The following is a 144,179-nucleotide window of genomic DNA, read 5'->3' as shown; positions in this document are numbered from 1 at the left end:
GATACCTTACGCGCTAGTGTGAGAAAGTGAAGTGCTACGCAGTGCGTGTAAATGGCGTGTTATACAGTTGAATCGCGGCTGTCAACGTACTTCCACGCGGGGCGCCAGAGGCGCTGTGTTCTCGCGTGTGACAAGTGAATCACGACTGTCAGAGTTCTGCACCCAGCCACCAGGAACGCTGAGTTTTTATTTTTCGCCTATGCTTGTCCCGTCTCCATGTTTATTCATCTATTTTTACATTCCATGTTTTTAATGATGTACTGTTGCTCTGAGATACTGTTAAATAAGCCTCCTGCTCATTTTATAAAGAGTTTCCTGTCAAGCGCAATCCTCTCACGTCGTTTAATCAGGATTCTTAAGTCAGTTGGTTCTAAGTACACTGATTCCGACAACAATGTTGCGCAGCTGTTGAATAGATGGCCAGATTTCCATAATTGATGTCTCGCACATTTAAAAACGCATCTGTTTTATTCTCTGATACATGCGTTTGTACGTTTTAACACATGCACACAAAGATGAATCACTGATATCTTCCCATTTACATAGCAGCAAATGGAATTTTAACAAGTGTCGGAAATTATTGCACACGAAAACGGAACATTGTTTAGTCGTCAAGTATATGGCAGGTCATGACATATGCACACAGATGAGCGCAATGCGATGATTAACACACGTGCAGATGACAGAAACAGTGATACTTGTTTCCATTTAAATAGTTTAGTATGGAATTTTTAGCAAATAACGAAAATTATGGTACACCAAAATAAAACGTAAAACTATCAAGTAAATGAACGGTAACACAAACATAATCTACAACAAATTTTTTTTACCAAAAATGTAAAATATAACAACTCACTAGCATGTACTAAGTGTGACTTGCACCAAGTCGTTTGTAACGTTTTTATACAGTTGCTTAGTTTGAGAATTTCAGTTTCAGCCGTATAAACAGTAAAATGTAAGAAGATATCTAGTTTGACAAACAATGCATTCCAGATTAACTGTTTTTCTAGATTCATTGGTGCTTGTACGTTCAGAACCAATTATCCAAAAGGAAATCTCAGACATTACGTAAAGTGCAAGAAAATGCGAAATTTGAACACAACTTCTCTTTAAGTAATGGTTTTAAAAGTTCTGTGGGAGGGTGACGTTTGCAGAGTGTTGTTTTAATTTTGTATGTAGGCTACCTATACTTGAATCTGTTTTATTACCACGGTTTCTTAATTAGCTAAACCAACAGATAAAAACTAGAATCAGATATATAAGAACAAACAACGAAACTACTTAAATACAGATTTATTGGTCTTCTTTTTAGCTAAAATGTATAAAGAAGTAAAAAGTTAATAACTCTCACTCTTCACACTAGTTTGAATTTTTTTTAAATTCTTTCCACTGATAATTACCATATTACGATTGGTACTTGCTGGACAGGAAAATGATGAGTCGTAGACAGGCACAATAAAAAGACTGGTGTACATTTGAGGTTTCGTCAAAAAAAAAAAAAAAAATAATGTCTGTAGTGCTGCACATTGGAGCATGCAGGTTCATGTTAGGGATAGGACAGGGCAGTTAGATGCAGTTGGTAGGTTGGGCGTAAGATGAGTGGAAAGGGAGAGAAACAGAGGAGGTGAAGGAGTCCGCTGGGCATGTAGGTGGAATTGAAAGTTCTGTAGTGCTGGAGTGAGAGCCAGAATTGGGACAGGCGAGTGAAGGACAGGAACTAGCATAAGTTGAGGCCAGAGGGGTTACAGGAACGTAGGATTATGCTGCATGGAAAGTTCCCACCGTGCAGTTTGGAAAAGCTGGTATTGGTAGGAACAATCCAGTTGGGATAGGCCATGATGCAGTCATTGAAGTGAGGCACTTTGTGTTGGTCAGCATGTTTAGCAACTGGGTGGTCAAGCTTTCTCAAGGTCAGAGTATGTCAGTGGCCATTCATGTGGACAGACAGCTTGTTGGTTGCCATACCCATGTAGAAAGCAGCAAATTGATTGCAGCTTATTTTATAGGTCACGTGACTATTTTCACAGGCAACTCTGCCCTTGATTGATGAGTAGATTATGCCTGTGACCATACTAGAGTAGGTCGTGGTGTGTGATCTATCACCATTCACTCCATTCCAGCCATCGCTAGTCCCTGCCCTTCACCCTCCCTAGCCCCTTCCTGGATCCCATTCCAGCACTATATAGCCTTCTATTGCACTTATGCAACCACTAGTCTTTTTACCCTCCTTTGCTTAAAGCTCAAATGTATTGCAATATTTTTGTAGTGTCTGTCTGTGACTCATCTTCTGTACATGGTGAGTAGGAATCTATTCTTTTCATAATATTGTCGTAATTCCATCCTGTATTTTCCACTGTTTGATTTCACTGATAATCTGTAGAAACATAATGAGTCGTTTATTACAAAATGGTGCCAATTGTCACTTCCTATAAGCTTTCCGGCGTTTTCTGCAACTCATTCTTTGTTTCTCTTATGAAAATCTTATCGCCTCTATCTTCTTTCATCTGGACCTTTTCCAGAGTCAGATGTACTTGGCTTACTTAAATAATGTCGTGGATTTGGAAAAAAAAATTGGAATCGCCCTTTCACGTTATTTTGCTCCTCCTCATGGGTATGTCTGCTCGTTTCTTTGTCTATACTTTAAAGTATCAGTTGTTGTTGTTGTTGTTGTTGTTGTTGTTGTTGTGTACACTCCAAAATGCTTGGCATAGGCAATGGATACCTTGGAAATTATCCAGCCTCCCCATGGAATTTTCTGTGCATGTCTGTAGCTGTTGAGAACAGGAATATCAGTATGTACCACTGTAACAGTAACTGTTTGTACATACTGTGATACAGTAATTGTTTTGTACCTGCTGGCCAGAGTGGCCATGCGGTTCTAGGCGCTACAGTCTGGAGCCTAGCCTCCGCTAAGGTCGCAGATTCGAATCATGCCTCGGGCATGGATGTGTGTGATGTCCTTAGGTTAGTTAGGTTTAATTAGTTATAATTTCTAGACGACTGATGACCTCAGAAGTTAAGTCGCATAGTGCTCAGAGCCATTTTGTTTTGTACCTGGAAAGTGTTGTTTACTAAATATTAATAATTAATATTTACAACAAAAAACACACCAATTTTTACTTATGTGTTAAGTCTATGCAGTATATTGTGGTAATATCAATAGCAAATATCACCACTGACCAGAGAACAGTGGTATATCTCTGGGTGAGTCAAAGACAGCAGTGCATTCTTAGTCATGATATGATGTAGACATGTTGTTGATGCATTGCATTTTGGGAATCAAGTACATTTACTACCAACTGTCTCAATTCTGTTATCAGGACATTCCTCTGTTACTGGGACATCCCCTGTCACCTGGTAGGGAAATTCCATAGTGGTGACCCACAACAACTGCAAAACGCTTAAAGCAAATTTTTGTCTGAATCGTTTTAATTGGCATCAACAATTTGACCATATTTTGTTTTGAATACAGTTTTGTCAGCTCCAGGGAACATCACATCTGGGATTAATATGACTAGTGTACCGACAGTCGAGTCATTGTGTGGATCATTGACCTGTGATAAAACACAAATCTACAACAAGAATAAGTGCAGTGATACCGAACACGACTCCTATTATGCTGTGACGTTGGCAGCCAATAGACGATTTTTGGTGGACTTTGAACAGAAATGTACCACAAATCCGCAATGGTGTGCACAGTATCAGCAAGTACAACTAATTTCAAACTGGGATATGCTTCATGAATCAACCACAGCGGCCTTGATGCACAATGATACTGGCCATTCACCTGCTTCACACCTACCTACACAGCCTGCTGGGTGCTGTGACTGCTCAGGAGCCACATTTACTCTTGTACTGCGATGTCAGCAAGATCTTTTGCCATACTTGCTTTGCCGACCATCACTGAGTCGCATCACAGCCATTTCATACCTCACACACTAAGCACCAAGCCTAAACTGCACTGTTTCAACCAGAACAACCTGCTTTCTAGTTCACCACTACTGAATGTGTATTTAGTTCAGTAGGCATTTCAGATGATGACACCAGATTCGTCGTGATTGTCATCTGGCAGAACACGCCAACATAATCAGTGATGTCATATTAGCATCGCCTAACCACAACCAGCATGATACAGCCAAATCTACAGTTACAACGACTCTCACAGACACCTGAACAATAGTTAGAACTAGCTGTCTATGACGAACAGTTGGTTGACAGAATGTCATCTCAGCTCTGGTGACAACTCCGAGCTACACTCGACGTTAAACTCATACTGGATGCTGCCGTTCACACACTATGGAATGTTAAACTTCTGTCACAACTACAACTGGCAGTGGTATCACATGAAGCTGAATCCAAGGAATGGCGGACAGAATGTTTACAGTTCCACCGCCCCACCATAATATCAACGACGTGAATAATTCCACACCACACAGCATGCAACTATTGCCAAGTATCCAGACGACTGATCAGACCTGATCCCTCACGATTACGCACGAAGAGGACGTCAGCGTTCCCCCACCTGAAAGGAGCAATGAACACCCCCACACACCATGTCAGCGCTACTTGGCAACAAGGCCTCAGGCACTGCAGACACCTCGTAACTGTCGTGTGTGCAAATCCAAACTCCAGATGCAGGCAGAAATACAGTGGAATCTGGCTTAACGAACACCTCCCATAACGCGCTATTCGCACAACGAGGAAAACAAGTAGCAAAAGAAAATGACTCGCTTTACGAGCGTTGTTTGGCATAACGAGTGACGACGATTTAGTGTGACGTTACCAGCCGTCCACGAGCGGAGGAGGAAACGTTCAATAATACGACCACCTTTCACTGTCGGCAGCTGCATATGAACAGTGCCTTTATTACATAGTGCAGTTTGGGTTTAGCGTTCTTTCTGCTACAATCTTATTGAAGCTTGTGATGACGCATTTTTCTAAGCTTGTGTTTTTTTTTGTGTGCAAGTTTTAATGAACTTAGAAATGTCCGCGGAGATAAAGTCGCAAGACGACGATTATAAGAGAAAGAAAATGACCTTAGGAATTAAACGTAAAGTCATTGAAAAAAACGAACTTGTTGCGAGCTTTGCTGATTTAGTGCACACATACGATTAGTCTACATCAACTATTTGCACTATCCTCAAGAACAACGACAAGATTAAGGAGATACATGTTTCAAATGGAGTGACAAGAGTATCGAAACAATGATTTCGAATTCTGGACGATGTCGAAAGGTTGCTCCTTATAGGGAAAAATGAAAAGGAATTGCAAGGCGACATTGTCGAGATTATCATTTGTGAGAAGGCAAGAATGATTTTCGCCGACCTCGTAAAGAAGACGCCAGGATCATCAGCAGCAGTTTAAGGGAACACCCGGCAGCCACAGTGCTGTAAGATATGGTGAAGCAGCCAGCTCTGACACAAAAGCAGCAGAGAACTTCATCAGCAACTTCAAGATTCTGAGGATTATCTGCTGCAACTGTGACGAGACGGCTCGATTTTGGAAAAAGATACCAAAGTGTACCTTTATAACAGCAAAAATGGTTCAAATGGCTCTGAGCACCATGGGACTTAACAGCTGAGGTCATCAGTCCGCTAGAACTTAGAACTACTTAAACCTAACTAAGGACATCACACACATCCATGCCTGAGGCAGGATTCTAACCTGCGACCATAGCAGTCGCACGGTTCCGGACTGAAGCGCCTAGAACCGCTCAGCCACTGCGGCCGGCTTATAACAGCAGAGCAGAATTGATTGTCTGGTCACAAGCCAATAAAAAACCGTCTCAAACTGCTACTCTGTGACAAAGAAAGCGGCGAGCTGAAAATTAAACTGCTGCTTGTTTACAATTCAGAAACTCCATGAGCCTTCAAGAAGTGTAAAGTCAAAAAGAGCTGGTTAAATATGATGTGAAAGTCCAACAACAAGGCTTGGATGACACATGATCTCTTTTCTCAATAGATCAATGAAGTGTTTGGTTCTTTGGTGAAAAAATAGTTGCTTTAGATGAGTCTGACACACCATGTCTTGGTTGTTATGGACAACACTCCTGCCCATTCTCCAGGCCTACAAGACCACCTCCTTGATGAATATCAGTTCATCAAGATCCAATGTCTACGTCGCAGCTCCACTCTGTTGGTGCAGTCTATGGACCAGTAGATTATTTCTTACTTCAAGAAATACTACAATGAAGTACTCTTCGAGCACTGCTTTGAGTTGACTGAAGCTGCTAATCTCACTCTCAGAGAGTTTTGGAAATATCACTTCAACATTATTGCCTGTATCAAGGTGATCGAAAAGGTGTAGGAAGCGGTTACCAAGAGAACACTCACTTCTGCGTGGAAGAAACTTTGGTCAGAGTGCATTGTAAAACGTGACTGACACCGTGAGTCAGTACCTGTAGAGCCTCTAGTCAACAAGATTGTGTCTTTGGCCAAGAGCATGGGACTAGAAGTGGGTAACAAGGTGTTGGTGATCATGTGGAAGATAAGTCAAGAAATGAGTGCCGAAATGCTTATGGAAGTGTAATGTGTTTAACAACAGGACTTTGTGGAGAGAAGTTCTTCAGAGGTGGACGAGTAGGAGCTCATGGCGGTAACGGCAAAGCAGCAATCTTCTGACACAATAAGAGAATGCTGAAAGCATGGGTATTGGTTGCACTGTACATTGAAAATCATCATCAAAATAAAGCAGTGGCTACGTGCACTACAAATTTATTTGAGGATAATGCTGTGTCGTATTTTCGGTCAAGTGCTAAAACATTGTCTGAAACAAATGACTATAGATAGCTTCCTAGAAAAGAAAGAACAGTTATGTGTTGTGTTTAGGAATCCTGCATACTTGGTTTGCTAGATAATCAATCAAACAACTCGTATTAATGAGTTTTACTACGAAAGATAAAATACAATACTTAACTTTGGTATGTGTTGCAAGCAAAGGGCGACATACAAAATAATCAGTCTTCTTCAGAATAGTCAAACCCAAGTCTGCTCTACGTAGAGAGAGCTAAGGAAGTGGCTAACATTGAAGCTGCTATCGAAGTGGGCTGCAGCCAGTCGGGCGCGGCGCTTATGTCCTTTCACGTTGGGGCCGCTGCTGTCTCGTTGTCTTCCTAGAAGGAAAGTCGGTGAACATGTGATTCGCTGGCTTCTTCTCACAGCCTTCTCATCCCTGTCATTCGCGACTGGCGTGCTGGCGCTGACTTTATGTTTTAACATTAAGTATCGTGAATAATTAAGAACATAATATCGTAAGTATAATTTTCTTCAAATAAGGGGCATGAATAAGATAAAACTTGTAGTACTATTTCTACATGGAACGCATTATTGTATTTTACATTAATTTATGTAGGTAAATAATTTTGCTTAACCGACCATCACTATGATGATTATAGAACCCCTCCCCCCCCCCCCCATGAACACAAATCTGGGTGCTCGACTCTACTTCTCCAATTTCAATTCAATCACTTTTTGGTAGGCACTGGACCTGAAATTAGCTTAACACCATTACAGAGAAAACCAACAGTCGACAAAACATCAGCACTAAATCTTCATGTGGCAAATAATTTAAAGATCATGGTGCACAGATCTATCATACACATCTTACAACTGCTCCTTCATCACCAACTCACATGAATGTTTTACACACATGGATGTTTACTACTGAGTGGCCATCGACTTCCTGCATCAATTCCAGCTTCCTCCAGACTTACAACATGCTTCACTCCTACAACACAATATAAGCCGCTGCAGCCCAGGGCTATTCGCCCTAACAACCCCATCCAGCAGCAGGACGACGATTTTGCGTAGGTCAATTCACTTAAGGAGTTGTGACGATGACAGAAAAACTATTGTTGGCACATGAGCGTTACAAGTGTTGTGCAGCTTCCGACACACTTCATGCTAAGAACACGGATCTCCTACATCATGGAAGACACATCTGCTGTACTAGTGCACGAGCCCCTCAAGGTCATTTCACATGCCCACTTCTCCAATGAGTGTGGGCGCAGCCTCACCCTCGCCAAACAACCACTCCCATCCACCCACACATCCAGCACCCTCAGGGCGAACGACCCTGAGTGCACAGCACACCACAAAGAATAGCACTGTACACACTGCCTCGACATCCAGCACCTTGGACATAGCCCTCACCACCCTCTACTGAACTTTGCGCAAAGCTGCAAGCCGGTGCAACATGTAATGACAACTGCCAGGCTGCCTGTAGGTCACGAAGATTGCCGACTGATCCCAGCTAACTTACATGCTGCAAAGGCGGTGACTGACGAACTGTAACAGCCAGGCATATGTCACCCATCCGATAGCCTTACAGTGACACCAACCAAATTAGTACGGGTACGAAAAAAGATGAGACTTTGAGACTATGTGGTGACTATAGAGTTATTAACACCCGTACCTACCAAGTACCCAATGTACAAGATTTCAAGCACTCGCTAGCAGATGCAACTATATTCCACAAGGCTCTCTTTAAAAAAAAAAAAAAAAAAACAACTTACCTACAAAGCCCCATGCACATAGACGATATCACAAAGACCACAATTATCACACTGTTCAATCTCTTTGAATATCTTCTTGTGCTATACAGGTTCAAGAACGCAGCTCAGACATGGCATTGCTTCATCAAGTGGATACTCTTTTGGTTGGCTTTATGCTATGCCTATTTGAATGACATCCTCATTTTTTATGTGTTAAATGTACTCGCAATTGTGAAAAAGGACAACCATCAACTGTAGATTGGAATGACGACAATGAAAATTTGTGCCGGACCAAGACTCTAACCCAGATTTCCTACTTATCGCGAGAGGTCGCTCTACCATTTGGTTATCCATGCACGACCCACAGCCAGATTCAAACTTCCATAGGTCGACACAGGCACTGTAATACCAAATTTCTCTGCCAATTCCGGCAAGCGACTTTCAAGTACAACGTCTGCTCTGTGCAGGAATATACATAATGGATGTACGAGTACAGGTCGTAGAGACATGGTTGACGACAAATAGAAGTTTGTGGCTGAACCTGTGATGTGCACCAGTAGCCAAATGGTAAGGCGACCGCTCGCGATAAGCGGGAAATCCGGGTTCGAGTCCTGGTCCGGCACCTTTTTTCATTGTTGTCATTCCATTCTACAGCTGATGGTTCTCCTTATTCGCAATTGCAAAAACATTTAAAGTATTTCATAACGGCTGTATCGCTGCAGTGCCTGTTTCTTTGAACATGAATTCATCTACAAAGGAACTTTGCATCATAATCAGAATAACACAGGCCCTGCAATATCGTAATTTTCTTTGGATTTCCCCCCCCTCCCTCCCATGCCCAAAGACCACAACTGACACCATAAACAAGTTGTCACTTGGGGGTGGTGATCGAGGGCAAATCTCAGATGTGGAAGGCAGAAGTTATCTTCCTCAGGCACACAGTTAGCACTCCATGCACCAAACCAAGCCAACAGCGTTAGGCAGCTTCCACCCCCCCCCCCCCCCCCCAGAATTTTCAGGAGCTCCTTTGGTTCTTTGGAATTCTGAACTTCTACCAGCGTCACCTGCCACAAGCAGTAGCTTCACAGACACTGCTCACTAACTTGCTGGCAAGATCTGATAAGCAAGAGAGAAGGAAGATTGAGTGGACTGCAAAGATGGACACATTCGAACTCACTAAATATTGTCCTACACACGCAACCATATAGGCTCACCCCATTCCAGATGCACAGTTCAATCACCACAGGTGAAAGTTGCACTGTGATTGGCACCGTACTGCAATAGCTAGTGGCCTCAGAGGCACAGTCCTTTTAATTCTTCTGTCGGAAACTTACATCCTCTCAATCAAGATAGTCAGGCTTTGACGAGGAACTTCTTGTTGCTAATGAGGCAGTAAGACAATTTTCATGAATATATCGAAGGGCGACATGTTTACAGATCATAACCACTGGTCGATGCCATATGGCGTCCGTTGAAGAGCGTCAGCCCCTGGCACTACTGGCCCCTGGACCTTACCGCCCAGCAGAATATTGATAACCGCCACCTAACTGGCACTGACAATCTCATTGCCGATTACTTATTGCCAGCCAGTGCCATCTCCCTCCAGCTCGATTGTGAGAAGCTAGCCATCGTCAGTGCAATGAAACTAACATTGTGGAATTGATGCACTATGATGATACCAGCTTAGGAATTGAATGACATACCTCATTTTGTAGAAAGCATATGTGCAAAGGTGGGGCAGCTATTTATGTGAAAAACAGCCTGACCATTAATACAATACATGTAGAGAAAGACTTTGAGGCATGTGTCACAGAAATAGTAGAAGCTATGGAAAAACTAGTAGAAGCCGACCTCGGGGAAGATCAGTTTGGATTCTGTAGAAATACTGGAACACGTGAGGCAATACTGACCTTACGACTTATCTTAGAAGAAAGATTAAGGAAAGGCAAACCAACGTTTCTAGCATTTGTAGACTTAGAGAAAGCTTTTGACAATGTTGATTGGAATACTCTCTTTCACATTCTAAAGATGGCAGGGGTAAAATACAGGGAGCGAAAGGCTATTTAGAATTTGTACAGAAACCATATGGCAGTTATAAGAGTCGAGGGGCATGAAAGGGAGGCAGTGGTTGGGAAGGGAGTGAAACAGGGTTGTAGCCTATCCCCAATGTTATTCAATCTGTATATTGAGCAAGCATAAAGGAAAGAAAACAAGATTTCGGAGTAGGTATTAAAGTCCATGGAGAAGAAATAGAAACTTTGAGTTTCGCCGATGACATTGTAATTCTGTGAGAGACAGCAAAGGACTTGGAAGAGCAGTTGAATGGAATGGACAGTGTCTTGAAAGGAGGATATAAGATGAACATCAAGAAAAGCAAAACGAGGATAGTGGAATGTAGTCGAATTAAGTCGGGCGATGCTGAGGGAATTACATTAGGAAATGATACACTTAAAGTAGTAAAGGAGTTTTGCTATTTGGGGAGCAAAATAACTGATGATGGTCGAAGTAGGGAGGATATAAAATGTAGACTGGCAATGGCAACGAAAGCGTTTCTGAAGAAGAGAAATTTTTTAACGTCGAGTATTGATTTAAGTGTGAGGAAGTCATTTCTAAAAGTATTTGTATGGAGTGTAGCCATGTATGGAAGTGAAACATGGATGACAAATAGTTTGGACAAGAAGAGAATAGAAGCGTTCGAAATGTGGTGCTACAGAAGAATGCTGAAGATTAGATGGGTAGATCACATAACTAATGAGGAAGTATTGAATAGGATTGGGGAGAAGAGAAGTTTGTGGCACAACTTGACCAGAAGAAGGGATCGGTTGGTAGGACATGTTCTGAGGCATCAAGGGATCACCAATTTAGTATTGGAGGGCAGCGTGGAGGGTAAAAATGGTAGAGGATGTAGGTCACAGTAGGTACTGTGAGATGAAGAAGCTTGCACAGGATAGAGTAGCATGGAGAGCTGCATCAAACCAGTCTCAGTACTGAAGACCACAACAACAAGAAACTGGTAATCGTAGCAGTATACAGGGCTCCATCTGGTAATTTTAAAATATTCATGAAACAATTAGATTCTGTACTATTGTATCGCACAAGGAAAAATAGGAACATTATAGTGACTGGAGATTTTAATATAGATTTCCTAGAAAGCTCATGTTCTAAGAAAGAGTTTGCAAATTTAATGCATACCTACAACCTTGTCTCCACTGTCAGTTTTCCCACAAGACGTACTGCCACTTCTAGCACTGTAATAGACAATATCTTTGTAGATATGAGCAGAACTCATCACATCAATGTTGAAAAAGTCATAAATGGTATCTCTGATAATGATGGGCAAATACTCACAATTGACAACTTTAATACAAATCAGAGCAAAGCTGGTGCACAGTGGAAAACCATTAGAAACATGACAGAGGAAAATATCCAAAACTTCAAATTATGCATTTGGGAGACTGACTGGAGGTATGTTTATCTTGCAAATGATGTTAATACAAAATATAATTTATTTACTGATGAATTATCAGGTCTAAATGAAAGTGTCTTTCCACAAAATGTCTGCAGACTACTGAACAGGCAATCAAGCAAAAAAACCGTGGCTCACCAAGGGCATAAAAATATCGTGGCATAGAAAAAGAGAATTGTATATAATACCTGAACAATCCAATAATCCCCTCCAAATGAACTATTATAGGACATACTGTAAAATCGTAACTAAAGTCATTAAAAAATCTAAAAGTATGTGCATACAATCTGAAATTAATTGTTTAAATAATAAAATAAGAACGATTTGGAATGTAATAAAGGGAGAAACAGGTACTGCACCATCTGACAATGTAAAAACTGCTGTCCTAAAAGTTAACGATTTGGAAATAACTGATAGTAAACAGATAGCAGACACATTTAACAACCACTTTCTAACTGTCACTTCTCAAATAGGTTGAAGTGGTGACCTAAGGGAAGCTGCAGATATTTTGAAACTTAACCTTCCACAATGTTTTAATGATGTAAATGTAGCACAGATAACTGATAATGAAATAAAAAATAATTCACTCATTGCAAAGTAAAAGATCTTCAGGTATAGATAACATCTCTAGTAAACTATTGAAAGCCTGCAGTAATGATGTAAATGTACTACTTGCTCACTTTTGCAACATGTCTCTTTATGAGGGAGTTGTTCCAGAGAGAATGAAATATGCCATTGTGAGACCCCTTTTCAAATCTGCAGATGCTACAGATGTGAGAAATTATCATCCTGTCTCTCTCTTAACAACATTTTCAAAGGTACTTGAAAAGGCGGTATATAACAGGATTGTGGCATATCTTTATAAGCTTAATATTATTAACCACAGACAGTTTGGTTTTCAAAAAGGGGTTTCCACAGAGTGCGCCATATATTCACTCACAAATAATGTCTTGGAGTCTATTAATAGTAAGAAGCCACTAGTTGGTGTTTTTTGTCATCTTTCCAAGGCCTTTGATTGTGTAAACCACAAGAGACTCTTGGAGAAGGACTATCATTACGGAATGAAAGGGCCTATAGGTAACTGGCTAAAATAATACCTTGAAGGCAGTAAACAAAAGGTGGCTCTAAATGGCTGCAGCAAAGGATCTTCTAATCTAGTGCATTCTGAATGGGGCAAAATTCAACATGGAGTTCCCCAGGGATCTGTCCTTAGACCCTTGCTGTTTTTAATGTATGTTAATGATTTACCCCTGTCCATTAGTAAAAACTGTGAATTCACAATGTTTGCTGATGATAAAAGCATTGTAGTGGGTGGTAAGTCTACTGCTGATCTGGAGACTGATGTTAATGATATGCTCAGAGAAGTTACAGCTTGGTTTTCAATTAATTCTATTTATGTTAATATTAAAAAAAATAATTTTTTTACAGTTCCACACAAAAAGTAAAACTCTAGAAAAATAAGTAATTTCTCATGACAACCAGGAACTAGAACAGGTGCATTCCACTAAATTCCAGGGGGTTCACATTGACAGTAGGCTCAACTGGCAACAGCATGTGTCCCTTACTCTAAAAAGGCTTTCATCAGCAGCTTTGACTCTAAGAATCATTACTCAATTAGGGAACATCAACTTTTTTAAATTAGGTTACTTTGGATACTTTCACTCATTAATGAGTTACGGAATAATCTTCTGGGCTAATTCACCAGCCTCAAAAAAAAAAAAAAAATCTTAAATGCTCAGAAGAAAGCAGTCATAATCATGTGTGGAGTTCCTCCACGAACCTCATGTAGAAAACTTTTCACACAGTTAGGTATACTGAGCACAACATGTCAGTACATATACTCGCTGTTGAATGTAGTTAATAAAGACTATGCTCAGTATGAAACAAATTGTTCATACCATAAATACAATACTAGAGGTAAAGATGATCTACATGTCGAACTAAAAAATTTATCACTTGTACAGAAGGGAGTAAAGTATGCTGCTATAAAGACTTGTAATGCATTGCCTAATTATATTAAATGTACAAGAGAAAATAAAACACTGTTCAAAAGTACGTTAAAAAAATACCTGTACCTCTTAGATGAATTTTTTTCCAGAAGTAATGCACTCCCGTAATAATAGATGTATTTAGTCTCTTAGTTATTAGATGGACGATACAATATTATGTTAATGTTATAGTTATAATGTTATAGTGTGAATTGCTTGACAATGAGAAAAAGTGATACTTATTAATATCTATATCATTGTATTATATTACTATTCTGTAGCATCAATTGTATTTGTACAATTGTATTGACATGTTCCACATCCAGGTGAATCACTCGCATGTTCGGATCCATGGAATATGCATACCAAATAAAAGTAAAAAAATAAAATTTGGGACTAAAATGTCGATCCTCTGTGACGTCTCTTGCATTGCACTGTTTTCGACAGCCTGTCCCACCTGAACGTCAGACCCACAGTACACATCATTACATGATGCTTCATGTGGCCCAATATCGACTACGACTTCCACACTTAGGCACAGGCAAGCAAACCATGCCAACACAGTAAAGTTGGAAGATACACTCAACCACAATTACGTCGTTTTGAAATTCTGAAAGCTTCCTTCCATCATGTACATATCGATCTAGCTGGCCTGTACCAGAGTCAGACAGATTCAGTCATTTTCCGTCAATGATAGATAGAGTGTTCTGATAGGTGGAAATGGTCTCTCTCAAGGAAATCACAACAGAGTCCACTGCTTGCGTCTTTGTACAAACATGGATAGCGCATTTAAACATGCCAGCAACTACAGACCAAGGCCACCAGTTCAAGTCGGCGTTGTTCAGCACACTGTGTAACATATGTAGTATCAAATGCAACTGCACTATGACCTATCACCCCAGAGTAACAGGCTTATCGGGCAGTGGGGTAGGACTCCCAAAGCTGGCATTATGTGTCATGGTGGGATGTGGTCCAAAACATTACCATGGATACTCTCTGGAGTCTGAACCACCTTCAAGTAGCACCTTCAAGTCTCCCTTGCAGAGATACTACATGGCAAATCATTGCTTCCCAGTGATTTCACTCTACCCAAGCAAGAACACGAGTAAATTGACTTACTTACACTGGTTCAGTGGCTGCATCACACCATGCTATAATTAGGCTTGGCCTCAGAGACTTCAACCCAGACGACATTATCATCACATTCATTGATAATGACCCATGTCACATTGCCTGTAGAGACGACACCTTGACACAGAAGTTGCATGCATCTAATGGCTCGCCTACATGTACACACCACCCAACTACATTGAACAGATCGCCACACTGTCGCACCTTTCATCAGACAGCATCCTCACTGTCACCTGCCTGAGTGTACTACCACAATTGAAACCTACACCCTGCTGCAGGCTGGGGTAGATGCTGTTGCACAGGTGACCCCACTGCCGCCACACCTTTATCCTCAGCCACAACTTCACAGCCCCAGTACAGGCTCACCAAGCATCTTCCCTGCCATCGGCTACCCTAGCAGCTTTACAGCACCAGCATCAGCACCTCATATGGCAAGACTAAGAGAAAAGGAACAGCTGTACCCTGCATTACAGCCAGCCACAACACAAATGGTCAACACACCCCTGCATGCCAACCCAGCCAAACGACGACGCCATTCACATCTCTCCACACTATGAGAGGGAAGTGGACCTCTGTGAGGATATCAACAGCGACATGCATCACTGGCCAGAGAGCAGTGCATTCTGAGTTGGGGTACAATATAAACATATTGATGTATCATTCTCTGTGAATAAAGTATATTCAGTGTCAACTGTCTCAACTCTGTTATTGGGACATTTCCTGTCACCTGCTAGGGAAATACTTAAATATTGTTTCCATGACAAGAAGTCAGTAAGAAAACTCACTTGTACAAACAGACCATTGGTGTTTGGACATCAAGTGAAGCAGTTTTATTAAAGATCGCGCATTTCATAACAATCTCAATCGAAATGCTTATAATTTGAATTTCTCTTAACATAATGCTATATATTTTGGTACTACCACTTAAAAAGATTATTTGAATAAAAATTTTCGATAGTGTCATGTAGTAGACAAAAATCCACACGTTATGATACTGGAAAGAGTGAAGTAAGTCTTGAAGTAGGAAAACAGAATAATAAGCGTACAAATTTATGGAAAGTGCATGAAGTAAAAAGTGTGGACTAATTTGTTCTGGCGAATTAATAGGACAGTTGAGGTGACTGACATCGGAACAAAAGACTAGATAGATGATACTACTAAACAAACTGCCAGAAATTGAAATGAGAAACATTGATGATCCAGAAAATACTTATTGAGTACAATCATGTTAATCTCACCAATCTTTTCTATCTCAGTTGTGTAAACAATTAACTAAAGTAAAATACAAATGATGTAATGTAAGCCAATTAACCTAATATAACAACTACGAATCTCGCCTAAGTATTTCTCAGTTTCAGGAATAATCACTGACATGCATTATTTTTAAATGCGTAACAAATAGCTCAAACTGGAACTGTATATGAATTGCTGGTTACCAGGTAACGAAATGTTATTGCCATCTAGACCTCAAAAGAAATCGATTTTCGCATAACAGAATCTTGCCTGTGACCAAAATGGTACTGAAACAGAGGGAGACAGACAAGGCCGAAATACTAAATGTCTTTTCCCAAAGCTGTTTCACAGACGAACACAGCACTGTAGTTCCTTCTCTAGCTTGTCGCACAGATAACAAAATGGTAGATATCGAAATAGAGAACAGAGGGATAGAGAAACAATTAAAATCGCTCAGAATAGGAAAGGCCGCTGGACCTGATGGGATACCAGTTCGACTTTACACAGAGTAGGCGAAGTAACTTGCCCCCCTTCTTGCAGTGGTGTACCGTAGGTCGCGTTCCAAAGGATTGGAAAAGACACAGGTCATCCCCGTTTTCAAGAAGGGACGTCGAACAGATGTGCAGAACTATAGACCTATACTTCTAACATCGATCAGCTGTAGAATTTTGGAACACGTATTATGTTCAAGTATAATGAATTTTCTGGAGACTAGAAATCTACTCCTTAGGAATCAGCATGGGTTTCGAAAAAGACGATCGTGTGAATCCCAGCTCGCGCTATTCGTCCACGAAACTCAGAGGGCCATAGACATGGGTTCCCAGGTAGGTGCGGTGTTTCTTGACTTCCGCAAGGCGTTCGATACAGTTCCCCACAGTCGTTTAATGAACAAAGTAAGAGCATATGGACTATCAGACCAATTATGTGATTGGATTGAAGAGTTCCTAAACAACAGAACGCAGCATGTCATTGTCACTGGAGAGAAGTCTTTCGAAGTAAGAGTGATTTCAGGTATGTCACAGAGGAGTGTCGTAGGACCGTTGATATTCACAATATACATAAATGAGCTTGTGGATAACATCGGAAGTTCACTGAGGCTTTTTGTGGATGATGTTGTGGTATATCGAGAGGTTGTAACAATGGAAAATTGTACTGAAATGCAGAAGAATATGCAGCAAATTGACGCATGGTGCAGGGAATGGCAACTGGATCTGAAAGTAGACAAGTGTAAAGTGCTGTGAATACATAGAAAGAAAGATCCATTATCATTTAGCTACAATATAGCAGGTCAGCAACTGGAAGCAGTTAATTCCATAAATTATCTGGGAGTAGGCATTAGGAGTGATTTAAAATGGAATGATCATATGAAGTTGATCTCAGTAAAGCAGATGCCAGACTGAGATTCATTGGAAGAATCCTAAGGAAATGTAATCCGAAAACAAAGGAAGTAGGTTGCAGTACGCTTGTTCGCCCACTGCTTGAGTACTGCTCAGCGGTGTGGGATCCGTGCCAGATAGGGTTGATGGAGGAGATAGAGAAGATCCAACGGAGAGCAGCGCGCTCCGTTACAGGATCATTTAGTAATCGCGAAAGCGTTTCGGGGATTATGTTAAAGTTTCGAGAACATACATTCACCGAGGAGTCAAGCAGTATATTGCTCCCACCTACGTATATCTTCCTAAGAGACCAAGAGGATAAAATCAGAGAGATTAGAGCCCACACAGAAGCATACCGACAATCCTTCTTTCCACGAACAATACGAGACTGGAATAGAAGGGAGAACAGATAGAGGTACGCAAGGTAACCTCCGCCGCATATTGTCAGGTGGCTTGCGGAGTATGGATGTAGATGTAGATAGGGGTTGTCAGATCTTGCGATTCTTGTAAAATTTGCAAACAAAGCATTGTCCTGACTTTGTACATTCTGCAGTCTCACACCCTGTTATTTGGATGCTTTTTTATGCACAGCTTTTTTACCCCTGGCACAGTTCAAACTGCCGATTAAAAACAGGGATTCAGAGTAGACTGCTTTAACAATAAGGCAACATATGCACCTGGATTGCCATGTACCCCGTTTTAGGTGGGATTGTCTCGAATTTCCAGTTGAAAACCTGACTCCCGATTAAACCTTGCCAGGATAGGTAAAAAACATAGTTACACAAAATGGACAATATTTCATATAATATTATGGGATCCACTTTGAACTTTTCATTGGTGGTTTAAAACTGAGTGACAGTCTGGTAAAAGTTATGCTTTTAGTTTTAGTCAGAGAGGTAAGTTGACAAACCTGACTCAACAACCATTGTTTTCGAGTAGTATGTCAAAATCTGTCATAACAGTGCTGAATCATGCTCTGCAAGAATCACTAAGTACTGTTATGCAGTTTACTTTGTGAAACATTTTACAAATATGGATTTGTCATCGGACAGCGAAACTACAGAAGTGTCAGCACCGAAAAAGAAGCAAAAGTTGAAAACTAAGATCAGTAGTGAATGGTGTAAAGTTTACTTTCGGCTTGGAAAAGGCAACGATGATCAGAATGCTCTATGCACTCTGCCCCCCCCCCCCCCCCATATTTCAGTGTTCGTCATGGAGGCGAAAACGAAGTTAAAAAAAAACACACACAAACACTGCATCACAGAAAACTTCTACTCAGCAGTCTGCCTTGAAAACGTATATGAAAGTAAGTTCGTTTTTTACCTCTCATAGAAGTGTAGAGCAACAAAAAATAATACCTGCAGAAGCATCCATTGTATTTCACTCAGTTAAATATAGTCAGTCAATTTGCTGTGAACTGCTGCACCAATTTGTGAGAGACCATATGACCAGGATTTGTGTGCCGATTTGAAATTTTATTTTCACGTATATTACTGTTCACATCTCCTCTGCATACTCTTTCATCAATGCTCATTTGTACTGTGATACATTGTGATATTTCAAACAATTTCAAGTGCTGTAGTAATCTCGTACAGCTATCACAGAGATTACCTGTGTGTGTGTGTGTGTGTGTGTGTGTGTGTGTGTGTGTGTGTGTGTGTGTGTTTATGTAGTGAGCAAAGTGTTATGAAACAATGTGTGTATAGTGTGTGCAGTGACTGATAGTGAGATATCATTGAAAAGTGTGGCATTACATTATTTAATAAGTTATTTGTAAAAAAAGTATTGTATTCCAAAAGTAAATCTAATGATTCTCTCCAACTAGAAGTCTGTAAATATATGTGTATACGAATTAGCTCATTTTAAATTGATCTAAATTATTAAATACTTTAACATGTCCTATATTCTTGTAAAAAGAGATCTACGGATGAATAAAGCTACTACTAACGTCAATTGTAGGCTTAAATTTTTTGTGCTCTTTTAAAATTTTTGAGAACATTAGGCCTATCTTCGTTCATGACAATCGTTCTCTAATTTCATTGTATAATTACGTGACAAATATGTTATTTTTGAGACTTTTCAGATACTTACAAAACTATATTTACATAAGTACGAATGTTTTGGATAGCTTATTTTATAGCAAATCAGCGTTTGTGATTCGCAGTTAGTGTCAATGTAACTATGTATCAAAGCAAATTAAGACGCATTTTTGAGAATTTTCGGAACTTACAATTGACCTGTACACAGTCTTATTCGTAGTAAATCGGCGTTTGTGATATAGTTACTTTAGCAGATATTGTAAGTAAAATATTGTGTTACATCTAGTTTTTCCTTAAAGAGGTGTATAAATTATCTACATTTATTGTTGTTTAATTCTATTTCCGAGTAAATAACCTAAAATAGTTTTATGAAACAGTAATTTTCTGCATTGATTTTTCTCTTTACCTGTCGCGAAGTCGCGATTAGGCTGAATTTTTGTAAACGTGTTTGTTTCTTATTTCATGGTAATTTGACTAGTTTCTCGGTAACAAATAAGTAAACTACCGTAAATAGCGTATAACTCCATTGTTTTAATACATATTTCAGAAAAACAGCGTAACTACACTCCTGGAAATGGAAAAAAGAAAACATTGACACCGGTGTGTCAGACCCACCATACTTGCTCCGGACACTGCGAGAGGGCTGTACAAGCAATGATCACACGCACGGCACAGCGGACACACCAGGAACCGCGGTGTTGGCCGTCGAATGGCGCTAGCTGCGCAGCATTTGTGCACCGCCGCCGTCAGTGTCAGCCAGTTTGCCGTGGCATAAGGAGCTCCATCGCCGTCTTTAACACTGGTAGCATGCCGCGACAGCGTGGACGTGAACCGTATGTGCAGTTGACGGACTTTGAGCAAGGGCGTATAGTGGGCATGCGTGAGGCCGGGTGGACGTACCGCCGAATTGCTCAACACGTGGGGCGTGAGGTCTCCACAGTACATCGATTTTGTCGCCAGTGGTCGGCGGAAGGTGCACGTGCCCGTTGACCTGGGACCGGACCGCAGCGACGCACGGATGCACGCCAAGACCGTAGGATCCTACTCAGTGCCGTAGGGGACCGCACCGCCACTTCCCAGCAAATTAGGGACACTGTTGCTCCTGGCGTATCGGCGAGGACCATTCGCAACCGTCTCCATGAAGCTGGACTACGGTCCCGCACCCCGTTAGGCCGTCTTCCGCTCACGCCCCAACATCGTGCAGCCCGCCTCCAGTGGTGTCGCGACAGGCGTGAATGGAGGGACGAATGGAGATGTGTCGTCTTCAGCGATGAGAGTCGCTTCTGCCTTGGTGCCAATGATGGTCGTATGCGTGTTTGGCGCCGTGCAGGTGAGCGCTACAATCAGGACTGCATACGACCGAGGCACACAGGGCCAACACCCAGCATCATGGTGTGGGGAGCGATCTCCTACACTGGCCATACACCTCTGGTGATCGTCGAGGGGACACTGAATAGTGCACGGTACATCCAAGCCGTCATCGAACCCATCGTTCTACCATTACTAGACCGGCAAGGGAACTTGCTGTTCCAACAGGACAATGCACGTCCGCATGTATCCCGTGCCACCCAACGTGCTCTAGAAGGTGTAAGTCAACTACCCTGGCTAGCAAGATCTCCGGAGTGTGCATAACTACAATACTAGGAGAAAGGATGATTTCACTATTCAAGATTAAATCTTACTTTGGCACAGAAAGAGGTGAATTATACTGCCACTAAAGTCTTTGTCCACTTACCAAATAGTATCAAAAGTCTGACAGATAACCAACAAGTATTTAAGAAGAAATTAAAAGAATTTTTGAATGACAACTCCTTCTACTCCATAGAGGAATTTTTAGATAAAAAACAAACAAAAAATTATTAAAAAATTAAAAAAAATAAAAATGTTATTATATTAACTTAATTATGTTGTTAATTTAACCTAATTATGTCATGTATTGGAAAATTTGACTCGTTCCACATCATTACAAAATATCGTATTCCTGATCCATGGAACTAGTATTAATCTAATCTAATCTAATCAGGACTTCTATCTGCAGCCAATGAGCTAGCAGGCATCAGCTCCCAGCCTCCTCCACACAGGATCCAAGTAAAAGTGTGCAATCAGTACACACTTACTGCTACAACAGTAATACAGAAAGTAAAACCAAAAATAGAAATCCTATAACAAACCACAGCATACAACAAATGCGAAATCGCGAAAAATAATGAACCATGGAACTAGTAATTACAATTGACCTATATAGCTTCATTTTAGTTATAGATTTCTAGATACATTATTTTTCGCGTTTTGAGTAGATGTTTGCCATACCATACTTTATAATTTCTATATTTTGTATCAATTTAACTGTCTATTCCACCTCCAATTAGTAAGTGTTGTTTTCCTTTTTGGTATTCCTGTATCATCAAGTATTTCACTGTATGGTATCTCTCTTTTTACTATTTCAAAAACGCGATAAGTAGCAAATCTTCAGATCAGTAACTACAAATTGTGTATATGGGTTAATTCCAGTTAGTGATTTTTGTATTCATTTATACTGGTGTACTAAATGTACAAATACTATGAAAACCCACTGCACACTTACTGCAAAACTGGTCTCATTAATTTATTGTGGAATATTTCTAATGAGTAACTAGAATATACAGGGTTAGTCACTACCTATTGCCACAAAGAATAACTACGAAAGTGCGATAGGAGCTGAAAAGTTTGTGGGACAAAACTTGCATGGGGCAATGGGGGCCATAATATGACGTTGGTTTTTTGTTGCTAGGTAGGGTCAATTCAGAGATATAGAAGTCAACTTTGTTTTTTTTTTTTTTAAATAGGATGCTATAGTTTGGTCCGTATTTTCTGATAGCGGCTATCGAGACGAATCCAAAGATGTGCAACAGTAAGGTCTTTGAAGGTCGACGAAGGTCATAAAGGCGGCATAAACGTCCATTTACAGAAGGTGTTCGAAGTGATGACCATTGGTATCAGTGCAGTGCTGCAATCTTCTTATCATGGATTGAGTGGTATTCCTTATCACATAGGCACTTATCGAAGTACATGCTCTGACAACTATCTCTCACATGTCTTCAGGTGAAGTTGGAATGTCTTTATAAATGAATCCTTTTACGATTCCCCACAAGAAAAAATCCAGAGACGCCAACTCTGGTGAACGAGTCGGCCACGACACATCTCCTCTGCATCCAATCCAACGCTTTGGTAAATGATTCTGCAACTCATTTCTAGCAATCAGCGAAAAATGTGCTGGACACTCATTGTGTTGATACCACATTCTGTTCCTTGTTCCTAAAGGTATTTTTTTCCAATAACAGACCTACTGTTTCATGCAGGAATGTGGTGCACTTCCTACCATTAAGATTTCCTTTGATGAAATAGGGCCCTATAATTCTGTCCTCCAGAATAGCACAACATACATTCGCCGACCGTGGTTTTTAGTATGTAACTTGTTCTAGCCAACTTGGGTTTTCAGTTGCCCAATAATGCATCTTATGCAAATTAACATTTCCATGTTTTGTGAATGAAGCATCAGTAAATGAAATCAAATTAATAAATGTATCATCCCTCTGAATCTGAAGTTGAGTCCATCGGCAGAATTCAATGTGACGCATACAACCCTTACCAGTTAATGCTTGGTAGAGACTGATATTGATTTTTATGGCGATGCAGAACATGAACCACACTACTCTGGCTCATGCCAGATACCCATGCGATTTGACGTGAACTAACACAAGCATCTCCAACCACAGTGACAAGAGTACCAATTTCCGTTTCCTCCTTAGTAACTTTCCTTCGCCGGATTTGTTTCCAATACGTTAAGCATCCATGTGGAAGTGGGGTGAGTACGTTGAGGATATCTTCCAGCATCTCTCTAGCTCTCACTGAACTTCGTTGGCATTCTCCGTAAATGAGAAGCATATGGAGTTGTTCTTAGGAAAGAATACATCATTCACATTCGCTTGATTCGACGATACTAGTCTTACCTTTCCTGTTAGTGTTGTATAGTGAAACCATCGATTAGCGTTTACATGTCAATGGCACGTTAGTTGGATACGCCGTATTCGGCGAATATTTACTATTTGCACGATATACAGGAGAGAATTGTCAGAGAATGTGCTTTGACATGTGTTGAAGTGATAAGGAACACCACTGAATCCATGATAAGAAGATTGCAGAACTGCATTGATACAAGTCGTCATGACTTCGAACACCTTCTGTAAATGGACGTTTATGCCACCTTTTCGACCTACGTTGACCTTCAAAGACCTTACTGTTACACATCACTGGATTCGTATCGATAGCCGCTGTCAGAAAATAAGTACCAAACCATAGCATCCCATTTAAAAAAACAAAGTTGACCTTCATATCTCTGACGCGACACCACCTAGCAACAAAAAACCAACCTCATATTATGGCGCCCAGTTGTCCCATGCAACATTTGTCCCACAAACTTTTAAGCTACTATGATACTTTCGGAGTTATTCTAGGTGGCAATAGATAGTGACTCATACTGTGTATTCACTGAAGAGCCAAAAAAACTGATATAGGCATGTGTATTCAAATACATAGATATGTAAATCGGCAGAATACGGCGCAGTGGTCGGCAAGGTCTATATAAAACAACAAGTGTCTGGAGCAGTTGTTACATCGGTTACTTCTGCTACAATGGCAGGTTATCAAGATTTAAGGGAGTCTGAACATGGATACCGGCGCACGAACGATGGGACACAGCATCTGAGAGGTAGTGATGAAGTGGGGATTTTCCCGCACGGTCGTTTCACTATTGTACCGTAAATACATCTACATCTACATCCATACTCCGCAAGCCACCTGACGGTGTGTGGCGGAGGGTACCCTGAGTACCTCTATCGGTTCTCCCTTCTATTCCAGTCTCGTATTGTTCGTGGAAAGAAGGATTGTCGGTATGCTTCTGTGTGGGCTCCAATCTCTCTGATTTTATCCTCATGGTCGCTTCGCGAGATATACGTAGGAGGGAGCAATATACTGCTTGACTCTTCGGTGAAGGTATGTTCTCGAAACTTTAACAAAAGCCCGTACCGAGCTACTGAGCGTCTTTCCTGCAGAATCTTCCACTGGAGTTTATCTATCATCTCCGAAACACTTTCGCGATTACTAAATGATCCTGTAACGAAGCGCGCTGCTCTCCGTTGGATCTTCTCTATCTCTTCTATCAACCCTATCTGGTACGGATCCCACACTGTTGAGCAGTATTGAAGCAGTGGGCAATATCAGGAATCTGGTAAAACATAATCTTCGACATCACTGTGACTGGAAAAAAATCCTGCAAGAACGAGACCACCGAAGACTGAAGATAATTGTTCAACGTGCCAAAGGGGAACTGTTCCGGAAGTTGCTGCAGGTTTCAATGCTGGGCCATCAACAAGTGTCAGCATGTGAACCATTCAACGAAACATTATCGATATGGGCTTTCAGAGATGAAGGCCCCTGGTGTACCCTTGATGAGTGGACGACACAAGGCTTTACACCTCGTCTGGGCCCATCAACACCGACATTGGACTGTTGATGAGTGGAAACATGCTGCCTGGTCGAAAAAGTACCGTTTCAAATTGTATAGGGCAGATGGATGGGCAGGGGACTGTCCAAGCTGGTGGAGGCTCTGTAATGGTGTGTGGCATGTGCAGTTGGAGTGATATGTGACCCCTGATATGCCTCGATATGACTCTGATAGGTGATACATACGTAAGAATCCTGTCTGATCATCTGTATCCATTCATGTCCATTGAACACTCCGATGGACTAGGGCAATTCCAGCAGGATAATTTGACACCCCACACGTCCAGAATTGCTACAGAGTGGCTCCACCCTTCTGAGTTTAACCACTTCCACTGACCATCAAACATGAACATTATTGGGCATATCTCCAATGCCTTGGAACTTGCTGTTCGGAAGAGATCTGTACCCCCTCATACTCTTATGGGTTTATGGACAGTCCTGCAGAATTGATGGTGTCAGTTCCCTCCAGCACTACTTCAGACATTAGTGACTACAATCCACATCTTATAATGGCACTTCTGTGCACTCACAGGGCCTCTACATGATCTTAGGCAGGTGTACCAGTTTCTTTGGCCACTTCATGTATATAAGGCAAGTGTGTGTATATAAGGACACACTTTTTTGTATGATCATCCACGGCCTACCACTCACTGTTGTGGTGGTAGACAGCCCTTGGTCTTCTGCTTTTAATAAGGGAGTTTGTTCGCACTGGATGGAGGTGGATGAGCGTGTTTAAAATGTTTTGAGTGACATTTCTGTGTCATTGAAGGACAGACATGTATTCGGAATTTTCTAGAAAGTATCTTTTGAACTGGAGTTTTCCAGAAAGTTTCAAAACCTTTGCAGATTGATGTTGTTGTCTGAGAATTTTCTAACGCATTCCAAAATTTACTTTCATATAAAATTCTAAAATATGCACTAAATTTTTAGATTTCCATTCTGAAACATATATAAAGCTAAATTCTCGCGAAATTACTTTAATTTCCGGAATCGATTATATTCGAATGTACAATATCGAAAGCGAATATATATAAAATTTGGATCATTGATATAAGTTGCAGCTGAGTGCGTTTTCCTCAGTCACATTTTAATAACGGTCAAGAGAGGATTAATGAGGAAAGCTACCAAAAAAGTACAAAGTGAATATTCAAATGGTAAAGTGATTTCGAAAAAAATGTTTTGAATATTCAAATTGTGAAGTAAATTCGGAAAAAAATTCACTTGTTTTCTTAAAATTATTATCCAAGTGAGTATAAAAGGTTATTTTTAATTTTATTGTTTACTACTAATAATTTACTTTTATTTATTAATTTATTATTCAAAGTTGTTGTTACAGATGATATAACATGTAAAGTAGTATTTACATAATTTCATAATAAGAGAAAGGCGATGTGAATAACAAAAGGCAAACACTAATGAAGAGACACAAATTAGAGTAGGTGCAATTAGAAACTGTGAACCAGCTAATCACTGTCAAAGGGGAAACAAACAAAATAGAGAAAGAATAGTGTGTTGTTTTCAGTATGTACCGGTATGTTGTTGTGTTCTGCTCCGTACATCAAGTGGTGCACTTTAAATGTGCATAAAAAATGCAGTTCATCAAACTGTGTGATTTATAGACATTTACACATATAGTTAAGCATCAAATGACGTTATTCGCACATTGGTGACAACACAACTTACCACAGCCAAATGACACAGTCTTTTTTTTTGTGGAAATATAATTAAAAGCTTAATGTCCTCAATATGAAACATATAAAGAGCAGTGTGAAGCACTGTATTAGCGCTTATGTTACCAAAATATCATAGGTTATTTTTTCATTGCAGTTTCATTTAAATTAATAGTGCTTCAGTGTTGTGGGATTGTATAGAGAAATAATATTATGTGGCATACTTATCACTGATCATGTCTGGGTAAGTTAATTTCTAAGAGAAAAGATTGCTATTATGCAGCAACCACAAGAATTTAATGAAAACTGCTATAATGTTTGCAAATGAATTAAAATAATACTGAAGTTAAATAATACAATTAAAATGCAAACTTTGTAAGTTATTTCCATTGCTCTGTGCTGTTTAATATTGGCGATATTCAAATAAAACATTACGCCCTCTAAAAGGCCGACAACTATCAGCCAAAGGCTTGCACTATATTGTGCGTTCTGCTACTCTGGAAAAATAAGTCGTTAGTTTCTTTACATGTAGGGATGCTACAGGTACCTAAATAAAGGTTTTAAGTGCAAATAAACACCTCTACTTAGCCGAAATGCAACAAAATACACTTACAATGTCTCTCACGTCCATCATCATCCAAGATCAAGATCAGAGTAAGTAATTACATAAAATAATTCGCTTGTTTCACAGTTATTAATATTTTTAACATAGAGAAAAGAATAATATACATAAAAATAGATATTTTTACATTGAATGATAAATGGTTTTTCTTACATTGATACATACGTCTTCCAAGAAAAGCAAAAGTCTTAATTCACCGCGCTGTTCGTAATTCCATATGAATAAATATTGTTGTCCTCAGGCAACCAGTAAAATAGCCACTATACATGAATATCAAGGAGTTACAGTATATAACATCCACAATTTAGAACTAAAGACGGTTCATTATGCTTCCACAAAAAAGTGCAATAAATATGAGAATACAAATTTTGGGACGTGCAACAGAACAAGAATTTGCCAAGAATTGGAGAAGGCACCGATCATATAGACGAAAATTCTGAGTAAATCGTGCCAATAAATGAACTCGGTGATGACGTTGAAAAACACGAACAACTCATAAGCGAAATATATGAAATATCGTCGAATATTATACCAATCAGAATGCTTATGCAAGCAAGCTATTCTAGCAACGAAAAACGAAATTGTCAGTGGCATCAACTAGACCATTCAAGAAATGATTCTGTTTAAGAGAAAATTTGCTTGTCGGTCGACACCATGACTAATGAAAATGAAACTGTAATTTTTCTTCTGAATTTTTAAATTCGTTGAATATTACAATAATGTCATTACACTGCTTCAAATTGAAAGTCGGTTTGCCAGAAAGATTGCTTACAGCATGACCCTCAACAAAGCACAGTGTCAACCATTCCAGTGTTTTGGAGTTAACTAAAAGGTATCATGCTTTTCCCCCAACCAATCTTACATTGCCTTCTGATGATCATCTTCATTTGTAATCTGAACAATAAAACCACATATATGTGAAAATATTTTACTTGTTGATAGATAAAAATACAAGCATGCCAATTTGAAAGTCTATTTTTGACGTTTGTTCCTGACAGTCTCTGCTCCTATCATGTTTTCTTGTCTGTCAGACGCAAACGTCAAAAATAGACTGAAAATATTACTGAATAGGTTTTCTCTCTGCTGTAGTACAGTGTACTATAGCTGTGTTTCGATTATTTTATTATGATGCCAGCCAAAATAATTACATAGCACGCCCAGAAAAAAAGATAATAGAATTATAAGAAAAATGAAAACCTACATCGTAAGTAAAATGGGGGGGGGGGGATGCAACCCGCAAAGTTTTTTTATTTTAGTCCATCTCCATACCACTTGAGGCGCTGCTGTCGGTCTGATTTTCCCACTTTGAAGACAGGAGTTGCGTTTCTCTTTTTTCTTGTTCTGTGTTTATTTTTCCGCTTCTGGCAGCACTAGTGAAATCGTAAAGTTATGGTATCCAAATAGTATGGGTTCGTTATCGTAACAGAATAATAGATGCTGGGCTGTGACGTAAGAAGTCGGAGATGTGTGCATTAAATGCGATAGGAAGAAAGCTTTAAAAAGTTGATTACGCATGAATATTCTTGCTGTTACATTCACGTAACATAAGCCCCTTGTTCTCAATGGATTTATAGCCGAACACACACCTACTGTTAATCGTTAACTGCTGACAGTTGTTTGTATATAAAATGACAGGACGGAGAAATGCAATATTGAAATTTGTGAAACTGACAGAGAATGCATTTTCGCCGATAAAACTCTCACCAAAATCTGCGGGTTATGATCTCAGGAGGTGCATCTCTCACTTGCTTGCTACCAATTAAAATCCTACACTGCACATTAGTTAAGCACCATTTGCCTGAGTAGTCTTTTATAAACAAATAAAGATTGTCACAAAAGAAGCGCCTACTTATTTTTATTATTTTAATTGCAGCGCTTACGATCTTTGTGTGCCACCGCACGGGAAGGAACTAGTGAAAATAGACATTAAGGTACAGCTTCCTGAGGGATGTTATGGTAGAATTGCACCGAGATCAGGCCTTGCACTAAACTATCACATTGATATCGGAGGTAAATGACTTTCTCTGATACTTATGAGAGTTTTGTTATGGAAGCAATGGAAAATTCTCGTGCATTTCAGTTTTCCCCACCTCTCCCAGGTTGATAAGTGATCTCTTACAATATGTACGCTATTTATGCTCTGTATTATTACTTCCGCAGCAGGTGTTATTGATGAAGATTATCGTGGTAATATTGGTGTGGTACTGTTCAACCATTCTGACAAGGAATTTGTTGTGAAACGAGGTGATCGCATAGCACAGTTAATTTGTGAACAGATACTACATCCAGAATTGGAGGAAGTACAGGTAGGTGAATGTGGCAGGTCACTGTAATGTCAGCCAGTGTGTTGTTGCTTCACCAGTAATTTCTCTGTTCTTTATTACCTTCCTGTTTCTACCATCTGAGTTATTTGCACAAATATTAACTGTTTTGTCCAATTCAAAACTTTCCTTGATTTGTACCATGATTTTTGGAATATTCTTTCCTTTAATTCAGGTTTATTCACAATTTTCTTGTTAATATATATATATATATATATATATATATATATAATGTAGGTTGTGATGACAGACTGATCAGTAATATATCCCATGGTCTAGTTTAGATTGAAAGGTGACAAAGTGATAGTTTAAATGTGAGTTGCCATAGGCTTCGAATATGAATGCAAATACAAAATAAATATTGTGGTAACAGGTTGAACTGTAGTGTAGTCTGATGTCTAAGTTCTCTCTGTATTTGGAACACTTCCTGTTATAAAAATTCAGACTGTGAGGTAAATTAAGAAAGGTCAATGGGAGTAAGCCACATTACAAGTGGATAGATGAGGAAAAAGCAAAATGAGGTAAACAGAAGCACACATTAGCATTACATGTGATGGGACCAAATATATGTTGGAGAGCAAGCTGCTGCTTTTGGTGTTTTGATCTGATGATGACCATCTAATAAAACAGATATTGGCGTCCCTGCAAGAATATTTTCTGATACAGTGTAGTATGTGTCATCAATGCACACATGTTCCTGCACACTTTTGTTTGCTGAAAGCATTATGGTTGTCCGGCCAGTGTAATAAAGCATCATGTAATATATTACACAGATAGTTGTAAAAATCTGCTCAAATCAATGTGGTCATTTTGTTAAACCCTGTAATGGTTGTGTGATACATGAGTGTAGTTACGTAGGTGTGGTCCATTTGGGAAAAGTTGGACTGTGGTACTGTAAGGTGTGACATGATATAAGAGTGCTGCCTAGTGTTTACTGTCAGGAGGCAAAATGTATAGTATCACAGGTACACTCACGCAAAACACTGCCTAGATTTTATAGTTCCTTTGTCAATTTTTTTGTTTGTTTGTTTTTTATGGGTATCGTAAGTTTTTCCCCTGTTTCATATTTGGCTTGTTAACTGCCACCTATCCCGCAAACAGATTTAAAATTTTGTATGTTGCAGTTCTTTGTTACCTTTGTTATACAAAAGATCTAGTAGAACTAAATACCTTTGGATTGAAGAAGACCAGTCACAGAAAGTGAAAGTGTTGAGTTGCTGAAAGGCACACACAAAAGAAAGAAAACTTGCTTGCTTTTTGTGGTTATTATTTGTCGAACTAAAGTAAAAATACACACAGAAACACATGTCTATGCACCTACGTGGTGCCAAAGCTGTATTTCAGCAGGTGGACTAGTTGTGGTGGGGATAGTGTCAGGTAGGGTGGATGGAAGGAGAGGGAGGCAGGAAGAGGGCCTAAGAGAGAGGAGCTAGGAATGCAGGAGAGCTCCGTCAGAGCTTTGATTATCTCTCATCCTGCCCTGTAATAAGGGACATCCTATTCAAGATCCTTCCCATTCCTATTCAAGTGCGCAGTCACCCTCCCAACATACAAAACATCCTAGTACATCCCTATGCAACTCCTACTACCAGCCCCATTGCCACAGGGATCAGGGACCCAATGTTCAAGATGTGCCCAATCCACTCACCCAGCACCTACTACTTCAGTCCCATCATAGGTTTATACTACCCCTGTCAAAGCAGCCATGTCATATACCAATTGTGCTGAAAACACTGCACAGCTCTTTATGTCAGCATTACAACCAACAGCTGTCCACCAAGATAAACGGCCATTACCACACTATTGCCAAAAACAAAATTGATGACCCAGTGGCACAACTTGCAGCTGAGCACAACATGCTCAATTTAAATGGCTGGGTCATCTGCATCCTTCCCTCCACCACCAGATTATCTAAACTACACAGATGGGAGTTATCCTTACAACACATCTTCCATTCCCATAATCATCCTGGCCTCAGTCTCAGATAACACACTGTGTCTGCAACCTCTGCTCAACAGTTTCTCCTTCTTTAGTCCCGTCACCCCATCCCAGTTCACATCACCTTCAGTGTGTGTCGCTCCCCACCAGCTACTGTGATACATGCCTAGCACATATTCCCGCTACCCTCCCTCTCACGTTCTTAGTAGGCTTACCAATTGTTTTCCTCCGAGCTGTTAGCCACCCACCCCCCAGTCCCTCTCTGTCCACCCTCTCCACCAGACACTACCCCACCACAACTGGTCCACCAGCTGAAATACAGCATTGACACCGTTAGTCCAGACGGCATGAATTACCATGGCGTGCCTCCCTCCTTGATACAAATTCTCACTGCTGCCGTAGTCTACTTTAAATTCCCTCTTATGAAGGGGAATTAAAAGTAGAGTGGGGCAGCAGTGAGAATTTGGATCGAAGAGGCAAGTGTGCCACAGTAATCTGCACAGTTGGTCAACTGCTTTGCCCAGATGGTGGAAACCCGAGTTCGATTCCTGGCCTTGATACAAATTTTCACTCACCACTTCAGTCTGCATGCATAAAATTATATGAGACCAGTAAAATCTCTGAAATTGTCATTTTGCGTGCACGTGTGTGTGTGTGTGGGGGGGGGGGGGGGAGGGAGTGCATCTACTTTAAAAGATATTGTATGGTTCACATTAATGTCTATTATATGAAATAAAATATTTAAAAAAAAATAGTAGTAATTAATTTAAATGTTGGACTTTTTTTTTTATAACTTGCTTTCATGTTCACAATTTGCCAACAGGATCTGAATAAAGAAAATAAATTCACTGGTGCTAACAGTTCACACCGTTTCCACTGCCATATGTGTGCGTGTATTAATTTTACTTTTGTCACGAGTATGTATCTGCAACAGCTGGTCTGTCTACAACAGCTAAATTTTTACAAATATTGTTTCCGATCACAGACACTGCAAAGATGTGTCGAAACAATAAAAGATTCCACTGTACTCATTCCTTACAACCAGCGATTTTCAGCAGCTGAAACATCCATGAACCAAAATACACAGCAGATGTCGATTCCCAATATTAATAAAGGAAGAAAACTCGTTTAATCACCATCTAAATTGAGTGAACTAACTCATTGCTGAAAGTTACATACAGCAGTTGAGACTATTGCAGCTTAATCTCATAGTATAGGGTCTCCTTCAGAAGGAAACTGGGGAAAAAATGATATATATGAAGGTAACACGTATCAAGCAGACGAATATGCCCCTGGGTTATGATTTAGAAGCCACAGAAGCTAAATGATAAAACCAGTCAAAAAAGCAACTGAGTATCTCCTACTCTAAATTATTGTAATTGTGCCATTTTACTAAAATATTCATAATCAATGTTTTCTTTTATACACACTTTCATAAGAGATGACATTTCAGGTTTACTGTTGATACCAGTGTAAGTTCCTCCAGAACCATGCTCTCATGCATAAAACAGTCTCTAATGTTTTATTGCTGTACAGGTGAGTTAAATATATTGTGTTAAGCATGTAGGATGTTTGGTTGAAGACATCATTTCCCCCTAACTGTTTGTTGTACAATTATATAATTTTGCAGATATATTCAGTGATATCTGCGAATAGTGTCTGCAATATGTATTATGAATAGAGCTTGTAGTAAAGAAAAAACAAAATAAAACTTCATGCCTAATGGTGAAGTTTTACTGCATGAACAATAAAAATTTAGTAAGCAGTAAACTCGTATATGATTGAAATTGTGTAAAGATTGTTGGAAAATGCTCTCATTCTGAAATACTTGATGAATATAATCTGTGTAATTTGCACAATGTGAATTGCACTGCCTCAGGATGTAGTACACAGTTTGTAATTTGTCTTATTGTGTTAAACCTTTAACATAAGATTATAACTCTTAATGGCTCGATTTGGCAGCATTTTATATTCGGTCAGTAGTTATATGAAATACTGAAAATCAGATGTTTCTCCTTGAATCTTTCATCTGGACAGCCTGCAAATGGTGCTGGGTGACCTATTTAGTTGGATAATTACCACCAGGATTACACAATCTCTGTTCATACTATATTAAACTGGGAATAAATGTAGCTTTTTCTTTTCTGTAGGAGCTGGATGACACACAGCGAGGATCTATGGGTTTGGGCTCAACAGGTATAAAGTAATTGTTATGAATAAAAATTATTTCCTATTGTTGTTTTCAGTATTATTGCATTAGAGCAGTGTCAGTACACAGTACAGGATGACAGTCTCTTGTATATTGTTCATCATTCTGTAATTAAAGAAACTGATGCAAAACTAACTTCAAGTTCTTTTACCCCCACTGCCTTCATTTATTAACACTAACTTCTGCAAAAAATTATAGCCAGATTCCAGTATATATGATACTTTCCATTAGGACTGGAACTGTGCTTCAACTCCACATGAGGCATCCAGATGCAAACTGCTGTAAATCCACTTTTTCTCAAATATGAGTTGGTGCCACCATTTTGTTCTCTGTGCTGCCATCTATTGATTATGCTCTTAAAACACGAACAAAACAGCTTTTTTTGTGCCCTAAAATGTTGCTCGAAAACTGTAGACAGATGCAAAACTCTGTCTTTCCGCGTCTGGTTGCAAAGCAAAATTGAGTGAATCCATTGTATGATAAAGAAGCAGAACTTCGTGTATCATTAGCAAGCACCATTATTAAAAATGTTTGAAGATGCAAAACTCGCTTTGTACACATTACGTATTTTGTTCGAATAATACAGCCTTCCCAGCTTATTACTCCATAAACTTTACTTTTGAGCCTATGGGTGGTAATTTGTCAAGTTGTCCTTGCTGCAGACTAATGTGAAACAAAAATCAGTAGCTCGTCAACTGTTACCTTGCCATATTGGCACGTTTTTCTTGGTTTGGCTTGTTTGTCAGTGCATGGAGAGTGTTTGGGGTATTGTTGTTGGATAAAATACGAAGAGTGCTTCATCGTTTCCTCCATAATCATGGATGTTACTGATGGAAGACATGTACAATCAGTTCCAAAAGGAAAAGGCTGTTTAAAATCGACCAATCCATCTGACTGGAAGAGGAACAAAGCAAAACACATGAGGTAAGATTTAGTCCTCAACCCTAGTATTTTGTGCTATTTCACTGCCTGGACATAACAACTACTTCATTAACAACATTTCTGAAAACAGTAAGTTACACTGTGATGTTTTAGGTGTATGTTAATATAAATTATGGTGATTTCATATGGCTGCAGTCAGGAACAATTTCCTTGAATGAACAGTGCATCATTAATTTTATAATCATTTGTTTAGAAAAACATAGTACAGTATATGATTTTTTAGTGCGTTATCCTAGCTTTCTCCTTATTAGTACTGTTCTTTGTTAGATATTCCGCAAGTGGGTTTTCAGTTCGTCCCCATTTCAAGCATGCAGAGAGTTGCAGGCAAAATTAAACAGGACGAGTTTATAATAATACACACATCAGTTGAATCTCCGAGGAGGCATCGGATTGCAGATTCCAGGGAAAACATAAATACTTAAGTCAGATATTATTTGCCCCATCTGAAAGCTGTAAACCAAACTCAGCAATTGTGCATGGGCCAAAAGGTGTTTACTAGTGCTCTTGGCATATCAACAGCGAGAATACAACGAATCTGTAGATGGTACTTACAGACAGGAGAAGCTCCAATTGAAAGACAAGGTGGGGACTGAATGGCGAATATTCATCAAGGAAAACGAGGTGCAGTTAAGGAGTTTATTAAGAAGCTGAAACCAGTGCAATCACACTACTCTCGTGGAAAAAACTTCAGTAGACTCTTTATGTCCAGTGAATTATTGATTGCAAAGCTTTGGAAAATATTTAATGCAGAGTCAGAAAAAACTGTGGATAAAGTTACATACGAGTTATTTCAGATCTATTTTTGTATCTGATTATAATATCAGTTTTGCTTCCCCAGCAACTGACTTGCTCAGTGTGCATCAGTTTCAAACAAAAAATAAAGCAGTTAACCCGAACAACTGAAGAAGAGGTGAAGAAACAAGAACTGACATCACAACTTGCTTTACACAAAGCTAAGGCAAATGCTTTTTATGATATACTGAAAGTTGAGGACAATGGTGAAATAACCCTGACATTTGACTGCCAGAAAAACCTTCCACTGCCTAGAGTGCAAGATCAAAGTGCTTATTCTACACTTCAAATGTATGTGTATAATTTTACTATCTGTCAAGAACTGTCTGGTTGACGGCAAAACAAGAGGAACACATTTATATACACATGGAAAGAAACAGACTTTGCAAAGGGATCCAATGAAATTGTGTCTTGTGTAAATCACAGGTTAACATCTACAGACCTAACTGACATCCATACCGTCTGACTGATGTCAGAGAGTTGTGGAGGGCAAAACAAAAACGTGAAACGAGTGAAGATATTCTATCCAATGGTCAGAGATTCGTTTCTACCAGCCGACAGAATGTTTGGCCGAATAGAAAAGGTTCTCAGATCTAAAGTCACAATTACCTCACCAACTGTGTACAATGGAGTGTTTGAGGATCACGGAATAGTTTTGCAAGTAGGAGTAGATGTCAACAATCTGTGTTGAAAGGATGCAGTTGCTGATGTAATTAAGCCACCTCGTCAATGGCACTTCAGATTTGCCCCTGTAAAACAGGTTTGTGATCACCAAAAGTAAACAAAGAAATGCATTAGTAAGAGGTGAAGTGGTTTATAGAATGGATGCTGGTGAAGGAAGAGGGATATGCAGATGAGACTAAGCCTACTCGTCTATGGAGCCAAACATTATCAGAATTGGAAGAGCCTTAAAGGAAGTTAAAGTGAGGGATATTGATTTCCTGCTCAAAAAGTATTTTCAGGCGCACTTGGGAAGAAAACAAAAATCTTGCTTTCTACAAGAATGTAATCCATTTTCAGACAGCTGGGAACAGTGCAGATGAAGATTCAGACTTTGAAATTCATCCATAGGACAATGAGTTGCTAGTGTAATTTATAGGGGACGGGACAGGACTTGAAAGCTTGTGACGTCTTAACTACTTTCAAACTGTTGTTTAATGTCACATGCTTTGTAATGACATTCAGTTTTAGTCATTAAATCTTTTATTAAGGTGCGTCTTTATTTTTATGTAATGATAATATATGCACATCGATCTCTACAGAAGCATAACTTCATGCCTAATGGTGAAGTTTTACTGCATGAACAATAAAAACAGATCCCTGGGAACAGAGGCAAAACTCGGTGAATCCAAATTATTTTAGGTAATAACTACCAAAATAAAAGCCAAATATTTCAAGAATTGTCATAAATATACTCCTTAGGTAAACATAAATCTCTGCTGAAAATGAATTTCGAATATCTGCCTTATGAAGTAAGTAAGAAGTGTTTTGTATCCTGAAAAAAAATTTCTAGTGCACTCACTGCATTTAGCTTCTGGATGCCCCACATAAAATTTGAACAAAATTGAATTGGTAGACTCATTGTGTATGTGTAGTGTATTGATAACTCTCTCATTACAGGTCAAAGTATAGTGCAGCACAATTTTACAGGGCCCAAAATGTATACATGTTAAAAGCTGCTGTTCAAACTGTTTCGGATTTTCATAATATATATCATCAGGTGCCCAGTAACTATCTGTGGTAGAAATATTATAATTACCAGTACAAAGCAAAAATAATCAGACATGTACCTGGCCTGCATGGTGTGGTATACCCAATCAAACCAGTCAGAGATATAGTTTTAAAAATGTTCATTTTATCAAATTCCGTTATTCTTTCAAGCATTGGGATAACCTCACTCAATCCAATCCAATGCATCCTCACACAATCTCTTCATTTCCACAGTTTTATCCCAATTTCTCTACTCTGCCCTCCAAAGTGATGTCTACTGTTCCTCGCCCAGCTCCTCCCTGTACACGTATTTCACATACTTGTTTAGCTTTTCTTTCTTCTCCCATTCTCTCATCATGCACGTAGCACTTCAAATGGGGCTCCTCACCTACCACACTTACCTACTGCTCTCCTCATAAACTTCATTTCTGTGCCAGTACAGATATACAGCTCCAAGACATAAGTTTTGGTAAGCATTACCTATTTTTCATGCGCTCAAAAAAACAGGGCTTGTGAATGATTGTGTGTTTGTACATCCGCAAAAGACAGAGTGGAAGCTACAATCCTAGTGTTATTTTCTGATCTCTTAAAACTAATAGTTACAAATGCCATTTTCCAGAGGGAGTTGAGCTGGAAAAACTGTCAGAAATAGAACTGCAATTTTTAAGTGAGGCTGGCCCCACACCACTGGAATATATGCCACTACTGCACTGGCACACCGCTCGAGGTTACCCCTAGCAGAACATGCATCGGGCTTTCTCTGCAGGAATTCCAGCTGCTTGAGTGGTTACATGAGCAGTTATTCACACAATCCATTACATAGTCCTGATCAGGACATTTCAGTAATGGTGTCCAACATAGATTATGTGGACAGTGAGCTGTAAATTATGAATGTGCAAAAATATTGTGTACATGTGGCATAAGGTGATCAGACTATAAAAACAGGAGTCTGAAGAGCAAGTCATGGCAAGCAATTGCCATAGCACTTGTTGGGTGAAAATGGAAGAATTAAAAGTTGTGAAGCACAAAAACTATGTAAAAAAGTTAAATTTTTTAGTTCACACATATTTACAGGAAACTTCTTCAGTTACCAGGCAGAACAACCATTTATGATTTACTCTGTGCACCAGTTTAGTCAAGACATTGAACCATGACTGGGACAGAAATAGACTGCAAAGTGATCTCTGACAAATTATCCACTTGTTTTGCCTCTAGTTCTGAATGCAGACATACTTGTCAACTGACATGTTAGTGTGTCCTCAAAGTTGTAATGAGCAACAATCCTCAAATAATTTTGGCATACACATGTTCAAGCAATAGTGTTAATAAAGTCAACATTCACATGTTAGATTTATTGGCTAAAATGCCAAATTCTGTAGTTGAAAACATTTCTTTTTTCTTACAAAAAAAGTTGAGCCTTTTGCTGGAAAAAATCTTATGAGGTTTCCACATAGGCCGTCTCTCATCAGCCACAAATACAATTTAAGGGGTGTATCACTGGGACAGCTTAGAATAGATTTCGACTCTAGTAAATTTAATGACAGCGGGTAAATTCTTTTCCTTAGGCCGGTTGTTTCAAACAAATTTGAATCCACTTCATGCATGTAACATCCCACATCAATGTATATGAAACAGTAATTGTTATGTGCCACAATTACTACAACAATCAGAAAGAACTTTTCGTAGTTGAAAAATTCATTCACCCTAAATGGTCTGTAATCCTGAAGTTTTTCCCATCAATAAGCACCGCACAGTGAGGAAAATTGGCCTCAATCTTTAACATTTGATTGACTTCTATCCAGTCTTCAGTTGGTTGTCTCATGAACTCTTCTGAGTATTACACATGGCAACCCTCGTATCATGAACAACAATTACAACCAAGAACAAACCCGAAATGGAGTACACGGAATGAGTTTCAGGAGTCTAGATACCCCAAAGTTAATTGGGAATTATAAGAAGTGTACTGTAAAAGATATAGAAGATACAGAAATGTTGGAAAAGCACAAAGGATAGATATCTGCAAACCTTAAAAATACAGAAATGGAGAAGTCGCAAAAATTAAGAAGCCTTATCCAAATTATAAGTAAATGCCCTTTCTTGGGACACGTCTTCAATTGAGAGAGTGAGTAAGTCAGACATATTAAAAATGTATCTCGAATGTTCCAGTACTTTTAATCTCTGCAACACCGAAAAAAGATTTTTTTAGGACACTGAGAAGCAAGGGTGCCCACATCTGGGGCCAAGGGGGGCTGGGGTGTCTCCCTCCCCTAGCTCTTAGGGAAAGGTATATATATATTGGTAAGTCTTGGATTCTTTTTTATAATGTAAATAAAATAGAAAGAAACTTCCACATGTGAAAAATATATTAAAAACAAAGATGCCAAGACTTACCAAGCGGGAAAGCGCCGGTAGACAGGCACAATAAATAAAACACACACACAGAATTTCTAGCTTTCGCAACCGACGGTTAATTCTTCAGGAAAGAGGGAAGGAGAGGGAAAGACGAAAGGATGTGGGTTTTAAGGGAGAGGGTAAGGAGTCAATCCAATCCCGGGAGTGGAAAGACTTACCTTAGGGGAAAAAAAGGACAGGTGTACTCTCTCTCTCTCTCTCTCTCTCTCTCTCTCTCTCTCTCTCTGTGTGTGTGTGTGTGTGTGTGTGTGTGTGTGAGAGAGAGAGAGAGAGAGAGAGAGAGAGAGAGAGAGAGAGAGAGAGAGAGAGAGAGAGAGAGAGAGAGAGAGAGAATATACCTATCCTTTTTTCCCCCTAAAGTAAGTCTTTCCGCTCCCGGGATTGGAATGACTCCTTACCCTCTCCCTTAAAACCCACATCCTTTCATCTTTCCTTTTCCTTCCCTCTTTCCTGACGAAGCAGCCGCCGGTTGCGAAAGCTCGAAATTCTGTGTGTCGGGCATTTTTATCTCAAGAAAATGATTTTAGAACCAGGTTTTAGATGGTCACAACTGGAACTTCTTTATGGCTATGTACAAGTTGCCATTCATCTGCCAAAAAAAGTAAAAATACTCCATACCCCAGGTCCAGCCCACCCCACCCTCCACTGTACAAACCATCATATGGGAACCCTGGGTGACGAGTCAGTTGAGACAATGGAAGAAAATGCTCCATTGGCTGTTAATTCTACTGAGCCTTTGTGTGCATGTTTCAAAGGTTCCATCAGAGTCAAGGAAAAGGAAACTTACTCAAGACCCTTAGGACACGAAATCTCAATGTAATTAAAAATAATGTAGGACGATCTCACCAGAATGCAGGTCCCGATGAAATGTTTCTACTGTCATACATTCCAGTGCCAAAGAAATTCAGACAAATTAGTTTTGAAATGAAATTTTTGCAATTTGTTCCCATTTAGAAAGATCCTCAAATGCCCCAGCACAATCCAGTACAACTTCATGTCACCTTTGTTAACCTTCTTTCATGTTTCAGCCAAACTCCAGTAAAAAAATTATATAATCAAATCCACAGCAGAAAGTAATGTGGGTTTTTCAGTTTTGTAATATGACATATCTCAGTATAACAAATATTACGATTAAATTCTTTCTAGAGTGTCAATAAAACTGTTTATAGTAATTGCTAGCGTCCCTTCTGCACACACATTCCCTGTATTTGTTTCAGAAATGTCAGTTCTCACCAAAGAAAGCAGTTTTTTTTAATGAACTGATGGACATTTGACAACACTTCACAGGATATACCTTTAGTTCCTTAAATTGGAGAATAAACTTTAGTTGATTTGTCACTTGGTGTATGACAGATCCACCATTTCCTCTGCTATCTTTCACTTTGCCGAAGACAATGGCAATGATGAATAAATAATAAATACGATACAAATACTGAATTAACATTGCTGTTCTTGCAAAGTTGCTTCTCCGCCATGTATACTTGGATGACTGCCAATACCTAGCAGTTTTTCCTGCTCTGTGTGGTTGCCACACTTGCTAAAATTCCTGCTGTATTTTTTCCAGCTCAAATCCTACACAATATACTGCAGATGTGGCCCTAAACTGTATACCTATGCATTGTGAGGTTCCAACCAAGTATGCTGCAGCATATTTGGAGGCCTTTATTTACACCCAGCATCTACTCATTCATAGCCCTGTCAAGTAATGTTAAAATTTCTAAAGCTTCATTGGTACACATTATTTACAGTGTATTTGTATAGTTTTGTTCCTCGTACAGTTGTTGAGGCAGATCTGAATACACTGGATGATGGCAAGGTGTAAACTAAAAGAATTACATTGCTGTTCAGCTAGTTTTGGGGCTGTTGTTTTAAGGGTCATTATAAGCTGTTGAATTATGGAGATGCCATGCTGAATAAGTATATAGCTAGTACATATACTGAAGGTGATGTATGTATCATTTTTATGGATTCAGTTTTTAATCTGAAAAGTCAAGTACGCTAAGTACACTGGTTTGGTGGCAACACCTGAAGTTTCTTTTGCTGTATAAGTGTAACTTATTAATTTAAGTATACTTAGTTTGAAGATTTGCATGGTAAATATTTGAAATGATTCAGTCACTTTAATACTGATATCAGTGACCATGACACAGTTTTAGCAACAATTATTACTGAACTACAAAAAAGTGTTTGAAAAACAAAAATTGTGCAAAGGCAATACCAAATCTGCGTACTCAATGCTCTGGTACCACATCGATTGTGGATTGTTGAATGGTCTCTACACACTGCATAATGCAACATAGGACTCGGCTGTGGAATCTAGAACAAAGAAATACATACACCTGTCTGTCGGCTAAAGTTCAAAAGTTGGTATGAGCATTTGACTTAACTTTGGGAAGACAAAAACCAAATTTCAGGAACAGTTTTTTGCTGTCATGTTTAATGTTAAGGGCTGAAATGGTTTTGCTAGTTCAGTCAAATATTACATTTAGAAGTCATCTGTTCTGCTTTCTGAATGAGTCAGCATAATGGATGATTCTCTTAAATTAAATATTAGAGGTAGACAATTTCATACTCAGTGTAATATACCTATTGCTTCACTGTACAGTGTCACTCCATCTACATTAGTCGAAAATTTTTAGCAACAAGATGTAACCTGAGAACCCAAACATTTTTCAAAAATGGTTACGTGCAATTACACGAGGGAAAATTTACTGAGGAAATCTAAATCCAACAACTAGAACCGAAATTTCAGAATCAATATTGGAGTGTTTGTGTGACCAACCACAAGAGGAACTAGGAAATCAGTTTACAAAATCCAGTTTCGAGAGCTCTGCATAAATATAGTGACCACAGACAAGATACACAGAGTTCGGGGTTTAACCATTGTACCTCATTTACAACACTGCCAACCTCAATAAGCAACTTCATGGACCCATTAGCGAATGCTTTGTGTTGTATGTTGCTCATTGTTTTCACTTCTCATTTTGGAATGAATGAAAAGGCTAATCCTGGTACATCAAAGAATTCAAATGTGGCCCTCAAAACACCAGAAGAGATTGGAAAACAAAACCTGTCAACTTACTTTGACAACACCAAAATTCTTCCTGTAATGTGCAAACAGGGTTATTTTTTGTTTCTACTTCTATGGTAAGTACTCTGTCAGGTCTGACTGTAGTCTTGTCAAGTAAGGTCGGGCGGCTGTGACTGGCCACGAAAGGTTGAAATCAATATTCTGCCAATTTTGTAATTACTGACTTGGATGAGGAAAGAAAAATAATGTTGAGAAACACCTTAAATCAGAAAAGCACTTTCTTCAGCAGCGTGAAAATGAGGTTTCTTTTTCAATGTTATAAGTATTGGCTTTTGGGTCATACAGCCATCTTTACCATGGAAAGACGAAACAACAGCGTGTTATGACAATTCAGAGCATTCATTAGGGTCAAGTCAAACGCTGGTACGAAGTTACAGAGGCTTAGACTTGTCAGTGACACTGTGCAGGCAATTTCCATGTCAGTTATGACGGTACGAAGATAAGGTCAACACCTAGTTGCTGAGCAGAGAAAATCTCCAACCCAGGTAGGAATCAAACCAGGGACCCTTCGGTTAGCAATCTGCTACACTGACGCCACACCTACCAAGATGGATGAAATTGCTGTTGACTCTCAACATAATCAGTCATTTGTTGAAAGCTTAAACAGAGCTAGAAGAAACTATGGGGAAAAAAAATTCTGTTAAAGTTTTACAAAAGCAGATATTACAGTCAAGAAGCTCCCAATCACCATTTTTCTTTTATGTATAAAGAGTCAATTTCAATGCACTAAGGCTTTATCTTCAGGCACATAGCATGACAACCTTTTTAATTTGTACTTCTAATCATTGAAAAACAAAAAAGTTAGATTCAATAAGGATGGTTTGAAAAGTTCTTGGAATCGCCACGAAGAAAGGTATGAAAGCAAAGGATATTCAAGCCGATTTCCAAAATACACTGGGGGAATGTGTTCCTTTATATTCCACTGTTGCCAAGTGGACAAATGAATTTAAATTTGGTTGGGAGAATTTAGATGATGATCCACACAGTGGTTGGCCAAGATGTGTCATTACTCCAGAAATCATTGCAAAAGTTCACAAAATGGTCATGGAGGATCACCGATTGAAAGTGCACGAAATTGCTCATGCTTGCCAGATGGGTATAGGGTACATCACATTATAAAATAAACAAAAAACTTATCTGCAAGATGGGCACCCCAACTCTTAACAGTGGATCAAAAATACATGAGAATGAACATATCAGAACAATGTTTGGCCTGTTTTAGGAGAAACGAAAAAGCTTTTCTGCACCGGTTTGTGACCACAGATGAAACTTGAGTGCCCTACTATACCCCAGAGATAAAACAGCAGTCAAAGTAGTGGAAACATGCTGATTCTCTGCCACCAAAGAAAGCAAAGACAATTACTTTGGCGGGAAAGGTCTTGGCATCAGTGTTCTGGGATGTGAAGGGGATTCTGTTCGTACATTATCTCTCCACTGAGTGAACAATTACTGGAGAATACTATGCTAACCTCCTGGCCAAATTGCAATAAAAGCTACACGAAAAAGGCCAGGTTTAGCAAGGAAGAAAGTCATCTTCCATCAAGACAATGGGCGCCTGCACACATATGCCATCGCCATAGCAAAATTCCACTAACTAAGGTATTAATTGTTGTCACACCCGCTTTATTCACCTGATATGGCTCCATCAGACTTCCATCTCTTCCCAAGACTGAATTTTTTTTTTTTATTGGTGGACAAAGATTCACTTCAAACAAAGAATTGATAGACGGAGTTTACAACTATTTTACAGGCCTGGAGGAAACTCATTTTCGAGATGGGATCAAGGTACTGGAACATTGGATCAAGTGCATTAATCTACAAGGAGACTACACTGAAAAATTAAAAAAAAGTTTCAGTGATGTAAGTACTTTATTTCTATTCTGTATCAAAAACTTTTCAAACCACCCTAGTTATTTCACCAAAAACAGATACTACATTTTCGGGTCCTGAATCAAAAATTATAAAATGCACCAACGTTATATCCTACTATGGCTACAGCACAGCAATTTTGATCAACCAAATATGTTGATGCTTTCAAATTCTGGCATTGTTAAACAATGACAAGTTGAAAAGGAAAGGCATGTCACCAAGTGTCCAGGATGAAAGGACCCCGAGCCTTACAATAATGCAGTGCCTGTGTTCAGAAGTAGGATGCAAAGTTCCTTCAGACTGAAGGAACAAGCACTGCAGTTACTATAGCCATTAAGAAACACTTGAGATGTATTCTTAGCTGCAAATATTGACAAAACATTAGTGGTATAATGGAATCATGACAATGGAAATGTGTGCTGGACTGGGACTTGTATCAGTATTTCCCAGTTACCCATGAGCAGTCACCTTACCATTAGGCTGTCCGAGCATGACTCATGGTAAGACCCAAACTTCATATGCCGTCACCCATGTGTCTACGACCTGCACTCGTACATTCATTATGTATATTCCTGCATGGGGGACACATTTTGATTGATAGTCACTTGCCCATTATTGATGGACAAATACGAAATTGTAGTGCCTGTGTAGTTCAGAACGTGCATGCATATCCGAAGGAACTTTGTATTGCACTCCTGAACCACACAGGCACTACAATATCATATTTATTCATCAATAATGGGCAAGTGACTTTAGATTAAAATGTCTCCGCCATACAGGAATATACATAATGAATGTACAAGTGCAGGTCATAGACACATGGTTGATGGCATATGGAAGTTTAGGTATGCCTGTGAGTTGTGCTTGAATAGCCCAATGGTAAGGTGGCCACTTGCGATAAGTGGGAAACCCAGGTTCAAGTTTCAGACTCGTCAATATTTGCAACTGCACGTACGTTCCATGTAGAGATGAGTCTTTCTCATCGTATGATTTGGGTGATGTGTCCCCTTTTCAACATTCCCCAACACATCCTTCTCTCCTTGCCAAGGAAGGAACCAACATTTCTGAAAGCTAGGGTAGTGTGTCACTTGGTAGGACTACACAAATTCTTCACAAAATATCACTTTCTGGTTTGAAGCATTAATATTGGTACAAATATAAAATCCTTCAAATGTGGCATAAATTTCTTGCTGTTTGTTACTTTTTCGCTGTGGTTCTGCACACATGACATGTTTTAAAAAATGCTGTGCACATTTGCAAATCTTGCTTTATCAAGTTAACAAACTGAAAAACTAAAACTAACATGGTTTCAAAGAAATCTGAGTTGTGTCTACCCACCAACTTGGTACTCTTTTACTGACAAAAGGAAATAATTCCCATCCAACATTAGCAAACGCCTGTTTATTTCACAAGTGACTCAAGTGTATTGTACACAATAAGTGCCTAAAATATTTTCTGAAAAGCAAGGAGTAAGAGGCAGGTCACAAGCAGGAGTATTTCTAGATCTTCATTCATTTAATTAGCTTTTGAAGAATAAGTCCCATACAAATATGATAGAATCTGCTTGTATCATCAACAATTGTGTCTCACTACATAGTGTCGTGCATAATATCACAGTCATCACAGCATGGATATGGCAGTAAAGGAAATAACATTACCACATCAGAAACATGACATTAGAAAGGCAGGCACAATGCACAATAAAACATTTAATTGAGTAACAATGTACAGCTACCTATTAAATGGTTTCTAATTATAGTAAGATAACTGCAATCATTCAATTTTCTGTTACTATCATACATTTCAGTGTATCATAATTTCAAATCATACCCTACAGGTTTCATTAAGCAGCACAAGAATTTTAATTAATTTCTCTGACTGTTGCAAAACTTATATTTAGAAGACAAAAATCAGCTGTAATGTAGCTTAATGTACATTTTGTAAATACACAATCAAATCAGTCATACAATTATCAATCACGAGACCGAGGGTTTTCCTTGTCCCACAGTAAAATGCATACAGGATATTTTTACTTTACACAATAAAATTATATATAGTCTCCCTATATACAGTAATTACATTAACTCAACAGAAAACAGAAGTTTTCCATAATTTTATGAAACAATATCAATCTGTTTCATGATCGCAAAAAATTCAGTGTAACCTGAATTGGTCATCTTCACAGTACTTTACTCAGTGTGTCAGAAACGAAAAAATAAGTATACAGTAATTAAAAACCCACTGCTGTTTACTAAATGTAGTAATACATTAAAGCCTATGCAATGAACTTCGTGACTGATTACGTAACAGTGTTTGAACTAATAAAATTCTGTACTGTGTTATACAAGGAACTATTATAGATACAGTTCAAAGTCCACCCGCCTCGAAGTGTAAAATTGTCCATCCTGGCCACACTTGCGTACCCACACATCACCTTTAAAATGCCCACTTTTAATCCACTGCAGCATCTGAGATGTGGTGTGAGGGCCATTGATCTCTGTGGCATTCTCTTCCAATTTGTACTCCCACATCAGTTCACCACCTGAAAAATCATTTCATTTCTTGAGTGTATTTCACATTAGTGGTGACGCCATCACTGAACAGAAAGTAAAAGAAATATATAAATGACGGAGATTAATTCGTCCCCTCTTCACTTTCAAAGGGCCTAAATCCAATTAATGCAAAAGAGAGGATGTAGCTCTCCAGCATCAGTTATCAGCTGTATCTGCTGTGCCAACCACATGGACTTCTCTTCTGAAAATGGAGATGCACTGAAGAACTATAGTAACTATTAAAAGTAGTTACAAAGTGGTTGAGGTGGAAATGCCCCCAAAATGAAATTCTCCACTACAATGGATTATGTCTGAAATGTAATTCCAATAAAGGATTCCACATTATCCTATCAAAGCCAGATCTTACACAGTACATAATAGTAAACGGCCTGAACACCTGGGCATTCCACGAACCACAGTTACTCACTCTATAACTACTAGCACAACTGATGCATTTTTCTTCATACATTCTCCAAGCATCCAAAATCACACTTACCTAGTCCTGCTGCAGGCTGTTTCCTTCGTGGTACTAGGAAGATACCAGTATTCGTAGTAAAATGTTATTGGCTTGCGATACACAATGGTGGAGGAAAATAAATCATCAAAAGATTAAATTGTTTCAACTCTTCTGCCTGTTTTTTTACAGTAATGTCCGAGTTAAAAGATAATTTGTGGAAAAAGGACACACACACACACACACACACACACACACACACACACACACACACACAGAGCCAGCATTGAGACAAAAATATGGAAACATAAGAAATACATGCCTGAACACAGATGCAGATACTAACCGAGCCTGCAGGTTGCGCTGCTGCGTTTGACAATGCATGGCATGTGCGAAATATCCTCAATACATTGCAAGAGTCGGTCATGGGCAGAACACTGTTCTGTGTATTGTGAGTGCATTATGTTGGTTGGTTGGTTGGTTTGTGGGGGTTAAAGGGACCAGACTACTTAGGTCATCGGTCCCTTGTTCCACGACCATAACAATACACGAAGAAAAGTCCAACAAGCAATAAACACATAACGGAGACGACAAGGGACGACACAGTACAAGAAAGACATAGACGAAGACCAGAGAAAAGAGATTAAAAGACACACAGAGTGCGACGGTCATTGGCCGACCATGAAAATAAAACTGGAAAGGCCAACAACCAAGGGACACATTAAAACACCACAAACTAAAACCCCAGGCCAAAAGCCACAGTCGACACTAAAAAAAATAAAAAGGGACTCTCATATTGAATGATAAAAACCCCCTGCTCGAATAAAACGGAGAACTAAGTCAGCCATAGTAGAGTCATCGGTTAAAAGAGCAGGGAGTGTATCAGGCAGCGCGAACGTCTGCCTGAGGGCAGTTAAAAGTGGGCAGTCTAGTAAGACGTGTACCACGGTCAGGGCCAATCCGCAGCGACAGAGAGGCGGGTCGTCACGGCACAAGAGATACGCGTGCGTGAGCCGGGTATGTCCTATGCGGAGCCGGCAGAGGACGACAGCGTCCTTGCGAGACCCCCGCATGGAGGAGCGCCACACACTGGTTGTCTCCTTGACTGCCCGAAGTTTGTTGGGAGAGGGCAGGGTGCGCCACTCATCACGCCAAGCAGCAAGGACCTTCTGCCGCAATACGGATCGGACGTCACTCTCTAAAAGACCGATCTCCATGGCCGGGGAACTGACCGCCTGTTTCGCCAGTTCGTCAACCCGCTCGTTACCCGGGATGCCGACGTGACCCGGGGACCAAACAAAGGTGACAGAGCGGCCGCAACGGACGAGAGTATGGAGGGACTCCTGGATGGCCATCACCAGACGGGAACGAGGGAAACACTGGTCAAGAGCTCGTAAACCGCTCAGGGAGTCACTACAGATGACAAAGGACTCACCTGAGCGGGAGCGGAGAAACTCTAGGGCACGATAGATGGCAACCAACTCGGCAGTGTATACACTGGAGCCAGCTGCCAATGACCGTTGCTCACAATAATCCCGTAGAGTGAGAGCGTAACCAGTGTGACCAGAGACCACCGAACCGTCGGTGTAGGCCACCGCCGCGTTCGGAAACTCGGCCAGGATGGAAAGAAAGCGGCGGCGGAGGGCCTCCGGAGGCACTGAGACCTTCGGACCCTGTGCCAAGTCGAGCCGAAGGCACGGTCGGGGCACACTCCACGGGGGCAGACGGAGATTGGCCCGGAAAACAGGCGGCAGAGGAAAAAGGTCAAGGCCACGGAGAAGGACCCGGAGGCGAACTGCAATGGGACATCCTGACCGGGGCCGCCTGTCTGGAACATGGACGATCGAGTGCGGGAACAGGAGACGGTAGTTGGGATGCCCTGGCATGCTATAAACGTGCGCGGCATAGGCGGCCAGAAGGCGGTCACGCCGGAACTGCAATGGAGGGACACCAGCCTCCACAAGTATGCTGTCGACGGGGCTTGTCCGGAACGCTCCCGTGGCGAGGCGGATCCCGCAGTGGTGTATGGGATCCAGCAATCGCAATGCTGAAGGCGAGGCAGAACCGTACGCCACACACCCATAATCAAGGCGGGACTGGATCAGCGCTTGATATAGGTGGAGGAGGGTGGACCGGTCGGCACCCCACCTGGTGTGGCTTAAGCAACGGAGAGCGTTTAAGTGCCGCCAGCATGTTTGCTTCAGCTGCCTAATATGGGGCAGCCAAGTCAACCGGGTATCGAACACCAGTCCCAAGAACCGATGCGTCGCGACCACAGCAAGCGGTTCACCGTCAAGGTAAAGGCGCGGCTCAGGGTGAACCGTGCGACGCCGGCAGAAATGCATAACGCAGGTCTTCGCGGCCGAAAACTGGAAGCCGTGCGCTACAGCCCATGACTGCGCCTTGCGGATGGCACCTTGCAGCTGCCGTTCAGCAGCGGCGATGCCACTGGAGCTGTAATATAGGCAGAAGTCGTCCGCATATAAAGAAGCCGCGACGGACGACCCCACCGCCTCAACGAGCCCATTGATGGCAATTAAAAACAGGGACACACTGAGGACAGACCCCTGTGGGACCCCGTTCTCCTGGACCCGGGAGGAACTATGCAACGCAGCTACTTGCACGCGGAAGGAACGATACGAAAGAAAATTCTGAATAAAAATCGGGAGCGGGCCCCTAAGGCCCCACCCATGAAGTGTGGCCAGGATGTGATGGCGCCAAGTCGTATCGTATGCCTTCCGCATGTCGAAGAAGACGGCAACCAGATGTTGGCGGCGCGCAAAGGCTGTACGGATGGCAGACTCCAGGGAGACCAGATTATCGACGGCAGAGCGGCCTTTACGGAACCCACCCTGAGACGGAGCCAGAAGGCCCCGAGACTCGAGGAGCCAACTCAACCTCCGGCTCACCATACGTTCCAGCAACTTGCAAGGAACGTTGGTGAGGCTTATGGGGCGATAGCTGTCCACCTCCAGCGGGTTCTTGCCAGGTTTCAATACGGGGAGGACTATGCTTTCCCGCCATTGAGACGGGAAAACACCCTCGACCCAGACGCGATTGAAAAGATCTAGGAGGCGTCGCTGGCAAGGCACTGAGAGGTGTTTCAGCATCTGGCTGTGAATGCGGTCTGGTCCAGGAGCCGTATCAGGGCAAGCAGAAAGTGCGCTCTGGAATTCCCATTCGCTGAAAGGAGCATTGTACGACTCCGCGTGGCGCGTGTGAAAGGAAAGCCTCCGACTTTCCAACCGCTCTTTCCGGGAGCGGAAGGCCAACGGGTAGTTCGTTGACGCGGAACACTGAGCAAAATGCTCTGCTAACCGGTCCGCAATCTTGTCGGAGTCGGTGCACACTGCTCCATTCAGCGAAAGCCCAGGGACAGAGACAGGTGGCCGATAGCCTTGGAGTCGCCGAATCTTGGCCCAAACCTGCGATGCAGAGGTGCGGATGCCAATGGTGGAAACATAACGTTCCCAGCACTCCTGCTTCCGTTGGCGAATAAGGCGTCGGGCTCGGGCGCGGAACTGTTTAAAAGCAATGAGGGTCTCCAACGACGGGTGCCGCTTATGGCGCTGAAGAGCCCGCCGGCGATCTCGAATCGCCTCTGCGATCTCGGGCGACCACCACGGCACAGTCCTCCGCCGAGGTGACCCGGATGTACAGGGAATCGCAGATGCCGCCGCAGAAACGATGCTGGTGGTGACCGACTGAACCACCGCATCAATCGGATCAGTGGAAGGAGGTGCGATCACTGCGACAGATGTAAATAAGTCCCAATCAGCCTTATTCAGACCCCATCTGGAGGGGCGTTCAGAAGAGTGACGCTGTGGCAGTGACAGAAAGATGGGGAAATGGTCACTACCACATAAGTCGTCATGGACCCTCCAGTGGATGGATGGTGAAAGTCCGGGGCTGCAAATAGAAAGGTCAATGGCCGAAAACGAGCCATGGACCGCACTAAAGTGGGTCGCCTCTCCCGTGTTTAAAAGGCAGAGGTCAAGCTGTGACAGAAGAGTCTCGACATCTCTGCCCCGGCCAGTAATCGCGGCGCTACCCCACAAGGGGTTATGGGCGTTAAAGTCGCCCAGCAACACAAAGGGAGGCGGCAGTTGTCCTATCAATGCAGCCAACACATGACGAGAGACATCACCATCCGGCGGAAGGTACAAATTGCAGACAGTAATAGGCTGAGGCGTCCACATCCTTACAGCGACAGCCTCTAAGGGTGTATGAAGAGGCACACACTCGCTGTAGATAGAGTTAAGGACGTAGACGCAGACTCCACCAGACACCCTCTCATAAGCTGCCCGGTTCTTATAATAACCCCGATACCCTCGTAGGGCAGGGGTCCGCATTGCCGGAAACCACGTTTCCTGGAGGGCAATGCAGAAGAAAGGGTGACTGCTGACGAGTTGGCGGAGCTCAGCAAGGTGGTGGAAAAAACCGCTGCAGTTCCACTGGAGAATCACTTTGTCCATGGGCGAAATAGGCGTGAAGGGACCGAGGAGGCAGATCACGTCACTGGGTCACCTGCTGTCACCGATCGAGGACCAGTACAATCGGCGTCCTTGGCGTCTGAGGGTATGGCGAGATCCAGGTCCTCAGCGGACGCCAGGATCTCCACCCCATCCTCAGACGCAGAGCCTGTATGGAGCGGTGGGGTGGATGCCACCGCGCGTTCCTTGGCCTTAGAGGCCTTCTTCTTCGTCTTCTCTCTCTGCTCCTTGGGCTTTACTGGCTGGGAGGGCTCCACCGAGTCAGTCTCCGGGACGGAGGAGGAGCGGGAAGCCCTGCGACCAGCCGCTGGCCTGCTTTTCAGCCATTGGCTGACGTCACCCTTCCCAGAGGTGGAAACCTGGGAAGGGAGGGACCCGAGGGATCCCTTGCGAGAGAGAGTCGCCGAAGAAGTCGGACGCTTCTCCGGCTTAGAGTTGGGGACTTGTGTCCCCGATGGTTGGGGGGTCGTTGCTCCTGAGGTAGGTGGTGCAGGAGCAACAGATGGGGAAGTGCCCCCCACCATCAAGGGGGCAGGTGTAGTATTCCGGCTCAGAGTGTTCAGTGGAATCGGTGCAGCAGATGACAAAACTACTGTTTTGGCAGCGGTGGCATAGGAGCTGGTCAGAGCCACAGGATGTAGCCTCTCGTATTTCCGCTTAGCCTCAGTATAGGTCATGCGGTCCAGGGCCTTATATTCCATGATCCTTCGTTCTTTCAGTAGAACCTTGCAGTCTGGCGAGCAAGGGGAATGGTGTTCGCCACAGTTCACACAGATGGGAGGTTGCGCACATGCAGTATTAGGATGTGAAGGGCGTCCACAGTCTCTGCATGTCATGCTGGAAGTACACCGAGATGACATGTGGCCGAACTTCCAGCATTTGAAACACCTCATCGGGGGAGGGATATAGGGCTTCACATCACATCGGTAGACCATCACCTTGACCTTTTCGGGTAGGACGTCACCCTCGAAGGCCAAGATGAAGGCACCGGTGGCTACCTGATTATCCCTCGGACCCCGATGGACGCGCCGGACGAAGTGAACACCCCGCCGTTCTAAATTGGCGCGTAGCTCGTCGTCTGACTGCAAGAGTAGGTCCCTATGGAATATAATGCCCTGGACCATGTTGAGACTCTTATGGGGTGTGATCGTGACGGAAACATCCCCCAACTTGTCACAAGCGAGTAACCGCCGTGACTGTGCAGAGGATGCCGTTTTGATCAATACTGCCCCAGAGCGCATTTTGGACAAGCCCTCCACCTCCCCAAACTTGTCCTCCAAGTGCTCGACAAAAAACTGAGGCTTGGTCACCATAAACGATTCCCCATCGACTCGTGTACAGACTAAATAGCGAGGTGAATAAGGTTCGCTGCCAACCGTAGCCTTTCGTTCCTCCCATGGTGTGGCCAGGGAGGGGAACGATTGTGGATCATATGCCTGAGCGTTGTATTGAGGCCGAGAACGCTTAGAGACTGCTGGCGGCTGGCCGCCAGCAAGAGATGATGTACCACGCTTCATCGCGGGTCATCCGCCCTGATGCCACCTACTCCGACCAAGGGCCCTCCCCACGGGCGCCACCCAGCCTCAGCAACGACCACCTGGCGGGATGGCCATTGCCGGGAGTCCCGATGCCCCAAGGAGACAGGCATCTACTCCTTGGCATACGCGGGGAGTTAACGGCGCAGGCATCAGTAGAGCGATCCCTGTGTTGTCAGGGGGCTACAACCGACAGGGTACATGGCGGCCCCACCACAACGGACTGGCTACCGTGCTGGATTTCAGGTGAAATGTAGTCCATGATCGTCATTGGCGCATAAAGTGACACAGCAGAGCAGACTGCAAAAACCGCACCCAAGAACAAAGCCACGCCCTAGAGATGGTGAGTGGGCGGGACAGCTATGCGACGACGACCAACCAAGCTAGAGATGGTAATGAGCGATGGACACATCGCACCTTGTAAGGCGCCCTTCCCCAATCAGCTCGCTCTTCGGAAGAATTTAGAAGATGGAGGTCAAACCCGGTAGGGGACCATCACATAAGGCCGAAACGTTTGAGACTCCTTTTAGTCGCCTCTTACGACAGGCAGGAATACCGTGGGCCTATTCTTACCCCCGAACCCACAGGGGGGGGCATTATGTTGGAGCAAGTTAAGATAACTGTGAGCAGGTTGTTGGTGCTCGTATGGAGGGTGCTTCTGTGGCCAAGGCAGTCAATGTATCTGGTGTTTTGAGAGGCAATGTCCCACAGATTTATACCGCATACAGGGAAAGTCACAACACAGACCAAAGTGCGATGAGAGAACGTGATGGACAGTCGCTGAAGAGGGTTCAGACGAAAAATATGAGGATAACATCTGCAACAGTCACTGCAGAACTGAATGTCACACTCATGAACACTCAGCACCAAAACAGCAAGAAAAAAGCTACACATGCACAGCAAGCTGGAAGTCCAAAACCACACATGATGATACAAATACCCGTAACAAGAAAACGTGGTGCTGAAGCCACAAAACATGGACTATGGAGCCACGGAAGAAATTCATGTGGGCAAATGGGTCTTGTTTCACACTAACTCAAACTTCTGGCTGCGTTTTTGTCCCAACAGTGGAACATGGCAGGGTTCGGTGATGATTTAGGCAGCCATATTGTGGTTTTCCATGCCGCCCCCCCCCCCCCCCAATTGCTCTGCAAGGTCACATTACTGCCAAGGATTATGTGACTGTTTTGGCTGATGAGGTCCATTCCTCGATACAATGTTGGTTGTGCAGGGGTGATGCTGTGTTCCAAGGCGACAGGGCTCCTGTTCACACAGCTCACATTGTCCAGGACTTTCATGTGAGTACAAGGATCAATTATTGACACATCTCCCCTGACCACACAGTCACCAGATCTCAATATCATCGAATCTTTGTAGTCTACTTTGCAGAGAGAGTGCGTGATCGTTACCTGCCTCTATTGTTGTTACCTGAACTTGCCACTATTTTGCAGGAAGAATGGTACAAGATGCCCTTGAAAACCAAACAAGACAAGACCAGTATTTATCCATTCTGAGATGGGTGCTTTTCCTAAACCATATTAGGCATTGCAGTTTGTCATGTTTTTGGTGTTGCCATATTTCTGTCCAACCCCCTTACTTCCATCCTATTTTGTAACAAATATTGTCTCCTAACCCTACAGTACATTGCTAGCTGGACGTTATCGTGGCGTTGAATTTCTCTCCTACAATTACTAAACAAAAAATTTAGGCACTTGACTTACCCCTCCCTTTGTAATGGCAGTCAACAATACAACAAACATAGTTGAAGCACTAAAGGGCCTATATAGAATTCATAATTCTAGGTCACAGAGTCTTCTTGAGAACCGATATATGGAGATGACTTAAATATAAACAGCAATTGCTCCAATGTATCGTACAAGCAGTTCCGAGAAGGATGGTGGAGTGGAGGGCTGAAGGTCAGAAAGGGGAAACAGGCTCGGTTTGCTGCTGCACTCTATTATGGCCTCAGTACAGCCATGTGCTGGGCTTAGTACAGCCATGAGTGAACAAGAGATACCTCTGTCTGTGACAAAGGAAGCTGGGATATTTTTACTTCTCCTCTTGTTATGCCATCTGCCTCCTTAAAATTCATTTTTGAATTAATTACCATTAACATCTGTGAGTATAATCTGCATTTTTTAAAAAGAGAAAGATCGGCCCTCAGTTTTAAATAATATAACACAAGATCTAATTTTGTGCTTAGTTTTATGTACGTAATTGATTTTCTAATTTATTTTGACTATTCCTAGTTAGTATCTTTTGTTATAGGGTGAGATTGGTAACTGTTTCGCAACTCAAATTCTACTTCAACGAAGAAATAAAGAAGGTGAACCAACACACATTTCACAATGTATTACCACAAAATTTTAAACCTATGACGGGTTAAACCCTCAGAGATATCTAGGATCAAGTATCACAAATGACAACATCTGTGCTGTTTGATAGCTTACTGAAGGTGATCGCTGCTGGTACACTGTTGAAGAAATCACAGCAAAAGTAGGTATCAGCACTGGGAGTGCTCAGATCATTAACAGTGAACAGCTTGGCTTTAGAAAAATCAGAGCTCAATGAGTTCCAAATTTGTTAACAGAACAGTAAATCAGGTCAAGTTGGAGATCTGTGAGACTTCTGAATTGGTTACGGCAAGAAGGGGAGGATTTTTTGAAGTGTACTGTCACATGATGACACACGGGACCTTCATTATGCACCAGAACCCAAAATGACAAGTAAAGAGTGGTACCCAATAAAGATCATATGGAAAAGTTCTTATGGCTGCATTTCTTTTACTACTGTGTAACTCACTGATTCTCTTCTTGAATGACATTGGTGAATGCAGCTTACTACCACCAGTTGTTTATGTTTATGTGAGAAAATGCCACTGACAGAAACAAAAGTTGAGGTACGTGCAGATGTCACCCTTCTCCATTACAATACTAAGCTCCACACCACAAATTTGACAAGGAGAATGTGGAGGGCATCCACTAAGAAACCCTTAACACCCTCCCTACAGTCCCGCCTGACTATTTACTGTTTGCATCCATTAAAGAATCACTTGGAGGGAAACGATTTGTAAACAATGAAGACATCAAGGAGTGTGTGCTCAACTGGTTGAGGATGTACCCCACACTTTTTGTGAACAATGAATGTTCAAGCTTCTGACTTCCTGGTAAAAGTGTGTAGAGCATGCCGAAGTATTTAGAGAAAAACCGAACATATCAATTGTGACAATGATTAGCAAATAAACAAATAAAAATTATCACCACTTAAATTTTAGTCATTCTCATGTAAACATGAAAACACAATGTTACTTACAGAACTGATTCATATTTTGTATTCTGCATATTAGGTCATTCATTAAACCTGTAGAGAAGCTTTATTGGATTTTACTTAGCCATGAAAATCTCTAGTTTTATTCTTACAACAGGTAGTTTCAAATGTGATCTACCACTGAACGCATGGCAGTGGTACAGTCCAATGTACAATGGTACAGTCAACTGTACCAGCTATTAGGGTTTCTTCCCATTTCATTCACATATGGAGTGTGGGAAGAATAATTGTTTAAATGCCTGTGTGTTTTGTAATTCATCTAATTTTGTCCTCGCAATCTGTAGGTGAGTGATACATAGAGGGTTGTAGCACATTCCTAGAGTCACCGTTTAAAGCTGGTTCTTGAAACTCTTTTAGTAGGCTTTCTTGGAATAGATTACATCTACCTTCAACAGTTTGCCACTTGAGTTTCTTCAGCATCTCCGTGACACTCTCCCACAGGCCAAACAAACCAGTGACCACTTGTGCTACCATTATCTGTATATGTTCAATATCCCCCGTTAGTCCTATTTGGTACAGGTTCCACACACTTAAGCAATATTCTAGAATGGGTTGCACAAGTGATTGTAAGCAATTTCCTTTGTAGGTTGATTGCACTTCTCCAGTATTGTACCAGTACTGTACAGAGTGAGGTGGCACAGTGGTTAGCATATGGGACTCAGATTTGGGAGGACTATGGTTCAAACCCTTGCCTGGCCTTCCAGATTTAGGTTTTCTGTGATTTCCCTAAATCCCTCCAGGCAAATGTTGGGATGGTTCCTTTCAAAGGGCACGGCCGATTTCCTTCCCCATTCTTGACACAATCTGAGCATGTGCTTCATCTCTAATGACCTCGATGTTGACAGGACATTAAACTCAATGTTCGTTCCTTCCTTGCAGTATTCTACCAATAAACTGAAAGTCTACCACCTGTTTTATCCACGACTTAGTCTGGATACAGAACAATACAGAAAACAAAGTACGAAGAATGTAAAAGACAACTGACATAACATTTTACGTCTCAATTTCAATCCATTCTGCTGCATTATACCTTCATTATGAGAGAGGAACTACTTAAGACACACTTTATACTCTGAAATCAAAGAAGTTTCTGCACAGAGTACATGAAGCTGTTGGAAACTGGTGTCTGCACTGTTGTATTCTAGTTTTCAATTGACCAATAATTAAAATGCATATTTCAAAAGTGTTGGGGAAGTCAGGGGGATCAAACAGCACAAAAACAAAGACTCAATCATAAGACAATTAAAGAAATTCCAGCAGCTTTTCACATCCTCGTGCTGTCAACACTATCACAGCACTGAGTCAGTTGAACAAGAGGGATGTGGGCCATCACTGCCCATGTTGCCTGAAGTGCTTCGTGGTAATTAAAATAGAATGATTCAACACTATTCCTTTCTGGACTCAAATTGATCAACAAAAAATATGAAGAAAATAAATAAAAAAGCTTGCAACATTGAAAGCACAGGAACTGCCGTAAATAAGTATTTTAAAAGATCAAAATATACACCTTGCAAAAAGATCAAAAATGTAATGTTTTATGCTTTGTTCCATCCATACTTCTTTCCATATGAAGGCCACTAACCATTAACAGATCTGCGTTTTGGCAGGCATCATCCCTTATAATATTGCCATTCTGTGGACAATGCATCTGCAGTGATGAGAATTCAAGAATTCCCTGGCCCAGTACGGTCATAGTCTCACTAGGAGCATTGCTGAAAAGCACTATCCCCCAAACCCAGTCTGCGAACGATTTTCCATTCCATAGTCTGATACACCACTAATCTCTCATCACCCAATATCATCCTGTACTGGAACAAATGAACAATGTTCTTTGCCAGCGTTTAGAGTACCATCATGCTCAGTTGTGAGGGACAGTCTACTCACAATCCTTCCTGCCCTTCCTAAAGTGGTATTCCACTGCCCACCCAACCTACATAATATCCCAGTCCTTCCCTAAGCCATGATCAGTCCCAACCCCTGCCACATTGGTAAAATACCTCTGTAGAAAGGTGGTGGTGCCACAAGCAGACAATATACAGCCTCCAGGGCTTGGTTAAAGAATGGGAGGAATGTTGGGGTAGAAGTCCCACCAATGACAAGACAACTGGAGAGGGAATATAACTTAATTGAACAGGAAGAAGAGTTGAAATCAGATATTTAGTGAAACCAAGGAAACTTAAATCTCTCTCACTGGGTGAGGATTCGAGCTACACTCTCACAAACATAACATTACTATCTTAACAATTGTTATACCTTGCTCAAAATTAGCAGTGGTGCATATGTAATAACCTAAAAAAACTGCTGCTCATAAAACTACACATCTAATGCTTAAGAGGACATTACCACACAACAGGAATCTGACAATCCTACTAGGTTGTTATACAATATCTTGACCTTTCCGAACTAACAAAGACTGGAGAACAGAATAGCAGCAAAAATGTGCACAAGGCTACTGCAGGTAGCTGGGACTTACCTGAATGTTATCATGGTCAGTATTTGGGCACAATACCGTATTTACTCGAATCCAAGCCGCACTTTTTTTCCGACTTTTGTAATCCAAAAAACCGCCTGCGGCTTAGAATCGAGTGCAAAGTAAGCAAAAGTTCTGAAAAATGTTGGTAGGTGCCGCCACAACTAACTTCTTCCATCGAATATATGTAGCGCTACACAGGCATGCTTTGCAGGCACAAAGATAAATACTGGTGCCAAAACCTCTGATTAAATAAAAAAATTAAAAAAGACGGTGGAAGACAAGCTTTTTTTTCTCCTCCCCGAGTTTCGACCACTGCATTTTCATACATTATCCAACGAAGTAAATACAAATTCCATACTTTTCATCTTCAAATGTAGCAGCATTTCAATGTACTACGAAAATTCGACTGGCAAGACTGTTTGGGATGTTCGTCAATGTGACAACTCTACGTTCTGAATTTTTTCCTACCTGTGAGAAGAGATGGTTGCTAATAGGAACTTTTATGAATTGTGAATCACACGCAGTATTCTTTTCACCATAAGAATAATACGAATATTAACATTTTGCCATGTATTCTTTCGTGTTTGCTATCTCACTTAAATCCTATCTGCCTAATAAACTACGAAACTAGAGTGAGACAACAGCACGCGCAGAAGAATATACATATCATGTCATGTTTATATTCGTATTATTCTTATGCCTAATAGTGATACAGTCAGAATTGAAGCACGGCAATTGACTAGATTTTTAAATCTAAGATGACACTAATTTCTGTGCAGAATATAACGCACTAAAGAGGCGTCTGCAAAGATTTTCAAGCGGAGAATAATTTTCACTAAACTCTCATTCAGAACATCATCTACCATATACAGCCTATTATTTGTTGATCATTATCAAAGAAAGCAGCAGTGTAAGTGACAACAAATAGCAGTCTCTCGCCATTGTTTCGCTAATGAGACGATTCCTCGCTCTCTCTCTCTCTCTCTCTCTCTCTCTCTCTCTCTCTCTCTGCATTTTCAGCTGAGAGTGACGTAAACACCTATAACAAAGAGAACGGCACTTATCAGATCAAAGAAAAATAAGCAATCAATTCAAACCAGACGAAGCACGTGAAAAAGGAAGGGTACCCGTATAAATACGGACGGAGCACCTGACGCATAGCAATGGCTGCCTGGTAAGGCTTAACTGCTAAGCTTACGACTCGAACCAAACTAGTGTAGCTGTATCGTCATTTATTCGACTAAAATTGTGTCTCATATTACGTAGGACCAACTTTGTTTCGATTTGGAGGTGTCGTCTAAAACTTTTCCCTCCGCTTGAAATTCGAGTCTCAAATTTCAGGTGCAGCTTAGATTCAAGTAAATATGGTAACTAAGTAGCACCAGATTACCTTACAGTTAGTGAAAAGGTATGTTCCCAGGGCTTATCAGAAGTTCTGAAAGTACCCCAGTAAAAGTACTACTGCCAATGCCTGGGATTCACATTTTAGACATATTGGTAGAATACCATGACACAATATAGTGGCCCCAGTGTGCCACGTCAACTGATGTGAAGTCGTAAGTCTGATAATGATTAATAAACAACTGAGATCTGGTGGGTGGAAGAAAAACAGCAAGATTACAGAGTACACTACATCATAAAGCATCTGAGAACTAAACAACACTAACCTCACAGAGTATTGGGGAGAGGCTTCAGAATTGTGTAAAATAATGTTGTTGACACAGTTTATGTAAGTACCTATTGCACAGGACTATGCTACTCCATTTAACAATATTTACTTAGCTAGTATAAAAAGAGAGAGATTGTAAAATACTTCCTTTCTTATCCCTGCTTAGATTACCTGACGACGCACCTGTGGCGTCGACACACGGATCGATACGCCAAAACATGATACGTGTATAGTATCTTCGATTGATGTTCTTTGTAGGTTGACTTCCGGGAATCAGTTCCCATCTGTACCCCGTGCTGTACAGTTGATTATGAATAAAGTATTGTGATAGGAAGCGAGAGACGTGGTTATTACCTTCCCACCCTTGCGCCTTCCTCAGTGGTGACCCCAACTTTCGAATTTCGAGTTAAAAGTGACTACCGCGCCGGCTTCTGTGTTCCACGTGGACCTCTGTTCATTACACAATGGCCCTTTACAACACGCCGCCGCCGCCCGGTTTTCACCAGCAAAAGCAAGTAGGCTCGAGCACGCAAGCTGTGTTCGGCATCCGACGTGAATATCCACAGTCCTACAGCCTCGAGAACCCAGGAACCTCGTCAGGTGCAGTTGTTTTGAACATGCCGCCAGCGGTTTCCGACTCCGGCTTTGTCAGCCCCGAAGTAATCCAGTTTTCGCCGCATAGCAGTGCTAGAAGCCTTTATACACGGGTGCCGAACGTTAATGCAAGTGCTGTAAATATAGGGGAGCATAGTTTTCATAATGTGCCTGTTCGAATGTGCAAGCTCCACGTGTGTATCACTCCGCGCCTGCTGCACGCTACGTGAATGACACTCGCCAGTCCGTTACTCCGAGTGTTCATCAGTGCATTAATTTGAGTGCGTCAGGCCCCAGCAACCTCATCAGTGACTCCGTGATGGACAATTTCGCTGCAGACGTTGAAGATCAATGGCATCACAACCTGTCGAACAACTTTGGCCTTCCGCCACAGCAATCGGTCCCACTTCGCTCCGCGCCGGGGTTCGTGCTAAGGGACTTCGCTTCTCCTACAGGAACTGCCAACACAGCCGGCACATCAGCTTCCTCTCTACTGCCTCCACGACGCCAAGTTAACTTTGACTTGCCTACTCCTGCGTGCGCGAGCGGCCGTCAGCACGCTTCAACCTCCGGTTTGTCTAACCTACCGAAACTTCCAGCTTTTAAACCTGCTTACCCGGAGTTCTGGTTCAACCTGGAGCAAACTTTCAGTGTCTGTGCACTCGATGACAACGCTCGTTTCACATGTCTCATGAACCACCTCCACGACCGCGTCGACTTAATTTACGACTTGGTTAAGTCACCTCCTCCGAACGAGAAATACGTTACAGCAAAACAAACAATACTGGAACGTGTCTCGAAGACAAGAAGAGAAAACGTTCGGCAGCTCGTCTATGAAGAACGCCTCGGCGACAGGTCTCTGTCTCAACTGTGGCGATGTCTTCGACTTCTCGTCGGTGAACGCGACATGCCAGACGACACACTCACCGAGATTTGGACGGAAAAGCTGCCTCTGTCTGTTCAAACCGCTATCTCCGCCTACAAAGATAGACCTAACAGCGGACGCTTGCGCACTGCCGACCGAGCTTACTCCGCTCTACAACGTGAACGCCGTGCCCAACAGTCTGGCAGTTTCCAACCACAGCCCGGATCCCAACATGGACGCCCTACGAAACCTAAGTCAGTCAAGCTCGCAGCACTACCGGCAACTTCAAGCCCGCGAAACAACAGTGCATCTGACCCAGCAGAAGATTCTGGGCCGCCGCCGCCTGACCATTCGCACGAGCAGGCGTCCCCCCATAAATACTGTTTCTTCCACGCAAGATTCGGGGAACAAGCACGCAATTGTAAACCGCCGTGCTCATACCCAATCTTCAATCGCAGGTAGGCAGCGGCACCACCTCCTGCGAGGTAAGCAACGGGCGCCGTCCCACGCTCCATTCTGTGTCCAACGCTAATGCTTCGAAAGGGCGCGTCTATGTCCGCGACCGGAACTTGGGCACAAACTTTCTCATCGACACGGGCGCAGATGTTTCCCTACTTCCACCCCGTCTCGCTACTGACAAGATCCGACCACAAAAAACTGTCCTACGTGCGGTGAACTCATCTAATTTGTCGTGCTCGGGTTCTACTTTGTATACAGTGTCCCTCTCGCCTGAGTGCAACCTGCAGTGGTCCTTCCTGGTGGCTGACATCAGCGAGCCCATTGTGGGAATAGACTTCCTACGACACCACAAACTGTGGCCTGACCTCGTCAAAAACACAGTGTTCTACTATCCTAAGCAGAAACACATCCCGTGTGCCTTGCCGTGTGCGAATACTATCACAAAACAGGTCCGCCTGGCTAGGAAGTGTAACAACCCCTCCCCCGAGCTCCTGTCATGGACCAATAAGTGGCTCACGGAGCGTGTTGAGTCTACACGCCTGCGTCTGGAACAACTGGAGTTAGGTTTTCACCTCAACGACTTAAGTAACGAGTTATCTTCAGCACGGCAGCGGCTTGCAGCAGACGACGCATCGGCGGCACACAAGGTTAGTCAGTGCAACTACAGTGTTCTCGCACCCGAGTGCATTTGTGACAGTATACCGCATAAACTGTGCAGTTTCCGCGCTCCCGCCAGCCCGAACCGTGTAAATCCGAGTGCTGATTCATCTCCTTCCTCGTTCAGGCAGCTAACTTCCACGGCGCAGGTTAACGTTTTTGACAGACTGCCACCAGCTGTTCATTCGCGCCTGCTAGCGCCACCAAGCTCGACAGCGGCACCCTCGGTTACTAGTACACAGTGTACCAACCTTGTTTCGCGTAGCTCACTTGTTGGCAACTCCCAGCTAACCAACAGTTGGCATTCATACAAACTTTCGCCGTCCGCGCCACAACCCAGCCTAGCGGCCGCCGCGCGCACTACGCCACAGGCAGACGCCTCTCGCACAGCGTCGTGCGTTGCCGTGGTTACCAACGGAACCGCCCACAAACTTCGCTTGCTAAACGGACCGCCTATCTCTTGCCGCCCACACCGTATCAAGCCAGAATTAATGAAAGTGGCTCGCGAACAAATAGACGAGCTCTTAACGGCTGGTGTGATTGAACCATCTGCCGGATGCTGGGCGTCGCCTATCCACTTCGTCACAAAAAGCGACGGCACCTGGCGTATGGTCGGCGACTATACTAAGTTGAACTCACGGACTATCATAGACAAGTACCCAGTTCCTAACGTCGCAGATTTTAACCATGCTCTGGCAAGCGCCAAGTATTTCTCAGTAGTGCACTGTAAGAGGGCATATCACCAAATTCCGATAGCTCCAGAGGATATCGAGAAAACAGCTGTTACAACACCTTTCGGCCCTTTCCAGTACCGATTCATGCCCTTTGGCCTCCGCAACGCCGCACAAACTTGGCAGAGATTCATAAACGAGGTGGTGTTTCATTTGGATTTTTGTTTTGTGTACCTGGACGATATTCTAATCTTCAGTCCCACCTTGCAAAAGAACAAGGAACACTTGCAGATTGTTAAAGACACCCTTACCGCTGCTGGTGTTGAACTAAATAATAAGAAGCTCCAGTTGCACCAGACTTCGGTAAGATTCTTAGGCTACATAGTGTCAGCTAAGGGCCTCACTCCTCCCGAGGATAAAATCAAACCTGTTTTGGACTTGCCACGCCCTCACACATTCAGAGAACTACGCAGGTTCGTTGGAACAGTCAACTATTATAGGAAGAATTTGCCAGCCGCAGCTGAGGTTCAGGCTCCCCTAACAGACGCCCTTGCTGGCAAAAATACAACTGGTATCCGTCCAGTTCCCTGGACCCCCGCCATGGAACAAGCTTTTGACAAGCTGAAGCACCTACTAGCCAATGCAGTGACTGTTGCCCACCCACATCCGGACGCTACATTGTTCATAACTGCAGACGCCAGTGATACCGCAGTTGGCGCAGTCCTCAGCCAAACCGTCGGAGATACTGCCTCCCCTTTGCAGTTCTTTTCTAAGAAGCTCAGTCTTTGACAGGGAGCTCTTGGCCGTCTACGAGGCCGTTAAAAAATTTCGCGCCGAGGTCGAGGGCAGGGACTTCTACATATTAACAGACCATAAACCTTTGGTCGCTGCTGTAAAGAACCCTCCGGCCGACCCTCCGCCTAGACGCTTCCGTCATTTAGACTATATATTGCAATTTACCTCCGACATACGATACATCAAGGGTGCGGATAATGTGGTCGCAGATTTTTTGTCCCGTGTTGGTGCTGTCACAATCCTGATAGACCTATCTAACTTGCCTCAGCTGCAGACTGCCGATACGGATACCATGGACCTCATTTCTGATAGCAGCTCATCACTCAAACCGGTACGGTCCACCTTCCCAGGTGTCATAGGTGAGGTTTGGTGCGACGAGTCAACTGGTACACTGCGCCCCTTCATACCCAAACCTCTGCAGAGGCAAGTGTTCGACAAATTACACAACCTAGCTCACCCGGGAGTGAGGGCCTCTACCAGGCTCGTTGCAGAGCGCTTTGTCTGGCACGACATGCGGCGGGACTGCCAAGCATGGGCCCGTGCCTGCATTCCGTGCCAAAGGAATAAGGTTTCGCAGCACACATCGCCCCCACTAGGCAGCTTCACTGCTCCTCCCAGTCGTTTCCAGCACGTTCACATCGACTTGGTGGGCCCCCTCACCCCCTCTGAGGGTTACAGATACGTGCTATCTGTCATAGACAGAACCACCCGCTGGGTGGAAGCTGCCCCGCTAACTAATATTACATCTGAATCAGTGGCACGAACTTTCATAGACACTTGGCTTTCACGTTTCGGCTGCCCTATTTACTTGACAACCGACCAAGGCCGTCAGTTTGAGTCGGCCTTGTTTTCAGAACTATGTAGACTGTGCGGCATCAAGAAGATTCATTCCACAGCGTACCACCCTCAAAGCAATGGCCTTGTGGAACGGTGGCATAGGACACTTAAGACGGCCCTACGTTGCCATGGCCCCCTTTGGACAGAAGCCCTACCATTCGTCTTACTCGGTTTGCGGACCACCTTCAAAGAAGACCTTAAAGGCACAGTCGCGGAGTTTGTCTACGGTCAGTCCCTTACACTGCCAGGTGAACTTGTTGCTCCTACTCCAGTCGCCAAACCCTCTGAACTGCCCTCCCTAGTAGAACAGGTGAGGTTACACTGTAACAAGCTTCAACCCCCATCCCCTTCCAGCCACACTCCTCCGCTCGTATATGTCCCCAAGGCGCTCAACACGTGCGACTTTGTGTTCCTTCGGGACGACACTGTAAGAGCCCCGTTACAGCCCCCTTACACAGGTCCGTTCAGAGTCGTCAAACAAACAAGTAACACGATGGACATTGTAATTAAGGGCACAGTAACTACCCTCTCCCTCAACAGGGTTAAACCAGCTCACGTTGAATTTTCTCCTATCTCGCCTACCGGTGAAGAGACCACACCCTCCGGCCGTCCTCGGCCCTCTTCCTTCGCTCATGATCCAAGTACACTAACGCCTGCACAAGTCCCATCAATGAGCCCACACTCTTTCCGGGGTTTTTCACCCCCCGGCTCCCATAGCCCAGTCCCCGGCTCCCAGGACTCTAATATAACAGTCCCGTCTTCATGCGACAGCACACCGCACCGCTCTTCTAACAGGTGTAGCATGCAGGCTCCCGCCGTGCCCACCCAGACCCTACCATCCCACGCCCACACAGACACACCCCTCTCTACTCACAGCACTCCGCCTTCGCTGTGCCACAGTTTCCCCACCCCACCGGCTCAGCATACCTCACCATTAGCAGGCGCCACTTACGAGCTCTCTACCAACGTTCATCCTGATGACATTTGTGGATTGTCTGTTGTCGTTAGTGGTGATACTGCGTCAGTGCTGCTTGCGTGTGACGATTCGTGTGACCCGTTAGGTGGTGTGTCGCAACGTGTAGTGAAGCGTTTCAAAATCCCTCGAAGTGCTACGTGTGGTAAACTAAGTGCTTACGTTAGGCCGAGTGGAAAGGTGATCATCAGGTTCCCCGCCGACGACGCCCTTCCACACCAGCGCTCCCGCACCGGCCGACGACTTCGACCGCCGACGTCGCTTCACGACTTCGAAATCAACATCCCAGGATTTGCTCCACGCTCTCCTCCCACACGGCCCGTGCCGTTAGATGCGGAGGAACGCATTGTAACCAACTTAGACTATCAACCCCCCCAACCCCCCCACCCACGGGTATGCACTCCATACTGAAGGGGGGGGGGGGGGGGCTATGTGGCGTCGACACACGGATCGATACGCCAAAACATGATACGTGTATAGTATCTTCGATTGATGTTCTTTGTAGGTTGACTTCCGGGAATCAGTTCCCATCTGTACCCCATGCTGTACAGTTGATTATGAATAAAGTATTGTGATAGGAAGCGAGAGACGTGGTTATTACCTTCCCACCCTTGCGCCTTCTTCACACCTAAACTGGCGTGAAACTGGTCTTGATTTAAATAAAAAGATTTCTCCAGCCAGAGCAGTGTTTTTTGCCTTCTTGTAAAAATGTAATCAGACAAAACCCAAGAATGGCACAATTCACTATCTCATGGGTCACAATCTCCACCTGTAATATTTATATCAAAACGAAAGAATGAAATCTGTGCCTATGAAGATTTTGTCTCCCCATAAAACTTCATCTTCAGTATCCAAAGTACACTGTACAGAAAGAGACTTCCCCACAGAGCTGTGACACACCAAGACTAATATGGGACCTACCAACAGGGAAAAAAAACTTTGTTTATTCTACAACTTTTTGTCTTTATCACTTTCCTCTCTGTCTCCTCCTCCCCCCCCCCCAAAAAAAAAAGCCTTAATCACTCCAGTTATCCTTTATCACACTCTCATTTTTGTGGTCTTCAGTCCTGAGACTGGTTTGATGCCACTCTCCATGCTACTCTATCCTGTGCAAGCTTTTTCATCTCCCAGTACCTACTGCAACCTACATCCTTCTGAATCTGCTTGGTGCATTTATCTCTTGGTCTCCCTCTATGATTTTTACCCTACACGCTGCCCTCCAATACTAAATTGGTGATCCCTTGATGCCTCAGAACATGTCCTACCAACCGATCCCTTCTTCTAGTCAAGTTGTGCCACAAACTTTTTTTCTCCCAAATTCTATTCAATACCTCCTCATTAGTTATGTGATCTACCCATCTAATCTTCACCATTCTTCTGTAGCACCACATTTTGAAAGCTTCTATTCTCTTCTTGTCTGAACTATTTATCGTCCATGTTTCACTTCCATACATGGCTACACTCCATAAAAATATTTTCAGAAACGACTTCCTGACACTTAAATCTATTCTCTATGTTAACAAATTTCTCTTCTTCAGAAACGCTTTCCTTGGTATTGCCAGTCTACATTTTATATCCTCTCTACTTCAACCATCATCAGTTATTTTGCTCCCCAAATAGCAAAACTCTTTTACTACTTTAAGTGTCTCATTTCCTAATCTAATTCCCTCAGCATCAGCTGATTTAATTCGACTACATTCCATTATCCTTGTTTTGCTTTCATTGATGTTCATCTTATACCCTCCTTTCAAGACACTGTCCATTCCGTTCAACTGCTTTTCCAAGTCCTTTGCAGTCTCTGACAGAATTACAATATCATCGGCGAACCTCAAAAGGTTTTATTTCTTCTCCATGAATTTTAATACCTACTCCGAATTTTTCTTTTGTTTCCTTCACTGCTTGCTCAATGTACAGATTGAATAACATCGGGGAGAGGCTACAACCCTGTCTCACTCCCTTCCGAACCACTGCTAACCTTTCATGCCCTTGACTCTTATAACTGGCATTTGGTTTCTATACAAATTGTAAATAGCCTTACGCTCCCTGTATTTTACCCCTGCCACCCTCAGAATTTGAAAGAGAGTATTCCAGTCAACATTGTCAAAAGCTTTCTCTAAGTCTACAAATGCTAGAAACGTAGGTTTGCCTTTCCTTAATCTAGCTTCTGAGATAGGTCGTAGGGTCAGTTTTGCCCCATGTGTTCCAATATTTCTAAGGGATCCAAACTGATCTTCCCCAAGGTCGGCTTCTACTAGTTTTTCCATTTGTCTGTAAAGAATTCGCGTTAGTATTTTGCAGCCGTGACTTATTAATCTGATAGTTCGGTCATTTTCACATCTGTCAACACCTGCTTTCTTTGGGATTGGAATTATTATATTCTTCTTTAAGTATGATGGAATTTCACTTGTCTCATACATCTTGCTCACCAGATGGTAGAGTTTTGTCAGGACTGGTTCTCCCAAGGCTGTCAGTAGTTCTAATGGAATGTTGTCTACTCCCAGGGCCTTGTTTCGACTCAGGTCTTTCAGTGCTCTGTCAAACTCTTCACGCAGTATCTTATCTCCCATTTCATCTTCATCTACATCCTCTCCCATTTCCATAATATTGCCCTCAAGTACATCGCCCTTGTATAGACCCTCTATATACTCCTTCCACATTTCTGCTTTCCCTTCTTTGTTTAGAACTGGGTTTCCATCTGAGTTCTTGATATTCATACAAGTTGTTTTCCTTTCTCCAAAGGTCTCTTTAATTTTCCTGTAGTCAGTATCTATCTTACCACTAGTGAGATAAGCCTTTACATCCTTACACTTATCCTCTAGACACCCCCGCTTAGCCTTCCTGTCGATCTCATTTTTGTGTCGTTGGTATTCCTTTTTTCCTGTTTCATTTACTGCATTTTTATAATTTCTCCTTTCATCAATTAAATTCAATATTTCTTCTGTTACCCAAGGATTTCTACTAGCCCTCATCTTTTTACCTACTTGATCCTCTGCTGCCTTCACTACTTCACCCCTCAAAGCTACCCATTCTTCTTCTACTGTATTTCTTTCCCCCATTCTTGCCATCTGTTCCCTTACACTCTTCCTGAAACTCTGTACAACCTCTGGTTCAGTCTATTCAGGTCCCATCTCCTCAAATTCCCACCTTTTTGCAGTTTCTTCAGTTTTAATCTACAGTTCATAACCAATAGATTGTGGTCAGAGTCCACATCTGCCCCTCGAAATGTCTTACAATTTAAAACCTGGTTCCTAAATCTCTGTCTTACCATTATATAACCTATCTCAAACATGTCAGTATCTCCAGGCTTCTTCCATGTACACAACCTTCTTTGAAGATTCTTGAACCAAGTGTTAGCTATGATTAAGTTGTGGTCTGTGCAAAATTCTGCCAGGCGGCTTCCTCTTCCATTTCTTTCCCCCAATCCATATTCACCTACTACGTTTCCTTCTCTCCCTTTTCCTACTCTCGAATTCCAGTCACCCATGACTATTAAATTTTCGTCTCCCTTCACTATCTGAATAATTTATTTCATCACACATTTCATCAATTTCTTCATCATCTGCAGAGCTAGTTAGCATATAAACTTGTACTATTGTAGCAGGTGTGGGCTTCGTGTCTATCTTGGCCATAATAATGCGTTCACTATGCTGTTTGTAGTAGCTTACCCGTTCTCCTATTTTTTTTATTCATTATTAAACCTACTCCTGCATTACCCCTATTTGACTTTGTAATTATAACCCTGTATTCGCCTGACCAAAAGTCTTGTTCCTCCTGCCACCGAACTTCATTAATTCCCACCATAACTTTAACCTATCCATTTCCCTTTTTAAATTTTCTAACCTACCTGCCCGATTAAGGGATCTGACATTCCACGCTCCGATCTGTAGAATGCCAGTTTTCTTTCTCCTGATAACGACGTCCTCTTGAGTAGTCCCCGCCCAGAGATCCGAATGGGGGACTATTTTACCTCCGGAATATTTTACCCAAGAGGACGCCATCATCATTAACCATACACTAAAGCTGCATGCCCTCGGGAAAAATTATGGCTGTAGTTTCCCCTTGCTTTCAACTGTTCGCACTACCAGCACATCAAGGCTATTTTGGTTAGTGTTACAAGATCAGATCAGTCAATCATCGACACTGTTGCCCCTGCAACTACTGAAAAGGCTGCTGCCCCTCTTCAGGAACCATGTGTTTGTCTGGCCTTGCGACAGATACCCCTCCGTTATGGTTGCACCTACAGTACGGCTACCTGTATCGTTGAGGCACGCAAGCCTCCCCACCAACGGCAAGGTCCATGGACCTTCTTAATTTTTCTTTATTTCTCACCCTGTCCTATCATCTCTGGACTTCTCTCTCCCTCATGCTTTCCCATATATGTGCTTCCCTCTTCATTACTAAGGGGAAGTTCCTCTCAACCAGAGGCCTAAGCGATCTATCGCTGCTATAGAACTTCTCCAAACCTATCCCCTTCCAAAAGCTATATATCATTTTTCTGTACTTTTATGTGTGTCTAATGGCAGTATTTGGAATTTTGTCTCCTAAAGCTAATTACTGGCTGTCTTGTTCTTTTACAGTTCACAAAAGTAATTTTTTTCCCTTTTTATATGCAATTTTTCTTTTACATAAAATCAGCCTGTTTTGTAACATTCTCATACTATCGTGCTATCGTCCACGTGACCTAAGTGGGTTTCTCCTCTAATTATTTCTCTCTCCTTTTCGAAGTATGGTCTGGGGGCTCTATCACTGCTGCAAATCAACAGTATTTCTCTTTTATATTTGTCGTAGTTTCATTGTAGGCTACTCTTCCCAATCTTCATAATCAATAAATCTAACAATTAAACTTCACACAGCATACACATACTAAACTTTATAAACACTGTGAAAAGGCTGCCAGTGATTTTGTGAGCAGGTTTAATATTTGTAAAATATTTCTAGCTGTGAGGATTTTTTGATGGGAGAGTGGGTGGTGATGGGGTGCCTCTGACTAACAGAGAAGGGAAATTGTTTCACTCAGTGTTGGTTCATGTCAAACTATAATCAAGCTTGAACATTCCCTCCTCAACAATTTTTAGACTGTTTTACCTGAAATAGCACCAGAAGATGAGCTACTGTTTGCATTTGATCCATCCTGAGAATCTTGAGTCTTTTGTCTTTTGGATGCAGGTTCTCCAGTTTCACTTCCATCATCATGTTTCTGCTTCTTTTCGTCAAGTCTTGCTTTCTCTTTCTCATCAAAATCATCAGCATACATGTCCAGTGCATCATCATATGCCCGTGCAGCTGACTTCTTGGCAGATTCCTCAGCCTTTGCTTTCATATCTGCTGCTTCAACCTGACCAAGAGTAAAAAAATGTTGGCTAAGTAGATACATTTCACTTTATTTAGCTCATAACAAATAGTGATGAATGTCTACAACTGTCTAAATATAGGTTCAAAAAACGGAAAGATTACTACACCTTTTTTAAAAAAATTTTATACCTATTTTCAGGCATTAAGGTGACTCCCTCTTGTTGAATATTATGCCTGTGTGCGAAGATCTGTATTTTTATTGAATTTTCTTTTAATTAATAGCCAATAGCAGAAAGATTTTATATAGCACAATAGTAGTACTACTGATAGTGAGGATACAATTTTTCATTAAAAAATTAATAACTATATTTATAATGAAAGAATTGGGTTTAGTAAGAACGTGATATTCACTTAACTTAATGTAAGCTGAAACACAATGACACCATGGTGAGATACACAGTTATAATATCTATGTATTGTGTTTGTCATAAGACGTTGTGAACGTTTTACTGCCTGTACACAAATTTCTGTATGGATGGAAAGGCACAAAGAAAATGTATAAGCAGATTTACAATACAACACAAATTCAGTGTTCTCACTAATTTTTCTGTAATATTTCACCATTTTTCTGATCCTACAGTGATTATGAACTGTGAAATAAAATGTAGAATTCTCCAGATGCAAAAATAAACCAAAAATTAGGTAGATTCTATACCATTTAAAAAGATGAATAAATTACCGAAAGATACTGTTTTAACTGCCATACATTAAATTGCTGTGGATGTAACATTTACATCCAAACTATGAATAACAATGTCAATAAATTATTAATACTCATTTCATGTCACAAGCTCTTACTACTCCCACAACATAAGAACTTTGTACCATTGTACCACAGAAAAAAAAAAAATCAAATGAATTTTTCAGACAGGGCTCCATAATATCAGCCTTACACATTCACTTTCTAGGATGTCTAGGGAAAGAAGATGAAAGAAAAAGAAGCAACTATGAATTGTGGAAGAGACCTACAGATTCGAGGCAACAAGTGCTTGAGAATCATCTAGTCATGCAGTATCAGAAGTATGCTGCAGAATCTGAGCAGCTTTCAGTCTCCACACCTTCCTTTCAGTGTCAGATATTGCTGAGCAGTCAAAATTTGTAGCAACTGATAATGTCATTGCATCAACATGCATGCACTACACTGGAGTTCATCACTACAAGTGCTGGAACAAAAGGAGTACTGATGACTAGCTGTCGTGTAGAGTCAATAAAGAAAGTGACTCTTCAGGCTTTCGTGGCTGATCTGTTCAATACATGACTCTCAGTAGAGAAGGATAAGGATGGGGAGGAAATTAATTGTGACCTAAATGAAGAAAGAGAAGCATAAAGGCCAACTGTATAAATGTAACTGACTGAAGATAAATTTTGATCTTAATTCAGAAAATAAACCAGTTCATGAATTTAGTATGTTATATTGCAACACTAAGATTAGGAAAAAAAAAAAAAAAAAAAAAAAAAAAAAAAAAAAAAAAAACCGGTGTTGGACTCAATTAGCACAAGGTATGCTTGGCAATAATAGTGAATCAGCAAAGGTCAAGATTATCACACTTCAAACACAGATATTAATCATACATTGTAGTGTAGACTTCACTTGCCATCCTGGGGTCGTAGTGCCAAAATATGATGGACAGATCCAAAGTGTTACAAATTCCCCTGAAAAGAAGTGTTGATGAATTTCCATTTTACATTCTATTTGACATCACTAAATAGGAAAGCAGTCAATTAAGAACTTGTTAATAATTTTTATAGCACTTGTGTTTCAGTCTGTTTTCTCACAAATCTATTTTGCCCACTGTCCATTATCTCACAAATTTAAGTTTAGTATAGGATGACTTAATCTGATGTAATTTCAGTTGCTTATTTGCATTTGGCCTGACTGTCTTATCACTATGGCAGGGAACTGCATCTAACAACATTACAGAAGCTGTGCTATTGGAGAACTATTTTTCAGCTGTACAGATATCCCTAATAAGTCCAAACACTTCAGAAGTGATTCTTCAGCTTCATTCTGTCGTTTGATATTTACTGACATGTCTCAGTATTTCCTATATTTCAGTGTCACATAATCCTCATTGATTTCAATCAGTTTATCATCACTTTCTGCATTCATTGTATGCTGAGAATAAGGGCACTGATTTAGTACAAGCTGTATTACTGCTTGCACAAGTTTCTCACTAGAACTGACTTGAGCACAGATACCTGTGGATGCAAGTGTTTATGTGTGGGATACAACAACTTGCCAACCACTTCAACACTTAAGATAGTGACCATCATGAATATGTTTGAAAAGCTAGTGTATGGTAAAAAGAGTACTTCAGTCATTTTCATTACACATATTGCAATCTCTGTTTCTAAAGCAAAGGGGTGACTCAAATGTTGCAGTATGAATGTTGGTTTTAGCACAAAGACAAATCTTACATACATTACCCTCTACAGACTCAGTATTTCCTAACGCACTAAACCCCAGCAATATATTTAAAAAAGTATGCTATATGATTTGATTACTGAAGCATCTTAGTAAACTGAGAGGGGCAAATAAAGCCATTTTATTACATAAAGGAGACAACATTTATCCTTACAATGGAGGTTATGTGCTCATAGCTCTCTTGGTAGATATCCATGTTGCCTGTCTCTGACAACAGCTGATTCGCCATTGCTGTGAGATCTGTCACATGCTGACTGTTGCCAGAATCATCCTGCAGACCTGCTTTTTTCCGGCGCCACCGCTCAGATGCCGACATTGTCTTATTGCCTCCTGTAAAGCAAAATACAACACATTTTATATAACCTTAAAAATTTCGAAAATAAGTTAGTATTCACTATTTCTTTCAAACTAAATGCACAAATTAAAAATCAATAAAAGAAAAGTGAGAGGGGGGGGGGGGGGCGGATATTAAAAGATCTTGGGTACACTGTCCCCTACGACATTAAAGTATGGGCATACTAAACTGTGAGTAACTTCAAAATTATGCTACTGTCTGCAAAAATAAAACACTCAAGTTTAGATAATGATTTCAAAATTGGTGCCAGATAATGTTGTTCCTGAAAAAGGTTGTGATAAAATTGAAGCTAAAAGTGGTAATGAGTGCAAAGTATTTTACAAAGAATACTGACATTAAAATGCAACTGCAAAAAAAGGTAAAATTGTTTGGTTTTAATAACGCATGAAACATTTCTAATCTGATGACTAGCTGTACCAGAAACAATGTATGTGTTTAACTCTGAGCTAAATTTGACAAAGGTCTAAGTAAAAATTCTCCAACCTTCAAAAAAATGGCAGCATAATTTTGATAGGAGTGAAAACATGTGTAAAAATGAACTATCAGCTTTCTTATGAAACTTATCACAATGGCACAAATTTTAAAATTTACTGTTATTTCTGTACCAAACTTTGTTCCTCAGGTACAACCTACCACATTGGTCTTGCGCAAACGAAAAAATTGGATTAACCAACAAACAACTAAAACACATTTATGCCATGAAGAAGTCATTTCACTAAACATGACATGCACCTATATCAGCATCAAAATAGGGGGCTTTCCTCAGACAAATCAGGTTCTACAGAAAATATTCCAATTAAATGAAACTAAAAGCAAGTCTGTACTTATGCTAGGTGGTCCTCCAATGGGAAATTACTAAAGAACATGAATTCCTGCAGAAACAGACCCAACTATGACAGAAGCCTCATCAACAAAATACAGTCATACAAATCTATATAAGAGGTAAAAAACTGCTGTCTGTAACAAGAGAGCTGATAATATTACAAAGATAAATGTAAATAACAATGTAGTAAACACCAACTCACATTAAATGAAGTGAGTACAAGTGTGCTTAGAATGTCAAACCAAAATGAAAGCACAAACCTGTCACAAAAAGAAACTTACAATTTAAATTACCTAAACAGGAATTTAAGGAGATGGGACCTGCATAAACTGAAAAAAACAGAGATTGTACAGAGTTTCAGAGAGAGCATAAGGGAACAGCTGACAGGAATGGGGCAAAGAAATACAGTAGAAGAAGAATGGGTAGCTTTGAGGGATGAAATAGAGAAGGCAGTAGAGGATCAAATAGGTAAAAAGACGAGGGCTAGTAGAAACCCTTGGGTAATAGAAGAAATATTGAATTTAATTGATGAAACGAGAAAATATAAAAATGCAGTAAATGAAGCAGGCAAAAACGAATACAAACGTCTCAAAAATTATATCGACAAGAAGTGCAAAATGGCTAAGCAGGCATGGCTAGAGGACAAAACGTAAGGATGTAGAGGCGTATCTCACTAGGGGTAAGATAGATACTGCATACAGGAAAATTAGAGACCTTTCAAGAAAGGAGAACCACTTGCATGAATATCAAAAGCTTTGATGGAAACCCAGTTCTAAGCAAAGAAGAGAAAGTAGAAAGGTGCAAGGAGTATATAGAGGGTCTATACAAGGGTGATGCACTTGAGGACAATATTATGGAAATGGAAGAGTATGTACATGAAGATGAAATGGGAGAAATGATATAGCGTGAAGAGTTTGACAGAGCACTGAAAAACCTGAGTCGAAACAAGCCCTGGGCGTAGACAACATTCCATTAGAACTACTGACGGCCTTGGGAGAGCCAGTCCTGACAAAACTCTACCATCTGGTGAGCAAGATGTATGAGACAGACGAAATACCCTCAGACTTCAAGAAGAATATAACTATTCCAATCCCAAAGAAAGCAGGTGTTGACAGATGTGAAAATTACCGAACTATCAGTTTAATAAGTCACGGCTGCAGAATACTAACTCGAATTCTTTACAGACGAATGGAAAAACTGATAGAAGCCGACCTCGAGGAAGATCAGTTTGGATTCCGTAGAAATGTTGGATCACATGGGGCAATACTGATCCTACGACTTATCTTAGAAGAAAGATTAAGGAAAGGCAAAGCTATGTTTCTAGCATTTGTAGACTTAGAGAAAGCTTTTGACTATGTTGACTGGAATACTCTCTTTCAAATTCTGAAGGTGGTAGGGGTAAAGTACAGAGAGCGAAACGCTATTTACAGAAAGCAGATGGCAGTTGTAAGAGTCGAGGGGTATGAAAGGGAAGCTGTGGTTGGGAAGGGAGTGAGACAGGGTTGTAGCCTATCCCCGATGTTATTCAATCTGTATATTGAGCAAGCAATAAAGGAAACAAAAGAAAAGTTTGGGGTAGGTATTAAAAATCATGGAGAAGAAATAAAAACTTTGTGGTTTGCTGATGATATTTTCATTCTGTCAGAGACAGCAAAGGACTTGGAAGAGCAGTTGAATGGAATGGACAGTGTCTTGAAAGGAGGATATCAGATGAACATCAACAAAAGCAAAACGAGGATAATGGAATGTAGTCGAATTAAATCAGGTGATGCTGTGTGAATTAGATTAGAAAATGAGACACTTAAAGCAGTGAAGGAGTTTTGCTATTTGGGGAGCAAAATAACTGATGATGTTGGAAATAGAGAGGATATAAAATGTAGACTGACAATGGCAAGCAAAGCATTTCTGAAGAAGAAAAATTTGTTAACATTGAGTATAGATTTAAATGTCAGGAAGTCGTTTCTGAAAGTATTTGTATGGAGTGTAGCCATGTATCAAAGTAAAACATGGACGATAAATGGCTTAGACAAGAAGAGAATTGAAGCTTTCAAAATGTGGTGCTACAGAAGAATGCTGAAGATTAGATGGGTTGATCACGTAACTAATGAGGAGGTATTGAATAGAATTGAGGAGAAGAGAAGTTTGTGGCACAACTTGACTAGAAGAAGGGATCGGTTGGTAGGACATGTTCTGAGACATCGAGGGATCACCAATTTAGTACTGGAGAGCAGCGGGGAGGGCAAAAATCATAGAGGGAGACCAAGAGACGAATACACTAAGCAGATTCAGAAGGATGTAGGCTGCAGTAGGTACTGGGAGATGAAGAAGCTTTCACAGGATAGAGTAGCATGGAGAGCTGCATCAAACCAGTCTCAGGACTGAAGACCAGAACAAACAAACGTTTCCGGATGTCTGACTCAGCTTTCATTACATGTTATCAGAATATACAGTCAACACATAACAAGCAATTGGAAGCTGAAGCCTACTTGTCAGCCACTAGTTTCAAGATTGATGTTATTTGTTTCTCTCAGTACTGACTCCCAACTGAAAACGTCTTGTTCATTAACTTTTCAAATTATGCAGTTGGAGGCAGTTTTTAAAGCTCCAATAGGAGGAGTAGGGACGTTGTTTCCTAAAAGTTATCTATGAGGGCACAGAATTCAGCAACAAAACTGGCCACTTACATATTGATAAACACTTTTAATATTGTGCTTTGAGATCAAGCAGCTCAATGTACTAACTGTCTGTATGTACTGTATGACTGATGTCAACATATACCAGTTTCCAAATGGGCTAGAGAGTCTAATGATTTTTACAAATACAAAGGTAGGCAGATCATACTGTGTGGTGATTTTAATATAAATTTTGCAAATATTTCATGCACAATGTGTAATGTCATAAATCTCTTTTCCATCACTATGGAAAACGGGGCGAAGAATTCAGTGAGGATAACACGCAATTCAAGCACTTGTACAGATGCAGTTTACCTGGAGTCAGAACCTTTCTTTTATAAATGCCTTGAAGTGTTTCAATTATCATACTGACCAGGTTTGTTTAAGACAACAAATGGCAAGTCACCATCTGCTTCCATCTCAAGAATGCAAATCCAAGGCTCTATCAGTAGCAACAGGTTTAAAAATGTACTTCAGTCTAAGTTCTGGGATATTGTTATGAAGGAACATGATGATCAGTAAACTTTACTATTCCTTTAAATGAAGTGACATCATTTCCATACTACCTTCACTGCAAAATGAGTCAAGGTACAACATTCAGGCAAGATAACTTGTAATGGTTGAATTAGGAAGGGTATAAGAATATCACATAAGACTAGTAGGTCATTCTAAACAAAGTATACTGCAGAGGGTCCTGCTTTCTGCATGCATTTTAAACAGTACAAAAAGGTCCTCCATAAATTAATATCTGAGGCAAAACATCTAACAAATAAAGCCTGTATAGATAATTCAAATAACAATTGTGAAGCATGTACGTTAACTGCCACAAAAACTTCGCAAACCAATCTCAAACAGAAAACACCAGAATCTCTCCAATATAATGGTCAACAAATAATGCACATCAAACCTGTTCACGTCATATTTATTAAATATTTTTGAAGTATAGTTAGCAGTCTTTCAGTTGATTGCTCTCAACAGACAAAATCTCTCTCTACAATATGCATAAGATTTTTCACATTACTTTTTCTACCACCCAATTATTTGGGAATGGGTAATTATTAGGAACACAAAAAATTACTCCACGTGTGGCCTTAATGGTTTACTCAGATACATAACAAAACAGCTTCACGATGAAACAGTAAAACCACTATGTAATATAACCAGATGTGTTAAGAACCCTGGCACAGTCCTTCAGCCAATCAAAACCTACAAGGCAGCTCCATTACACTAGGAGGTAAACATGATGTCAATAACCATCAACTGATTTTCCTCCATCCAACTGCATCCAAACCAATAGAAAATAATATGTATACTTGATTTACGTCCTTTCCTGAAGGGGCTCCCTATTTACAACACAACTGTTTGGCTTCTAGAGAAATAAATCCACCAACGAGGCTCTCAATTTATTTACTGATCACATAATACTGCATTCAATGAAATACATGTTGCAACTGGATCTTTTATTGATTTTGGAAAGGCCTTTGATCTAATTTATCACATCCCACTCATATGCAAACAGGATGCTTATGGTATAAGAGAAATCTGCAATCAGTGGTTTCACTCATATCTAAACAGATGGCAGCTCGTAACAATAATACTATATGATAGATAAACAACTCATTCAGATATAGTATCAAAACAAATAATTAAAGACATAAAGGTAACAACTCACTGAGTAACAGAGGAGCTGAGTCGTCTGACTAGACTCTGGAGCTTAGCTAGACTATGGTGAGAGGTTGTGTAAGGTAGGGTGGGAAAATGGAGAACAGAGAGAGGGAGCACAAGAGATGGTCAGTGAAGGGCAGCTGATGGGTGAGAGGGAGAGGCAGTAAGTTAATGGGACACGAGTGTGGGACGGAGAAGCAGCAGGTGCATGGGACAGGATTGCTGTGTAGGCTCTGCACAGGTGAGCTCGTGCAGTGCATAGTGCCATGGAGGAGTGGATTTGGAAGGGCAGACAGCACTGAAGAAGGGTGTGGGTGCAGGATGAGTGAAGTTAGAGACTTGAGGTAGGGGTGCAGAGATGGAGCTAGGGGGCTAATGGAGATTTAGATTTACGCCCAGATAATTACAGGATCGATGTGTTGCAATGACGATGCCTATTTATATAACTCTTCACAGAAAAACAACTGCCCAAAGAAGGGCAGCATTACTGGTCACAAGTTTTGTTTTATCGGAGGTGAGTGTACAGAAATACTGAAAAACCTGAAATGGCATACACTCTAAGATAGTCATCAATTATCTCATAAAGACCTACTTACAGAGCTATAAGAACCCAAATTAAACAAAGAATTTAGCGACATCCTTCATCACACTGTGCATTACTCTCGCAGGGACCATGAAGACAAGATTAGATTAATAGCAGCATGCAGAATGGCATTTTAGCAGCCATTCTTCCCATGCTCCATATCTGATTGGAACAGAAGACTCTAAAGTGTACTACAATGCCAAGTACCCACTGCCATGAACTTCACAGAGGTTTGCACAGTATGTATGTAGATTTAGTTTCAAGCACATCCATGAGCAATACAATCACCACACCTGCTACTAATACAGCAGAAGATTCCCAAAAACAATGTATACTCTGTCTATTGCTGAATGTATCCCACAATATTATGTTCATAATTTTTTATTTATAAATATCATAAGTATACACAAATTAGTGCTGATGCTGCCAATGCCTCATCAGAACCATGTGCACATAGAAACTTGCTGATGGTTTTAATGGCTAGTAGGGGGACCTTTGCGATACCTATCTCAGTCCCAACATTACTAGTGATAGAACACTACAGGAAACCTATATGACCCTACAAAGAATATGTGAAAGAACTTGCTCCTCTTCCTGCAGCAATGTACATTTATGTCTGGAGGAACAAATCATTCCCAGTGATTGGAAAAATGCATAGGTCATTCCCATTTGCAAGGAGCATCACCGAACATACACACAAACCTGAAATCACTGATCAGTCTGCTGTATTTTCTTGAAAACATTTCATGATAATGTATTATTATATTTCTAGAGAGCAAAAATATCCTCTGTAAGAAACAACATGGATCAAGTGAAATTCGGCTTGCTCGGCTTGTCCACAAGACCAAGAAGACAGTAAATACTGACACACAGGTTGACACTAGAAGGCATTCAATACAGTTTCCTTCTCATCCCATCCAATAAGTTTCCCCTAACCTAAGTTTCTGGGTAACTTTTCCAAACTCTCCCCATTTCCTAAACCCCATCAGTCATTTTAATTCATCCCTCTTCCTTCCCTTCAACCCCCATCCCAGAAAAAGGAGCCAGTGGCACCAAAAGCTTGCACATTTCTTTAACCTGTATGTGCCACTGCTTGGTGAGAAGACATTTTTATCTATCCAGTTATACTACATTTTCAAAAATTAATAGATATTCACATATTTTTATGTTGATGAGAGGCCACAAAATATAACATGGAACCTGGGGAGAAACAAGTTCTTATACTGGCCACTGGGAGAGACAGTTCCTGTGTTCTAACACAGTGGCTGTCTCTGCTGCATGTTGTCTGCGAGCTGCACACCTTGCCTGTGTTGTGGCTGCCTCGATTGGCAATGCCGCTATCAGCCCACATACGTTCAGCATTCTTATTGCTATCTCTATTCTACACAGCATGATGTGCGGTCTCCACACACCGAAGGTGCAGGAAGAGCTATGTATCATGCTGGTAGATTGTGTGTAGTGTCAAAAAAATTTATGTTGGAAGAGCTAGACAACAGTGTAAAATTCCATCAAAAAGTGTGTAACAACAATGGAAATTTCTGGGTGGAATAATAAGTAAAATGAAGTAAAGGCAACAACTTACCTATAGCTGACTGACATGTGGCACACAGAAACACACAGCAGTAAACAGTTTTTATACTAGCAAACCTGCTGCCTCCTTCCGAGTCACTAGTCACTTGCTCCCAGCCCCTCTCCCTGCCTACTCTTCCGTCTCCCTCTACCTACCCCACCCGACACTACCCCCACCACAATTAGTCAGAGTTCCAAAAAATAACAATGGTACTGTTAATCAAGCCAGGAGTGGAGAGTGGAGTGGAGGGGGAGGGAGGGGGTGGGGGTTTACTCTAGCTTATTAAAGGATAATTCTAAAATCAAGCAAGTTTCCTTTCTTTTGTGCATGCCCGTTGACAACTCAACACTTCTACTTTCCAGTCAGTGATATTCTTTAATCCAAAAGCATTTACATTATACAAGAACTTTCATGCAATGTTTATGTTTAAATGTTCATTCGATATATGAAATAAAGATATTTACTTTCTGAATAATGTGGAAATTACTGTAATGAGGGCAGGTCCATTATATATGTCAATCAAAGATACAAGTGCGGATTAAAGAGGGGCGGGTAGTGTTGGTGGAGGGGGTGATCGCCCCCCACCCCCCCAAGAGTTGAAGCTAAATTGAAAATCAAATGGTCTTGGTCAGTGGATTTAGTCATTCAATTCGGTACTCCCCAAGCCGCATTACTTTGTGTGCCTGAGAGAATGTACCAGTGACTTGTGCTCCCCTTCCTGTTCGAATTGAGAGTGCCAAATACCAGCAAGGCTTCCCCACCTGCCACAGCAGCACATGCTTGGCATTTCTCTAAGGACGCTATCACGTTTGCCCCCAATGTTGTCATTGCTACTATTGTTAGCCTGCTTGCCCAGAATTCAGGAGCATATCTAAAGAGTTTGCTGTGTGTTAACAATTATATAAAAGAAGTTACTCAATTGGGTTGTAAAACTTTTTTTCTCTACAATAAAACACATTTTTGCAAATGTTTTATGTTTTAAAGTATCAAAACAGCTTAAAACAGTAGTTTTTTCATAGACATTTAAGGGGAGGACCCCTGCGTCTTCTTTCTCTTCTAAGCAACTGCCCCCATCCACAAAACTTCATTAATTCACCCCTGCAAAGACATATTCAGGATTCACATATTACACACAACAAGTAGTCATATGGATCAAGGAAAGGAAAAAAAAGCAGCACTTTCAAAAGGATAGCTACTCACTGTAGGTAAAAATCAAATATCAAGTAAATGTATAGTTGTGCGGAATACAATAAATTTATTTGTATCTCGAAAATATGTTAATGATTCTTCTACAAAAGGAAAATCTCATTTTGTTCTAAAAGTGCTTTTAATGTTCAAGTCGGGGAGTAAAATGGCAGATAAGCATGAAGAGGTGACTAATGGAAATTTTTCATGGTAATTATTTGAGCTATTACTGTTCACTTCAGATGCATGCATTATGCAGTACTGCAGTTTGTCTGAATTATTGTCTTTTTTATGTCACGAGGCTGTGACAGAAATCAATACCCAGGCTTCACAACAGCTCTGTTACTCTGCTTGATATTGCTATTTTGAAATTTTATAGTTTTCAAACTACTTGTCATGCTGATGTAATCTTTAATACAACCTTTTGCACACTGGCTAACTATAGTCAGCTGTCTCAACTGCATCTGAACCATCACACAAGACCATTCACAACTGAAACTGCTCCACTGGCACTGGCTCCTCTCCTATATCTACATCTAAACTCAGCAAACCACCGTGAAGTGCATGGCAGAGGGTATTGTACCCAGTTGCAGTATATTCCTCGAGTCGTCATTTAAAGCTGGTTCTTGAAACTTTGTTAGTAGACCTTCTCAAGAGTCAGCCACTTCAGTTTCTCCAGCATCTCTGTGACACACACACACACACACACAGGTCAAATAAATCTGTGAGCATTCATGCTCCCCTTATCTGTATGTGTTCAATATCTTCTGCTAGTCCTCTCTGGTAGGGGTTCCATATAGTTGAGATATAATCTAGAATGGGTCACCTGAATAATTTGTAAGCAATCTCCTTTGGAGGCTGATCGCACTTCCTGCATATTCAACTAACAAACCGAAGTCTACCACACGATTCATCCACAACTGAACCTATGTGATCATTCCCTTTCAAATCCCTACAAAGTGGTACATCCAAGTATTCATGTGACTCACTGATATTATAGTCATAGGATACTATGTTTTTTCCTTGTTAAGTGCACAATTTCTACACATTTACAGCACACTGCCAATCTTTGCACCTCTTTGAAATATCAGGATGTGACTGAAAATTTACGCAGTCTCTTTCAGACAGTGGTTCATTATCGATAACTGCACCATCTGCAAAAAGTTTGATGCTATTACGAATATTGTACGCAAGGTCATCAATAAATAACATGAACAGCAAGGGTCGTAACGCACTCCCAAGGGGCACACCCAAAGTTACTTCAATGTCTGACAATGACTCTTGGTCCCAGATAACATGCTGTCTCCTTCCTACCAAAAAATTCTCAATCCAGACACAAATTTCATTTCATATCCCGTCTGATCGTAGTTTCGACAATATGCGTAGGTGTGGTAATGAGTCAAATACTTTTCAGAAATGAAGAAATACTGCATCTACCTGACTGCCTTGATCAAAAGCTTTCAGTATGGGAGTAAAGTGAGAGTTGGGTTCCACATGATCAGTACTTACAGAATCCAAGCTGGTTGTTATGGAGGAGGTCATTCTGTTCGAGATACCTCATTATGTTTGAGATCAGAATATGTTCTAAGATTCTACAACAAATCAATGTCAAGGATACTGGACATTAGGTTTATGGATCACTTCTACTATCTTCTTGTAGATGGGTGTGACTTGTGCTTTCATCCAAGAAATGGGCACAATTTTTTGTTCGAGGGATCTATGAAAGATTATAGTCAGAAGAAGGGCTAACTCAGCTGCAAATTAAGTATAGAATCTGACAGGGATTCCACTGGGCCCTGGAGCTATGTTCAATTTTAATGACTTCAGTTTTTTCTCAATACCACTGGCAGTAATAGTTATTTCACTCATATTTGCAGTGGCAGGAATATTAAACTGGGACAATTCCCCTGTGTTTTCCTTTGTAAAAAAAACATTTGAAAACAAAATTAACATTTCACCTTCTGCTTTCCTACTCTCAATTGCAGTTCCTGTCTGATTAGCTTGGGACTGGATATTAACTTTGGTGCCACCAACAGCCTTTACATACAACCAGAATACAGTGTCATCTGCACTGATAGGGGCCATGATTATGCATGACTCTATTATCATTGATCTTCATGTATTGCAGTCATTCAAATCATTATTTAAATTGATAAACTAGTCTCACTCCAGTTTGTTTCCCATACATGGTCACTTGCGGAATCAGTTTCATTTTCAGAGACAGCTGCGAGCAAATATGTAATAGTGTGCGACCCACCTCAAACACAAAATATATAAGCTAGTGTAAATCACGAACACACATTAACCTATCCAGCCTTAACAGATAGCTGGTTGCTCTCCTCAGTAAGAGGTGACACGGTAGCGAAAGTAAATACACGAGACCATACATATCCTGAACCAAGATGTCAACTTGACAATCATTGCAAACTCTCTACCTACAGCTGTTACTCCAGGAACCTATTATAAACCACATTTTAAAATACTGAGTGGACAGAGTGAGTGAAATCACACTGGATGGTCCATAGCTGCTTTTACTGCCTTACCACATTAATTCACATGCTACTGTCAACACTTAACCAAAAATAACACTGAATATGTATCACAATGTTCGTACAGATTGACTCTGCCCTTTACAAGTCTTTTCTTTCTTCATCCAATATGTAGAAAGCCTACTGAATCACAGGAGACCATTCTGTTGAAGGCAGTAGTTTCAGAAAATGAACATCATATCTCCCTCGTTTGGTGAACACACAATTTGATACAAACTACTGTAAAATGTAGACCTTAGTAGATGTGTCACTCCTTTCCAAAGTCCTCTTTTTGCCCCACTTCCAAATTCCATCATGCAGGACTTGTTAAAGGCCTTCTCTCCTCCTCCCGGTCCCAAAAGTGGAAACACTTTTTCACCACCAACCCTACCGATCAGACTCAACCAAGGACCAGTGTTGACCCGTGCCTGACTCAGTTCACTCCTTCATCCAACCGTGATCCGCTCCCACTGTCCCCAAATCTTCCCCTGTTAACTTTCCAGAATTTCTTAACCTCGAACCTTGCCTCAGTCTCAGAATCATTCCCCAAATCTCTCAACATGCAAACTAGCCTTATATTTGCAGAAAGAACTGCAATCCACCACTTAAACTGATCCCAACCTTTTAATGCTATCTTCTGACAAAATTCCACAACTGTTGTTTTGAACCACAAGGCTTACCTGGCAGAAGGACTCCACCAGCTGTCAGATTCATCCACTTACAAACCCTGCCACACTGACCCCATTACAGAGGTCAAGCAGGATCTCCAGTCTCTCCTCAAATCCTTACGCTCATCCCAAAACCTCTCCCCGGTGACCATCTCTCTCCTCACTCCAACCACTGCCTGCACTGTAGCCTTCTACAAGCTTCCTAAAGTCCTGAAACCCAACCACCCAGGACACCCCATTTGTGGCTGGTTACTGTGCCCCCACAGAGAGAATCTCTGCTCTTGTAGACCAACACCTTAAGCCTATGAGCCGCAATCTACCTTCAATCATTTTTTCAACTGATTATTCACAGTTCCTGTTCCTTTAACATAGGATGCTCCGCTTGTCACTATTGATGGCACCTCTTTTTACACTGACATACCTAATAATCATCGCCTTACTGCTATTGAACACTGCCTTTCAAACACCCGGTGGAATCCAAACCAACAATTTCCTCCCTAATCACCGTTACCAACTATATTCTCACCCACAATTACCTCTCCTTTGAAGGCATTACCTATCAACAAATCCGGGGTACATCTATGGGCACTCGTATTACACCATCCTATGCCAATTTATTCCTGGGTCATCTGGAGGAATCCTTCCTAAACACCCATAACTCCAAACCCGTACTCTGACTAAGATTCATTAATGACATCTTCATGATCTGGATCGAGGGTGAGAACATCCAATCCACATTCCCCCATTCACTTGGTCCTACTCAACCAAACAAGCCACCATCCTCGATACTTAACTCCATCTCAAAGATGGTCAAATCAGTATCTCTGTCCATATCAAACCTACCAACCCCCAGGAATGCATCCACTTTGACACCTGCCACCCATTCCGTACCAAGAAGTCTCTTCCATACAGCCTATCCACTTGTGGGTGTTGCATCTGCAGTGACAAGCAGTTCCTCTCAAAACATACCAAGGGCATCAGTGAGGCCTTCACAGACTGTAATAACCCTCCCAACCTTGTACAGAAACAGATCTCCCATGCCTTATCTCTCCAGCCACCCACCACCTACCAAATTACTACTGTCGAGCCACAGAGAAGCAATCCCCTCATGACTCATTCCCACCCACAACTGGGGCAACTGAATCACATTCTCCATCGGGGTTTCAACACCCTCTCGTTGTGCCCTCATATGAAGAGCATCATACCCACTACTTTTCCCACCCCTCCCACAGCGATATTTGCTGCCCATCAGACCTACACAATATCCTTGCCCATCTCTACACAACTCCTGGTCCCAACCCCTTGCAGCAGAGCTCATATCCCTGTAATAGACCTGGATGCAAGACCTATCCCATACACCTCCCACCACCACCACCATCTACAAGAGTCCAATCACAACCAACTATCACATCAAAGGCAAGGCACCCGTGGAACCAGTTATATGATCTATAGCCTAATCTCCAACCAATGTGTTGCATTTTATGGGGGCATGACAACCAACAAGCTGTCTGTCCACAAGAATGGCCTCTGATAGACTGTGGCCAAGGAACAATTGGACCACCATGTGGCTGAGCACGCTGCCCAACACAACTTTCTTCATTTCCATGTCATTTTGATTCTTCCAACCAACACCAGCTTTTCTGAATTGTACAGGTGGGAAGTCTCCCTGCAATATATATCCTATGTTCCTGTAACCCTCCTGGCCTCAACCTTCATTAGTCGTTATCTTTACCCGTCTAGCCCCTTCCTTGCTCTCTTTCCAGCACTACAAAGTCACCCAATGCACCCGCAGTCTTTTTACTTCTGTCCTTTTCTGCTAACCCCCATCCCAACTGCACCTAGCTGCCCTTCCTCTCCCCACCTGTATGCTCCCACAAACAGCACTTTACTGTGCTCCCCCCCCCCCCCCCCCCCCACACTCACCACCACCACAGCTTCCTCCTTACTCCATCACCCCGTTGCCTCTCCTATCATGCACTGCTGCTCACAGTCTGACTTTAACAGCCAGAGACTGTGTGTGTGTGTGTGTGTGTGTGTGTGTGTGTGTGTGTGTGTGTGTGTGTGTGTGGCCTAGTTGGACGAAAGCTCACTTCCTGAAACTTTGTTGTGCCTATCTGAGACTCAGCCTCTCCACTATATGGTGAGTAGCAAATATCCTTTTTGTAATATTGTTACATTCAATCCTGGATTTTCCATTGTTTGATTAGACCTTACCTTAAAAATTTTGTACATAAAATAACTTTCAAAATTCAATGGTTCATCACAATACTTAACACTGCACACACACACAAATATGGTAAAAAGCTTATATTTCTTGCGTATTATCTTAAAAAAAATGCTTTCTTACATTAAGCACACAAACTGCTATTGTTAACTGTTGCTAATGTGCACAAGAAATCGGCAAAATATACCAACACACTAAACAGTTCATGGTTTTGATCTAGACTCCTTTGAAGTTCACAGTAATTGGCTAAGTTATACTACCTCATAACATAAACTCCAGAATAATACAAATTACATTTAAATAAACTTGTCTTCATTCTTACAAACCTATGTTTCGGAGCTTCACTTACCCAATCTTCTCAGTGACTTGGCAACTGTCTCTCCAGGTTTCATATACTCTAGCATTTTCCGATAAACCGGAATCTGATCAAATGCTACACTGGATACATCACTGTCACTCTCAGGCTCTGCTTCTGCAGGCTTGTCTGCCTCTTTTATCTGCAAGTAGGATGATTATCAAAACCAAGACAAAGGGGAATATTTTTTCTGATGGAAAAAAAAGAACACATATAATTTATGTTTCAGTCTAGTTGCTCATTTTAATTGAAATTGTAAACATGTAATTAAAATGTGCAACTGAACCTGAAAAAAATGAGAATTATTTTAAATCTGAATACACCTGCTGATTCTCTCAGGACGAATATGTTGGCTATAGGGACAAAACACAAAGTTGGTAAAACGATGGTTATTATACATTGTATGGCGATGAAAAAACAATTTATAAAAGCTATGTTGATTTTAAATAATGGCAACTCCAGGCAGGAATCTCAACAACGTAGGGAAAGACAGACTGCTACTTACTCTGAAGAAGACACGTTAAGTTGCAGACAGGTACAATTGAAAGACACTTGCATAACGCTTTTTGCCACAGCCTTCGTCGGCAAAAGAGAAACACGCACCAGTCATACACACAAGCAAGCAAATTTCATGCAAACAAGACTGCCATTTTCGGCAGCTCAGACTGGAATTCCCAGTTTGATTTTAGTATTAATTAATTAATTGTTTAAAATTTTTTGAAAACCTGCTAAACTGTCCAGAACCAGTGAATAAATTCCGAGTACAGCAAACTAATAACCCCAAACCTAACTCTAAAGAAACTGACAAAATTGAAATGACTAAACAAATTAAGAGACTTAAAACAATAAAGAATCTGGAGAAGATGGCATAAATGCAGAACTACTAAAATCTGCTGGTCCTAACGCTATAACAGAGATTACTCAACTAATAAGACATTATCTGGCAAACTGAGAAAATATGTGAGGACTGGAAAACTAGCCAAATTAATCCATTGCATAAGAAAGGGGATAGAACCGATGTTAATAATTACGAAGGAATCTCTCTCTCCCGATTACATACAAAATTCACTCACAGTGTTTACTTGATCGAATCCAAGCACAGTTAGAACCTAAAACTGCTGAATACCAAGCAGGCTTTAGACCAATCAGATACTGTTAAGAATTTGTTCTGAATTTAAAACTAATCCTTAGGTGCCAAACGACTTCTAGTAACAATATTGTACATACACTTGTGGATTTTAGAAGAGCCTACGACTTAGTTGATCATTTATCTCTTCTCCAAATTTTAGAGGAACAAGGACTAGATATTAAAACTATAGCACTGATTACAGAAACGTTAAGCAAAACTAGCTCTGAAGTTAAATTCATGGGGGAAATTTCTGAACGATTTGTTATAAAGAATGGTGCTAGACAGAGAGAGGGACACTCCCCATTACAGTTTAACTGTGCTATGGAAAAGGCAATTACAGAATGGTGAGAGCAAAAGTCGAGTCAAAATATAGTTCAATCAATCAAGTTAGTTAGAAGAGATATTAGAGTAGACAGCCTCACCTTAACAGATGATCTGGCAATTTTAACTACTGATAGTACCACAGCTCAAAATCAAATTGAAATTCTTAAAGACGTCACAGAAAAAGTAGGGCTACAAATTTAATAATAATAATAATAATAATAATAATAATAATAATAATAATAAACCAAAACAAACCCAGAATATATGACATGAAACAAACAAGCACCAATGTTTTTGAACATGTAATATGGAAAAATGAAAAGGGTTTCTTAATTTAAATACTTAGGAGAAATCGTACAAGAAAATGGACTGGAAAAAGCTGCAAACACAGTTCGCTATCAAAAAATGGCAACTGCGTTAATATTAACACAAGATATTTATAATATAAAATTAACTTTTTAAATTCAATAAACTTGGGCATTACAGCACTGTATTCAAACCTGAATATCTTTGTGGAGTGTAAACTTTAATTTTAAATAGAAAGTGGGATATTGAAGAAATTTGAAAGAAAGAAAGAAAGAAAGATTATTAGGAAAATATAAGGCCCCAAAATTACTAGTGGAGAAACTTATAGGCTGAAAAGTAATAAGGAAACAGAAGAATACACAGGTATACAAGGTGACATGAGATAACAAAGACTTAAATTTCACGGGCACATTAAAAGAATGGCACCCACTAGGTTGACAAAACAAATAGTAGAATTCTATGAAAACAGAAGAAAGGCCAAAACTGAGCCAATTAAATGGATTCCTGTAATTAAGGAGGATTGTAACGTAGCCAGTATAACTCAGGCAGACATTAGAGACAGATAGACATTCAGACAAAATATATGTGATCGGAAATTTGGTAAGTGGGAAATTAGAAAACAGACTGAAACACCTTGGTCTGATGAAAGATACTTCATTCTGAAAGGATGAAACAAAATTGGACACAAAGGAAAGCCAACCATCAAAAGCGACACTGACTGATTGTACCTCACCCATTTGTGAATAATAATAATAATAATAATAATAATAATAATAATAATAATAACCTAATTTTAGAATTACAAGTTGTATGTGTCAGCTACTGCTTGCCAACGTCAAAAAGTAAGTTCATTTAACAATGAAGCCAATTTTCAGGTATTTGAAACTGACTGTTTTGTACTTATTATCTTAACAACGAAAATAATTTGAATGCTAAGTAATTTATTCAATAACAGCAGCAGTAAGTGAAAAAATATAGTTTTCTATGCCTACAATGGAATGATCACATAGGCTCTGCCATATGTAAAGAATGTGGAAGACTTTAATTCATTGGTAGAATACTACAGAAATGCAGTTAGTATACAAAGAAGACTGCTTACAAAATCCTCATGTAAGCCACCGTAAAATAGTGAAAATGGTGGGGGAGTGGGAGAGGAGTAGGGGGGGGGGGGGAATTCTCAATATAAATGGTCACAGGTTTATTTGACAAATGGGAGAGCGTCACAGAGACACTCAAATAACTGAACTGGTAAATGGTTGAATGTAGGTACAAACTATCCTGTGAAAGCCTAATCAGGACCAGTATTAAGTGATGAGTCAAAGAATGCACTATATCCCTCAATGTATCGCTCCCATATGGATTCTGAAAATAAGATTAGATTAATTACAACATGCCTAGAGGAGTTTAAGCAATAACTCTTTCAGCACTAAACACATGAATGGAGCGGGGAAAAAGCTCTAATTAATGGGACAGCTGAAAGTACCCTCTGCCATGTACTTCACAGGGTTTTGCAGAGTATGGATGTAGATGTAAATGTATTGCTTTACAGAGCAACGTGGCACAGCACAAATAGATTCTGCCTTCTTTGTGCAATGCAGTTGATGTGTGGCAGAGGTGTGTCCATCCACTAGCCACGCTCATGGTACACTTTGTTCACAATTGGATAAATTAAAATAATTAAAGAAAGAACTGAGCAAGTATAAGCACGTCTAGAAGTACAGAGTAGTTAATTTGAATAATTGTAGTGAAAACTGCAATGTGATCACAGTAGTGGTTCATGACATATTGAAGTGTTAATTCACCTGATCGATCTCAATTCATGTGTGACAAAATTAAACAGTCTCTATCATTGTCGCAGAGTGGAGCACTACTGACAGAGATAATACAAGTCATTAAGGCAGAGATGACCCGTCAGCCTTGCCACAGTGGTAGCACCGGTTACCGTTAGACCACCAAACTTGAGCACTGTCGGGCTTGGATAGCGGTTGGATAGGTGATCATCATATAAAACTCAAATGGTCTTCCAACCTGTCTCATTTGTTAAGAAAAACTGGCACATAAGAAGAATCACATTTGGAGAGGCACTTAACAACCAAACGTGTAGTTTGGGAGTAAATACTCCGCTAGTGATATAAGAAAAAGCTGTTCAGGGACTTCAAATGAATAAAGAAAAATCAAGTTCGATATTTAATAACTGAGCACAATCTTTCAAGAATACTAATCTTGCAACTTTGTTATAAGTCAAGAGATTGGTAAGAGAGGAAAACCATACACAGGCAGTGAATACATAAGAAGTTGTTTTTTAAGTGCATCCAAAGAGCTGTTCCATAATTGTAAGTACAAGGAAAAATTTCACTTTATGTGTAGTTTATTTCACCTGTGGATCCTAAATAATAGCTTTTAGGATTGCTGCTACTCAAAGGTCAAACATGTATTTTTAGGATTGCTGCTACTCAAAGGTCAAACATGCGTGAGGATACTGCAAATACTGTCATTGTATGCTTGAACTTTGATAAAATTGTTTCAATTGCAACAGACGGGTCAAAAAGTATACGGGAGAGAGAAAATGATTTGCTTCTCTTTTCAAGGAAGGAATAAGCCACGAGACATTAGTTTATCATTGCATCATTTGTCAATAAGTGGCTTGTGCCCAGACATTCCCGGAAGGAACTGGCAGTGTTATGGACCTAGTCATTCAGATGGTCAACACAATAATGGAAGGTATGTTGATTTACAAGAGGATACATTTTAGTGTTTCACTTCCTATTACCAGAACTTAAAATATTCTCCTAGAAAAGGGAATTGACTATCCTGTATTAACACAAGCGCATTGGATCCAAAAATTCTGTTTTAGGGTAGACATTACAGCTCATCTAAATGAGCTGAATCATAAACTACAAGGGAGTGAAAAACAGTCTTTTCAGAGTTAGAAGACATAACTTAATTTGAAAATTAATTGTGTCTCTGGCAATTCATTTCCCAAGTATTCTGAAATATCGGCAAGAAAATAACTTAAACATGAGAGACACTTTCCTGCAGAGGTTTCAGGAGTTCAGCAAAAACAAAGGGTCGTTAGCCTTTGTTAAAAATCCACTCAGTGCTCCCCTTGATACTGAAACTGGCACTTTTGAAATGCAACTGCTAGAGCTAAACAGCAAGGAATAATTGAGCTCCAAATCTGAGTGTATTAATGCTGGTTTGACACAGTTAGAGAGACAAAAATGTGATATTAGTTCATGGTACAAATGGTCTGCTCTGATAGACCTAGAGGAGGAAGACTTGGTAATTTTTAACACCTGAAAAAGTGTTACAAACTCACTCCATCTGTTAAAAAAAACTAGCATTTGCTGTTCTGTCACTTTTCAGCTACACAAACTCATATGAACAATCATTTTCAATCATGAACATCATAAAAAGTAAACTGACAAACCACATTATTGACAAGAACCTGGAATCCTGCCTGATGTTAAAAACAACAACATACGAAGGAGACATAGCCAAACTTTTCAAGGAAATGGTTTCTGTACAAATTGTAAATAGCCTTTTGCTCCCTGTATTTTACCCCTGCCACCTTCAGAATTTGAAAAAGAGTATTCCAGTCAACACTGTCAAAAGCTTTCTCTAAGTCTAAAAATGCTAGAAACAGAGGTTTGCCTTTCCTTAATCTTTCTTCTAATGTAAGTCGTAAGGTCAGTATTGCCTCACATATTCCAATATTTCTACAGAATCCAAACTGATCTTCGCCGAGGTCGGCTTCTATCAGTTTTTCCATTCGTCCATAAAGAATTCATGTTAGTATTTTGCAGCTGTGACTTATTAAACTGATAGTTCGGTAATTTTCACATCTGTCAACACCTGCTTTCTTTGGGATTGAATTATTATATTCTTCTTAAAGTCTGAGGGTATTTCGCCTGTCTCGTCTATCTTGCTCACCAGATGGTAGTTTTTTGTCATGACTGGGTCTCCCAAGGCCGTCCGTAGTTCTAATGGAATGTTGTCTTCTCCCGGGGCCTTGTTTCGACTCGGGTCTTTCAGTGCTCTGTCAAACTCTTCAGACAGTATCATATCTCCCATTTCATCTTCATCTACATCCTCTTCCATTTCCATAATATTGTCCTCAAGTACATCGCCCCTGTATAGACCCTCTATATACTCCTTCCACGTTTCTGCTTTCCCTTCTTTGCTTAGAACTGGGTTTCCATCTGAGCTCTTGATATTCATACAAATGGTTCTCTTTTCTACAAAGGTCTCTCTAATTTTCCTGTAGGCAGTATCTATCTTACCACTAGTGAGATAAGCCTTTACATCCTTACACTTATCCTCTAGACACCCCCGCTTAGCCTTCCTGTCGATCTCATTTTTGTGTCGTTGGTATTCCTTTTTTCCTGTTTCATTTAATGCATTTTTATAATTTCTCCTTTCATCAATTAAATTCAATATTTCTTCTGTTACCCAAGGATTTCTACTAGCCCTCATCTTTTTACCTACTTGATCCTCTGCTGCCTTCACTACTTCATCCCTCAAAGCTACCCATTCTTCTTCTACTGTATTTCTTTCCCCCATTCTTGCCATCTGTTCCCTTACACTCTCCCTGAAACTCTGTACAACCTCTGGTTCAGTCTATTCAGGTCCCATCTCCTCAAATTCCCACCTTTTTGCAGTTTCTTCAGTTTTAATCTACAGTTCATAACCAATAGATTGTGGTCAGAGTCCACATCTGCCCCTCGAAATGTCTTACAATTTAAAACCTGGTTCCTAAATCTCTGTCTTACCATTATATAACCTATCTCAAACATGTCAGTATCTCCAGGCTTCTTCCATGTACACAACCTTCTTTGAAGATTCTTGAACCAAGTGTTAGCTATGATTAAGTTGTGGTCTGTGCAAAATTCTGCCAGGCAGCTTCCTCTTCCATTTCTTTCCCCCAATCCATATTCACCTACTACGTTTCCTTCTCTCCCTTTTCCTACTCTCGAATTCCAGTCACCCGTGAGTATTAAATTTTCGTCTCCCTTCACTATCTGAATAATTTCTTTTATCTCATCACACATTTCATCAATTTCTTCATCATCTGCAGAGCTAGTTAGCATATAAACTTGTACTATTGTAGCAGGTGTGGGCTTCGTGTCTATCTTGGCCATAATAATGCGTTCACTATGCTGTTTGTAGTAGCTTACCCGTTCTCCAATTTTTTTTATTCATTATTAAACCTACTCCTGCATTACCCCTATTTGAGTTTGTATTTATACCCCTGTAATCACCTGCCCGAAGTCTTGTTCCTCCTGCTACCGAACTTCACTAATTCCCAATATATCGAACTTTAATCTATCCATTTCCCTTTTTAAATTTTCTAACCTACCTGCCCAATTAAGGGATCTGACATTCCACGCTCCGATCCGTAGAATGCCAGTTTTCTTTCTCCTGATAACGACATCCTCTTTAGTAGTCCCCGCCTGGAGATCCGAATGGAGGTCTATGTTACCCAAGAGGACTCTGCTCTATACAAAGATAAAGGCAATCATGGTGATTGCAATCACTACCATGAAATTTCACTGCTCAAAATCATTTGGAATAGCATTTGTCCATGTGATGCTGGGCAGAATGGAGGAGCTTGCCAAGCATGTGTACCCAGATTTTCAATGTGGGGTTTCAGCCACACCAATCTACTACTAGTATGGTCTTCACACACACTGGTGAATTCAGGAAAAATGCCACGAACATAAGGTCCCACTGTTCATTGTTTTTATCGAGCTAAATAAGGGATTTGACACAGTCAGTAGGGAGGGACTGAATATTTACTATTGAAGGCAGGGTGTCCTCCAAAACTCTTGAAGATAATCAGGGCTTTTCACAATAATATGGAGGGTGCTGTAATATTGGAGATAGCACATCAGATCCTTTTCTTATGCAAAGAGGGGTTTGTCAAGGCTGTGCACTCGCCCCTACCTTGTTTGGCAAATTCTTCCAATTACTCCTCTAAGTTGCTTTCGGCGAAACAAACCTGGACATCCATCTACATACCAGGTCTGATGGTGAACTTGGCAGCATCTCGTTGCTCAGATCCAAGCGCTATCATGAAGACTTATTTATAAGTAACCTTTTATCCACTGGCAATGCAGCATTCATAGTGCGTATTCAAGACAACCTTCAAAGGCTTAGGGACAAATCTGCTGCTGCATGCAAGCTCTTTCCCATGTTTGTGACTATAAAGAAGACAGTGATTATGGTGCAAGAACACACAATATGCCTGCCATAAGATTAGAAGGCTCCTTGTTAAATGAAGTTGACCAATTCTGCTACCTCGGTGTCTGAAGATCTTTCTCCAGACTATGAAATAAATGCAAACACGTGCAAAGCAGTGAAAACTTTCAAAAAGCTCCACACAAGAGTATGGGACACCAAACACCTTATGGTGACCATAAAAAATGCTCAACTATAGGGCATGTGCTCAGCAGTCTCATGCTGAAACCAGGGCGCTGTATGACAAGCAAGAGCAGAAGTTCAACACCTTCCATCTACGGTGCTTACAAAACATTCTAGGCACAACACGAAGGGGCCATGTGATAAACGATATTGTCCTGCAGCAGACGGAAGAAACTCTGCAAGGATGAAGTTCTATGGCAGAGCCCATCTCAATAAATTAGCGGGAAATTGAGCATGTAGACAGGTGCCTCTGATGAACCACTCTTTTAGGGTGGTATACACTTGCCCCACCATACCTTGGCGACATGTGGACTCTCCCACTGCACTTCTGAGTCGCCAAAGAAAATGCCTGTGTGATGCTACTTGAATCTTCTGTTAGGACGTATAGGCCACTAATGATGATAAGAATTTCTGAGCACTGACAAAGTTGCAGACTTTAACATTGAGAAAGTGGCAGCATCTACTAAACTATGCTGGCAGTGTAGTAAGAACACCTATTTTACCAGAATTATCTGTGATTTACAGGTGTAACAACTTCCCCAGATAATTATTTTTGTAGCACATTCATTTTCAGAATCAGATAAGTCTGAAAGGTGTGGATGCTGCAGTGGGACTTCAAAGATGCAGAACCAAGAAGGTAGATCTGCTGCACACTAGATCCATACACCCCTGCCCAGTTACAACTACAGCTTTCTGATACAGACAGTTTACATGTGATACATTGCTGGTTAGGTTTGGACTATCATTATTTCCGATCATAGCATATTAATATGTTTTAATTCATTTGATATGAAAGAAAGGAACATGCCAAATTCAAGTACAATGCAAGAAGGCAGATCGAGTAGGTTACACAGTCAAAAAGAGAGATGCAATTCATGTTTTGCATCTTGTAAGAAGCACCCACAAAGGGAAATGAAGGAGAAATTAGGCTAAAATGTAGTGAACTGACTAAAGAAGCATTGTGAATGGCTAACACTATGTACATACACAACGTATGTCGAACTAAGGAATGACAGACTTCATTAGCCACACTACAACTGCATTAGAAAATGATGATGAAACAAAAATAAAAACTTAATATCTACTAGGTGATTGAAAATACTTCATCTTTTTACAAACATTAATACACTATGTGATCAAAAGTATCTGGACACCCCCCAAAACATATGTTTTTCATATTAGCTGCATTGTGCTGCCACCTACTGGCAGGTACTCCATATCAGTGACCTCAGCCCAGTAAATGCCAAACAATGCCTCGTTTTGTGTAAGGAGCATAAGCATTGGACAACTGTACAGTACAAAAACACTGTGTGGAGTAACGAATCATGGTGCACGATGTGGCGATCCGATGGCAACATGTGGGTATGGCGCGTGCCCGTGAACGTTATCTGCCAGTGCGTGTAGTGCCAACAGTAAAATTTGGAGGCGGTAGTGTTGCGGTGTGGTAGTGTTTTTCATGGAGGGGGTTTGCCACCCTTGTTGTTTTGTGTGGCACTATCACAGCACAGGCCTACAATGATGTTTTAAGCACCCTCTTATTTCTCACTGTTGAAGAGCAATTTGGGGATGGCAACTGCATCTTTCAACACAATCGAGCACCTGATCATAATGCATAGCCTGTGGCAGAGTAGTTACATGACAACAACATCCCTGTAATGGACTAGCTTGCACAGAGTCCTGACCTGAATCCTATAGAACACCTTTGGGATGTTTTGGAATGCCGACTCCGTGCCAGGCCTCACCAACTGACATCGATACCACTCCTAAGTGCAGCACTCCGTGAAGAATAGGCTGCCACTTCCCAAGAAACCTTCCAGCAACTGATTGAATGTTTGCCTGTGAGAGTGGAAGCTATCAACAAGGTGAATGGTGGACCAACACCATAGTGAATTCCAGCAGTACCGATGGAGGGCGCCACGAACTTTTAAGTCATTTTCAGCCATGTGTCCGGATACTTTTGATCACATAGTGTATAAGAATACATTACTTAAATTTGACTATTCACATGAAAGTTTATATATTTTAAATGCATTCTCCAAGAACTGCACAGTTAATAATCACAAGATAGCTGAATACATTCCACAAAAATGCAAGATGTCCTGTGTCACCTAGTTTACCACAACTATAATTAGGTTTTTAGTTCATCTAGTGTTGCTGATTGATCGGGCATATAAAAAGCTGTGTCCATTTCATGTTACTTTGAATGTTACACCTAGATATTTAATAGAAATGACTACCTTGCAGCACGTCACTAATACTGTGTTCCAACATTACATGAACAATCGCCCTACAGTAACTCAACACTAACACTTTCCTGTACACTACGGAACAGTCAGCAAACAGACGCAGATTGTTGCTCACCAAATCCATTAAATTATTTTAGTACATGGAGAATAACATTTAAATACTTCCAGAAGCCAATAAACTCTCATTACTAAAATTTGAGATCTTAGTAACAATGAAGGAAAAAGATAGGCTGCTACTTACTGTAGAGATGACATATTAAGCTGCAGACAGGTATGACCAAAAGACACTTACACATTAGCTTTCGGCCACACCCTTGATCAGAAAAAGAGAAAACACCCCCCCCCCCCCCCCCCACACACACATATTCACACAAGCATGCACACCTCATGCACACTTCATGCACACATGTCCGCCATCTCTGACAGTTGGACCAAAATGCCGGCAACCTGTCATTTTTACTCAGGTAATTCATGTGAAAAAGTTTCCAAAGTGATTATGGCCACATGATAGAAACCAACAGACTTTGAACAGAGAATGGTACTTGGAGCTGGACACATGGGACACTCCATTTTGGAAATCTTTACATAACTCAATGTTCCAAGATCCACAGAGTCAAGAGTGCACCGAGGACACCAAATTTCAGGGATTGCCTCACACAATGGACAATGTAGTAACCAAAGGCCTTCGCTTAACGACTGAGAGCAGTGGCATTTGTGTAGAATTGTCAGTGCTAACAGACAAGTAACACTGCATGAAATAACTACAGAAATCAATGTGGGACGTATGACAAACATATCAGTTAGAATAGTGTGGTGGAATTCAGTGCTAATGGGCTATGGCAGCATACAACCGATGCAAGTGGCTTTGCTATCAGCACAACATTCTCTGCAGCACCTCTTCCGGGCTCATGACCATATCGGTAGGGACCCTAGAAGAATGGAAAGCTGTGATATGGTCAGATGAGTCCTGATTTCCATTGGTGAGAGCTGACGGCAGGGTTCGAGTGTGGCACAGATGCCCACAAAGCCATGGATCCAATTTTTCAACAATGCACTGTGCAAGCTGGTGCTGGTTCCATAATGGTGTCGATAGTGTGGGCTGTGTTTACATGGTACGGAACCAATCATTGACAGGAAATGGTTGTGTTCGGCTACTTGGAACCATTTGCAGCTGATGATATGTCACCAGGCCACAACTGTTTGTGAATGGTTTGAAGAACATTCTGGACAGGTCGAGCAAATGGTGTGGCCACCCAGATGACCCGACATGAATCCCATTGAACATTTATGGGACATAATCGAGAGGTCGGTTCCTGCACAACATCCTGCACTGGCAACACTTTCACATTTATGGACAGCTACAGAGGTAACATAGCTCAATATTTCTGCATGGCACTTGCAACAACTTGTTGAGTCCACAACACATCGAGCTGCTGCACTATGCCAGGCAAAAGGGAATCCCATATGATATTAGGAGGTATACCATGACTTTTGTCACCTCAGTTTATCAAACACAAATGTGGCAATAAAATTTTAAATAATGGCATAAATGGTTGGTCTTCTGGGCCCGAAATTTTTCAAAGTGGCTGCACAGTCTTCATCCTAATGCCTTTGACACATTTTGCTGTCAGCAGACACTTGTTTGTCCACTGTACTTTGTTGTTATAAATGGCGCATCCTCTTTGGAACTAAAGTTTTATTTTGGTGTTATTTTCTCATTTGTAGTGGGCTAAAGTAAAATTTTTTGTTAGAGAGTCTGTTCTTACCAGTCAAAAGTACAAAAAATTAACTGAAAACTAAAACAATACAAAAGTTCCCAGAATACTAAAAAATTCCCAGGTTTTCCCCAGATTTCCCAGTTATCCTTCGGCATATACATCTTGAAACTGCGAGCAGCACTAAGAAAACAGAATGAAACAGAAGGCAAAAAATACTTGTGTTTGCGTAAAATATTTGTTCAAAGGAACAAAAGGAGAGTTCTGTAAGAAGAGCAGTAAACAATTTAAAAAAGTTTGGTGATTACTGTCTTCCAATTACAATTAGCCAGAATAACGAGAAATGAGAATCTAGTACGCTACTGTATTTACGCAACCAGTAACAACTGAAAAACCAAGGAATAAACAACAAAAGCTGTTCATCAAATGTACAAGTTCCTTGACACTGTAATGTACTACTATCACTTCTTTGATAGCTACTTTGTGGTGAAATACCAATGTCGCCACACCAGCTGATCACCCTCCCCCCCCCCCCCCCCCCCCATATTTTTCGAAGCTAGTGCCCCAGGAATGATGTTGGGGTACTGGTGCTTGATTTGGTGTCCAACCCTTGTAACAACAGCCCAAAGAGGCTCTGGCATGGTAACACTTCTGGAGTCAATGCGAAACCCTCTGCGTCACTCGGTGCTGTCAGATTGTCTTGTGTCAGTGTAGAATTGATGAATCGGTGTTGTGGCAGTTCCTCCATGCTAGATACGACAGCTTCAATTGGTCTACAGAGACTTTTCGTGTTGACTGTCCTGGTCAATTTGAAGTGTTTGTGTCCCTCGAAAGTACCTTGTAGTCCCAGTATATGGTTGGTGTAATGGCAGGCGAACTGTATCATCTCAGAGATTGGTTTGTGATGCAGTATGTATGCCCTTGGGAATGAAAATCCATCTTTATCTGTGACTGACTGGTGAGTTTGCACGCAAACATCTCATGTATGTGCTGAGCTGCCATATGTTAATTCTGGTGTTGAGGTCTGAACTGTTGGCAGGCTTATGAGCTTCCCCAGCATTCTCATGTCTCCCCTGAGATGTCTGGTACAGAAGTAGCCTCTGGCACATCAAGACCTGATCTATGACTAATCAGATAACAATAGCCATGTGTATGTGGGAAAATCTGATAAATGGTGTTGGTAACAGCGTAATTGGTGTAAAAGCTTATCGACAAACTTTGCTGCGACAGCACTCGAGCCATGAGCATGCTCAAATTCTCCAGTCCTTCTGTAGATGTACGTTCCCTGGTGCACAAGTAATTTAGAACTGTATCATCTCTCTGCTCTCCACGCAAGGTACTGCTTGTAGACTAGCACAAATCCAAGATAGACAATACACTACAATCCTTGCTGGAAAGGCGCAAATCGGTTGTACGAGAGGTCTTGAGTCACAATCGTGTACAAAGCAGAACTTGAAATGTCTGGAAATTCATCAGACAGTTCGCTAACTGTAAACCTTCATTTGCATCTCACCGCCTGATCAACACGCTCAACGAGGCCTACAGTGGCGACACTTGCGACCTTGTCCACCTTCATCATGGACGTCTGTTCGTACTTCTTTAAATTTTCGACACCATTCCCGAACACTACCATCACTCATAACGTTGTTGCCATACACGTTGCTCATTCTGCGATGGATTTCCGCAGCACTACATTCTTCTGCTTGCAGAAAACTGATTACACTTCGTAACTCACATTTGGTGGGAGCATAGAGCGTAACAGCCATGTGTACACGGACGTAGCTCGGCTACGACTGACACACTGAAACTGAAAATGGCAGAGGTTGTGGTGGGGGAGCTGTGCAATCGCATGATGCTCAGGTCCGGCCCCTCCCTACCTCTTACTTGTTTAGATGGACGATCGGAGGTTGAAAAAAAAAACAGCCCTCGTATATTGTGCTTGTCTGAACTGTTGTGGTGAGTCATGATCTGTGGCATGTTGGAAGGAGGACATTAATGGTTTGTAAACTGCGGAGATCGTAAAATGTCTGCTTTCTACTGATGGTTGAAAGTGTTCAATGGGCATATAGATTGCCAATTTCCGATCAATGGCAAACCATTCTTTTTGTTGCAGTGTGAGGCTATGTGAATAAAAGACGAGTGTTTGCCACCTGCATTCCATCTTTTGCTGCAACACAGCTCCTATGATACTTTGACTTCCATCCACCATGATGGCCAATGGAGTGTTAATTCGTGGATGAGCCAATTGTGCCACTTGCGCCATACAATGCCCGATTGTGAGAAATGCAACTTCACTTGCCGGCAAGCAAGATACTTTCCAATGCCAGCCATGTGTTTGCCTGCAAGCAACATGGTAAACAGTTTCTGCTATCTTGCCAGCCTCAGAAGGTGTCATCAATAGAATTTTACCATCCCTAAAAATTGATGTAATTCCTTATAAGTTGTCGGTAGGGGCATATTCTTTACTGCCTTGACCCATACTGGCAGCAGTGCCATTCCGGCAGAAGAGGTGACGTACCCTAGGAAGTGCACTTCTCATTTCTGAATACACACTCATCAGATCAGGATTAACTATTATGCCAAATTCTTGCAGAGGCTGAAAAAGCTGCCACAAAGGGCACACATGTTCTTTGGCTGTTGACGCAAACGTGAAAATATCATCCGTGTAACAGTAGAAAAATGGCAGTCCCTTTAATACTTTGTGTATAGAATGCTGCCATGTTTGTGCAGTGTTTCTCAACCCAAAAGGGAAAAATTTGTACTGAACAAGCCTGAAACGTTTTTTTACTTTGATTTTTGGTATATCACCAGCTGATATCAGAATTTGCAAATAGGCCTTTGTACAGTCAACTATGCTAAACAACTGATCTTGGGCTACAGCACTGTTAAAGTCTGTTATGTTTTGCACCAGGCAAGAGCCAGGTATTGTCCACATACTGAGTGCTCTATAGTATCTGCACATTCGTTATGCTCCATCTTTCCTTCCCATCATGTGTAAGGGAGATATTCAAGGCCTGTCTGATCTACATACTTTCCATCTGCTTTCGGAGCTCTTCAAACCCGGCCTGTGCCACCATTAATTTGTCTGGTGGATGTCTCCTTGGACTATCTGAAATGGGCTGGTCTGGCATCATGCAGATGTAGTGCCTTGCTGACAGTCTGAATCCCCTCTTGGTAGTGAATTTGCAGGCGAGTGATGGGAACTCTTGTATTATCCCATCAAAGTGCTCATCCGCATATGCTGCAGTATGCAAAAAGCCCTCAATCCGTCAGACATCGTATTGTGTCAACATGTTTGCTGGATCTGAACTGCGATTCAATGTACTCATAATTAACCACCTGTTGACTAGATCTGGCAACAGGTCAAAAAGTGACAAAGTAGGGGGTCAGTGACATTTGCAACAAAGAATGTCCACATGGGCTTGAATGAAAAGCTGAAGTCCAGTGTCTATCTCTATTCTCCACAGGTTTTGATGGCCGTCTAATTTACTGTTGTGTGTCCATACTGCGTCAATATGATAGGCCTGACATTTAGTCCTTTTAGACAGACATCCACATCAGAACCAGAATCCACCAAAAAATTCTTGCTGGGAATGTTGTCGTTTACAAATAATGTCTGATTTACCCCTGCGTCAATGCTGCATTTGTCAACAGTCTTTGCACCTTCTTCTGTGGACGCCCAAGCTGCTGGTGTCTGACATTGGCATCATTTAATATACGCCCATGGCGTTTGGGGAACTGCAGTTTGAAGTACAGTAATCTGCGACTTCCCCAAAATGCCTTTGATACCAACAATATTGATCCATAGCCATCTCAGATATGCGTTGCTCATCTTTCTTATGCATGGTCCGCTTCTTGAGTGTGTGCTCATAATGGCATTGTACCTTGTACTGGTATTCCAATAATTTTAGATTCACGAGTGTAATTTGTTCCTCCAACTGTTCTACTCTTTGTTTTTGCATCGGCTCCTCTGTATGCTGTCCGCATGACTTGCTGAAGGCTTGTGTCAATTTTGTGCCTCTTCCTTGATCATTATTACTTTTGTTTCTGACTGTGGAGGATGGGAAACTTCCATCAGGCTATTCACTATGACATCTGCCTTCTCCACTAGCTGTCATAGCAACAAACTTTGATATGTGACTATTGTTTTGTGAATGTTCACAGTCAACTTGCATACAACAACATATAACATTGCACAAGTGCCTCCTTGGATGCTGTGTCAATGCTGCAATAGGACATCATATATTTCCTCTATCACGGTGCCTTCTAAATGTCTCATCATGATGATGCACTTATTTTTGTTTGTAAGTACGCCATGCTGTTGGAAGAGATGCTCAACATGCATAAACCCAGTTGTTGGGTAGTCAATCCACAATGGCAGAAGCTTGACATGCCACATATGATTCATCGAACTTTCAGCTTGACGAATAAGTTCCACTTTGTCTACTATTGTAGTTGTTTGTGCAGTGCATCATTCATTCATTCTCTTGGAGAAAAAATATATAGGTTGAATAGGTAAACTGCCATTTTTTAGCAACTGTAATAGAAATCTTTTATTACAGTTGCTAAATATGGCAATTAGCCTATTCAAATTGTATGTGTGCAACTACAGAAGGTCAAAAAAAAGAAAAGGAAAAAAGAAGAAGCCAAAAAAACAAAATATTCGTTTGCGACAAATCATGTCTGGGTCACCACTTAGGTTGTCACAATTAGTCAGAATAACCAGAATGAGATAATCTAGTATGGTACTTTCTTTAACGCATAGTAACAACTAAACAACAAAGGAATGAACAACAAAAGCTCTTCACCAAAAGTACAAGTTCCTTGACACCATAACACACTGCTCTTACTTCTCTGGTTGTTGCTTTGCGGCGAAATACAAATGTCACCACAGTTGCAACATAGATAATAGTAAGGCATATGCATCTTTAGCTATAGAAGTAAAAACAACCTTTTTTTTTTTAGGAACACTTTCTGTACAGAACCCACAATAAAAATATAATCTTGTCTGCAGGTGATTGCTGCACCTATGTGTACGTTAATAGCCTAGTACATGTTCAATGTTCCAAATAATGCCATAACAGTTTAGAGAATCATGCCAATAACATATAAATTTTAACTCACAAAAGCTGAAAGTTTTACCATGAATTACCGGACCTAATAACAGAAATACTACTGGTGATGCTACACCAGTGCTAAAACATGTTTTGTAAATAAAAAGAAAGATCAGGGCTCAACATCCCATCAACAATGAGGTCATTAGAGATGGAGCACAAGTTCGGATTGTTTCAAATATGGGGAAGAAAATCAGGTGCTCCCTTTCAAAATGCACTATCCCAAGCACTTGCCCAAAGTGACTTAGGGAAATCGCAGAAACTGTAAATTTGGACGCTTGGATGCAGATTTAAACTGTCATCCTCACAAATGCAAGTCTAGTGTTCTGGTTTTGGAAAACATAAAAAGTATTTTTCTGAAGTTGGTCATAACAGTCAACATTCATACTCTTCATTATCATAACCACAGAGCTAATTAAGAAATTTTATAGTGCCCTTCCTGGCCATAAATAAATAAAAAACATAAAAACACAAACACATTGCAAAAGAAAGAGCAATACGTGGTAAGTTTGGTATAGCTTTTTCTCTTTCTAAAAGAGCACTGCAGTAGAAGAAGAGCTGCACTACACGTCACACTAATTTAAATGAAATTCTTGGCAGAAAAATTTAAGAGATTTCAATTATTATTAACAACTTTATCACAATACCTTGACCCAGTCAATATTATCCAACCAGCTGTCACGAATCACCTTTCCCTCCTTCTTCCAGTGATAATTTCCTTGTGTATCAAAATGTCCCTCTTCTAACTCTTCTTTCATGTTGAAAGGTGTAATGCGTACATCTCCATCAAATGTCGCTGTTCCTTCTTCCTGACCTGCACACAGTATTACATTCACAGACCACAGTATTATTTGAAATTCTATGCTCAGGTAGTGATTTATAAACCGTGTAACACATCAGTCAACGAAATATGACTTCAAGGAAAACTGCAGCATCCTTTACAAGTAGTGAATTTGCTGCAACCAAAATTTCATTTTTAAGTGCACTTTTAAAGCCGACATTTGACATCATCTACAAACTTTAAGGGTATGAAACACTTTGCTTTTATTGAAAGATACTTCTAAGACATCATCACAGCATTTTGTTCTGTTGAACACATCGTAAAGTAACATTTAATAAGTTATAGTAGTCAGAAAGGTCTAGTTCATTTAAGTATCAATTTTCATACTGACTTAGGGTGTTATTTAAATAATGTTTTATGTAAGGTTTTTTAAAGAAGCGGAAAAATAAAATAACAGTGTGCCCCTCCCCTTTCTACTGAAATTAGTTTTATACCCAAAAAAACTACATGCCATACAACATTTAAAAGTAAGCAACTAAACAAGCAAACTATAGAGATATGTGAAACTATGTATACTCAACCTTCAATATCATCTTCTGCCATGACATCATAAGTACTTTCTTCAATGTCATCATCATCTTCATCAGAATCAAGTGTATGTTTCTTGTTTCCACTGTCTGGCTTATCTCTCCAGTCCGTTTCCAGTTCCTCTTCCAATTTCGGCTCTGACATTTTGCAGAAAGTCTCACAAACAGGTATGAAACTAATGAAGGTTATAGTCAAGTACAGTAACCTGAAAAAAACATCATTATTGCTTAATCACTCTCATCATCATTGAAATATACTAAGTGTAGCAAGAAGCTAAATTTTTACTAATAATACCAGAGATCGGGAGGGCTCGGTAGTCTTATTACACACTGTCAGTCTGCAAATGAGCTTCCAATATTATATATACCAAATATTGTCTTAGGAGAAGGAGTGGTTTCACATTGCTGTTAACTTTGTGAATACAGTGGTAAGTGTACTCTGCCGAGAATTCACAAACAGAACAAAGTGCACTGTTCATTCCAAGAAGCCTCCCGCAGCACATGACAGATATGCCAAATAGCTGATTTAACTGAACACTTAAAAATGGGTATTTTACTCCTAAAATGTATGACTTGTTTTTTCATAAATTATTTCTCATCAGGAACAGTCGATTATATTATAGTAAACATATAAGTATGACGATAACTTTGTAGAAACATATATTTGTTTTTCTTAGCAGGTCACAACACGCAGAAGGCACCTCTGTATTTAGTTGTGAAGCTAATTCTGTGTTCTTTTTTATCTTTCTATGAAGATAGTTATTCATAACAAATAACTGCCCTCTTGTTTCATGCTACCCTACATCCTCGTAATAAGTAGTTTTCATGCCTTACGGTGTAGATCATGAAATATTGTGTGAATACACAAATGTAATTGTATACTCATTCCTTTACTGAATTAAAGAGACTTCAACACACTTCACACTGTAACAATTTACAATTTATCTTTTGCAACAGACAGATCTGCTCTTTCCATAAAATGAGAACAGAAATTGGCTACTTCTCAAGCTATATTTCATGCTGCTTCAATGACAAAGTGAAGGCATACAACTGAGTGGTCCCCATATACATTCCCTTGTTGCATAATAGATGGAGAAATTAAAATATAAACGGCAAGCTTAGCTGAAAGTTATTTGTTTCTTGTTATATATTTCAAAAGAGAGAGAGAGAGAGAGAGAGAGAGAGAGAGAGAGAGAGAGAGAATTTGTTTTCCACTGAATCTGAGCCAACGTAACATTTCATTTGACGGTAAACTTGCTTTGTCCCACAGCAAAGTTACCTCAAGAACTGCCCTCTGCTATGGATACTGTCTCCTCTGCAAGAAGTAGAGGATCTATCAACACACATCCATTTGACAGTGAGTGGTGTGTCACTGGGAGGCAGGGCAGACAAAATGAGTTCTTCATGGATCTCGATTGTACAAGGCTCATGGAGAACTCACGATATTACACCAAACCACCTAACAAGTATGAGAAGATGTCGTACAACGAAACTGAGCCAGTGAAATACACTTCACTTGATGGTACGCCTGTGGCACAGAAAGGTTAAGGTCAGTTGATTGTCAGTTGTTCAAATGCAGGCGATAGGAAGGATTATGCTGTACAATCTGTCCGTATGCCAGAGGCCTCATTCAACATGTTGAAGAGGCTGCTCCAGCAGCATCTGAGGGCACAGCGTGCAATTAACAACAGATTGTGATACATACTGGGTGGGTGAGTGGATAGATGGGTGGTCGGTTGGGACTAAACAGCAATGTCATCAGTCCATCTTTCAAGGTGTTGTCCTTCTGGAGTTAGTGACATGAACCAGAAATTTTATTGAATTGTGGTAGTATTCAGGAGAGGTAAAACAAGGCACTGAAATCAATATTGACACTGGAGATGAGGAATAATGTAAAGGGAGGTGAAAGTACAATAGTCAGGTCAGTTTGAAGGTCAGAGAGCAAAGGTGAGACAAATAACCATGTCAATAAGAGAGTGTGCACAGTCGAGTGTCCCCTGGGGCTCAGCATATGGTGGAGGGCATCCCTTCCACAACTTTCTCACCCCTGATCCATTATATTCAAAGTGTTAAACATGGGAATAGAAACCAGGTGCCAGAAAAAGGGGTTAACTGCATCGAAAGTAAGAAACAGTTGGCAGAAGTTCCAACAGCTGATTAAAATGCTAGATTTGAGAGTAGAAATCAATTTCTTGGAGTAAACAAAGGTCCCGCTCAACTGTCCTTACTTTGTCCACCAATACTGTAAGCAAAGAATCCAAAAGACTATGCTTGGTGTGGAGAGCGAGGAGGAGGGGCATTCCATCACGACCTGAGCTATTGTCTGTAATGCTCCACAATCACAATGTGAAGGTGGTTCATTATATACAATAAAACTGTAGATAACCAGGTATGACCAATGTGGAGGTAACAAAGAATGGTGAATACCTTCTGGGAGGAATGGTAGAAGTGCATTGCAGCCCTAGACTCTTTGATGGTGCAGAGTTTATTAAAGACAGCAGTAACCCACAGGTGCTGTTTAATTTCTTCAGTGAACAGGTCTTATTTGCATCCTTTAACCTGCTCCTGAGATCGTTAAAGGGAATAATGTGTGATTAATCACTGCTGTAGTCATTTGTCAGTACATTCCCTGGGATACTCACAACTTGGAACCCAAAGAAAGACAACTCAGCATATAGTACGACTAAGGTCAGAAGAAGATCACGAGTATCAAATATCACATGGCGACAAGAGTAACATTGATCTATAGCATAGACATTTGCTCATTGTCATTACAAATCAAAATACAGTTGAGAGAGGTCTGTGTAATACAACGTAAGGTTCTGTCAATGGCTATCAGCTCTGCAGAAAAAAACGCTATATGTTCCTAGCAAAAAATACTGTTTCTGATCAGCACGTGATGTACGGGAATATTCTACACTATTCACAATTTTAGAATCATCAGTGCAAATGACAGGAGCTTCGTGAAACTTCTGGTGAACTGAGAGGAACAGAGGATAAAAGTTTGTGCAGCTGATTGCCCCCTTTGATCCTTGTAGTAGATAATTCTAATTCATGGATAGCATACTAAACAAAGAGAAGCGCGTAATGATACATGGGGAGCTTATTTTAAGGGGGTACTGAGAGGGAGCATCAAAGGGTCGACACACCTGTATGAAAAAAGCATGAGGGTCAACATCCCTGTATGAAAAAAGCTGTCGGTAAGTCATATGATACAGAAATTATTGTGTGGCAACTGCACAAGTGAGAAGGAGTTGGTATCATCAGGAATGAAGAGGTGAGGAGACTGTTTACAGGACTAGTCTGGAAGGAGCCAGTCATCAGTTTACTCCTTGATGTCCCGTGTATAATAATCTCGAAGACAAAGGTGCCACTGAACAATAAACCTGGCAATGATGGTCCAGTCGGGATGAAATGAGGGCCCAGCAAATATTAAATAAAGTAGTGCAATTCACATCTCAAGAGGTGCGTGCAAGGAAGCAGAGAGCTTTAGCTTTTGCATGCAGCTAGTTTTACATAGACAAATGTACGCAGCTATGTCAGAATTTTATCAAATAGGAGCCCCAAAAAGCGGAAGGGACTGCACAGAAACATCTATGCTCTGGGTACCCTCGAGTTTTGGGTCAATACGAACCACGGTACAACAAATACAGATTGGAAGCTATAAAAAAGTGAAAGTTATCAACATATAGCTCGATAATAATCATTAGTCCAGGGCCAACCACAAGTGCAGCAGGGGCGGGTTGCGGGCGGGCCAAGACCCTGCCTGTTTCTCGGAAGTACCGAGAACAGCATTACATTTCAGGTAGCACTGCACTGCGAAATTTTTCAGTTGGCACAGCTCTCCAAGAATTATGCTGTCAGCACTATTCAACCTCTGCTATTTCTTCGTGGTACAAAGAATGTTCACAGGTCGAATGGCTGTTTGCACAAAAAGAGGCAGCTTAGCAATCTATCGTCACAGTCATTCAAAATGAATGGGCGTGTCAGAAGGGAGGTACGAGAGCAATTCGTCTATGTGATGGGTACTGCTTATTTGCTATGAAAGGACATTATAGAACCATGCAGAATGAATGTAAACTTTTAGATGACAATGGAAGGGCAAAAAATTATGACGACTGACTGACAGGATTCTGAAGCACTCTGTGCCAAATTCGCAGGCTTGGAGTAGGCGAAGAAAATGGTTGTACTAATAGTAAAATATCTGAATCCATATGCATTATTCCATAGCAGGTGCAGTCACTTTCAGTGGAATTGAATGAAGAGTATGAAGACTTCATATATTGCTGCAAATTGAATGTCTGGAATGATTTTTCAATTTAAAACTCGCTATTATGAATTTATGGAGGAAAAAAAGAGTGAAGGAACGAAAACTAGGACATCCTAAATGGACTGCACATTTTGCATTTTAAGTGGACTTTACTGTGAATTGCCCACAGTAACGCACTGCAAGGTAACTTCTTTCTGATTTGAAGGGGATGTATTTAAAAAGAAAATCACGTAGTAGAAGGGACACATTCTGACAAAGAATGCCATAAAAGAAAACATGAGGTCTGAAGAATTCACAGTGGCCTTCAACGAATCACAAGGATAGTTTCATAATGATTTTGAGGACAGTGTCAATCTTACATCTGTTTCCACGCTGTTTTTGAGATCGTTTGCCATTTCAGTTGAAAGTGGCCCTGTGCATATGCAAATGTAACTGATTGACCTGCAACGTAATTCCAGTTTTAATGACAAATATTTTTATGTTAAAACTGTCCAGGACATCTACATCGCTTTCCTCAGGTACAGTTTCGAAGTCTCCATAAAGAGGTAGCAAAATTGCTACAATATTTCAATTGACATATTTGTGTGAAAGACCTTTAACAGATTATGCAACTAAATAAGTAATGATTACGTGGTAACTCGAGTGTGAAACACACTGAAATTGCCTGTGTCTGCCCGTATGCCGACAGTTTGTACCTGACAAAAATTATAATATGTCTTCAGCACACCAAAAATAATTAAATACTACTGAAAACTCGCTTTATTTTTGACCCATGTTGTTGGAAATGTGAAATATAAAAGCAAATAGCATGCAGTATGACTGCAGAGCCATTTAGATGTGGCACATTCACAGTTTTCCTCTCTCCCCCTCCTCGCACTCAGACAGCAAGGCATGGTGGTGAGGGAAATGTGAAGCAAGGCTGTGCAATTTGGCACTCGTGTCCAGGCAAGGCACCCAAGCCAAAATCTTGGCCATCCCTGCACTAGTCCGAAAGAGGCACTAGCCCTTTGGTGGAGATGATTAAGTGTAATAATCAGCACACCCCCACGGAGCCAAGAGGGACATTGTTCTCCGGGATCCATTTGAAGCTGAACATAGTAGTACCAACTCTAACCTAAAAAAGTGGGTGTCGTAAAAACTGATGATTAAACATAGGATGGGAGCCTTGAAAATCCTAGTCAGGGAGAAGAAGTAAAATATGATGACACAGAGTCAAGTCATATGCCTTACATGTATTTTTTAAACCTGCAATGAAAAAGGGTATAGATAAAGTCTGTTGCACAATATTAGAAATACCATCATGAAGGAGGAGACCCAAAACAGCTGTTGATCTTTGGTGGCCCCATACACTTTGTAACTTGGCCCTGGTATGGAGTGACATATATCTTCAAGGGGGAAGACTTAGTCCTCGCGGCATTCCCTTTTACTGCATTTTAATTACGTAGCAAGCCTCTCTCTCTCTCTCTCTCTCTCTCTCTCTCTCTCTCTCTCTCTCTCTCTCTCTCTCTCTCTGTGTGTGTGTGTGTGTGTGTGTGTGTGTGTGTGTGTGTGTGTGTGTGTGTGTGTGTGTGTGTGTGTGGGCGCGTGCGAGCGCGCGCGCCCGTTTTGGGATCTTATGGGTACCCAACGGCGAGGTTATCAGCGCCCTGACACTTCTTAAAACAAATTACTGTAGAGAAGGAATAAAACTGTCATACACGCATGCACTCGAAATGACCACACAGTTACTCTGTCTCATGTGCGCTAAGACCAATGAGGAGGAAAGATAGTTAATTAAGAAATTAAAATAGAAGGAAAATAGAACACAGAAGAGCTAAAAGAAAAGCACAGGGAAATGTGACTGGCTGACCACTTACAAAAAACTTGGGTGAGCCAGCCAGCCAGCCTGTTGACACATTAAAAACATCTCCCCAAAATCTTGTTAGAAATGTTGGACAATTCACAAAACTTTAAAACACGAACCACATTACATAAAATAAACTAAAGATCCGCCTGCAAAATAAAATGCAGTCCAATAAAATGGGCGCACCGTATCCGCACATCACAACATCACACATTGGAAAGTCCTCTGGCTGGAGTAAAAATCCATGTGTCATAGGGCTGTGGTCTATGTGAAGACGAGTAAGAAGGACCTCGTCCCATCAACATGGCTGGAAGGAAGTACTCCATGGCCGAGTTGTGGGCTTGACGACACGATGCTTGTTGTCGGCCACTTGTCTTTCCACTGACACAGGACTTTATTGGACTTTATTCCTCAACAGCAAGGTGAGAGCATGCAGGGGGATAGCACACCGAAAGACCTGACGATCACGACACGACTCCTTGGCTGCTCGATCTGCCCTTTCGTTCCCCGCAATTCCCATGTGCCCTGTTACCCAGCAGAAAGACAGCTCCTTCCCCAGTTGCTTTAGTTGGAGGAGGGAGTCCTGGATATTCTGGATTACTTTCTCTGCTGGGTACAAACGTTGAAGAGAGTAAAGGGCATACAAAGAATCTGAACAGACGAGAAATCTAACACTGGGAGAATTTCTCATCTGCTCCAGTGCCCGCAAGATTGCATATAATTCTGCGTTGAAGACGGTACATTCAGGACGCAGTCTGAAGCGAGGATACGATCCGGGAAAACAACAGAGCAACCAATGGAGCCACCCTGGTTAGACCCATCCGTAAAAACAGCTACATGGTTGCAGTACTCAAGATAAAACGGCAGAAAATACTGTATTAAAAACAAAAGCAGAAGTGCTATCTCTCCAGTACTGCACCAAATCTAAAATCACTCTGGGCCTTTTCAGTAACCAGGGCTGCAGACAGTCAAAACCCTGGATTTGAGGTCGGACTGGCACCACACCGAGTGACTCCAACACACACTGCACACGGACCCCAAATGGCATTGTGGCTTGTGGAAGGCGTTCCAGATGTGGACGAACAACAGCATGGTGTGGGGGTGAAGTTGGAGCTGCAAGGAACTTACACACTTGTCTCACCATGAGGAGCTGGTGCCGGTTGGTAAGTGGCAGTTCCCCTGCCTCAGCACAGAGACTGGGTATGGAACTGGTCTGATAAGCACCTGTGGCCAGCCGAATCCTCTCATTTTGCACAGCATCAATTATCTGCAAATAAGTGGGCCTCGCTGACCCATACACCGTACACCTGTAGTCCAGCAGCGAATGCACAAAAACCAGATAAAACTGGAGGAGATGTGCCCTGTCCGCTCAACAAGATCTGCAGCTAAGGCACTCCATGATGGTGGCTTCTGTTCCAACAACACACCATACAGTAGGTGAATGCAGATGGGGAAGTGGTAGCTGGAATGGAGGTCATCAATGAAATAACAGTGAAAAGAGGCAGTGACGACTGGAGAGTAGAGGATAGGTCAATGGCTGAAAATGACCCAGTAGCAACACAGAAATGAGTCTGAGTACTAGTGTAGATGCACAGCTCTCGAGATGTAAGGAGGCTCTCCAAGACTCGACCCTGAGGGCGAGTAGAGGTTGAGCCCCACAGGACATGATGGGGACTGAAGTCTCCCAAGAGGAGAAATGACCGGAGGAGTTGTTCCACGAGATCTGTGAGAGCCTCAGAGTGTACTGCATTAAGTGGAGGTAAGTAAAGAGACCAAACTGTAAGTATCTGATGTGCATGAATTTCAACTGCAACTGTGTGCAGGTTAGTATCCGGGGGAGAGGAGAGGAGTGGTGCCTATTATTGACGAACATGCAACCCCTCCTTTGGCCCTTTCCCCAGTCATGTCATCCTTGCGATATAGTGTACAGCCCCTTAGTACAGAAGCATCAGATACTTTTAAATGTGTTTCCTCTAAACATAAGCACGGGTGATGCTGCTGTGTTAGGAGTTTCATTTCCTTCATATGTGTCCTAAATCCATTCATGTTCCACTGTATAATGGGAGCCATCTATCAGCGTGGTAGTACTTTCATCCTGACTTTCTGCCAGGGAGGGAGCCCACAATGAGTGGAGCCTCAGTTCTGGAGTGAGACGATTGCTCCAGTCCGACATCAACCTCTACTGCCTCTGAAGAAGATTCGAGAGAGACGTCAGATAGAATGACATCGACATCGTGCGGACTGTGTACTGCCTGTCTCCTTCAGCAGGTGATTCTTCGACTTCAATTTTGATTTTTTTGTCTGAGACAGCTTTGGAGCCACTACCTCAGAAGTGGTAGGGGGTGTAGCTGTGCTGGGCAGTGGAGGGGCAGGAAGGTCCACAATGTCAACAACCAAGGCCTTGCTTGACGTTTGGGGGGGGGGGGGGGGGGGGGGAGCTTCAAAGGAACTGCAGGAGCACATGTGCATTGACATATGCAGGTGCTAAGGATGATAGTAGCAACCTCCATTTGTGTAGCAGCATCCGTTTTTAGGACTGGCTGTTTCAGAACAGAAGAAAAGGATGCAGCAAATGTGGGTGACTACAAGGATTTGTACAGCTTCTTGGCTTCACCATACGGGATGTGCTTTGCCGTTTTGATCTCCTGGATCTTCCGCTCCTCAAGGAAAACTCTGCAGTCCCTGCTCCACACAGGGTGATCCGCAGAGCAGTTGACATACTTTGGAGCAGAGGAGCAACCAACTCCCTCATTGGTGGCTTTACCACGTTTCCTGCAAATGGCTTCTCATTTACAGCCCAGAGTAGTGTGTTCCAAGTGCTGGCATTTAAAAAACCGCATTGGATTTGGGTAATAAAGTTGTACATTGAGACGTAGGAAACCTGTATTCACATGCTCTGGTAGTCAGACTCTTTTATCCTCACGATAAAAGAGTCTGACTTTATGAGATCGCCATCTACCTGTTTCATAACATGTTGCATGTCGACAATGCCTTCCTAGGCCATTCAGCTTTCGGTTAATTTCAGTAGTCAACTAGATCCCAGCAAGTGATAACACCTTTGCTATAGTTCAAGGTCTTTTGCAATTCAGTTTCTATCGCATACTCTCTGAGGTATTGGGCTTTCTGAAGGTTCTTGATTGGTTGGGAGATAGATGTTTCAACCAACAGGATCCCATTGCGGAAGTGCTTAACAGATTTTAAAGTGCCAGCAATGCCTTCTAACCTTTTCTGTATGTAAAATGGCAAAACTTTTTCAAAATTCCCCTCTTTTCTTTTAGGTATAAGAAACACATGCATGCATTCTGTTACTAGTGACTGAATCAGGAGGACTGGCTACATGAGCCCTCTTGTTAGGCTGGGTGTCGGCACCTTCCAGTGGCCCACTCTTTCCACTGGGAGGGGGCAAAGAAAATTTCAGAGGATCCATTTTGGTCCCATGAGCAGTTAGGGAAATAAGGGTCCACTCAGAGCCCCATGTGCCCAATACAACTGAGGTGTGGCAGGTTCCCCAGATGTTGCCCATTAATGACTGTTTCACCTCAACAGCCATGCATCCCATCAGTGCGCAGCACACCTTGATGTTGAGGATTTTTTTATGGAGGTTTATTCCGTCCTCACAATCTGGGCAGTCAAGCCTAGATCCCCATTCCCCGAGAAACACAATGTTCCATTGCAGTGCCGCACAGCAGTAGCTGAAGCATGCCCAGAGCTTATGATGACAGAGGACTGGCAGTGCTTACCAGTCCCCAGTTCAGGAGCCGCAGGGTCGCCAAGCCCGTACCCGGCAAATGAATGCCGAGCCCCTGACAGCAGCAAGCCTTTGCACGGAGCTGCTTAAAAGTGATGATGGTGGTGTGTGAAGGATTTCACTTGAGATGTCGTGGGGTCTTTAAAGGTTCTGAATAGCTGTTGCAATATCTTTGGCCCACCACGGTACCAACTGTTGATGTAGGGAGTCCGTAGAGAGGGACAGCAGTTGCAGTGGCACAAGGGATCACAATGAGAAGTCTCCCATGAAGTCATTGGTTGGAATTTATTGAATTAATGTGAATTTTTTGACATCAGCTGTATTAGATATAGAAGTACCACCTATTAGTGATATGAAAATTTATCATTGGTGCAATGTGAGAGAGGAGGGACCAAGACAATGGCAAAGGTACACAACTGCCAACTGGTCCTCAGGAGAGCCCAAAATGCCAACCGATCCATCGCACAGCGACAAGGAATCACAGGATCACCCGAAAGTGATCACTACCACAAAAACTGACATACAGTGACCACGAATCCTAAGATTAATAGCTGAAATAGTGTCACGTGTAGCACTGAAGTGAATAGGGGTACCATCGCTGAGGCGACAGAGGTCAAGATAAAAAAGAAACAGGCCAAAAAGAAGGCCCCTACCAGACAAAATGGTACTTTCCCACAGGAGGGAAAGGTCTCTAGAAGAGGGAAGCGTTCCAAAGGATTGGAAAAGGGCACAGGTCATCCCCGTTCTCAAGAAGGGACGTCGAACAGATGTGCAGAACTATAGACCTATATCTCTAACGTCGATCAGTTGTAGAATTTTGGAACACGTATTATGTTCGAGTATAATGTCTTTTCTGGAGACTAGAAATCTACTCTGTAGGAATCAGCATGGGTTTCGAAAAAGACGATCGTGTGAAACCCAGCTCGCGCTATTCGTCCACGAGACTCAGAGGGCCTTAGACACGGGTTCACAGGTAGATGCCGTGTTTCTTGACTTCCGCAAGGCGTTTGACACAGTTCCCCATAGTCGTTTAATGAACAAAGTAAGAGCATACGGACTATCAGATCAATTGTGTGATTGGATTGAGGAGTTCCTAGATAACAGAACGCAGCACGTCATTCTCAATGGAGAGAAGTCTTCCGAAGTAAGAGTGATTTCAGGTGTGCCGCAGGGGAGTGTCATAGGACCGTTGCTATTCACAATATACATAAATGACCTGGTGGATGACATCGGAAGTTCACTGAGGCTTTTTGCAGATGATGCTGTGGTGTATCGAGAGGTTGCAACAATGGAAAATTGTACTGAAATGCAGGAGGATCTGCAGCGAATTGACGCATGGTGCACGGAATGGCAATTGAATCTCAATGTAGCGAAGTGTAATGTGATGCGAATACATAGAAAGATAGGTCCCTTATCATTTAGCTACAAAATAGCAGGTCAGCAACTGGAAGCAGTTAATTCCATAAATTATCTGGGAGTACGCATTAGGAGTGATTTAAAATGGAATGATCATATAAAGTTGATCGTCGGTAAAGCAGATGCCAGACTGAGATTCATTGGAAGAATCCTAAGGAAATGCAATCCGACAACAAAGGAAGTAGGTTACAGTACGCTTGTTCGCCCAATGCTTGAATACTGCTCAGCAGTGTGGGATCCGCACCAGGTAGGGTTGATAGAAGAGATAGAGAAGATCCAACGGAGAGCAGCGCGCTTCGTTACAGGATCATTTAGTAATTGCGAAAGCGTTACGGAGATGATAGATAAACTCCAGTGGAAGACTCTGCAGGAGAGACGCTCAGTAGCTCGGTACGGGCTTTTGTTGAAGTTTCGAGAACATACCTTCACCGAAGAGTCAAGCAGTATATTGCTCCCTCCTACGTATATCTCGCGAAGAGACCATGAGGATAAAATCAGAGAGATTAGAGCCCACACAGAAGCATACCGACAATCCTTCTTTCCACGTACAATACGAGACTGGAATAGAAGGGAGAACCGATAGAGGTACTCAGGGTACCCTCCGCCACACACCGTCAGGTGGCTTGCGGAGTACGGATGTAGATGTAGATGTAGATGTAGAGGGTGGCGGTGCAGTGAAGTACCAAAGTAGGAGAAAGGGAGGTAGGCAGGTGAGGCAGAGTGTTGCTGGATTCAAATGATGATCTCTAAAGTATGGTAGTGCCATGCCAGGAAGTAAATGAAGGTTGCAAACAGTGACTGCTGGGATCGTTCACACTCTTACTGCTATTACTTCCATTGTGGTACAGAGGGGATTCCACTCACTAACAGAATCTGTGCGAACCAACACGTGCCCCTCCAGATGATCTCTCAGGGCCATCACATTTCTGACACAATGCACAATAACCTCAAAGGACTGGATGATAATCATCAGTAAAATGCATTTCTTGGAGAGCAACACTGACCGCAGTTGAGGAGATTATTTGTTGCACTTCTGGCAGGTGACAATATCTTTTGCAGTTCCATTGACTTGTATGTTACAAGTGCCCTGGTTAGGTATTAAGCAGCCAAGAGGACAGGTCACTTTCCAGGATCACTGTCTGTCACTCCAGGTATGGAACAACGTTGACAAACATACATTTAGGTTCCAAATGTGTGAGGGATTTGGTGTCTCAGAGGTCAATCTGACAGCCTTCTACATTCACAGCTAGATGACTGTTCTGCAGTTCACACTTACATGCAGACAGTTATTTCCTGCGTCATCCTTACCCTGACAGCCACAGATTCAAAAGGGGTTTGAAGGGGCATAGATTCACTACATACATAGATGCACCTGACACTATTTTAGTCGCTACAGTTCCTGTAATATCCCTTTATAGCCCTGAAGGGCAGGGGTCTGCATTGCCGGGAACCAGGTTTCCTGGAGGGCAATGCTGAAAATAGGTGAAAATCTTAACACTTGTTGTAGCTCAGCCAGTTGGTGGAAAAAAACTGCTGCAATTCCACTGGAAGGTTACGTGATTGTGATACTGGGAAGACACGACACACTCAACGAGGCAGTCTATGCCTCAGGGTCACCTGTTGCCACCAGATTAGTGCCTGTGCGATCGACATCCATTGTGTCAGAGGGCCCAGCGAGATCTAGGTCCTCAGTGGACACCAGAATCTCCACCTCATCCTCAGACACAGAGTTTGTAGGTAGTGGTGCTGTGGGTGTCACTGCAGTGCCTTGGTTCTTGGGGTCTTTCATTTTAGGTTTCTCTCTCTGCTCCTTAAGTTTGTCTGGCTGAGAGGACTTCACTGAGTCAGTCCCATAGACTGAGGAGGACTGTCTGTGAAGCCCTATGAATAGCGACCAGTAGTTGCTTCAGCTATTGGTGGGCGTCAGCTTTGTCACTGGAAGGAACCTGGGAAGGGAGTGACCCAAGGAATCCCTTCCTGCTGAGATGAGCTGAAGAAGACTTGTGCTTCTCCGGCTGAGAAGCGTGGATCGATGACGGCGATGGTTGGAAGGGGGGTGTTGCTCCTGAAGTAAGTTGTGCAGAAGCAACAGGGAGGGAAGTGGCCCCCACCATCAAGGGGGCAGGTGAGGTCTGACGACTCTGAGGGCCAACTGTACACAGCAGAACGGAAAATGGTAGAAACGTTGTCATATCAGTGGCGTAGGTTGATGTCATATGCACATGATGTAGCACCTCATATTTTCTCTTAGCCTCAGCGTAGGTAGGTCAGTTGGTCCAGGGTCTTGTATTCCAGTATTTTTTTTTTCTTTCTGGAGAATCCTGCAGTCTGGCGAGCAAGGCAAATGGTGCTCTCTGCAGTTGACGCAGATGGGAGGTGGGGCACAGAGAGTATTGGAATGTGAAGGACATCCACAATCCCAACAGGTGACACTGGAAGTGCAACGGGAAGACATATGGCCAAACTTCCAGCACTTAAAGACCGCATCGGGGAAGGAATATATGGCTTTATGTCACAGAGGTAGATCATCAACTTGACCTTCTCAGGTAATGAGTCACCCTCGAAGGCCAAGACGAAGGCACTGGTGGCGACCCGATTATCCCTAGGACCCTGGTGCACGAGCCGGACGAAATGGACACCTCGCCACTCTAAATTGGTGTGCAGCTCATCGTCAGACTGCAAAAGAAGGTCCCTGTGAAACACGATATCCTGGACCATATTTAAGCTCTCATGGAAACAGAAACACCCCCCCCCCCCCCCCCCCGGTTTACCACAGACAAGCAGTGCCTGTAATTGGGCAGAGGATGCTGTTTTGATCAAGACCGACCCTGACTGCATTTTGGACAAGCCCTCCACTTCCTCAAACTTGTTCTCTAAATGCTTCACAAAAAAAACTGAGGTTTCATCGACAAGAAAGGGTCCTCCTCAACTCTTCTACATATGAGGTAGCAGGGTGAATAAGCTCTGCTGCCATACTTAGCCTGGCGTTCCTCCCATGGTGTGGCCAGGAAGGGGGGGGGGGGCGATTTTGGGTCGTATTCCTTAGCACTGAAGTTAGACCTTGACCACTTAGAAACTGCTGGTGCTCGACCACCAGCAAGAGATGATGTACTACGCTCCATGCCGTGTCATCCGCCGTGATCCCACCCACTACAACCAGTGGCCCTCCCCACGGCGCCACCCAGCCACAGCGAAGGCCACCTGGCACTGGCAGGAAGGCCATTGCCGGGAGTACCAATCCCCAGGGTGACGGGCATCTACACCTTCGCATATGTGGGGAGTTTGTCAAGGGACTACAACCAACAGGGTACATGGCGGCCCTACCACAACAAACTGGCTATCGTGCTTGATATCAGGTGCAAACGTGCTAAGAAGTCCATTATTGTCAACAGTGCAGAATGCGATACTGCACCGAGGATGGAGGTAAATGAACCCAGGAGGGTGACCTCGCTCAACAGCTGGAGAACTAGCAGAAGTGCAGATCCATGTTGACGAAGGATGCAAGGGGTCTCAGCGCATGATGGAGACTTTGCACCATGTAAGGTGCCCTTCCCCAACTGGCTCGTTCTTCATGAAAATTTTGAAAAATGGAGGGCAAGCCCTACAAGGGCCTATCACATAAAGGCCGAAATGTGAGAGAATCCTTTTAGTCATCTCTTACGACAGTCAGGAATACCTCGGGCCTATTCTAACCCCTGGAGCTGCAGGAAGAAGTACTGCATTGAACAGGGGGCCCACGCACATACAAAAGAGTTGTGAAGCTTGATGGGGCTGACACATGTTGGGGAGAATTATGCCTGCCATGTGGGCTTTGAGGTCATACTTTGATATTTCCAGCATCTGACAGTGGAGGTCAGACTGGCAAGCCTTGCTGCACAACCTTAATGAAGTCCACAATCTGCAGGATTATCCTCAAAACTGTGACCCCAGCTTCTGAGCCATGTCGAAGGACCAAACAAGAAAAGATTCAATGACAAACAAAGATTTAACAGTCTAGGCTTCCACCAAAGGACTGAGAACTCTAGGGTCTCCCTAACTGTGCACTACACATCACAGGTTGCTACTCAGGTAACTTTCTATGTGCGTGGAGTTCACACAAATTACCATTATTATTATTTCTTTCCTTTCTCAGACATTATGTCTGGTTAAAAATGGAAAGTGACGTGGACCTGGATCAAGTGTGACTTCCTTTTAACTGTACAGTATATGTTACATTGCACTTAGGAACATTTGGGTAATTGAACATGTATCAAAAATTACAGATTTCTGTAGTTGTATATATACGTTTGGATGAAGCTGTATTGCGTTGATATGCTGGTGGATATTGTGTAGTATGACTCCCGTAGTTGATAGTATAATTGGTATAATGTCAACTTTATCCTGATGCCACATGTCCATGACTTCCTCAGCCAGTTGGATTTATTTTTCAATTTTTTCTTCTGTTCTCTTTTGTATATTTGTTGTATTGGGTATAAATATTTCAATTAGTTATGTTAATTTCTTCTTTTTATTGGTGAGTATGATGTCAGGTTTGTTATGTGGTGGTGTTTTATCTGTTATAATGGTTCTGTTCCAGTATAATCTGTATTCATCACTCTCCAGTACATTTTGTGGTCCATACTTGTATGTGGGAACGTGTTGTTTTATTCGTTTGTGTTGTATAGCAAGTTGTTGATGTATTATTTTTGCTATATTGTCACGTCTTCTGGTGTATTCTGTATTTGCTAGTATTGAACATCCGCTTATGATGTGATCTACTGTTTCTATTTGTTGTTTGCAAAGTCTGCATTTATCTGTTGTGGTATTGGGATCTTTAATAATAAGCTTTGCTGTAATATCTGGTGTTTATTGTTTGATCCTGTATTGCAATCATGAATCCTTCCGTCTCACTGTATACATTGCCTTTTCTTAGCCATGTGTTGGATGCGCCTTGATCGATGTGTGGCTGTGTTAGCTATTTTTATTACATTCGTCTGTTCCAAATGATCCATATTTATATCATTGCTGAATACTTCTGTTATCTTTAGTAATTCGTTGAGTTGTTGATTTGTTGCTGCCAGTAGTTTTAGATCATCCATGTATGGCAAATGTGTGATTTTGTGTTGGTATGTTCCAGTAATATTATATCCATAATTTGTATTATTTAGCATGTTGGATAGTGGGTTCAGAGCAAGGCAGAACCAGAAAGGACTTAATGAATCTCCTTGGTATATTCCACACTTAACCTGTATTGGCTGTGATGTGATATTGCTTAAATTTTTCATTGCTATGTTTAGGAACTGTATCAATTTAGGATCTACTTTGTATATTTCCAATTTGTAGTAACCATGAGTGTGGTACACTATCAAAAGCTATTTGGTAATCAATGTATGCATAGTGTAGCGACCTTTGTTTAGTTTTAGCTTGATATGTCACCTCTACATCTGTTATCAGTTGTTCATTACATCCTCATGCTCCTTTGCAGCAGCCTTTTTGTTCTTCATTTATAATTTTGTTCTGTGTTGTATGCGTCATTAATTTCTGTGTAATGACTGAAGTTAATATTTTGCATATTACTGGTAGGCATGTTATGGGGCGATATTTTGCTGGGTATTCTGTGTCTGCTTGATCTTTCGGTTTCAGATAAGTTATTCCTTGTGCAAATGTATCCGGGACTTATTATTATTATTATTATTAATAATAATAACAGACTTGTTCTCCATGCAGTCCAGAAAATGATAGTTGTATGAGACTCTAAAGTATTAGCGTGAGATCTAAAGAAATGTACTCACTCCTGGCTTTTCATTTGCTAAGAAAAATTTTAAAATAAAAAACAGTTCTGTCTTCTGATTTTGTTAACTATCAGTTTTGTTCCCTGCACTATCTAGTGATCAACTGCCAGGGCATTTGCAACAAATGCCATTGTTTGAAATGCTGCTAAAAAGCTATGAAGCTCACAAGGTGCTAGGTGCAGAAAGCTGGCTAAAGTGTGTAGATGAGAGCACTAAGATTTTTGATCAAATTTAACTGTGTGTCGAAAAATAGGTCAATGGGAAATTGAGGTGTTGTATTTGTCGAAGTGGGCAAGAACCTCGAAGCTGTCAAAACTGAAGCAAGTTGCAAAATTAATTGGGCAATATCAAGGGTGTACACGAACTTGGTATCGCTCTTCCTATTAAGCACTAGATTCACACCTTGTTTTAACCTGAAACTTCAGTAAAAACCTCAGATCTCTATACAATGCTCTCCAATCACACTGTTATCAATGGAGCAGACTTTAATCTTCCAACAACCAATTGCAATAATTACAGCTTTGTAAATGATGGGAGCGACAAGACATCCTGAGAAAGAATAGTGTCTTCTCTTCTGCTTGCAATAGATGGTTCCAGAAGCCCACTCCTGGTGGAAATAACTTCCATCTAATGGCAACAAATACAACTGACCTCTTTGAAGATATCCATGTCTAATCCGATATCAGTGACAATGGGGGTAACAGCAACAATGACAACCAAGGTAGAAATGGAAACTAAACAAGTAGAAAGATTTAAGTGGTCAGTAAACTAGATAAAGTGGCAGTTGTGTTTTATTTGAATAAAGAACTCTAAACATTTAACTCTGGAGATCAGGACTACTGCTCTTCATGTTGTACATTAATCATCTTATAAGCACCAGTATTGGGGTCTCAGACTTTTTGCAGATGATCTATAATGAACTGCTGCCTGGGAAAAAAAATTACACAAATATCAAACCAAGTCTTGATAAGATTTCAAAGTTGTGCCAAGATCGGGAAATTGTTTTAAACGTTCAGGCAAATGAATGTAAAATCATGCATTTCACTAAACACAAAAACAGAACAGCCTATGCCTAAAATATCATACAAATACCTGGGTTAACAGCTGTTGCGATATGAAATGAAATGATAATATAGGCTCAAATATAAGTAAAGCAGGTGACATACTTCTGTTCATTAGCAGAATACTAGGGAAATACCAAAAAAAAAAAAAAATCCTTACAAAACACTCAGGCAACTCATTCTACAACATTGTACAAGTATGTGAGACCAGTACAAAATAAGATTAACAGTAAATACTGAATGAAAAACAAATCTCAGCATGAAAGGTTACACATTTGTTTGACCCACAAGAGAGTGACAGAGAGATGTTGAACAAACTGAACTGGCAAATTCTTGAAGACCGCTGTAAGCTAGCCCATGAAAGCAGTCTATTTAGTACGCTTTAAGAACCAGTGTTAAGTTATGACTAGAGGCATATACTACAACGTACTATATATTATTCCCATAGGGATTGCAAAAGACAAGATCAGAATAGATACAGTGTGCACAGAAGTGTTTAAGCAATCATCTTCCCATACTTCATACATGAGCGGAATGGGAAGAAGCCTTAAAAGACTGGTACAATGAGAAATAGCCTCTGCAATTACTTCTAAGATTTTCATACATACATTTCACATGTATAATGTGCAGCAAAATTCTCAATACAACTTTTAGGAGCCTACACCTACCTTGCAGTTTTCATTCTTGAAATGAAGCAGATGCTAAATATGACACAAATGTGGACATCAGATTATTCTACTGACCAAATTCTTAGCACAACCTTCATTTCACATAAAACTTTGTTGCTTTCACCAACACACACCCAAGCTCCCATCTTTGACCCTAATCATGTATGCTAAAGATCATCCGTTACCACAATCAATATTTCAGGGGATAAAGGGAAACTAGCATCTTTAGCCAGCATACCCACCTCACAGCTGCTTTGAGTACAAGTTTAAGTGTCAGTTGATATCGTTGTCACAAGGGGCACAATTTATAAGAGCTTTGTCTTTGTACTATTGCATAAAATGTAAACTATGGCTGCAGTTTTATATATTCCATTCTTTTGATATGTACCAGTAGGTAACACACAAAGAATAAAGGTAATTCCATGTGAAATTCACAAATAAAAAAGAAATTTGGGCCTTGATGGTTTGGAATTTCCCAATTTTTTTGTCATTTTATTCTACCTATCAAACTAAGATAAAAAGCAAAATTAAAAACATTTTGGGCACTTCATTTATGTGCTACTAATTTTTAGAGTTCCTGAAATAGTGGGATTTTTACCAAGTTCTGAAATCTCAAAAAGTAATTTATGTACAGTCCTGAAATTTATACCATTTTATTCAGTTTATCAAATGTTTTAAAGCTATGCGCTGCTTGACCAAATTTATTGAAATGCTCAATTTTATCAAACCAAAACATTTTTAAATTTTGAAAAATTCAAAATAAGAGTTGTTTTCTTTTGAAAAAGATGTGTGTTAGTCATACACAATCTGTTAATGTGTATGTCGAATTTCATGATATTATTCCAGTGGGAACATACAGAAAACAATTTTATTTTACTGCTATTTGTATTGTCAACTGCATCTCAACTGCACTTGGTTTGTAAGCTGGTTCCATTGAACTATTGTTAAAATGAAATTATGGAGCACTAATTAACACACTTTTCTGTATCATTTATCATTTAAAAATTGTACTAAACTATGCCATATAACAATTAAATTAAATAATGTAACGGATAGTGCAGATTTTCCATTTAATATAACTTTTAATTAACAATGGTGGTAGCTCATATTTATAGAACTCTGTCTGTGTGTGTGTGTGTGTGTGTGTGTGTGTGTGTGTGTGTGTGTGTGTGTTCAGCAGAAATGAGGTGATAAAAATAGCAAAGCGCTGGTGTGAATTAGTCACCTCTGTGCATGTATTACCAATTAAGCATATGCACTCATGAGACAAAGCAACAGAAAAATGCTGGTGTCATGACTTAAAATGCTTAATCACCCAATAAAATCTGGAAAGGCATGTGCTGGAATATGATGTAAGTACCAAGCGCAGCCAATGAAATGGAATATTGTACCTGTCATATTCTGACATGAGTGGTTCAATGTTTTACTGGGAAATCAAGCATTTTAAATCATGACACTGGCACATTTGTGCCACTCTGTCACCTGAGGATGTTCATATAGAATGAAGCCAGTGGCCTAATACATGCAAGTAAAATAATAGTCAAAGTGGTTTTCTTAACACTCATGTTAGTCAGTTATTGAAGCACAACATGGTTAACTTCATTCCAGTTGTTTGAGTGCGATCAAGCATATATGCCATCGGGCACTTTGTGTGACAAACGACGAGCATGCAGAACAAAAAAAGGAGATTGGCAAAATATTTTCATAAAGCAACAACAGTCACAGGGACACACAAGTATCATTTATTTATTCTAATGAGTAAAGTCAAAGGCAAATCACAAATTGTTTCTGATTGTAAGGATTCTGATGTTCATAAAATGCAAGTACATCCAGATGCTGCATGCTTTTGAACAGATTACACGACTTGTTGCTTACACCCATGTCAAGAAATAGTGGCTGGGTTCTGTGCTGCCTAAAGATGAAAAAGGATATGTTGTTGTTGTGGTCTTCAGTTCTGAGACTGGTTTGCTGCAGCTCTCTAAGCTACTCTATCCTGCGCAAGCTGCTTCATCTCCCAGTACTTACTGCAACCTACATCCTTCTGAATCTGCTTAGTGTATTCATCTATTGGTCTCCCTCTACGATTTTTACCCTACACACTCCCCTATAATGCTAAATTTGTGATCCCTTGATGCCTCAGGACATGTCCTACCAACCGGTCCCTTCTTCTAGTCAAGTTGTGCCACAAACTCCTATTCTCCCCAATTCTATTCAATACTTCCTCATTAGTTATGTGATCTACCCATCTAATCTTCAGCATTCTTCTGTAGCATCACATTTCAAAAGCTTCTATTCTCTTCTTGTCCAAACTATTTATCATCCATGTTTCACTTCCATATATGGCTACACTCCATACAAATACTTTCCGAAACAACTTCCTGACACTTAAACTTATACTCGATGTGAACAAATTTTTATTCTTCAGAAACGCTTTCCTTGCCATTGCCAGTCTACATTTTATAGCCTCTCTACTTCAACCATCATCAGTTATTTTGCTCCCCAAATAGCAAAACTCCTTTGCTACTTTTAAGTGTATCATTTGCTAATCTAATTCCCTCAGCATCACCCGACTTAATTCCACTACATTCCATTATCCTCGTTTTGCTTTTGTTGATGTTCATCTTATATTCTCCTTTCAAGACACTGTCCATTCAGTTCAAGAAAAAGGATAAGTAAATATTTATTTACACACCATCGTCGGCCAGCTTTTTCTTTCTTTACGCTGGAAAAGGAGTAAAAGAATTTCTCTTTGCACGGTGGTATGATAAAACATTGTTAAACAATAACAGCTATACCTTTGTATAACTAATGATATTGATTAATATATCTATAAAATAAAGGTATAATTATGTAAATTATTCATAGTCTGTTTCAAGCATGAGCTGCTATTGTGTATGTTATCTTCACAGTTAACATGGGAAAGCCACATGTGAATTTAAGTTTAAGTCTATAATTCTAATAATGTAATAAACTGATTGATACTAAATAAAAGATAATGACTTGACAGCATTATTTGGTTTTAGAGATATATTCCATCTTAGTAACAAGCCCAAAGTGCTACAGTTTCTGCATAAGGTGTTGCACTTACTAGCAAAATAAAAATTAATTTAATATGCTTTCACTGCACCATCATGAAATTTGGCGCACACACACATTAACAAAAAATATACGAATAGTGAAAATTCAGCATTGTTATGATTGTGAATTAGCACAAAATTTTAAAGCTTATAAGAAACTAAATAAAATGGTACAACTTTTATGTCTTTAACACACACAGTTTTTGAGATATGGTAATTTTAAGTTTTTGAATTGTAACAAAAATTGCATAATTTTGGAAGTTTTAAAAATTATTAGCTCAATAGTGAAAGGACCAAAGATATTTAAACTGGGATTTTTCATGCAAACAACTGTTACTATAAGTATGCAAAAATGATCAAAATCTGGGATCACTGACTGATTTTACATGGACGGATCCATAAAGTAGGAGCAAGACAGTGCCAATGAAGATGAGCAGGACACCCACACCTTGACACATCATACGGGGAGGGAGGGGGGGAGGTTGAATTTGTGAAAAGCTTCAATTATCTGGGTATCATCATCTCATGCAATGCAATTTCCAAACTAGAATTATTAAACAGAATTTAAAAATGATCTAGCTTCTTCCACCAAGTACGAACTCTAACCTGGGACAAGGAAGTCCCTCAAGGAGCCGAACAGACCATGTATAAAACTCCTGCCAATCATGATGTATAGTCTACAGGCCTGTGTCACAAATAAGAAAGAAGAGTGTCAAATACAAGCATGTGAAATGAAGTTCCTTAGGTCATCTCTACAAAAAACTTGGGGAGACAAGAGTCAAGAATGATTATGTAAGGAGATACTTGCAGGTGACATGGACTACAGAGGAGAGGATGAGTGCTTTCTGATTGAAGTGGTTTGGTCATTTGAAGTGAATGCACCTCACCCGAACTCCATGCCAGTATTTGGAGATGGAGGTACCAGGAAGAAGGCCAATTGGGTGGCCTAGAAAGATATGGACAGACCACGATAATGAAGATCTCACGAAAAGAGGAGTCACATGGGATGCAGTGGAGAGGGAAAAGCTATACCAGGACAGAAACCAATGGAGGCATATCTTTCACGAAGTTCCTACCGGGCTCGCTGGAAGGAAATCCTGATGATGATGATGATGATCCATAACAATTTTCCAGATGAAAAAACGTATAATCTTTACTGCCAAATATTCTTCTTTTCTTATAAAATTCCTTTTTTGCCATTGTTATTCTGGCTTTTATTCCTGTGCTGCTCTTCCAGTCTGTTTCTATATTGCTTCCAAAGTATTTAAAGCCTCTCCGTGTTCTAATAATTCTACATTCAAAATTATCTTTACCATTTTATTTCCTCCCAGTGCCGTTATTCTTGGTTCCCTTGTATTTATTTTCACTCCATGGATTTTTCCTTTAGCTTCAGTGGTATCCACTAATTAAATATTTGGCATGGAGTGTCCTCCTATACGGTGCTGAAATGTGAAAAGAAGATACAGCAAGGCTGGAGACTTCTGAAACGTGGGCATGGCAGTAGGTGGAAAGCGTAAGCTGGATGGACAGATTGAAAAATGAAGAGGTACTGAGAAGAGTTGGAGATCAAAGACATGTACTGAATGTAATAAAAAGAAGGCAACAAAACTGGATTGGACTTATATTACAAAAGGAGGAGGGTCTTATAAAAACAGTCTTAGAAGGGTACATGGAAGGACAGAGGAGGTGAGGGAGAGAGAAAATTCAGGTCCTGGATGATGTGGTAGATGGCAGCACACGTAACGGCATTCAGAAAGAAGCAATATATCGCATGAAATACCTGGTGATCAAAAAGTCAGTATAAATTTGAAAACTGAATAAATCACGGAATAATGTAGATAGAGGGGTACAAATTGACACACATGCTTGGAATGACATGGGGTTTTATTAGAACCAGAAAAAATACAAACACTCAAAATATGTCCAACAGACGGTGCTTCATCTGATCAGAATAGCAATAATTAGCATAACAAAGTAAGACAAAGCAAATATGATGTTCTTTACAGGAAATGCTCAATATGTCCACCATCATTCCTCAATAATAGCTGTAGTCCAGGGATAATGTTGTGAACAGCACTATAAAGCATGTCCGGAGTTATGGTGAGGCATTGGCGTCGGATGTCGTCTTCCAGCATCCCTAGAGATGTCGGTCATCATGATACACTTGCGACTTCAAGTAACCCCAAAGCCAATAATTGCACGGACTGATGTCTCGGGACCTGGGAGGCCAAGCATGACGAAAGTGGTGGCTGAGCACATGATCATCACCAAACAACATGCGCAAGAGATCTTTCACGTGTCTAGCAATATGGGGTGGTTTTAATAATACCCCATGTCATTCCAAGCATGTGTGTCAATTTTTACCCCTCTATCTACATTATTCCGTAGTTTATTCAGTTTTCAAATTTATACAGATTTTTATCACCCAGTAGATATGCAAAGGACCTGCTAATGTACTAGAGACCAGATGATGATAAGAATGTGATGTGACTTAAACTAAGTAAATCAAGTATAAACAACTTTATCCCCTATTTTTTCAGCATTTTGCTGTATTTCCCACTGAGATTGTCACTATAAATTATAATTGTAAAACTGGCTTGTTCCACATCAAAAGTGAGCGATTCCAATTATGATCCACGGGATATGTAAACTAACTTCATATAATTCTACTACTATTTAATGGCAGTATAGCTGGCTCACTGTTCACCAAAAAAGATACAGACGGCTAAGCTCCAAACTGTTACATACTCGGTGATTACATTACAATTAGGTATTATTTAGAAGGAAGAACACAAACGAAACAAGATAAATCTGACAAAGAGTATATGGCAGCAGGGAGTGAAATAAAGCGAGCCCTCAACATGGAAGAGTTGAACACTGTTCTCAAGGGGCTCACCTCACATGAAAGTCAGCCAGCGCACTTTAAAGTACTGCACTCACAAGCTATGTTCTATAAAGAGAATAGGATCACAGTGCACAGAGAGTATTTGAAACGTAGCGAGATTATGTAGCCCAAAAAAAAAAAAAAAAAAAAAAAAAAAAAAAAAAAAAAAACTCTGAAAGAGCCAAATGAGAGAGGCATCAGCACCTCTTCTAACGTAAGTTAGCATTTCACAGTGTAATCACCACCACCTGTCATATTTCCTTTCCTGTCCATCAGCCAATACAACGACAGAAAAAGTGTCATACATTACACACACACACACACACGCCACTAAATACGAGTTTTAAAAAGGATTTTAAAAACTCTGATCATTATGTCACAATATCACAGACCCAGATTTTTGTGACATCCAGAACTAACTGCTTTCGCTTTCCTGAGCCCAACATACCACTAACACTGACAACACTAATTTTGTATGTAATCAATTTAGGAGAATGGTGGTCGTTGTTTTCAACGAAGAGAGTGGTTTGATGCAGCTCTTAATGGTACTATATCCTGTGTAAACACAAGGTCAGTATCAAGTAATAAATAACGAATGTCTCTGCGGCGATCGTAAAGGTGGTTTTTTTCTCTGAGGATGTGTGGGCTATGTTCTTTAACACGATATGAATGGCAATGAGTGTCAGGTGTTAATTTTTACAACGTATATTGCGCAGGTAAGAAAAAACAGTACCCTTATAAATATTGAACTGTGTGTAATACTAAATATATTGATTTATAGTTAGCCTACATGTTCCTATTATCACAATCATTACATTTGCTGACTGAAAAATTAGAACTAGTTGGTACGTTTCAGGCAAATAGAGGTCGCCGACACTGACAGGAAAAGAATCATTCAAACATGTTCCTTTGAAAAACAGCTGCGCCTGGAAAACATTTATTAGCATGCAACACACAACTTAATTACAATTCATAATCACTGATGTGCCATTTTTCCTTCGATGGCAAATTTCGAACCCACCTAGCTGATTACATGTGAAGCGTTGCATTTTTCATAGTTCCCGTGATTTCTGCTGCCTTTATCTAAGGGTAATCACAATATTTTAACAATACCAATAAGTAAACATTTATTCCACATCCAACCACTACACATACAGAACACTTCACTAAATTATCAACACCTCCAGATAAATCTTTACATTTCAAACAGTGACTGTGTTCTGTTATGTTTTACAGTGCAACCAACATTGACGTTTCGAGAGCCTTCCACGCGCTAAGGAAAGCAATACCGAATTCTAGTGATTCGTGCATTGTATTTCTTGTACATACTTCTATTTTATATTTCTCATTTACTTGTGATCTAGCACAAGTACAGTCATATCGTGTAAAGCCGGGTTCATACACGCAACCAAAGTGTTGGCACAGCTAGTGGCATACTGCAGTTATAACGTATTTGCATGTGTGTACTCCCAGTTCCTACAGCGCAAGTTTAGAGACGCAACTTTTGTCATGTCACAAAAAGTTCAGCTTGGTTGTACTTTGTTACTCTACTTTCCTTCCATCATTGATTGCCCCACTGTGGCAGTATTTCGAAGCACAAGCATTATCTCGCAGATAACGTGGAGTAATTGTTGCTGTACTTTATTCGATTTCACTGTGTTTTCTTTTTATTAGTAAAAGAACTGAAGTCAATAGTCGGCAGGTACACTTTCGCAATTTGTAGAACTATAAAAAAACTATGATTATCTGCATCAGTGTTTGTGTGTGAGCAAGATATTTGCAAACAAATGACGTATTCTAAATTTTTGATGAATAAATAAATAAACTTTATATGTACAACCTAAAAAGCGAGTCGCATACGCTTCGAGATCAGTGAGACCAAGACCTATATAAATTGTGGATTTTTTTTTATAGGAAATAGCTCCTGAGGGTGATGTGGCAGCTGTTAAACTAAAAATTAGTTGTTCGACATGCTTATACCAACGAACCAAAATCTTGGAATAGTGGCGTGTCTGCAGATGATATTCACCTGACAGCTGTTAGTTACTTTGGCGTAGCTGACAGCATTTTCGTCTCAAGTATTATTTCTTTTATAAATATGTTTGTGGGCCCTGATTTATTCCTGCGCGAAATCCTTTTTCGGATCCAACATTTGGGTATCTTCTTCCTTGAGTTGCACTCTTGTCAAAGTTTTAATGCCATAACTTGTGCTATAACATTCATAACACCCATATGATTTCCACTGACGCCATATTGAAAGCGGTGCAACTACATAGAATTTGTTGTGTCCTGTTTGAACGGCAGCTCACGATGGCACAAGCTGTGACGCCACCTTAGTTGCTTGTGTGAAACCCGTATTATAAATTTACAACAAGAGTTATGGTCAATCAATACTTGACAGAATAGAATATTAAAACATTTCACAATGAATTTCTAACAATGGCATTCACACAGGCCGTCAATGTTATGGAATCATACAGGACATCACAATCAAAATTTCTTAGGAAGAAAGTTTTGACGTTGGCGGAGCAGACGGTGTCGTCGTCTGCTAACATCTAAAGTGTTTTAATGTGCAATATACCAATAGTTATCCGTGTACTTCGAAAATGAAGGAACAGTTAGAGAATCACAGTATGGTTTAGACTCAGTAGTCGAACACATACATCAAGTGTTTGAAGATAAAGGAATTGCTCAAGTCACCTTTTGTGATCTAAGTAAGGCTTTTGACTGTGTAGAGCATATATACTCCTAGAAAAAATGGAGTATTACAGCATTCGAGGTAACAGCGTTAAACTATTAAAATTTTTCCTACAGGATCGCAAGTGAGCTGTTTGTGTAGGTAAAAAAAAGTCCAGTACTGAATTGGTTAAATTAGGTGTACCACAGGGATCTGTACTGGGGCCTTTTATGTTCCTAATAATGATTAGTGATCTGCCATCATTCATCGAGTCCATGACAGTACTATATGCAGATGATAAAACTTTCCGTCATTGTAGTAATGATTTCAGTAGCCTCAAAGCTTGTGTTGCACAGACAATGGCTCAAAAATCCTGTTGGCTTAAAGCAGCTGGCTTTCTGCTGAATGATAACAAAATGCAGCAGATGGCTTTTAGTCTAAAAGACAAGCTTCCATCAGATGATATTACTTGTGTTAATTTTGTAGGAGTGATGATAAATTATCCTGGGGTCAACATGTGCAATATATTAGTGGTAAATTGTTTAGACCGATGTATTTACTATGGTGACTTACGGACTGTGTACCTCAAAATTATGTTAGACATTATATTTTGTATTTTTCCAAAGCATTCTAACATATTATATTATTTTACGGGGGAACTCGAGTTCAGTGTGACATCCTAATACTACTACAAAAGAAAACCATTAAGATAATTACTTGTTCTCATATAAAGCACACTGCAAACCATTGTTCTGTGAACAAAAAACCATGAGTGTAATAAACCTGTATATTTACTATGTTTTACTCCATACAAAAAAGAAGTTACCAGAAGCAAAATATAGAGAAAATATACATTTCTACAACACAAGGAGAAGCAGATGCATTTATACCCCTTACCACAGACTGTCATAGTCACTTAACAGCTGTGAACTGATGGGGCACAAATTATTTAATACGCTTCCAAAATATGTACAAGAACTACCTGAACAAGCATTCAAACAAAAACTATACTAGTGGCTAGTTGCTCACCCATTCTATGACATAAATGATAATTTCAAATGTAATATAATTTCGTAGTATTAATGTCATGCCTCTTATTTTCTTTGAATTAACAGTTATATTGTACTATATGACTGACATTGTCTATTGCTGTAATGGCCAAATGACAATAGAATTACTATTATTATTATTATCATTAATATTATTATATATTTTCGCCACACTCGCTCTTCTTATATTAGATGATTCCATGATTGTCTGTACTTTCACATTTTATTTTATTATTTTGCTTTTTTGTGATGCACTGCAAAGGTTCCACAACAAATTTGGTATTTTTGTGGTTCAAAAATCTTCCACAAGAGAAACCAGATATCTAAAGGCGAAGAATGATTCAGGTCTTACAACAATTGGCCAGAGAAAATTATTACACTAGATGATCAATCGTCAACACGCCGCTTTATTGGAGTGCTACTGGTCGATGAGGCTGGCTGCTGTGACAGGAGATCTCCAGTAAATCAACTCACTAGGTGCTACCACGAAATCAGTTTATGTTAATGAGCATGGTGAGTCAGATTGATAGGTGAACCATTTGTTTAATTTTAGTAAAAGTGATGTACCTATTGTAACATATACAGGGCATTCTTACTAATTTTTAGAAACCTCTGGAACGATGTAGATACTGCTGAGACAAATGTCAGGAAATACCTCCAGAGTGGATGACAAATGTTGAATGTGTAGCGCCATCAAATGCGGTACCTTGCTGCACGTGCAGTGGTTGAGCCCACTGGTCTGTCGAACCTGATCATTCCAACTCAAGTCAAGTATTCACGTTGTTGTGGGTCTGGGTCCATGTCCATGGCTGTAGCGTGAGGATCTCAGGGTCCAAGTTTTCATCTCACATTCAATATTTGTTTTATTGCATTGAATGATTTTGTGTCTTCAATGAGTAAGATTTGTTATTAAAATCGTCCTGGAAGATTAAAACTATGTGTCGGACAGAGACTCGAACTCGGGACGTTTGCCTTTCGCAGGCAACGGCTCAAGCGACTGAGCTACCCAAGCACGACTCACAACACCTACGCACAGCTTTTATTCCGCCAGTACCTTGTTTCCTATCTCCCAAACTTCAAAGAACCTCTTCTGCAAACCTTGCAGAACTAACACAGGCCATGTGTTCTGCTTGGGTAGCTCAGTCAGTAGAGCACTTGCCCACGAAAGGCAGAGGTCTCGAGTTCGAGCGTCGGTCTGACGTACTGTTTTAATCTGCCAAGAAGTTTCATATCAGAGTACACTCCAGTGCAGAGTGAAAATCTCATTAACATTTATTGTTTACCACTGTTGTTGTTTCCGCTAGATTATTGCAAAGTGTAGTACACGAAAAACGTACCATATTGTGTCACAAGGAATTACATCGTTACCACTAAATGACTTACGTTTTCTTTACTAAATAACCTCTGCAGACAAACAAAAGAGTGGACAAAAGGAAATAAACACAAAATAAGAACAGTTTTCACTTGGTAACAGAGAAGATAATTTTTTGGAACTTTTACATTTACAAAACTTTACATTTGTAATAGGTGTTCGAAATTGAGACCGTTTACTCGAATGCAAGTAGGGCCTATATTATCGCTCAGTCATCAGTTTGCACCCAAGCCCAACCATTGCACTTGTGGGAAGGTACGACATCTGATGAAGTCACATATTCGACATTTCTCGTCCAGTCTTGGGATATTTCCAGACATTTGTGGCCCCATGTCTCTTATATTAAATTATTTGTCTCAGCACCATCTACATCGCTTTAGAGGGAGGGGCGTTAAACGTTAATAAGAATCACCCTTTACAGACGAGGAGGTCAGAAAGAGTCTGCACAACTTCTAAGGGTGTAGCAGGGGACCTTGTACTTCGAAAAATTGTTAAAAAATTAGATAAGTTGTGCTATTTCCGAGATATTAATCATTGACATTATCCAATCAGTTTGTCATGTGTGCAAATTCAAAGAGCCTGCCAGAGGCAGCGTCACTAAACTTGTACTTCATTTGGTTTCTTCAAGCCGAACAAATGTAGCTTTTGCTCATCTAGCTTAATTTACATTTCCAAAAAAAGGCATATTTTAACTGCTAACGATAATTTAACAGGTGATAACTCATGGATCAAGAGACCTCTGTGCATTATCACATTTTATAATGTTGAAATGTTTGAATTTGCAAATGCAGTGACCTGATTGGCTAACTTTAATGCCAAACAACTCAGAAACGGCGCTATGTATCTTTTTCCCTCAACAATTATTTCTCAGTACAACCTCCTCTGCAACACCCTTAAAACCTTTTCCGAATGTTTCTGACCACCCCATATATATTTGTGATATAGGAATAGAAGTGGCAACAGAAAGTTAATGTCCAAAGTATTGGAAAATAGAGAAATAATAATTATATTTTGAGAATAAGTTAATTACTGCAATTTACAACATGGAAGTGCCAGGAGGTATGTCAAAATTTTACCAAATTATGAAAGCAATGTTGGACAGGAGTTTAACCTGAAAAAGAAACCCAATGGCAGCTCTCCACTTGAAATGCACATCTGTTACAGACGCTATTTTGAAGGCTATGTATGGCGTCGCCACCAAACGGAATTTAATGAAACTATAGGAACTGAAGTGACAATTTTACTCTAAGTCAAACAATAAAATTTCGCATTTTTCAACTGACATTGGCTGAGAAAAAAAGGGTTATCTTACTTATTACACTCCCCTCGTAAAAGGCAAAAGTCATATGGAATGTCAGTTAAACTGTAATCGTATTTTGCGAAGTATCCTTTAGTATATCGCTAGTTAAACTTCAATTGCGCAATCTTACTCAACTTCCAATTTACGCACCTTTCCTCTCAGTTTGAGTTCCAGAGACGTCCGTAAAATAATATGTAGTGATTCCTGAGTGTTTCCAGTGTTTCTGTTTGTCCATTAAAACACTGTGCCACAAATTGTGAGCTTCCCAGTTTTTCTATGTCATTTGACTGTCTAGGTGAACAATTCCGTCTCCATCCACTGAAAAAATAGCGAGGTGCCACCATCAACGACGAGTGTAAAGTGGTTTCCAGGGACATTCTTCCTGCAGAGTCTGACACCTGAGTATGGTTGTTCCCATGGAACATGGTCTTACAAGGAATCATTCCAAAATCGGCCTCATATTTTAAGGAGATAAAAAGCACACTTAGAAGATATCAGCCGCAGAAATCGATTCCATGCGGAAATTTGGACCGCAATTGTGATAGGAAGCAGTTAAGAGCTCCTTAATGTACAGCTTTCAAACTTTGTGCACACTGATTGCTTTCACTCACTCTGCTCCACAGCAGCTGCCTAATCCTCAAGAATGAAGTACTGTATAGTGAAGATCTTCTGTTTGTGGGGTATTGAAGGCGAGGGAAGAAGAAAGTTGGCTGGGCACTTCCCCCAGTGTCTTATGAAATCTCATTTGAGAACAGTCGTGTTATTCTACATGAAAAATAGTAGGTACTATGTATATATAATATGTCAATCTCACGTACACATACATTCAATAATATTTTAACCAGCGATTGTTTTGTAAAAAGAAGTCGTTTTGGTACTTTGACTTTCCACAGGCTGATTGTGAAATTTTCTTAAATTTCTTAAAACGTTATTTTAACACTTTTCAGAGTATTTTTAAAGTGTGGATACAACGTTTGTTTTACATTGCTTCAACTACAGACAAACGTTCTACTGTACCACATCTCAAGATCTAATGTTCTAATATTTTTTGGTCAGAGGTACTGGTACAGTGTACCAGTGTGTACCATCACATATAAAGCACTAATTTTAACAATATCCTCGTATCGATATTCTGCAGCTATACATATACCTTTCAAAATTAAAATTAATTAACATCAGTAAACAAATAATTATTATTATGAAATGGAGTTTATGATCTTCGATTTACAGTAATTTACTTGTGACAGTTACATTGAAAAATAACGCATCTCCTACAAATGTAATTTACTTTAACAGTGCCAGTCTTAAAATCCAAAGAAAATAACGTACAATAGCGACATTAATAAAGACACACTAATTCATTTCATTTATTTACACTGTGTTTGTGAATCGCAAGACAAAAACGTTTGTGGGCACCACCTACAGATTAGGAACTGTGCACTTTGACACAATGGACAAAGCACATTTCCAATGTCAAAATAATATTTCACAGGCCTCTTACTCACTCTGCTGTGCAGAATTTGGCACTTGGGCAATGGCCAGCTGCAGTGGGGCAAATCAAGTGACAAAAAATCGTTACACACAACAGTTTAAAAGCTGCACATTCAGAAAGTCATAACTGCATCCTATCAGAATTAAAAGCCAAATTTTTGCACATTACAATTGCTGGGGCTGATAACTTGCAAGTGTACTCTTTTCTCCTGAAAATATGAGGCGAAGTCGGTGACACTCCATTGCTACTATAAGTCGGGTAGCATTGTGTGTGTGAGGGTATTGGTGGATTTGAAAGTATCAGTACTTTCATGTTCAATTACTGTTCACTTACGTTTTTTCAATAATATCACCATGTGGATATCAAAAGATTCATGTGCAACTTAAGATCTTGTCCTCATAATTTTTTCCGTAGTATCTATCGATGTCATATGTGCCATCAGCTGATAAGTTTCACATTCTCCATATTGCCTTAATTAGCTAATGCTGTTAGCTTATTAGGATATTGATTGGGCGAAAATCTTAAGAATAGCACAATTCTGGTAATGGAGCGGACTTGGTGTCTTTCGTGAATGATGGCCCAAAAAAAGGTTTCTTTGTAATCTTGAGTTCTGTTTATTATTTCTTCTTCCCACTGCCTTTACTATTACTATTCAAACACAGGCTGTCAGTTTTATTTCTCAGAGCACATTCAAACACAGGCTGTCAGTTTTATTTCTCAGAGCACACTCTTTTGTAGCATCATGTCCATCCCTTGTGTGGTACTGGACACCATGTGGTCACATCCTGTTGCCTGTGGTCAATAACCTCTTTTACCAGAGAGAATTCGATTCTAAGAGCATAATGAATACACATGTCAGTATGATCAAGCTCTTGTAATGAATTTTACTGGATTTAACGATCTTTGCTTCCATGAATAAGTCCTGTTTCTTTTATCCATTCAAAGCCTACAACCTAACTGCAGAATGCAATGGCACCTAGCGGTTACTGTTGAGTGGTTGCTCTTCTAAACAGCAGTCCATATGAGCAAACTAGTTGCCTGTTTACACTAGGTTACTCGTACTTTAGGTACTGGGGCTATACATGGCTCTGTAAAGAACAGCTCTATGAAGTCACAAGTTTGTTTTCATGTCCCACAGCTAATTCGCTGCAAATAATAGCCTGTAGCCGTGATCCTTCAGTAAAATAGTCTATGCTTTGGCTAGAATTGCGAATTAATAAATATACACAGAAATATAAAATAAAAGACAAATGAATAATTTAACAGCACATGCTCTTTTCTAACGCCTGCAGTTGATGTAGACAAAGGAGATTTATATTGAATAATGTTTATTCAAGAAAGAGCATCTCAACTAAATGGGAAATGGTTCTACAATCCTTATTAGATACAGTAAAGTTGCCCAAAACATTTGAAATACCATATTTAATTAACTACTTGAAATTTCACTGCCACTATTGTGTATGGTACAGTTCATTCCTCTCTTTCACAAATAATGAAATAATTACATTCTGTCGACGGCCGATTGCCTAGAGTCATGCAGCCAATGTCGACACTCACGTTGTAAGTAGGCTGTTTAGATTTTCTTATTGGTAACGCCACATAGCGCTCGGTATGAAAAATCACTGGGTGTGCTGTGCACAGTCTGTGCTTAGTTTGCATTGTTGTCTGCCATTGTAGTGTTGGGCGGCTGGATGTGAACAGCGCGTAGCTTTGCGCAGTTGGAGGTGAGCCGCCAGCAGTGGTGGACGTGGGGAGAGAGATGGCGGAGTTTTGTAATTTGTAAGACTGGATGTCACGAACTACCATATATATTTTGACTATTAAGGTAAATACTCTGTTTGTTCTCTATTAAAATCTTTCATTTGCTAACTATACCTATCAGTAGTTAGTGCTTTCAGTAGTTTGATTCTTTTAGTTAGCTGGCAGTAGTGGCGCTCGCTGTATTGCAGTAGTTCGAGTAACGAAGATTTTTGTGAGGTAAGTGATTTGTGAAAGGTATAGGTTAATGTTAGTCAGGGCCATTCGTTTGTAGGGATTTTTGGAAGTCAGATTGCGTTGCGCTAAAAAATATTGTGTGTCAGTTTAAGCACAGTCTTGTATAAATTGTTCTAAGGGGACGTTTCATATGGCGACCCTGCCAGTATACCTCACTGGAATCTTCTGATTTTTTCCTTGTAGTTTGTGTAATTAGTGTAGCTTTTGTTTATTTCTAGCGCGTAATCATAGAGAGAATTTCCTTTGTAGTTGCAGTCTTTCATTGTTGTACAGTAAAATAGTTGTGGCATGCATGTAATTTTGCACGAAGTATTTCACAGCTGCGCTTGCAATTAACTAGTTATTATTTTCAGTGCTATGTTAATGTGTTTTCTTATTTTGCTCTTCAAATTGTGCTTTTCTGTGTTGTCGTGTGAAATATTGTGACTATAATGGCGTGTGAAAAACGTACTATTGGGCTCCAAAGTAAACTGAGAAATGACAGTGAAGACGAAAGCAGTGTGTTAGCGCCACCATGTAATGAATTAACTAATGTTCAAAGTAGTAATTTGGTAATTGTACATAGGGAAATGGAGCGGGCGGCAAATAATGGTGTACACAATGAAACAAGTAGTGAACAGGGAACAATTATCGATCGATCAGTCGGCAACAGCTCCCCTCAGGAATCCGAAATGACAGAACACAATATTGCAAATACTGTAGACTTAGGTTATGGGTCCTCACCGTTTTCTCAAATGAGTCAAGACACTTTTCTGCCTGTCAAAATGTATATGTTGCCGGTGAAAATGCACTGCCAAAAAGCATAGAAAAACAGATTCCAGACACTAATACATTATTATTGCAATTAATGCAACAAATGGAATAAAATCAGAGACAAACACAGCAAAAGCTTCAAAAGTTAGACACAATGCAACAAAATCAGAGACAGCAAAAGCTTCAAATGTTATACACAATGGAACAAAATCAGAGACAAACACAGCAAAAGCTTCTAAAGTTAGACGCAATGGAACAAAAGCTTCAAAAGTTAGACTCAGTGGAACTTACACTTGAACAAACACGTGAAGATTTAACTACTGAATTACATAAAATCGAATCAATATGTCAAAAAGTCTGTAATGACGTAAAAACACAAATTTGTGAGCATTTCCAACCTATTTTTTCGCGGCATGAAAATGCATTACAGAATCACGAAGCAGCCATAAAAGAACTGCAAACTATTGTTCATGAAAATCATGAGACCTTGCAAGCTAAAATTGACTCAGTTGCATCTACCGATTCGGTTATGCAACTTGCAAAAACTCAAGCGAACTTAAAGGACACTCTGAAACTTG

At 40.9% G+C, this 144,179-nt stretch overlaps 2 protein-coding genes across 2 annotated transcripts; one reads left to right on the top strand and one right to left on the bottom strand.

Annotated features, from left to right (window-relative positions):
- The first annotated feature begins 28,834 nt into the window (after positions 1–28,834).
- Positions 28,835–34,160, top strand: LOC126284572 (deoxyuridine 5'-triphosphate nucleotidohydrolase-like). Its single transcript, XM_049983591.1, has 4 exons — positions 28,835–29,289; positions 29,431–29,567; positions 29,718–29,863; positions 33,967–34,160. Exons 1-4 carry the CDS (start codon positions 29,186–29,188, stop codon positions 34,021–34,023), a joined length of 444 nt encoding a protein of 147 aa, XP_049839548.1. The 5' UTR covers positions 28,835–29,185; the 3' UTR covers positions 34,024–34,160.
- Positions 34,161–46,226: 12,066 nt separating this feature from the next.
- On the bottom strand, positions 46,227–134,730 carry LOC126284571 (CD2 antigen cytoplasmic tail-binding protein 2 homolog). The gene is made up of 7 exons (XM_049983589.1): positions 133,985–134,730; positions 108,220–108,431; positions 107,505–107,671; positions 89,595–89,742; positions 75,127–75,302; positions 72,281–72,530; positions 46,227–47,383 (listed from the first exon to the last, which is right to left on the bottom strand). Exons 2-7 carry the CDS (start codon positions 108,368–108,370, stop codon positions 47,196–47,198), a joined length of 1,080 nt encoding a protein of 359 aa, XP_049839546.1. The 5' UTR covers positions 108,371–108,431; positions 133,985–134,730; the 3' UTR covers positions 46,227–47,195.
- Positions 134,731–144,179: the final 9,449 nt, after the last annotated feature.

The sequence above is a fragment of the Schistocerca gregaria genome, chromosome 8 (assembly GCF_023897955.1).
Source record: "Schistocerca gregaria isolate iqSchGreg1 chromosome 8, iqSchGreg1.2, whole genome shotgun sequence".
Taxonomy (NCBI): Eukaryota; Metazoa; Arthropoda; class Insecta; order Orthoptera; family Acrididae; genus Schistocerca; species Schistocerca gregaria.
This window is presented reverse-complemented; position numbering and strand designations above follow the sequence as displayed.

Excerpts from the sequence above, each read along its gene's own strand:
- LOC126284572 (XM_049983591.1), top strand. The coding sequence starts at position 29,186 with ATGACAGGACGGAGAAATGCAATATTGAAATTTGTGAAACTGACAGAG. Across the intron at positions 29,290-29,430 it reads GCGGGTTATGATCTCAGGAG|CGCTTACGATCTTTGTGTGC; the intron begins GTGCATCTCTCA and ends TTTTAATTGCAG. Across the intron at positions 29,568-29,717 it reads CTATCACATTGATATCGGAG|CAGGTGTTATTGATGAAGAT; the intron begins GTAAATGACTTT and ends TTACTTCCGCAG.
- LOC126284571 (XM_049983589.1), bottom strand. The coding sequence starts at position 108,370 with ATGTCAGAGCCGAAATTGGAAGAGGAACTGGAAACGGACTGGAGAGAT. Across the intron at positions 72,531-75,126 it reads ATGAGCACATAACCTCCATT|GTTGAAGCAGCAGATATGAA; the intron begins GTAAGGATAAAT and ends ACTCTTGGTCAG. Across the intron at positions 47,384-72,280 it reads ATCTTCTGGTGCTATTTCAG|GTGGTGAACTGATGTGGGAG; the intron begins GTAAAACAGTCT and ends ATGATTTTTCAG.